At 38.2% G+C, this 121,896-nt stretch overlaps 1 protein-coding gene across 2 annotated transcripts; it reads left to right on the top strand.

Moving 5' to 3' along the window:
- The first annotated feature begins 40,527 nt into the window (after window positions 1-40,527).
- On the top strand, window positions 40,528-120,040 carry ITGA4 (integrin subunit alpha 4). Of its 2 annotated transcripts, XM_036858974.1 has the most exons (28): window positions 40,528-40,828; window positions 41,152-41,273; window positions 59,057-59,163; window positions 59,260-59,389; window positions 61,680-61,747; window positions 63,049-63,178; window positions 64,382-64,467; window positions 65,224-65,286; window positions 65,378-65,515; window positions 68,899-69,010; window positions 72,937-73,031; window positions 74,251-74,341; window positions 74,950-74,995; window positions 75,369-75,523; window positions 78,650-78,804; window positions 89,575-89,724; window positions 96,099-96,175; window positions 107,634-107,784; window positions 109,075-109,170; window positions 109,843-109,922; window positions 110,321-110,410; window positions 112,136-112,226; window positions 115,060-115,167; window positions 115,984-116,109; window positions 116,855-116,974; window positions 118,860-118,958; window positions 119,335-119,454; window positions 119,942-120,040. In XM_036858974.1, exons 1-28 carry the CDS (start codon window positions 40,632-40,634, stop codon window positions 120,038-120,040), a joined length of 3,102 nt encoding a protein of 1,033 aa, XP_036714869.1. In that variant the 5' UTR covers window positions 40,528-40,631. The 2 variants fall into 2 exon arrangements, with proteins under 2 accessions (XP_036714869.1, XP_036714870.1); XM_036858975.1 differs by lacking the exons at window positions 89,575-89,724; window positions 96,099-96,175; window positions 107,634-107,784; ... (8 more) ...; window positions 119,335-119,454; window positions 119,942-120,040 and having other exon boundaries at window positions 75,369-75,413; window positions 78,650-78,689.
- The last annotated feature ends 1,856 nt before the right edge of the window (window positions 120,041-121,896 follow it).

Below are 121,896 nucleotides of genomic sequence, written 5' to 3' on the forward strand. Positions count from 1 at the left end.
GCTTAACAGAAAAATTCCATCATCTGTGCTTCTCTACTCTTGACTTTTAAAAAAGGTACCCATTCAACCTTGAGGGTATTATGCTAAGTGAAATAAGTTTCTCTACTCTTGACTTTTACAAAAGGTACCCATTCAACCTTGAGGGTATTATGCCAAGTGAAATAAGCCATAGAGAGAAAGACAAATACTGTATGATCTCTCTTATATGTGGAATCTGAAAAACAAACGAACAACAAACAAAACCAAGCTCATAGATAGGTGAGAACAGATAGGTGGCTGCCAGAGGTAGGGGGTGGGTAAAGGTGGTCAAAATGGGTGAAGGGAGTCGAAAGGCACAAACTTCCAGGTATAAAATCAATGTCCTGATGATGTAATGTGCAGCATGGTGACTATAGGTAATAATACTGTAGTGCCTATTTGAAAGGTGCTAAGAGAGTAGATCTTAAAAGTTCTCATCACAAGAAAAAAGATTCTGTAGCTATATAGAGTGACAGTGGTAACTAGACTTATTTTAATATCTGTAAATATCGAATCATCATGTTGTACCCCTGATACTAATGTATATCACTTCTACCTCAATTTTAAAAATAATAATAAAATTAAAATAAATTAAGAAAGGTATCCGTTCAGAAACATGAAATAGCATTTCCCACTGTGCTTACCAGTTTCTGCCCCCCGAGTCTGTACCCTGCCCTGAATCACACTCTGCCTGTTGGTATCCCATGTGAGTATTTCACGTGGCACTAACCAGCAGCTGCTCCCCATAGCAAAGCAGCTGTGAAAGCTGATCAGCCAGGATTTTTCACTTGAATCAGTTTAAACTGAGCCCACAAAGATGTGGCAGACACAACTTAGCTATTTCTTTCAAATTTACCATCTTAGCCTTATGCTTGGAGCAGCATGTTTGGTCTGTGCCTCGGGTATTAGGAAGAGTACTAAAGCCTCCTGTCACTAATAACACCCTTTCCCACATTAACCCTTCAAATCTCAATGAATTCTTTGAGAACAGATAGAACTGACTTCCCCAGGGTCTGGTTTCTCTCTCAGTGGGTGACACTATAACACAGTTCATCTTTCTGAAGTGAGCAATCTGTCAGTTTCAACACATCATTTCTCTTTTCCTCCCATATTTACATCTGTAGCCAAAACTGATTCATTTCACTTATCAGTAGCTCTTAAAAGAATTAGATCTTTGATCTAGCTATCTACCCACTTATCTATTTACTTATTTGGTATAGTCACTGCCTTAGCATCTGCATTTTGAATGATTTCATACCCTTTCTCTTCTCCTTACCCTGAACCTGCCCATTTGACTCTTCTTTCTTTCAGCCTGTGGCTCCTCTCCTGCTTGCTTTCACCAGGCTATCTAAGACCGTCTCGCTTTGTAGTTCCTTCTCTTTTCTGTCTGTCCCTGTGCTCCTAGGTTAACATAATCCTATTTGAGCCTTTCATTTTATCATCCATTACCATGTGTGAGCCTCATTTCTGATTGCATTCCATCTCAGAAATGCTAGTTCTATATAGATCATCTACACAGGTCACCTGTATGGATTGCCTATACTGATAACACCTGTCAAAGAAAACGGAACTGGATCCTGTCCACCAGTCTCATTTTTGCAAGTTTACCTGGGGAAACCACCTCGGTATGATCCCAAGAGTCCCTAATTACCTATGTTTAATCCTGTTCACGCAGTGCGGGCCATGTTCTAAATGCTCCATACACACGCACTCATTGAATGCTTGCAGTGCTGGGAAATCTGGAGCATTATCATTCCCATTCATAGGTTAAGAAATTGAGGCACAGAGAGATGAATGACTTGCTGGTCACGCAACTTCTTAGAGAGAAAATAGGCTTAACCCAGGCGATTTAACTCTAGAGCCCATGCTGTTAACCACCATGCCCCAAAACAGTGTTTCAGCATCTAATATTTCTGCTTTCCATCTCTTCTCCAGGTCCCATGAACTTCCCAGATTCCTCCTTTGGCCACTTTCTGACAAACTAGGAGAAAAAAAAGATTCTCTCTTGAACTCATGAAATCTTATGACTTCTTTACTCATCACACTTTCATTTCTTAGTGCAAATTTAACTCAATTCCTTTATCTCCATGGCTTTCCTCCATAACCTTGCCTTCAGCTCACATTACTGAATATAGATAGACATTCATAATCCTCTTAGTGACATTTTCTGTCATGATGTGCAGCTTTGGAGAAAGCATAGCTCCTCCGAGAATGCTCACAGCCCGCATCTGAGCTCCCAACTCTTGAGAGTCTAGAGTGAAATTCCTTATTTTCCTCTTTGAGTCATTTGTTGCCTGTTACACAATTTTAGGTCATTTTAAAGCACAGAGGACTCTGTAACCCCTTACATTCTGAATCAAGGCTGAAATTCAAGCAGATAATAAGGCAGACCCTTAACCAGAACAGCTGTTATGGTGGCAAAGGAAGGAGCCCAGGAAATGGCATGAATTTAAACCCTTTAAATGACTGAATAAAATGTTTAATTTTCAAAAAGTGAACATTTGGGACTTCCCTGGTGGCGCAGTGGTTAGGAATCTGCCTGCCAAGGCAGGGGACACGGGTTCGAGCCCTGGTCCGGGAGGATCCCACATGCCGCGGAGCAACTAAGCCCGTGTGCCACAACTAGAGCCCCTGAGCCACAACTGCTGAAGCCTGCGCGCCTAGAGCCCGTGGTCCACAACACGAGAAGCCAGTGCAATGAGAAGCCTGCGCACCGCAACGAAGAGTAGCCCCCGCTCGCCGCAACTAGAGAAAGCCCGCATGCAGCAACGAAGACCCAACGCAGCCAAAAATAAATAAACTAATTAATTAAAATAAAAAGAGAGCAGATTGCTCCATCTCCTATTTAAAAAAAAAAGAGGGAAGTTTAAAAACAAAAAAAAAGTGAACATTTGAACCTGATAATCCAGTAGCCATAAGTTGTGCAAAAGTTTACTAGCATGAACTGAAAAGTCTTAGCCTGATGTCAAGCTACATGACTCCTTTTCATAAAAGGGCAGAACCTTGCTTTTCTACTTTTCCTTTGTTTCTATGACTAGCTGGACTCACTTGGTGATATTGAGGAGTTAGCTTTGATTCCTCTTTTTCTCCCCCTTCCAATCCATCAACTAAAAAACCTTCTTTCTCTGGTTTACGGAGCGCGGAAGTCCTGGCCCCTGACCTCTTCTCTGACTTCATCTCTCCCCCTCACCCACACGCTCCACCCGTGCTCGCCGGCTGTCTGTTCTGTGATCATTCTCAAGCCATTTTTTCCTGCTTTAGGATCTTCCTCACCAGCTCTTTTCTCTGTTCAAAATGCTATCTCTTCCCTGATATTTTCATGGCTCATCCTTTTCTGTCAGAAGCCTTCCTGAACCATCCACTCTGAAGGAGCTGTCCACTGATTCTATCACATAACTTTATTTTAACTAAAATAATAATAAATAAAATTTTGAATTTTAACTAAAATAATAGTAAAGTTAACTTTATTAACTGTAATTAGTGCAGTGCACTAATTATAGTTACCAGACCTTAAACTGGGACTCTTTACCTAAGTTTTAAATGAGTTCAAAAAGGAGAAGTGAAAAATACTTCAGTATTCTGAAGTGAGGTGCTAGGCTACCTACACAGGACTTTTCAAGGGAGTTGACAACTTGGTCTTGCAACTCTTGGTTAACCACCAACTTACAGTCTATAAAATTGTTTGGAGGAGGCAAAAGAGATATTGGAGATTAAAAATTATTTTTTCAGAGAGAATTGCTGGTGTGCTGCTCCCCAAAAATCTCTACAGTAAAGAGGAAAGGGGGGGTATATCCCCTATTTTTTGCCTGCTGCAGAGACTTTGGTAAGACTACTCAGTGATCTTGACCTATGTCCCCTTAAACTGTGGGATACAGACTCACACCCAGAAATGTCTAAAGGAAGAAGACTGGCTGCTCTAACAGACAAGCAGGAAGAAGACGCTGAGTTGAAAACAGCCTAGACTCCCAGAATTTACCATGACAAAGGACACACGAGTGCTACCCCTTGACCAGATGATGGACACAAGGGAAAGCCCCAGCAAAGAGCCCTTTTAAATCCTACCAGAGAGGGCTATGCATAGGGGAAAAGTGATCCTAAGGGGAGTTGAGCTTCTAGATTCTTAGTAACTGAGAGAGAACATTTAAGTGGCCACCTAGAGGAATATAGATCACCCACATTATGACTAGAGCAACAGAATTCATTCATTCATTCAATATAATGGTTACATCACTACTGGATTTTCACCTAGTTTATTTCCTTACTTCTATAGTGCCCATCTCCTTTGACTAGAATGTACATTTAACAAGAGTAAGGACCTTTTCTATCTTTTCATGGTTGGCTAGAGCAGTACTTGGCATATAGTTGGTATATTTGTAAATGAATATTTACTAAATGTTGATTGATTGACTGAAATAGGTGAAGACTAGGAAAATGTAACTTCCACTGCCTTCCCACAGTGATGCGCAGCTTCTAGTACTGTGAATGTCCACTAAGCTAACACAGTTGGAACTATAAGCATTAACAAGTAGAAGCCTCAGAAGCAAAGGCTGATTAAAAAAAAATAGCTGATTAGAAATCTAACAACTGCTTCATCACTTTCTCCTAAATTATTTTTTGTTTGGTTTTGCTTTTTTAAACAGAGCACCTCATGATAAATCATATTCTGTTATCAATATAACCCTTGTCGTACTATGCTGTAAGTTTCAACCTATTTATACAAGTTAAATAATCTTATTTTATTAGTCTATTATATTCTTATTTTAAAATGTATTTTTATATATACAAAATAATATATGTAATGTAAATTGAGGCATAATAATATCGGTAAATAACATTTTATCACATTATAAGTAATTGTAGAAAATTATCCAAAGTGGTGTGACATTTTAGAGAGAAAATAAAGTGTTAATTCTTAGCCCTAAAATAAATTTCAATTTTAATATATGTAATGTAAATTGAGGCATAATAATATCAGTAAATAACATTTTATCACATTATAAGTAATTGTAGAAAATTATCCAAAGTGGTGTGACATTTTAGAGAGAAAATAAAATGTTAATTATTAGCCCTAAAATAAATTTCAATTTTAATGAACTTGATGCAAATATCTACTTTTCCGAAGTACACACATATACAGAACTGTCTAGGGCTATATACACACTCATTTTTATACAAACTTCATATATAGGTTTATATACATTATAATTGTAATATATAAAGCTAGTATGTATGTGTGTTTATATTCAACTTATGTAATGTGAAATATACACTGCCTTCCCAAAATGAAGGTGGAGAATTCATAGAATTTTAAACTAATTTAAATAATAGCACCAATTTCCTGAGCCTTTTTGTATACCAGGCCCCTCCTGAGCAGTTTAATAAACAATATCTAATTAAATTTTCAGAAAATCCTCAGGAATTAAGTAATATCCCCATTTTACAAATTAGGAAACTGAGGCTTAAGAAAATTAAGCTTCTTCCCAAGATGACGGCAGAAAATCAGTAGTGATAAAACAAAAAACTTTCTGACTCCAAAATCTACGTTCTCAGACCTTTTAGTCATTCACCATGTTCCTCCCTAATCGCATAGGTGCCGCTAAATCTGTGTAGGGCCAAGATTATTTTCAGTGTAATCTTTTGAAATCATATACTAATATTTTGTGTGTCTATTTATTAATTTATGTTACTGTTTCCTCTCTCACATTGAACAAATAAGCCTCAAATCACTATAGAGACTTCTAAAAAGAAGCTAGATCCAAAGTGTCTAGGAGAGCTTTAAGATTCAGCTTAATAGAGGTATTATATTTGGCCACAATTTTTTTTTTTTTTAAATCTCTGTTTTTTTTTTTTTTTTTAATTTTTTTTTATATTTATTTTTGGCTGTGTTGGGTCTTCATTTCTGTGCGAGGGCTTTCCCCAGTTGCGGCAAGCGGGGGCCACTCTTCATCGCGGTGCGCGGGCCTCTCACTATCGTGGCCTCTCTTGTTGCGGAGCACAGGCTCCACACACGCAGGCTCAGTAGTTGTGGCTCACGGGCCTAGTTGCTCCGCGGCATGTGGGATCTTCCCAGACCAGGGCTCGAACCCGTGTCCCCTGCATTGGCAGGCAGATTCTCAACCACTGCGCCACCAGGGAAGCCCCTGTTTGTTTACTTTGTTTACTTCTTTTGCCTCAATCAGGTTCTGTAGGAGATTTGAAAGCATTATCAAGTGTCATCTTATGCTTATTAGTAATATTAAGGTAGGGAGTAAAGATAGTAGAAAAATGTTTTTTACTTAACTCAATGAAAACACTTTGTTCAATCAGTCAAGACTATTTCGTTAACTAACAAATAATTATTGAACTTCTTCAATATGATTAACCAAAGGGAATTCAGACGTTACAGTCCCTTTGGGAGTTGAGAGATTCTTCTGAGTGTTAATTAAGGGTATCAAATATTTGACCAACATAGCGTGCAAAACAACATGTGTTTTGCATTGTAGTTAGGGTGCACCAACTACCACAAATAGTTGCCTGTTCCCCTCTCCCTCTCTCAGGTGTGCTCATGTTGTTACAACAGTGAAGGGCACATATGCGATGCAAGTTCACACTGAGAAAAACTTGTCTATTCCACTGATAATTGGCTCCTCTTCTTTGGCTGAGAGGAGCTGGTCTTCGGGGCCTTATGAGTATGAGTCATAAACAACCAGGTGAAAGGTTTAAAGGGGTTACTTGGCTATAGTAGACAAAAACATCCTGTTATAGAAATCTCCTAAACCAGTATCTGTATGAGTAGATTTCTTTTTCTTTGCAACTAACTGTATTCTAGCTATCATATATTTCTCATTTTTTTAACCTCTATCATTCAGCCTAAAAATATAACTACTTAGGTATTCTGACACTTCAGTTGGATGTCAGTGATCACTTCGTTTTGAACAACCATCAAATCGAAGACTGAGTTTCCTTGGAGGTCACTCTAGGATCAACATAGCCATTGGAAGAACAATAAAAATTTCAGATTTTTATTTTGGTATCAAACTACAGATACTTTTGTTGCTCAAGGAAGGTTGAAATCACTTGACATCAACCTTTAAAAATTAAACTCCATCTTTAACAACAATAGCTAACCCCTAAAAATAGTGCCAATTATTTCCATGTAAACACCAGATGGGGAGATTCCCCTAGACCTGTGTTTCATCCATTCAGTCAAGAAACAGTTATTAAGCCATTTCTACAAGGTGCCAGACCATGTACAAGTCCTGAGAGCAGAGAATGGAATAACCTAAAGTTCCTGCTCTCACCCAGACAAAGCTCCTTTCTGACAGCCATGGCGTCTGTGAAAATAATAATTAGAACATTTGATAGTGCAGTTTTCCAGATTTGCCTGATAATAAGATTCACCTAGGTGCCTTGTCAAAAATGCAGATTCCTGGGCTTGGAGATTGATGACATGTGGAGTGAGTCCTATAAATCCATAATTTTACACGTTGCTCAGATGTGTTGTATCAGGCAATTGTGGGAAGCATTTGGTAGAGAAGCCCAGGGTAAGAGTGGACTAGAGAAGCCAATGAGGAGGTGGTGTTTGAGTCAAGGTCTGAATGATGAGAAAATATAGAGGCAGTGGATTCCAAGCAGAGGGAATTGCAAGGGCAGAGGCCCTGAGCACAGTATGAGGTTGCTGGCTTTCAGGAACAGAGCAAGCCAGTAAAATCGGGTTCACCAATTAGGACAAGCTTGGCCAAAGGAGGTTAAAGAAGAAGGCAGAGGCTATGCTAAGGAGTTTGGAAATTTTTAAACTCAGCAGGCAGCTGTTGGATGGTCTTAAGTAGAAGAATGATGATCTGATAAACATTTCAAAAGATCTACTCAAAAAGACTACTCATCAAAAGGAGACTTGAGAATGTGCTTCAAAATCTCCTGGGATGATTTTTTTTTAAATGCAGTTTCCTAGTCCATATCCCATATCTTCTGAACTAAGGCCCAGACATCTGTACTTCTAACAAGCACCCAAGGCTGAGTGATACAGCCTCAGACTAGAAGCTCCATGAGTGTCTGGACTCTATTTACTTACCACTGTACACCCAGTGGCTAGCATTGAAGTAGTAGGGATATTAGTTAATTTTTGAGGATGTTGTAAAATGTTTTTAATGAATATGTAAATGAATAACCAAATCTTTGGTATTTAAAATCAATGTGATTAGCATTTAAAAAATCAAGTATTTAACTAACTAGCATAATAAATAAGATTATTGGCAGTCTTTACATATTTCAAATATTTCCTAAACAAATAAACTATAAGTTAGTGCTTTAATCATTGTCATTAATATATAAATATTATATTCTGGCTCCTCAAATGTACCTGGATATGGTCAGAAAATCTGTCATTGCAGAAGATTATTGATGAGTAGAGGATTGTTATAGGTTTTGAAAGGTAACAAAGCAGTAATCATGCTTGAACAGTTTTAGTTACTTAATACTCAGTGTTTGGTCACATCTGTAGCATCTGTAGTCTGTAATGGTTGAGGGGAAACAAATTTATGAATCAAAGCAAAACCCCATAGTTGGAATATCCACATTTTTCTTCTAATTCTTCTAAAATTCAGCTTATATACATAGACATGGAGAGTTTTTACATTTATATCTTAGTATTTGTTGGTGATTACAAATATTTTTTTCCTAGGATCAAAAGAAATGCTATGAAATACAATAATAATCTGTAAAACTTTGAAGAAAATATAAATAATCAATAAAATATGCTCTGGGTCATAAAAAGGACAACATAGAGAGACATAGTTTTCATAAAGTAAATAGGAGTGATGTATGAGAATCAGTGTAATTTATAACTAAAAACTACTAAAATTTTTAAAAATTCTTGGCATACATTGGTTTATAAAAAACATTTCCAGGGTGAATATATATCTTTTCCACAGATAAAACACAAGACATTAAATAAACTAGATCAGTTACAAACCCAGTCCATATTAGGCAAATCCCGTATCTTACTTACTTTATCTTCAGGGATTAACACAGAGTGGACCTCCAATAAATGTTTCATGAATGACTGAATGGTTGTCACAGTGATTTATATCATGAAGTTAATGAGACCAAGTTCATGTTCGTTCAATTGAACATATCTGTTTTCTTGGCACCAAGACACACTGTATCTTTATTTCCAGCCAGAAACCCACTGTATCCTTATTCCATCACCCAAGTTACTCTTTGGTCACATAATAAACTGAATAAGAGGATGCTTCCAGTTTAAAATGACCATCACAACTTTTTATCCAATGTAATAGTGTCACTTTCTTACACCAAGATCAGAATAAGTATATAATAAGTATATATCTATATCTAGATATAGATATATATCTAGATCTAGAGCTAAATTGAAAGATAGACACACACATATATGTATATAGACAAACTTATACACAGGTCCATATATATGAATATGTGCATATGTCTATGAATTTCAAAGATGTGAATATTATCATTATTATATGCTATCTTATTATTTCAAAGAGAAAAAAGTTAAGGCCCATTATCATAGGTCTGATACACAGTATTGGATTTTGAGTGTGTATTCCAAAGAGATTCCACTAAAGAGCTAAATATATTTAAAGCTAACAAAAATGAAAGGTTTTTTGAAAAAAATTATGTTGAAGCTCTTTGTGCAACCACTTTATTCCACTTTCTGTCAGAGCTTATGTGTTTCCAAGGGAGTACAGTAATTTGTGCATTTTCTATTTTTAAATCATTCATTGTTCTAGTTAAATATTATGAGTGTATGGCAATTCCTAAAAGAGTCATGCAGAGATAGTAGGTGCAATTGTGTTGTACTCAAAATAAATTCATGGTTAAAGCAAATATTTAACAACTGTCAAATACTGGATTGCATGTAGAAAAACTAATCCTGTATAGCTCTGGTAAATTAAAACTTCAAACCAAACCTTCCTTCTGTGCTTTATAATTAGAAAACCAAATGAGGAACTTTTCTGGGCAGCCTGGTTTAAGAAACCCACCTGTTTTCTCTTTTTAAAAAGATATTTTTGAAGTTAATATGTTTAAGTAAAGGATTTAAATGACGCAGAAAACTGGAATTGTAAAGAATAACCCTCACATTTAAATATTACTATGTATATTTGTGATTTACAGCAATTTGATAAATGGCGTATGAGGCATTAATTATAAATAATATGCTTGAAATAGAAATAATATGCTTGGAAAACAATCAAGTCAGGTTATGCAAAGAAGACATTACCTGAGGAATGGCAACCATCTATCCCATGGATCACCCATCAACCCTAATGTCCAAGGACCTTTATATTTTCTCCACATCAGCCATCATCCAGGACCTTGTCAGTATTCAGAAGGGCTCTACTGAAATATTAAATTCAAGCATCAGCTCTATGATCACCAGTCCCACTCTATTAGCCCCACCATGTCTGTCTTCAGTCTCTCTGGGACATTTAGTCTCTTGACTAGACCCTTCTCTCTTTCACTACCTTCTCTATCCAAATTAAATTCTATGCTCCATTATTTCAAATGCTTGCTTCCTAATCCCTCTACCCTCTTCTCCGATTGTCCTTCAGTCTGAGTATATGGAAAAACCCAGCCTTGGCCCAGTCTAATTCTTCGCCTTTTCTGAAAGAACCCACACTGCTCAGTGCCTCCAGAGAAATTTCAAACAAACTTACATGTTGGTGCGAGCCTAAATGTATGATTTTCAGACTCAACTGATTTCTCAAAGAGTTCTGATAATCCTATTTTTTCAAAATATTTAGAACTTCTCTTTTTTTTTTTAATTTTATTTATTTATTTATTTATTTATTTATTTATTTTTGGCTGTGTTGGGTCTTCATTTCTGTGCGAAGGCTTTCTCCAGTTGCGGCGAGTGGGGGGCCACTCTTCATTGCGGTGCGTGGGCCTCTCACTGTCGTGGCCTCTCCTTGCGGAGCACAGGCTCCAGACGTGCAGGCTCAGTAGTTGTGGCTCACGGGCCCACTTGCTCCGCAGCATGGGGGATCCTCCCAGACCAGGGCTCGAACCCATGTCCCCTGCATTGGCAGGCATACTCTCAACCACTGCACCACCAGGGAAGCCCCTAGAACTTCTCTTTTCTTTTTAAATCTGCAACCTCATCACTCTCACTTTCATCAGGTACCTTACTTTCAACTTCACAAGGAAAAGAGAAGCCATCAGGTAGAATAGCCTCAATCTCCCATTCATAGTACAGACTCTCCTGTGTGCCAGCCATATGTGCCTCCCTCCCTTCTGCCTCAGACTCACCCTTCTACTGGCGGGGGTCATATTACTTCTTAGGGGACCATGCTCCAGTGATTCTTTCTTTCACTGTATCCTCAACGTCTCTTCCTATACTGACTTATTCTCACAAATAATTTGGTGATCACGTCAAGAAAAAATACATAAAACCTCTCTGGATGTTTCTCTGTGGTCCCTATCCCTTCTATGTGCACCCTTTAATAGCTGATCTTTTAGAAAGACTGCTCTCCTTACCATTTCCTTTTCCTCGCCTCCCACTTACACTCTGATCCATCCGTAATTTGGCCTCTGCCTCCACCACACCACAGAAAGGCCTCCCAGCAAAGTCTCAAATGACCATTGTGTCAATCAAGTTTCCAAAAGAAAAGAGGTGGGACATTCAAGCTGGGATAATTTGAAGAGAATGTAATTTTTAAAAAAAAAGTCAGAGACTTCCCTGGTGGCTCAGTGGTTAAGAATCCGCCTACCAATGCAGGGGACACGGGTTCGAGCCCTGGTCTGGGAAGATCCCACATGCCGCGGAGCAACTAAGCCCGTGCGCCACAACTACTGAGCCTGCGCCCTAGAGCCTGCGAGCCACAGCTACTGAAGCCTGCGAGCCACAACTACTGAGCCCATGCGCCTAGAGCCCGTGCTCCGCGACAAGAAAAGCCACTGCGATGAGAAGCCCACACACTGCAACGAAGAGTAGCCCCCTCTTGCTGCAACTAGAGAAAAGCCCGCGTGCAGCAATGAAGACCCAATGCAGCCAAAAATAAATAAATAAATTAATTAATTTTTTTAAAAAGACAATAAAAATCCATCAGTAGAGTACAGTGACCCCTCAAGGGATAGCCTGATACTCCAGAGCTAATAAATCCCAACCTACCCCAAGAGGGGTGAGCAGAGAACTGCCTGACAGGAACTGTGACCTTAGGTCAAGGATGCAAATCCACAAAGAAGAAGCTGAGGGGAAAATATCCTCTCCTCCCTTCTTCCCTCCTTCTTATCTTCTACCAGTGCCCACCATTGGTCTAACTTCAACAGAAGATAGGATAGAGTTAATGGGGGCCATCCACACTGGGCAGACTCCTGGGCATGGAGCAAGATGAAGAAGGCTGGGGACACAGAGATGACAGCCAGCACAACCTTAGTGCCAAACCTACTGTGCAGCTTTGCAGCTTTATCTTACTTAGGCTCTTAATGGCACTGGAAAACGTTGGCCTCTTCTGAAAACTCTCCTTTTTGTGGCCCTTTGATGCCACTGCAATCTGTTTGTCTTCTTCCTCGACTTCTTTTGCACCTTCTGTGCCTTTTTAAAATGCTGGTGCTCTTCAGGGCTGTGGCTCTTCAAAGGCTGCTTTTCCTCTCATTGCCCTTCGGTGGCCTCATCTATTCCTATTGCTTTCGTCACCATCTTCATGATTCCTAAGACTATATTTTGGCCCCAGATCTTTCTCCTGAGCTTCATGCCCACTTCCTTGTCTGTCTATAGTGCTGCTTCACTTAGAAGTCTCATAGACACCTCCAGATCAACTTGTCAAAAATTAAACCAGCCTCTCTAATCGCAAATCCATTCTATTTATGTTTCCTGTTTTAGTAAATGAGACCATCATTCTTGCAATTGCCCAAAAAAGAAATCTGGTTTTCAACCTGACTTACCATTTTCACAGCTAATAAGAACCCCTATCATATTTATCTCAAGCACTTTCTAATTTCAGTGGTTTACATTCATCCTCACTGCCACTACTCAAGTCTAGGCTACCATAAACTCACATTTGAGTTCTAGAAGTGGCTTCTTCCCTGGTCCTCTGCATCCCTTCTTGGCCCATTCTGCACCTTCAGCCAGAGTGTAATTTCTTTGATAAATCTGCTCATTATATTTTCCTTCTTTAAAAATTTCCAATAGCTCCACATTTTTCTTAGAATAAAGTCTACATGTTTTATCTTGGCTTTCCAAATTTATTCTCTTCTTTCTTAGGCACCACTATATTAAATTCCAACAGAGCAGAGTTTCTTTCAGTTACTTGAACAGGCCATGCTCAGTCTCACCTCTGGACCTTCACACAGTCTTTGCCTTTTCTTGGGGCACTGCTTGCCCACTCTCTACCTGGGTAATTGCTGCTTTGCCTTCAAGCCACAGTGTAAATGTCACTTCCTTTGAGAAGCCTTCTCTGATAATCCACGCCTGGATATCATGCGCCTCTCTTATCCAATAGTATATTGTACTTCCCAGGGTGAAACTTGTTTTCTTGTGTGCATGTCCCTCTAGACTCCAGTGATGTGTGCTCCAGGACTGGGTCTTTCGTTTTCATTGATGCATCCCCAGCACCTAGCAGAATTGCAAGCATTTTTTAATGAATGAATGAAATTGCCTTTGAGGACATGAAGGCATTTTACAGAGTGGGAGTGAAGTATATAATTGACGAGGTGAAGAGAGGCGGCATCATAGATGATGCTATAATTTTGCCCAAAATTTTATGTTTATTCCGAGGGCAGTGGTAAGCCACAGAATGTTCTTAAACAACAGAGTGATAGAAGTTGTGTTTTAGCGAGAGTAATTTTCCTGCTGTGAGTGGGATAAACCAGAAGAGGGGAGAACTGGAAGTTGAAAAAAGCAATTTTGAAGACCGAACAAATTGAGGCAACAGGTGACACTTTATAAGACTGCAGAGAAAGGTATAGCTGTGGGAGGTGTTTGGAAAATATAAAGAGGGATGCTTGGACATTAAGGGCAAAGTAGAAGAAGAAGTAAAACATGACTATGATTTTGATACTGGTCACTAAGGAAAATAGTTCTGTCATTTACCGGAATGGGGAAGTTGAAAAGGGGAATTTGAGGGAGACATATGAAAGAACTTAGAGGCTACAGTGAGGTCATAACACTTGAAGAGGAATGTTTTAAGAAAAGGGTTTATAGGATGGGACTGAAATGTGTCTGTGGCTTCTCAAGGGAGAACACCCTTTTCTTTTTTTCTTTAATAGATTTATTTATTTATTTATTTATTTATTTATTTATTTATTTATTTTTGGCTGCGTTGGGTCTTCGCTGCTGCCCGTGGGCCCTCTCCAGTTGCGGCGAGCTGGGGCCGCTCCCCGCCACGGTGCGCGGGCCTTTCACCGCGGTGGCCTCTCCTGTTGCGGAGCACGGGCTCCAGGCATGCGGGCTTCAATAGTTGTGGTGCGTGGGCTCAGTAGTTGTGGCTCGTGGACTCAGCAGTTGTGGCACACGGGCCCAGCCGCTCCGCGGCACGCAGTATCCTCCCCGACCAGGGCCCGAACCCGTGTCCCCTGCACTGGCAGACGGACTCCCAACCACTGCGCCACCAGGGAAGCCCAGAACACCCTTTTCTGACCCTACAGAATGTGTTCTGGCACAAAGAGAAGCACCCTAAGGCCTGAGGATTTTTTTGTTTTTGTTTTTTTGTGTGTGTGTGAGCTGTTGCCTAAATTCTGAGTCCTAGTAAAGACTATAAGGACAGAGGACAGAGAGGTAGAAACTGCATTATGTATGTGTGTCCCCTCTCTGATCAGAGGCATATATTTGAAGAGCAGTCAAGAAGATTCCAAGTCCTTGCTTATGGTAAATCACCACCTAGCTGAAACACAGATTTCCAACTATTGCACTAGTTTTCTGCACACTGCCTATAATAGATGCTTGTTAATTAATAGAAAGGATGCTTGAAATGCACAGAGAAGTGTTCTGTAGTGTTCAGATGTTGGGAGTGTGTGTACGTGTGTGTGATGCATAGGACACAGCATTTTGTAAGGACCTCCATAGGCCCTCTCCACCTGACAAAAGAATGCCCACTACACGTCAGGAGATTTGAGTCGTTTTTTTTTAAACAAAGTAAAACTTATATTTACAAATCACAGAAGAGCTTTATTCTTTTTTTTTCTCCCAGCCATTCAAAGCTGTTTTGTGGGCCTAGCTCTTTCCCTCCCCATGAAATGTCCATGACTTTGCAATTCTCTGCATTTGGCAGGTGTTTAAAGTGACTCTTTTCTCTTATGGATATTTTCTTGGGTTCTTCTGAGATCCCACATCACTAGAGACGTCTCATTTACATTCCACAACTTCTTAGTCTCTGGAAGTCACATCCAGGCTCTTTGTGATGAGGCCTCCTTGACCCTCCAAAGCCTTGTTGGGAAGAACCCCCCAAACAACTCAGACAGCACTTGTACGTGGCCCCCGTGTGGGCCTCTGTCTGTGGGCCACGCAGTTACTTCCAAGAGCAGTGCTTTCCTCCGTCACTGTGGGTCACTTCAGCTAGACACCTGTCCTCCTGAGGCTTTCGGGCATGACTGCAGTCTACCATGCTTCCATAGTTCCAGGGGGTACCTATGAAAAGACTCTGTGTGGCCTTGAAACTCCTCTCACTTGAGGAAACAAAGATACACCTCTCGACCCTCTCTCACCAGAAAGAACCACAAGTACTCTGATGCCTCTCTCTCTCTCAAGAATCCTCTCGGAAACCCCTTCTTCTCTCCTGAGCTTTTCAAGCTTTATATGCTGGAATCGGATGGGTAGCTGACGGGAGCAAGAGCCCCTCCTGTACAAGTCCAGCTAGAGTCGGTTAGCACCTCAACTGTGAGGTGGCAGCACACTTGTCGCCTCTGGTTTGGGTCTCAGCTAAAACCCAAACAGGAAGAGCCCTGCTTAACATCCTGTTACCACTGAGATGTAGATACGTATTAGACACTTATCAAAACCATAAAATTAATATTTGACCGTAAGACAAATCTGGGTAGATAAAGCCTTACTCAGAGAAAGTGAATGAGGGAAGCTCTGACCAGTAGGGTGACAGAGCTCAAGAGCACAGGACGTGTAGAACTCATCTAACCCCTCAGGCAAGTATTCATTTCCAGAGAAACTGCACTTTCAACCCTGTATCACACTTCAAAGGGGAAAGTAAACTCTTCTCTACATCTATGGAGCGTAATTAAAAGAGAAAGAAATGAGTCATAGGATTTCGTTTCCAAATATTTGCATATGTGTTTTGTATGAAAAACGAGAGAACAAACGAGGGATGTTTTTTCCAATAAACATGAAGTATGTGCCACAAAATTATTCAGATATTGAAAGAATAGAGAAAGACTACAAATTTCTCTTTTAGTTTTTTTTTTTAGTTTCTGTATGTGCAGGAGAAACTACGTGATCTAAGAAGAGACCTGACCTCTAAAAAAAACCTCGTTTCAACCTCGACATGTGACCTCAGAGGGACTCATTTGCCCTTTGGAAAGTTTTTAAGCTTTGTAACAGAGACACAGGCACAGAGAAGATTAGAGAGCTCAGGGGAAGGAAGCTGGGGATTTTCTTCCATAGCAGATGGTGGGCTGTCAGCAGCTTGTCTCCTCCATTGGGAAAATCCTCCAATGGTGTAGCTGTCCATCAGCGGGAGCTCCCTCTTTCTCCCGGTCCCAGTAACTGCTTCCTCACCTTGGCCTTCAGGTCTAGTGAGTGGTGATACTGGCGCTCTGCCACTTTTTACCTACCTGTAACCCTGACCTCACACTGTTAAGTAGTCCCTTGATTAAATATTCTTCATTTACACTATTGGTGTGCCACCCCTTTCCTGATACACTGAGGCCAGTCTTTGCATAGAAAATTTCTGTTTGCCAAATTCCTCCTTGGGCTGGTCATTGGAGTTTCTTGAGTCCTTGAATACTTGGGACTCAGTCCAGTGTCAAATTGTTAAAGATGGCATTTTCTAGAGGGTAAATTGACTTTATGTGTACCTATTTATTTAGGAGGCCACAGAATATTTTCCACAGAATTATTACATACCACTGAGCTTACAGCTCATGGATATAGCACGGCCACTGTTCACATCTTACAAATAACAAGAAAACGATAATCCAAAAATTATCTTTCAAAGTTCAAAGGCAGCTTAAGGGATTTTTTTTTAAGGGATGGAAAAAAAAATCTGCAGTTTTGGAAATCCCTTCATGTACCCACCCATCTGACCCCCACCTGTTTTAATGATTCACTGGGTTGGGAGGCCAGTGCACTAAACCTGCTTGGTGCCTTGCGAAGGAGCCACAAGGCAAAGCAGTAAAACCACCTGTGATCCAGATTTACTAGGAGGAAAATGTCCTCTGAAAAAGGAGAAGGGTGTTAACTTCAAAACCAGCAGGGCCCAAGTGTTGCTCTCTAGAGATGCTGCTTTATTAAAGGAAGAAGCGATCTGTAGTTTTCCTATCTAAGGTCGAGCTGAGTAGGGGTGGCCTTTGTGTTGCAACTTCAGTGTTTGCAAACTTCTCAAGTGCTTCAAAACAGCGCTAAGCAGGGCATTCTTCATTTGCTTACCAAGCTACTCCCCTTCCTCCCTGCCTTTCCCTCTCCTCAGAGGATCATGCAAAAAAGATAAACTGCACTGTAGGCCAAAACTGAATAATCGCACGTTATATTTTATAGAAGCCTGAAAAATACTCGTTTTCTTTGCCCTTTTTATTTTTTGCATATTTTCAGATATTTCTCTGCTCACAGAAACTGTGTCTTAGCCCCAAATGATTTATTTTATGGTGAAATTTTAGTGGATACATAAAGCCTATAAATTATTTGAATACCATTTTCAACAGTATTATATAGGAAAAAGGTAAAGCAGTTTCATAAAGCTTTCAAATATACAATAATGAGCTCTTGATTGAAGTATTAAGAGCACCATATTAGAATAAAATTATAAGCTATTCTTAAGACATGAGCTTTGATATTTTATCTTTTTTTCATTTTTAAAGTTGATACTTTTGAGCAAATTAATGAGTTTACAGATTATTCTTAGAAGACTGATTTCTGATAAGCAGAATATTTAGAGTTGAAAAGAAACCATTTTTCAGAACAGTGTAAACATTTTCATCTGCTCATTGTTCAGTCATGTTTGTGCTTAAATTTTCTTTTCACTGTAGAATAGACAATGGTGCAGGTTATTAGTTAAGCTACTGGATATGATCATTCATAAGATAAACTAGTGTGTCAGTATTTCTAACTAAGGCAGTCAGGAATTTCTCCTTTCCCTTGATTTATGTTTTTGAGTGTATTGGCAAATATTTTATACATTTTAATATGTACAATAATTAAACAAATGCATCTAGCTCTAAGTATTTCATCTGGAATATAAATAATTCTATACATAAAAATCTAAAATCTAAATGTAGTACACAATTTACTTTAAGGTATTTGAGTTCTACCAAGTAATACTTTTTTGTAATTAGAATGAAAATGTTTCCCTAACATTATTACCTCAAAAGATAATCTGTAGCAGAACCTACAAATGAATTTGTGCATAAAGGGGACCAAGTTCCTTTTACTGCAGTAAATAATCCATCATCTACATTGTTCAGCTGTACGTTGCAGCTTTCTTGGTAAGGAACTGCATGGTACTGTGAGAAAGTACAACATAAGATTGTCCATGATTAAGGAAATTTAAAATTAGAGGCCATATGTTTATTCCATGTGTTTTATTCCATGTGTTTAATTCAGTTAGTAACCATAGATAAATATATATTGTGGGGTCATTTTTTTTTCTTTTCTGACATTATTCTTAGTAAACCAGAGCATTGTTGGGATTTGGAGATTGATTTTTATAGAATCAGAAAGAATTAAATAATTTTGCAAAAGGATGGCCCTGGAGCTGACTCTCTGGTACGTAAATATGTAGTTTACAATTCCATGGCACTGAAGCACTTTCAAGATCAAGTCAAGAGACTGCATTCAGTGACACTAAGGCCATAGGCAGGTGCCCATGAAGAGCAGCCATCCTGTTTCCAAAATGAGCTGATGCGCTGAATTAAGCCTTTGAAAAGGCTTTGTTTTTAAGAGTAAGAAATACAGTTTTGCATCATGACACAGTATACTAATACACACACACACACCCTCACATTTATATATAATTGAAACTAAATTTCACAAAACAGTACGTATCGGAATTATAGCTAAAGCACTATTTTACTCTTCCGTTCTTTTCATCCTATTTTTTGTATGTTGACCATGACCCAGTAAGTTATGTCATGTCCTGCTGAAGAGTAGCACCCAGGTTTTGAAAAGCACTGTAAAGTGTGTTATAAAGACTGTCGTGAAATGAGCATCTGTTATTCTCCAGTTTCCGGTAAAGGTGCCCAAGGGAACATGAACTTCCTTTGATCAGTGCTGTCTACAAATTCTTTCACTTTTAGCCTCACAAAGACTGATGAAGTTGGAGAATCTAAGAAACTTTGAATGTCTAATTCATTGAGACAAGTAAATGGACACCTCTAAAACCTAAATTGAGTCACACAATCTCATTGGTTAAGTCTGCTTAGAAATAGCAGGTAGTCAGTGATGTTTATGCAGTTCATGACCATGTGATATTATTAATTAAGCCTGTTTCTCAGATTAAAAATTGGGATCATCTCTTACTTCTAGCCACCTAGAGAAACAGTGGAAAAGAGATGAGATGAAGGGCCTGGCCTTCCATTCAACTCTCTTTCTGTCTTGAGAGGGGAGCCTGAGCTTGGCTGTAGCCTCAGAATCTGAGAGGCAAAGGTTCTTTCCTTTTCATGCACGAGGTGAGGTCTAGAGTTATAGAATTTAACTGGACAGACTCTGGAATGGTCTGTGGGCTTCTGCTTGAACTTCTGCCAAGAGAAAAAAAATCCTTCAATTTATATTAAGTCACAACTCTTAGGAAAAATAAGTACCTTTCAGAGAAGTAATGGCCTATAAGCTTCTAAAAATTGACTGAGTTTATCGGAGTTTTTTGAAAGTGTCAGCTGGCTAAAATAAATGCAACAGGACTCAGGTCTTAACATGCCAAACAAGCCAAGAGCATGAAGGAAAGAACCCAGAACAGAGCGCACGTACACGTAGCTTCTGAGAGTCTGGGTGAATGAAAAGGCATCATGAAGACAGAGCAGAACCTGAAAGAGGAATAGGCACCAAAGATGGCTTTGACCCCTGTATTATGTAGTGTAAAAGGCTAAGCTGCTCTAATGCTATCCCGGGGAGTCTTAACGATAGAAAGTCTTCAAAAATGACTTTTATTTCCTCTTCTCATATCAATCTGGGGCAAGTAGGCAGGCTGCTGTCCTGCTATCCTGGACATGCTTCAGATATCCAGGCTTCTTCCATCTTCTTCTCCAATTATCATCTGGGGTGTTTCCCCTACCCCATAAGGAATGTTTTCTAAGGAAGGTTGGAGTTTTTTTTCCAGCTTTCTGAGGGAGAAAATGCCTGAAGGATCATATGCACAATGTTTGAAGTCCCAGAACTGGAAGAGGCGTGCAGCACTTCCGGTGACTTTCCCCTGGTGAGAATGAAGTCACAGAGCCATGTTTAGAGGAAAGTCTTGGGGGAGGTGTGGCAGTGCTAGAAAAGATAGTCCCTGCTTTGTGGTCAGATCCCTAGCTTAGCTGTGTTACTTTAAGGGGAGAATGAACTGTGATGAACAGCCAGCAGTCCCTGTCATAGCTACGTCTTAGTCAGCCCTGGCTCATGCTACATTTCTGTGTCTACTGTCCAAGAGCAGACTGTGGTGTGCCCAGGATGCTGTGAATATGTAGAAAGCCTTCTTCATGGTGCAAATTTTACTTGAACATTTATCATCAGGTCATTGACATAACTCCAAAGCCTTTTGAAAAATAACCTCATATTCATTTTAATCCAATTTTTCTCTTAGCTTGGAATGCTTTACATTGCTAATATAAAATGTCTGGGACTAAGGCCATAAGTTAAAAATGAATGTCTTTAATCAGTTCCAGATTTCCAATCTAACTTCTAGTATAAATCTTGCTCCTTGAATTTAATATGTACTGTAAGAAACAAGGTATGATAGATAAGCCATAAGCTTTAAAAATTCTGGTGTGAACAGAAATCAGGCTTAGTATTAAGTTCTGACAACATCATCTATCTAACTCAAAATGTTCTTGCATATAAGGAAAATTAATTTGGTTTCTGTGTATGTGAAACAATGCACAGCCCAGATAAAATTGTCTGTTAAATTTATGAATAATCTAGACTTGAATTTTAAGGTCTTAGAAGATATTTTTTTAAGGAAGAGTTTTTTTTTAATTATAGTTTTTATTTCCTTTTTTATAATTTCCAGGTTTCTGCTGAAATTCTGATTCTTTAAAGTATAATTCTTGAAAGTCTAATTTCATTTAGGTATTAATCATGATTATTTTAAGATTCATGTCTAATAACCCTAGTATCTGTACACTCTATCACCTGTTTATTCAGCCGTGTGACTTTTTTTTTTTTAACCTACCTATTATTATTTTTTTAACATCTTTATTGGAATATAATTGCTTTACAATGGTGTGTTGGTTTGTGCTTTATAACAAAGTGAATCAGTTATACATATACATATACCCCCATACCCCCTCCCTCTTGCGTCTCCCTCCCACCCTCCCTATCCCACCCCTCTAGGTGGTCACAAAGCACGGAGCTGATCTCCCTGTGCTATGCGGCTGCTTCCCACTAGCTATCTGTTTTACATTTGGTAGTGTATATATGTTAAGGAAGAGTCTTGCAAATAGAATTTGAATGTAAGGGAAGGATTAGTTTTGGCTAAGTGGAAAATGAATTCAAAACCTAATATGTAGAAGACAGCTTAGATCCTGTCTAATTCAGAGGTGGGTTTTTGAGGGGGGGGTTGCTTTTTGGGTTTTTTTTTTTTTTGTCCATTTCAATCTGTGGTATTCTCTAAGAATCAGTGCTCCAATCTTAAATCTTTATAGGCAGCCCTCCCTTATACTGATGAGAAGTCTCTGGTTCCAACATCAACATGATAGTGTTGTAGATGCAAGAGGTGTCAGCAGAAGGCCCAGATGGGGGTTCAAATGGACTCAAAGACACAGAACTTCAAAATCAAGTTTTGCAAGTGCAATTTTTTAAATTTTATTGAAATATAGTTGATTTACAGTGTTGTGTTAATTTCTGCTGTACAGAAAAGTGATTCAGTTATACATATATATTATTTTTCTTATTCTTTTCCATTATAGTTTATCACAGGATACTGAATACAGTTCCCTGTTCTATACAATAGGACCTTGTTGTTTATCCATCCTATAAATACTACAAATGCAATTTTTTTAGCCTTGCTAACATTCAATGAATTTAGCCTCATCCCTGGGTTTAAAGAGATCAAAGATGTCAACAAGGACTTTGCTATTCAGAGTTTTCATTGTGATTTCCAAATGATTTCTATTACTCTGTAATGTTCTTTACAAACAACCCACGCTTTCTCTTTTAACTGGCTGTGATGGTTTTCTCTTTTAACTTTATGGATTTTATTCATGCATTCCACACATATTTTCAAGACACTATGTGATGCACTGTTCTAAGTGCTGAGCATACAGAGATATACAAGAGCAACTCATGTTTTCATATCCTAGTGGAGGCAGCAGAAAATAGACAAGTGTAAAAGTATCTGACAAAAAATATATATCAAAACAATAAAGCAGGTGTCTTAGAGAGCCTGATCAAGGAGGTTCTCCCTGAGGAGGTACCATAGCAGGGAATAAGGGAACAAGTCATGTGAAAAGCTGAAGAAAGAAATATATGGGCAGAAGATAGAAAGTACCAAGGACACAAGATTTAAAAAATAGGCTAGGGCTTCCCTGGTGGTGCAGTGGTTAAGAAATCCGCCTGCCAATGCAGGAGACACGGGTTCGAGCCCTGGTCCAGGAAGATCCCACATGCCGTGGAGCAACTAAGCCCGTGCACCACAACTACTGAGCCTGTGCCCTAGAGCCTGCGAGCCACAACTACTGAAGCCCGCGTGCCTAGAGCCCGTGCTCCGCAACAAGAGGAGCCACCGCAATGAGAAGCCCACACACCGCAATGAAGAGTAGCCCCCGCTCACTGCAACTAGAGAAAGCCCGTGCACAGCAACAAAGACCCAACGCAGCCAAAAATAAATAAATTTAAAAAAAAAAAAAAAAAAAGTCTAGCATTTCGGTGTAACTTGCAGCAAAAAGACCAGGACTCGAATGAACTGAACAAAGCATGAGGTGAGGTTATAGAAATTCACAAGGCCTGTTAGCCATGACCAAGGAGCTGTATTTCATTGTGCTAAATGAAATGGAAACCCATTGGAAGGGCTTGAGCAGGGAAGTAACATGACTTGATTTATGTTTTTAAATGATCACTCCAACAGTTATGTGGAGAATTGATGGTAAGGAGACAAGAGTGGAAGCACCAGTAAAAAGGCTTTTAAAGAAATGAGAAAAGATGGTGACTTGAACCAGAATGAAAAGGGTGGAGGTGGTAAACACATTTTTAAGAAAAATCTCCTCTAGGCTTTGCTAGTTGCCTTCCCAGAAGCCATCCTCACTTTCATTCCTTGCTCACAGCTCTCTGACATTCACCTGGTGTGCCAGCCAGGTGACGAATCAGGACAGGTCTAATTGTATCCTGACCACTCCATCCTCCCTTGGTAGACATCCCCTCGGCCAACACAGCTCAGAATGTCCTGGTTTTCCAAAAAGACTTCAGAGGAGGTCATCTGACTTTCTCTGAAGGCTTTCTTTTTTATTGATGAGAGAAGGAACGACATCCTGTCCAGGTCTTCCACAAGCCAAAAATGTAATCAATATGGAAAAAGATTGAAAATCGAAAGGGGAAACATTTCCCAAAGTGTACTCTGTGGACAAACAAATTTGAGAAAACACTGTGGTGGAGTACAACAGGTTGATTTTCAGAATTTTTCAAATATTTATGTGCTTTGTGGATGTCTAAGAGAGAGTTAAAGAATCCAGATTTTACCAAACTTATATAACCACAAAATTCCCCTTTGGGGAATAATAATGTGGTTCACAGAATTAGTCTTCTTCAGAACATCACTTATGGTAATATTGGACAAAGGGGTGAATTTTTAGAATCAACTATTCTTCAAAATCATGGTACATCATTGATATACTCAGCCCACAGCAGGCTGCAAACAACTAAATATTTAAGTGTTGAAGTTTTTCGGGATAAAAATAGACCAACTACTTGGTAGAATCTATCAATGTAGATGTCTGATGTTAAGATTTGGATTCTCAAAAATCATATTCATTCTCAAGAATTAGAAGACTCATTCAAATTAAAATTTCAATAAGGATCCAGTTAGAAAATTGCTTTCTGGATTTTCCCCCTTATTAAATAGACTCATTATGAACTTAAGTTATTATGGAAGCTACTACTCTCCTTTTAGGAAGGGAGGGAGGGAGAGAGGGAGAGAAGAAGGCAGGAAGGAAGGGAGGAAGAAAGGAAGGAAAGAAACAGCTAACAGTCTTCTGTACAAATTATTCTGTTAGTGTCAAAAAAGTATTTAAATAAAGAATCTGAACTACACTAGAAATTTTACCATGACAATTTACAGTTACATAGAGAGATGGGGTTTCTAACTATAATTCATTGACTCTGTTAGTAAAAGATAACAGGCTTCAAAATTTTATCTCATCATAAAAAAAGGATTAATATGGCTTATAACTAAATGTCAAAATAGATTTTCATTACATAGTCTAATTTTTCAACCACAAGATGTTGACAGAAAAGAGTGATTCACACTTAGCTGCTCAGTTCAGATTTTCTTTGCTGGCGTTACTGACAGTAGATTTTATACTTTACTGGTCTAACTGTGTAATGAAACTCAACCAAGAATATTCTCTTAAAACCTTACCTGCCTAGCAGCTATGGCATCACCTGGGAACCTGTTAGAAATGCAGAATCTTAGGCCCCCACCCCAGACCTGCTAAATCAGAATTTGCCTTTTAACAAGATTTCCAAGTGATTCAAAGGCACATTAAATTTTGAGAAGCTCTGTCTCAGAAGACATTCTCCAGGTGTTTTGCTATCATTGAGGATTGTTTTGCCACCACCTGGGGTGATCCGCAGGTTTCCCTAAGAACATGGCACTGCGATTACAGCCCAGCCCCTTCCCTGTGCACCCACTTAAAATGTGTGAGCGACAATAGACTGAGAATAATGTTTAGAGTGCAATATACATGCCACACTTTGTGCAGGTCTGATGTACAGATGTTGAATAGATAATTAATTCACATCTATCTAGTCTTCCTTTAGTAGGACACAAGGTTACAAACCTTTATGTGTGTGTCTGTGTGCATGTGTGTGTGCGTGTGTGTGTGTGTGAGAGAGAGAGAGAGAATGGAGAAATAGAGACAGAGAGAGAGCAGGGGATGCCTGAGTTCCAAGTTCATCCATTAGCAAAAATTCAAACAGCCAAGTCTTTAGCCACTGAGTTTCCAGAACAAAACCCCGACTTTATTGGAAGTCTATGACCTCATTGAAATCCTTCCACCCTAGATTCTGAACCAAATTTCTGAACCATGTTTCTCTAAAATCCCCAAGTTTATTCAAAACTCAGCCCACTCTCAAACACTTGGCCAAACTACCTGGGCGGCTGAGCTCACTTAAAATGTCAAGAACCTCTGATCTTCTCAGAGTCTGACCTCTGTGACCCAACAACAGAATTCCATGCCGATCACTCAGCCCAGCACAGGGGCAGTGCTACTGGGAAGATTTGGCATCTGACAACAGGGCCTGGTGTATTATGTTGAAGAACAACTATGTCCTTAGCTGCCTTCATTCTTCCCCTGCTGAGACCAAGACTTGGCCTTCCTGTGTATACCCTCTTGCTTCCCCCTCCTGTTCCAATACAGCTATGTTCTCCACGTGACGTTTGCAAGCACTAAGATTTATATGTCCATCATCTCCTTCAAAGAACCAACTCCTTCTAAATTTGAAGAGACTGAGGTAGCCAGAACTGGGGGCAGTGAAGTTGTTTGTAGGCAGTGGTCATCGTTAGTTGCCATCCTTAGAGGAACAGAGAGGGAACTAAAAGTTAGGACTAAGGCTGGTAGAGTCGAGACTTGAGTGAGGGCTTGCTATCTGGTATTGGGTTGGCCCAAAAGTTTGTTCGGGTTTTTCTGTAAGATGTTATGGAACCCAGCCCAATAGGAACCCGGGAGAAAGAAGATGAGGCCTATGCTGGTGGAAAAAGTGGGTAGGGAATTGAGGAAACCAGCCATATGGAAAAAGCAACATTCAGAGGGAGCCGTCCTCTTGGTCATCTGAGACGTGACATGTCCCTGGTTCTCTCACCCCTCTGATGATTCCTTCATAGACCTATTGTGGCTTGCTTTTCATCTGCGTGACCCCAGACTTTGGTATCCTTCAAGATTCTTTCAAAGCTCTGTTTTATTCTCTTTACACATGCTCTCCATTGCCCACCTTTATATTAATGATGCTACCAAAATAATATCTGTAGCATAAGTGTCTCTCCTGAGTCCCCAAATTGTCTATCTAGTTGTCTCTAGAACACAATCACTTGGATGTCTCTCAGAAAATTCAGATTCAGCACAACCACCCCTGCTGTGATTGTCTTCCCATCTGAAAGGCTCCCCTCCTTCACACTTCATCACAATGAATGGCAGCACCCGGTTACCCCAGAACTGTGACACCATGCTCAATTCCTCCCTTGCCCTCCCCTCCATTCCTTCCTCTTTAGCCTTTTAAGATTTAATTCAGGCTCTTGGCATTTCTCTCCTATTTTAATACATCAGTCGTTTAACTAAACTATCTGCATCTGATTTCCTATCACTCCAATCTCTCTAGGCATATTATGGTATTGCATAAAATATTTTTCTGAATGTAGTAAAAATTCATACTCCTTAACATGACCATGAGGTTTCCATGATCTAAACCCTGACTACCTCTTCTGCATCTTTTCCTACCACTCCCTGCTCTATGCCTCATGCCTAACATTCCCTAACTGTACATGTAATTTCATGCAGTCCTGTTGTGCCACCAACCTATCCAGTAAGCACCTAATCATATTGAAAGAGTCAACATAGATGTCCCCCTTCAGATAAAGCTTTTTCCAAGTCTCAGAACTGACTACTCCTTTCTTTGTTCCTACATGGAGTGAGTATTGCACTTGAAAAAATGTAGTTCTTTATTTGTTTCATGGTAATCTCATGTGTCTCTTCTGTAATTTCCTGGAGTGTGGCAACCTGTCTTAATTATGTTTATTTTTGTAGCTCTGAGCACAGTGCCTGACAGAGAGTAGGTGTCAGTAAATATTCACTGAGAGAGAGAATGAATATACAGGCATGGGATGAGTTCAGGGAAAACAGGGAACTTGTCTATAGTTTACTTGTTGATGCCTAAAGTTTATCGTGACCAATCCAGGTTTAAAATGAGACTGGACAGCATTCCAGCATGGACTGCTGAAGGAAGGGTATCAGAGTCATTCTTGTGACGGGGGAACCTGAGAGGAAGCAGATCTCCTAAGATATGGGCACTGACAAGTGGTCAGGGAGGTTCCAAAAGAAGAAGGCAGATTTTATCTGTGAACAGACATCTGAGTTACAAATACAGAGGAACATAAAAGAACAAGAAGGCTTACCCTCAGACAAATGTTTCTCTTTTCACTTCAATTCCCATTTAGGAGACCTTTTGATGTTGTTTACAAGCCACACTATCATCTCACTTCAAACAATATCCCTAGCCTGTGTACATCTCTTGTCTCTTTTAGCTGAGTTCTCTCTTGTGAAAAACAAGGAATTCCCCTAAATTCAATTGAAAAGCTGTTTGGAAGTCCTTTTTGTGAAAGACTATCTAATGAAGTTATGAAATCTGGGATTTTTTTTTTTAGAGACAGTTCTCCTGGCTTAAAAAAAAGACACGCAGGGCTTTGCCTGCGGCTTCCCATGTACTCAGGGTGTGAAATAAAGTTCATATTTTGTGGCAAGACAAGAAAAATTTAAACATGAACATTCTTCTCTGCCATTTGGCTGCCTGTCTATCCCCATCCATCGCGCATTGTGCATTGACCAGGCCTCTCCCATTGGCGGGAATGCATACTCAGCCATGAAGAGCAACATTCTCCCAGAAGCAGCAGGACAACTCCTTGGAAGATAGCATTCCTTCTTGATCTTGTAGGGGGTCACATGACCCACCATGATGGTGCTTCGATATGGATCATGTAAACTGTCAATAATACCTCATTGATGTATACAGCCCCCTGTCTCAAAAAACTTATATAAACTGTGTCTTGACTTCTAGCCGGCGGAACAGTTCTCAGAGCTTTCTGAGATGCTCTTCCCAGGTTATAATCCTCAAATTTGGCTCGAATAAAAATTTCCAATTCTTTCTTAAAAAAAAAATAGTCTGATGCTATTGATAGTGTGGTTTAGAATGAGAGTCTGTTATGAGGGCAGTGGAAAAGGTTTACCCTGCCCCACCCTCGTTCTGCTCTATTGTTTTTATTTTATAAACTGCCTGAAGGACTCAAAGTTGCTAAAATGTCCATTGGCAGCAACCGCTGTCAATATGGACATTGATCCCAAAGCAAGGACTCTTTTCAGTCAAGCCGTTAAAATTTCATTTGACTCAATGAAGATTTTTCAGTGGAGCTATGAAAGTGTTTCTGCCCATTTCCTAAACCGTTACTAGTTGGAAACTGAATTGGATTTCATAAAGATTTATGAACACTTCCTAAATCACTTAACGGCTGAAAGCCATGTAGTAACTTTTTCCATGTCTGAATAAAACGTGAGGCCTGTAGAAGTGACAGCTGTAGAAGAGCAATGTGATAAGATTTGGATCTTTTCCACCCAGACCTTGCTCTGTCTACTGCAGGGCCCATGTCCACTGCCCCTAATGAATTATGCAAGCTTGCTGAAGCTTTGGAGTGCAGTCTTTATACTATTAACTTATTGGAGTTCAATTAAATGTTAGTACAGCCCACCCCTAATTATTGGCAGTAACGATTACCCCGTTGTTACAAGTGATAATTATGTCTTAAGTGCCAATAACCTGAAAATTATTCTGAATGAAGGTTGAGATAGATTTAATTTTACATTTATACCTGAACATAGGTAGGTCAGGTACTCCAGGAATTATTTTTAATAAAGTCTCATTATTAAGATCTGACTTCCATGGATCTAGAAAATCATTCTCTTCAATTTCATTCCTTCAGCCTCATTTCCAATTCCTGACCCTTATTGTACATGAAAAGCACTAGGCTAGGCAGAGTGGCTTCTCAAAACTGCCTTGACAGAGAGAGTGGTTCAGAGCCTGCTTTCCTAAGGCTTCCTTAGTTTACAAGGAAAACAAGGGGAAAGTTGTGAATCTGAAATCAACTAAGCTAGGAATTAAACAAGTAGGTACTGCCAACATTTAAAGGCAAGGTTTCTTGGTGGAATCAGGGATGATTACTCAGAGTAGACTCTTTTTCAGATGTCTTCAGATACTGAGCTTCTCCTCTGTATACACAGATAGCATAGGCACTGGGGTATGTTGGAAAGAAATACTTTTAAAAAAATAGTACATTTGAATTGCAGACCAGTCCTTGAATTCTATCTCACTCACTTAATACTGTAACACCCTCCCCGGGCAATCTCCACATCTTTAAGATGTTAAAGCCAGTCGAGACAAGCCATAGATGCTTCCGCTCTGTTCACAGCAATTGCCCAGGACCATTTGGACCTGCTCCTGTTTTGTCAGTCTGCCTGTTTCCTGAACCTTAGTTCTGCTTTCTTTTTTCCCCACTTCTGTTCTTTGGTTAAATGGATTCATCTCGGTTTCTCTAACTCAGACTTTAAGAAGGTCTTTCTATTTTTTGCCCAGTTCTGTTCCCAGAGACCCAAACCCTGGCACCCATTCTGATAGCAGTCTTTCTAGATAAGCCAATCCAGTTTCCTTGTAAGGGAATATGAAAGGGTCAGGAATGTAGTCCCTCACCTTGAGCAAGCCCTTAACACTTTGGAAGCCATTGCCTCATCTCTAAATGAAATAAATCATCCTACCTAACAGTATTTTAAATGAAATAAATTATTCTAAAATGAAATAAATCATTCTACCTAACAGTATTTTCTTCTAAGGATCAATAAACTTAGAGTATGTAAACCTATAATATAAAGTATTTAAGTAGTCAGGAATAAGCCTTGGTAAAATAGCATTACCTCCTACCTAACTGGTGTGTATTCTAGGCAGCAGAGTAGTGACTGCAATTTTTTTTTTTTAATGTGATGATCCATTTATTTATTTATTTATTTATTCATTCATTCATTCATTCATTCATTTATTTATGGCTGTGTTGGGTCTTCGTTTCTGCGCGAGGGCTTTCTCCAGTTATGGCAAGTGGGGGCTACTCTTCATCGCGGTGCGCCAGCCTCTCACCATCGCGGCCTCTCTTGTTGCGGAGCACAAGCTCCAGACGCACAGGCTCAGTAATTGTGGCTCACGGGCCCAGCTGCTCCGCGGCATGTGGGATCCTCCTAGACCAGGGCTCGAACCCGTGTCCCCCGCATCGGCAGGCAGACTCTCAACCACTGTGCCACCAGGGAAGCCACCGTGACTGCAATTTTTAGTCAAGATGCTTTAGGTGTAATTAAAGCTGGTATCTCAGTACTTTGTACTAGTAATAAAACATCAACTGGGATTGACTAAACTCACAGAGTAATGTGAACTACGTGTGAGTTACAGTACTACTAATTTTTAAAAATCAGCTAGGTTAGACTTCACATAGTAATTTTCAATCTGTCCTCCCTGAAGAATCAGTAATAATCTTTACCCAGTTGTGGCCAAGAAAATTCTTGCTGGCATGGTCAATGCTGTTTCTTATCTGTTCTTTGACCTGGTTCCTGTACATCCTTTACGTCCATGCCCCAGTTTGTACTTGTATCACATTAATAGGACCTGAGGTGCACTTCCTTTTAGAAGACAGTTCGTTCTAGAACCTATTTACAAAACAGAAATTGAGTCACACATGTAGAAAACAAACTTATGGTTACCAAGGGGGAAAAGGGGGGAAGGGATAAATTGGGAGATTGGGATTGACATATACACACTACTATATATAAAATAGATAACTAATAAGAACCTACTGTATAGCACAGGGACCTCTATTCAGTACTCTGTAATAACCTATATGGGAATAGAATCTAAAAGAGAGGGGATATATGTGTATGTATAACTGACTCACTTTGCTGTACAGCAGAAACTAACACAATGTTGTAAATCAACTATACTCTAATAAAAAAAACTAATTAAAAAAAAGCCAGTTCATTCTAAATACAGAGACTTCTCAGTTTTTCACTCAAAGCCCAGTCTCTGTTAACAGAGGTTCCAGTGTTTTCCAATTACACTGCAAAATCATTTTAATCAGGTCTGTACTACTCCAGGAATGCTCTGTCTTTGCGGTTCTCCCTGTCCCTGAGGTCTGTCTGTGATCTGTCTAGACGATTTTTGACATTTCATTTCTGAGTTTTGCAATACTGATCTTACTTGCTCACTTACAGATGAGAAGAAGAAATTCCAGATTAAGCCTCTGATGAAAATCATGTCCCCATGGGGTTTTGTTTTTGGTTTTGGTTTTTAATTAAAAAATGTAGTCTTGACTACCATGTTGCATTTTGTATTATTTCCTTTTGCACCATACAAGCTTTACTGATAATTACTTCACATCTACTTTAGCACAGCTTGGAAAATGTACTTTGTAAATTGTAAAGACCCACACAAGCACAATTTACTTTTTGGTTATTTATCAGAAGACACATATATGAGTTAAACTTCTCTATTTGCATATACTTAACTAAGCCAGCATATGATAAGATAAATGATAAATAGATAAGATATCGAATTATAGACATTGACATATAGACATGTAGATGTTGACATTTATTCAAGATTCATATTTTTGTCCTTGCACTTGCTCATCTCACCTTCTTGAAGAGTTAGCAACTGAATCGAATGCCCTTCACCTGCCTATCTGTCTGTGTGTGCTTTTTGATTCCTACTGCAGGCTCTGTAAGAACAGGATTCTCTGGTTGTGAATGGTAACTTAAAACAATAACATTTGGAGAGTGGAAAACTTTAGTGGCAATCTAAGTGAACGCTTGCAGTTTAATAAATTAGCTAGCTCTAGTGGGAAGGAGCCACATAGCACAAGGAGATCAGCTCAGTGCTTTGTGACCACCTAGAGGGGTGGGATAGGGAGGGTGGGAGGGGAGGCTCAAGAGGGAGGGGATGTGGGGATATATGTATGCATATGGCTGATTCACTTTGTTGTACAACAGAAACTGACACAGCATTGTGAAGCAATTATACTCCAATAAAGATGTATTAAAAAAAAAAAGCTGTAAAAATATAAGGGCAGTTCCATTATCCGTTTCATGTCTCCTAACTCCCTGTATGGTTTCTAAAACTGGTTTTTAAAAAGCCTACTGATTTTTACGTGAAGCAATGAAAAGAATAAGAAGTAGCTCTACAATCCACCATATATATATATATATTATATATATATATATTATATATATATAATATATATATATAATATATATATATATATTATATATATATATATATAATTGTATTGAATTAGTATTACTATCCTTTGGCCAGTAATAAAAAATATGGGTCTGAGATTATTTTTTTTTCACTTTCATCTACAATTCTGATGAATTCCTTATGAACAACATGTGGTTTTAAAACCAAAATAGTTTTTTAAGTTTCTGTAAATAGAGGGAATTTACTTTATTGGGTCAATATACTGTGCAACTGTTATAAACAAAGCTTTTCAGTGTGCACCAAAAATAGAATATTCAAGCTGTCTGCTGACTTCCAATGCATAGATGTGAGATAGAGCTGAAATTATTTTTATATTTGTAGTATTATTCATTACGTTTTACTAATCCAAATTATAATTATTTTCCCAAAGTTTCTTTGGGATTTTAAGCAACTCAGGGAACTTTGGTGCATTAAATTATTTCTCTTATTTTGCACTATTGTCCTTACAAAGTGGTGTAGCCTCTTTCCACTGTTTACATTCCTCCTATTTACTGATGATATTTTAGTTTCTGATGTTTTCTTACCTCTTTTATCTAGTCTACAAAGACTAATCTCTGTGTTCCCCCAGTTTGCTCTGATTTAAGAAAAACAGAAAACAAAACAAAAGAAAGATAAAGGTAAGATTAAACTAAATTTATTTCTTTTAGTCCCCCAACGAAACCTTTTGCTATTCTGAAAGCATCACAATTGCATTATATAGCTTTTGCTATATTCACAACATATTTTGTAAGTTGCTTTGAAATTGTTTTCTGGTTTGAGGTCTGCATGTGTTGTCTATCTAAGTTAAATTGCCAGATTTATCTATCTATCTAGATTGCCAGCTATTCAAGAATAAGAGCACATCTTTAACTTCTTGTATCCGCAGAGTACTTGGAATATGTGTACATAAACGTTTGTTGTGTGATAAAACTTTACCCATGATTAACCAATTTTACACTGTTTATTTACCATGTCCTTTTCTAAAGTGCCTAGGAACTTGATTTTTCAAGATGAGGTCATGCGTATGAAAGCCTCCAGATAAGACGCTGTTGTATAGCCCTTTTACACAGACTCTAACCTCTGATAATAGAAGAGAGTGATGCTGTAAACTATCTGTGTGTCTTGTGAACCTTTGAGATCTTGCATGGACCAGTTGTTAAATCATTCCAGCGCACAAATCCCATCTTCCAGATCAGATTACTTATGAGATAGAATGTTGTCACATAATAACTATGTGCTCTGTGGGGAGAATGGTTTTATACCAGGTCCTTTATACACCATAACAAGAGGAGCAGTTGTTTCTTCTTCTGAACTGAAGCATGAAATAGGCTTAGTTTAAGAAGTTATAAAGTATCAGTAGTTTCAGGAGTTGTAAAAAAGACTGGTAGAAAGTGAAATTTCTCAAAATTGTCCTTCTATTCCAGAAAAATTGTCCCGAATAATCCAGCCAGAAGAAACTTGTCTGTTGAATTTCTCTGTTAGGCACCATTTTGTATGGTATTTGGTACCTACTGGCTCAAACAGTTATTTCTTGATCTGTTAATTTCCCAAACTAAAGGGAACATTTCCAGAGGGAAGGAAAAATAGGCTATGTTTGGGATGGGTTGAAAGAAAGTTAGTTTGAGGCCCAGCATGGAGGGTAGTAGGCCCCAGGCAAGAAATTCTAATTTAATTGGGTTGAGTTGGGGGAGGAGCCATTAAGGGTCTCTGAGAGGGAAATGACGTATTCATAGCTGTAGAAAAAAGCATCTGCTTATGTATGTCAATGTACTGAAAAGTGACAAGGGGATAAAAGTATCAAGAGGATAAGAATCCCAAATCTGTCTGCCATGTTATGCATAACATCTCTCAGTTATACATAATAGGTGTTCAATAAATATTTGTTGAATGAGTGAATAAATAAACAGAAGCAAATAGAGACAGAAAATGCCTTTTATTAACTTAAACTACCTTCCACATGAGTCATTGGCACTGAACTCAGATTTCTATACAGAGTTTATTTCTGTTGGTAGTTTATTTCTACACAAATTGCATCATTAACGATGATGATAAGAGAAGAAAAGGATGAAGGAGAAAGGGCTACTATTTTTTTCAGTATTGATTATGTGCTAAGTACTGCATTAAAGTGCATTATCCACATTTGCTCATTTTCCCCAGCCAACCAGAGAAAATTTAAGAGATTAAAAACCAAGCTTGAGTAACACTAACAAACCGTGTATGGTTTTGATTGGCAGCTGTGGCCAATGCTGTCGATGCCCCACCCCTTGGGCCACCTGAGCTCCCAGAGCTCCCCTGCCCAGTACACTTTCCAAAGGTTGGCAGCTTCCCTGCTCAGGTGCCTGTGTCCCTCATCTCCCACTGAGGACTCCTCTGGCACTTGGGAGCGTGCTTGCCTGCGAACAGGTGCAACCTGTAAGTGTGGCAAGGTTAGCCCTCCACCAGTAGAGGGTGAGTCCTTGGATAAATACCCCAGTCTCCAGGTCTTCCAGGGTTGGGGATTCTGAGGTATGTTTTACACAGTTTCTCAGCAGATTTCAGAACTCTTATAACGAGGAGAAGCATTATTTCGTTTTTTTTTAAAAAGGAACCTGGTCGTTGATATTCATATTCAAGCATCAGGAAATTTGGACTAATATTACCTATCAGGATAAAAGAGCTTTTTGTTTCATGTTGGGAACTTTACTACTGTGAAAAAAATTATCTCCTGTGTCGTAGCTCAGATCCTCCAAGAGCAGACCTTGAGACAAGCACTTGGGAGCAGTTGTTTTACTGGGGGAAAGGGAGCACTTTAGAAGGTTGGGTTAGAGGGAGGCAGGAAGAGATCGCAAACATATTCTTTATGCATCACTAATTGTTTTACATGTTACATGGTTTACTTTAGTAACTTAAAAATATCTATTAAAGAAAACATAAACAAACTTAAAAAAAATCTTAAAAATTACTTGCTAGACATGTCTATGGACGTTCCGCCAATATCTCAGACTCATCTCTAGAACCCAGCCAGCATTATCCAAACACATTCTCCTCTCCCTCCCTATTCCAACTTTTTTTTTTTCTGGTTGCTTTTTCTTTTCTTTTTCTCAAGGCATATCATATCTCTCCTTATAAATTATAAGCTGATTGAGAGTAAGACCCATGTTTTGTAGTACATCGTTGAATCTGCCAAAGGACACATCCATAATGAACATAGACTTGTAAATATCCAGATTTCTTTCAGTTTATGACATTAGTGATGTTAAAAGTCCAAATCATGCAAGGGCCATTCAAAAATACTGACTGCACACCTGCTGTTGGTCAGGCAGAATATCAGGTGCTGGAGATAGAGTGGTGAATAACGTAACAACACAACATGTGTTCTGCCCTTGTGCTCTAGAGAGGAAGACAAAATGAAAAGGTAAAGACATCTGTGATTATAAATTAAAGAGCTATGAAGAGAGTGAAAAGGATGGTTTGCAATATGGTGACCTATTTTAAGTGGATGAGCAGGAAAATCGTCTATGAGAAGAAGACCTTTCAACTGAGACTGAAGAAAGAGAGGAATCATGTGAGAAGTCAGAGGTTGTGCGCCCAGGCAGAGGGAACAATATGGGCAAGGGCACAGAGTGTGAAAAAAACCTTGATGCACTTAAGGAAAGCCAGTGTGAGCTGGCAATGTAGTCAGAGGCCAGATCAGAGAGGCCAGTCCTTGGAGGCCATGTTAAGTGTGGTTTGTACTAGAAGAGCATGGGAAACTATTTAAAGGATTTAAGCAGGGACTCCCTGGTGGTCCAGTAGTAAAGAATCCACCTTACAATGCAGGGGACGTGGGTTTGATCCCTGGTCAGGGAACTAAGATCCCACATACCGCAGGACAACTAAGCCTGCGAGGCACAACTACTGAGCTCATGCGCCTCAACTAGAGCCCATGTAAAACTACAGAGGCCATGGGCCCTGGAGCCTGTGCAACACAACTAGAGAGACGCCCACGCACCACAATGAAGAGCCTGCGTGCTGCAACGAAAGATCCCCCGTGCCACAACTAAGACGCAACACAGCCAAAATAAATAAATAAAAAAATAATAAATAAGTCTTAAAAAAACAAAAAAGGATTTAAGCAAGGGAGTAGCCTGCATGATTTGATTTAGAATTCTAAAAATTCACTTTAGCTTCTATGTAGAAAATCGATGATGTGGGGATGGGATGAACAGGGAGATCAGGTCTTGGATTACTGAACAGCTCAGATGAGATTATCGTACTTGGAAGAGGGTGGTAGCAGGGCAGAAGAAGCTCCTCAAACCGATGAGCTGGAGATATATTCTGAAGGTTGATCAATAGAACTTAATTACTGATGGATTAGATGTGGGGAATAGAGAGAGAGAGAGGGGATTCAGAATTACTTTCCAAGTTTCTGGTCTGCACAACCAGGCAGATGGAGTGCTGTTTTTGGGAAACAAAGATTGAGTGGAAGAATAGTTGAGATACGGGTCAGAATTCAGTGTTAGACATGTTGCGTGCGCCATGCCCAGTAGACATCCAAGTAGAGATGTCAGGTAGGCAGTAAAACATATGGGTCTGGAGCTGAGAAGAGAGGTCCAGGCTGGAGACACGAACTGGGGAATCATGGTGGTATTTAGTGAGATTATTTAGTTGGTATCTAAAGATACAGGAAATGGGTTAGAGCTCTTAAGAAGGAGAGAAAGAGAAGGAAAGAGGGCTTAGAATGGAGCCGTAGGCCTTTCCGACACTTAGGGTAGAGGGAAAGAAGCCAGCAAAGGAAACTCAGAGTGGCCAGATAGAAAGGAGGGACGGGCTCAAAAAGTGCCGTGAAAAGAGAGCCTTTCAAGGAGAAATGCTCATTCTTGATAACAGCTGAGAAACTGGGCGAACCCATATTAGAATCCTCTCTACTGGGGAGGACTGCTTACCAAGGATAGAAATCACTTATATTTTGTCTTTTATTTGAGACCTTAACGCATCTCCTAGCACACAGTGGGCACCTGAAACATATTAATCAAATGACACATTAATTGAATGACTGAATATTTCAGTTCAGTTGAGAGTGAGTGACAGGCATAAGAAGTTTTAAAAAGTCTTTCTGTTCTCCCGCCTACATGCTCTCCACCCCCCACCTGATTCTCACTCTTGCCTGCAAAAGTAATTGATTGGGGATATAGCAGTATCTTCAGGCTCTGTAATAGCAATGTTGAATACCCTTTATTTCTCCCGACTTAGGAAACATGGACTGTTCTCTAAGCCTTGGAGGAAGAAAACTCGGGGCTACCACAGTGTATGAGATCATAAAGGGTGGCTGTTTCTGCAAATGTAGTGAAATCATAACCATAACGACCATTACAGAAATTAGGTCCTGCCCTATCAAGGGCTCTACTGGCCACTACTCCTCTTAGTTATCCTGTGAACGAATTGTGTTGAGTGGATTTCATTGTATAAGATTTTAGTGAAAGGAGGGAAAGGAAGAGGTGGCGGTTCAGATCAGTGGCTCTGACACTGCCAGTGCCTGGAGGGTGTGTGAGGGCCTTTGATATACCTGCTTCTTGGGCCTCCACTGGAAATTCTGTGGCAGCAAGCTTATTTCAGAATGATGAGCTAGTTGTAGAACTGGATTGAAATGAGGATGTCGATCTACCCAGAAATGAATATGCCCTGAGCGGAAAATCAGAGCAGGACCATTCACCATGGGCCCTGATAGCTACTTTCTGGAAGCCGTTTCATTTCATGTTTACAATAGATTTATCACTTACCATTATTTGCCTTCTACCTTATTGAGAATAATAAGAGGATTACTACTCCCCTTGTTTTGTCTGTTGACAAAAGAGTAAAAATAATTGGGTTGGGTTTGGCTAGAATATCCTAACACTCTACAAGCATCTCAGACTCCACCTGTCTAAAATTTAATTCACCAACGCCCCCCCATCTGTACACACACACACGCGCGCACACACACACACACACACACACACATAACCTCATTCCTCCAGTGTTTTTCTCTGTGAATTAGCACCATATTCCCAGATCCCAGACTCGAAACTTGGGCATCATCCTGACTCCTTCATCTCAGCTCCACATGCGTCTTTACCAATGCTATCACCACGTTCTGTCGGGTTCTGACTCTCAGATATCTCTTGAATCTCTTGTTTCCTCTATCCCTCCTGCTCCTTCCTAGTTCAGGCCACCCTCATCTCACCACTCAGTACTGCAGGAGCCTGCAAAGTTAGGTTTTCTGTCTTCGGTTTTTTCTTCACACTTCTGAAACCCGCAGCTGATCCAGACCAGTCCTCCAACAGCCTCCTTTTAGCTCCAGCATAAACACTCCTAGCCTGGCTTAGGAGGTTCACAGTGTGTCCCTGCCTCCCTACTCAGCCTCATATTGTACGATCCTGTGTGGGAGCCGCTAACTGCTCTAGCCAAGACCACCTCTTCCGCTTCCTCTGCCTGGCCCTGCCGGCCCTGTCCCACATCCCTCCTCTCAAAGTGCTTAGCCTAACAACCCTCCTTGTCCTTCAACTCTAACTGTCCCTAAAGCATCCAGAACTTTCTCTAGTTAGTAAATGTTTGTCTGTCTACCACTTGGCTGAAAACTTTTCTGAAAGCTTGTCCTGCCTTGTTCACCATGGCATCCTGTGGACCTAGCAAAGTGCCTGCTCAATGAATATGCTGAGTAAATGAACAAGTATTTTAATTACGTGTCTGCCTTTACAGCTTCAGAGGTGCTATTTCAGTATGGTTTTAATGCACATGCGCATACACACACTACTTGATGAATGCTTTTTCTTTCTCTTTTTTTTCCCACACAATAATAATTAATAACTGTACCTGCATCTTCTGCAAATACCAGCCTAATTATCTATGGCTGTCTCTGGTTGCTCTAGAAAGAAACCTGAGGCACACCTGGATTAATTAGGACGAGAATCAAACCCAGTTCAGGTGTGTTGGGCTGTGGGTCCCCAGCGCATTTTCAGAGGCTCATTATGGTGTCTGACTCTTGACCTCAGCTGGGTCTGAGCCATGAGGGCAGGTGTATCCGGAGGAACCGAGTGGATGCGTGGAAAGGGGGAGCATCAAGAACCGGAGGGAGGAATCCATTGAAGTGAGGCAAGGCACAGTGCTTCCTTAACCCAGACTCGCCCTAGGACTCAGCAACAACCTAAACTGCCTGCCTATGCCTTTCAGCTCGAGCCACTGCTCCTCAAGCAAGCAGCCCGGACTTAAGAGGAAGTATGGGGAGGAAGGAAGTGGGCCTAGAAGGGTGCAGGGTTCTGAGTCTTGAAGTGATATACCATAACGTCTTTATCGGGCGCCTTCAGGGAGTGCGCTTTGTGTTTAATCTGTGGCTCCCTAGTGGTTGCTTATGCCCCCAAAATCAGGTATACCGCTTAACTATCAACGGAAGATCAGGACAGTTCCCCGCCGCAGTCCCTCCCGGCGCCCAGGTTTGTGGCCGGCCTTTGGGCCACGCCGGGCAGGCCGAGGAGCCTCTGCGTTCATAGCGGGGCGCGCGCGGGTCGGATTGGGGCCACGCCGCTAAGCATCTAGGCCTCAACCACGGATAAAAGGCGAAGCCCCGGACCCCTTCCGGCTCCACTCTTGCAGTCCCGGGAGCCCGGAGTCATCCCGTGCTCCGGGACTAGGAGGCCCCGGCCTGGACGCGCGTTCTGCGCAGCCAAGGTCCCCTAGCGCCCCCTACAGTCTCACGTGCGTGGAGACGGCACCGGGTCCTGTGGCTCCGCACTGCGCCCGGGACCCCACCCAGCGGCCCGCGCCCCGGGACCACGTGAGCACCGCACCTCCAGACTGCAGAAACGGGGCGTGGGGGCCGGCGGGCGCGCAGCATCCCCGGCCACCTCTGATCGCTCCGCCCGCCGCGGCCTGACTCCCCCTCCCTCCCTCCCCCTGTCCCTCCCCCCCCACCCCCGTCCCTCCCGCCCGCCCGCCCGCCCGCCGGCGCCGGACACGCTGAGCCTCTTCTCTTGGGGCGCTCTTCCCCTTGGCCGACCGTCTCATCCCGCGCAACTTGGGGACGGACAGTGGCCGTTTGGTGTTGAATGTTCCCCTCGGAGAGCGCATGGCTGCGGAAGCGAGGTGCGGGCCGGGCCCCCGAGGGGCCGCCGTATGGGAGGCGGTGGTGCTCCTGCTGTGCTTGGGGGTCCCGACCGGGCGCCCCTACAACGTGGACACCGAGAGCGCGCTGGTTTTCAAGGGCCCCCCCGACACCCTGTTCGGCTACTCGGTGGTGCTGCACAGCCACGGGGCGAACCGCTGGTGAGTGGGGTCGGAGGCGGCGCCCTCGGCATCTCAGAGCGGCGAGCGAAAGGCGCCTCGGGGATTCCCTGCCCGGTTCAAACTTTCCTCCCTCCGCGGGAGGCAGGAGGGGAACCCTGCGACGGCCAGCTCGCTAGAGGAGTGCTCGGGAAACTAACTTATCTTGGGGTGGCAGCACCCGGGCTGCGTTCTGGCGCCAGGCCCTGGAGTTTGGGGTGGCGGGTTGGGTGCGCGGAGTGGTGGGCGGAGGAGTCCGTGAAGACCCGGAGTTCAGTGGCCAGCACGGCTCACGTCTGCGCGCACGTGCCCATTGCTCACTTTAGGCTCGTAGTCGGGGCGCCCACGGCCAGCTGGCTCGCCAACACTTCAGTGGTCAATCCTGGGGCGATTTACAGATGCAGGATTGGAAAGAACCCAGAGCGGACGTGCGAACAGCTCCAGCTGGGTGAGTTGGACCTGGGGCCGGGAGCTCGTGACCCCCTCCCCCCAACACACACACACACACACACACACACACACACACACACACACTTGTGAGCCCCACGGTAGCAGAAGTCCTGGAAAAACTGGTGTTGCCTATTCTAGTTTAAAGCGAATGATTTTCACTATTAACTCTACGCCATCTTCCCTTCTAAACATAAACGTGGTCTCCTTTCTGTCAATATTGTGCTCCCTTTTGCTTATGACAATGATTGCAGTACTCTGACCAAACTATGTGGAGAAAAATTTCTTATAAAACTTTCTCCTCACCTCTCCCCTCCGCGCCCCCCCCCCCGCCCCCGCAAAGTGTAAAACACATCTTAAAGTCTCTCAGCACGTTAAGGACAGGATCCAGCTAAGCCAAGACTTGAGAATTTTATTTCTATCTTTGACCTATCAGCCTTGTTAAAGAACAGGCTAAGGGGCAGATCAGGAATAGCAGTTGGAATTGATCCCATACCCTGTCATTTAGCCCAAGGGCTTTCTGAAAAAGAAAATGATACAGTTTTACTTAGATATGAAATGTAAAAGGAGAGCACAAGAAAAAATTGGCATCTCCACTGTTAATATGATTAAAATGAAGTTTAACGTATAATAATTTTTCTTTCCAAAAACTCCGATGTTAAATGGTTACCTCTATTTGAAATCATTTCTTAGTGTCTCTTCTTAGATTTGTGACAGCTTGAAAAATGCGTTCTGATGGGGGAGAGCAGAAAGTTCATGTTTCAAAGCCAAAAGCAAATTTGCTTTGCATAGACACATGGGGGAGGAAAGGGGAACTAATATCAATTCAGACCCTATCTTGCTTCAAACATGGTTAGGAACTGCTATATATGTTGCTTGTTTTCCGCAAAACACCACTGGATCATGGTCGGCATTGTTCTTGCTTTACACGTGAGGGCTCTGTGACTCAGAGAGTTGCAAGGACTTTTTCTAAAGTTATTCAGCTAGTGAATGGAAGATGGGACCTCAAGTCAAAGTCAGGTCTGCTTGGGTCCAAAGTCCAAGCCCTTTTCTCTCATGTGTGCATCTTCAGTGAAAATAAAATTCAATGACGAGTCCGATATGTTGTCTGCTGCGCTGATGAGTCATCTGTGAATGGTGAATAAAAGGTCATAATTGGTACCTTTTTCCTATTTATCTTTGCTATCAATGGACTTTTGGGATAAGCTAGTTACTGAATCTTTAACACTCCCCTCCCCCCATTTTTGGTAGTAATCTTTGCTTTTTCTCAAACTGGGAAGCGGCTTCCTTTCATTGAGAATGAAGTCAAATAGAGTATGCACATAATGGAAGTTTATTTTTGACTCAGCATCCGTAAGAGTATAGTAGGAGTTGTCTGCAGTGTGTAGAATAGGCCCCAGCCTCTCATTAAGCATCTTCCATCCCCAAAGGCAGACTAGGAAAGCATAACATATTCACAGACCTATCCATTTGGAATAATTCTGCAAAGCATAATTTTCATTGCATGAGAGACTTGTAGGATGAAGAATTAGGGAGCGGAGCAGACAGCCTTGATCTGCCAGAGGATCTTGACAAGGTCTCAGGAGGGAATGTTTTATTTTTGTTGTCCTGTCATAGTTTCCTGATTCATGACATTATAACTACTGGTATTTAGCTCCTACTTCCTGCCTGGAAGGGCACTGAATCTATTTCTAGATGTCTGTAGTTAACTGGAAAGATCCTGTCATAATATTATATAAAATTCAAAATTTAAGATAATAATACCTGCCAAAATTGAAGGAAAATCTAAGTTGATTGGGCACGTGGAGCATAGGGGTTGACTACAGAAATATCCACAGAAAAATGTGCACATGGTAGATGTTCAACAAACATGAATTAAGTGAAGATGTACTGGATGGATAAATGAATAAAAGCAAAGTGAAAGTTTGATTGTCATCGACCTGATTGGTGAATAAGAGAATTAATTAGAAATGACAAGCCAAAGGGATATTTTTAACTTTTAAATTTTTGATCAATAAAAAGGTTTCTACTGAGATGAAAGGCAAAAAGGAAGACAAGATTTCTAGTCAGTCAACTGGTTGAAACACTAATAGCTGTAGTAATAGCTATGAACATTTGCAAAAGAGTTGACTGAAATTACTTCTCATGTAACATTTCAAACGATATATCTTCTCTTCCTTATATAAAGAAATCGTGTGTTTCAATTCAGCACAGACTCAGAAGTAACTTGAAGCTGTAAAATAAGGGATTGAGGATAATGTCTAGAAAGGAAACACTGAAAATGATACATCGGTAACTAAAGACATTTACAGATTCTCAGGTTTGTGGACTATGTAGTATTTTTTATGAAGAATTTTCAAGGAAAAAATACATACACAATCGTCTATATAAGGTGGCTTCAGTTTTTCTGTCTCAAATATGGGTGGCTATAACATATGCAAAATGCTTAGCTCAGTACCTGACATACAACTGACATTCAAAAAATATTTATTTTTTGTCTCTATTTTCTACTTAAATCTATATCTGCATGTTATCTGTTATAGTAGGCAGGTTGAGGTTATAAATAGGGACAGTTAATAGATGAAACCAAAAGTTAAATGTGTAAATGAAAAGGTAACAGTTGAAACACAATGAAAAATATTTTTTGTTGGCCCAACCGAAAAATCTTATAATAACTAAAGATTCAGCTATGACTGCCATGTCATAAAATGTTTTCTTTCATTCATGGCCTAATTTGCTATCAAAGAGATGAAGTTGAAAGATCTCTTAAAATGGTGCCAATCTCCTACACAATTCAAAGTGCTATCTACATGGACTAGTCTTTAGGTCTCAGAATTTCAGATCAAAGTTTGATTCAGACAGACTCCTTCCCTCAGAAGAGGAGTCAATACCCTTCCCCCCTATCTCCTAACCCCTCTTCCCTGCAGTGGCTAATGTTGTCCCATACTATGGTATATTCACTGTAGTCATAATCAGAAGTGAGCAGCAGATGCCTATTTATCTAGAATGTTCAGGGTATGAGATGTTGAGAATCAGATACCCCTTTTAGTGAAGTGAATTGACTGTAGAAGAGGTGCATTTCTTCCTGTGTGCAAACAGGCTTCTTCCACCTTCCTGCCTGACTAAGAAGTGTCTCTCCCCTCACTTCCTTGGTACTGCTCTCTGTGAACCAGAGGAAGGTAGTCTCTCCATCAGGAGGGTTTGAATCCAAACTTGTTCATGAAGACTCCGTGTCTGGGGAGGCCATAGTGATTTCCACAGGTTCAGTTGCTTTTCCACTCAGGTGCTTTGTATCCTTGCTAAGTTTTTTAAAAGGAAACTTTGATCACAGATGGTTGCTAAATTAAGGCATCACAAATAATGACTTCATTAATGTATTTATCCATTTCCAGTATTTGAACAATTAGAACATAATAAAATACATAAATGGCTAAAAAATTATACTAAAAAGATTACCTTTATTTGGTCATTCAAAAGGAATACTAGATCTTTCATTACTTTGAAGTTGCCACTAGTAGCATTATACGTGTGTGTTTGGGTGTGCATACGTGTGCACACACACACACACACACACACACACACTTGTCTGGGTAATAGAGGCTAAAATTATACAATTACACTGTCCAGTACAGTAGCCACTAACCACATGTGGCTATTGAGCACATGAAATGTGGCTAGTTTGTAGTGAGAAGTACTGTAGGGCAAATTACATTCTGGATTTTGAAAACTTAGTACCAAAAAAAAAAAAATACATACACACACACACACATACATATACGTAAAATCTCTTAATTTTTTTTTTTAAATTTTTTAATTTTATTTATGGCTGTGTTGGGTCTTCGTTTCTGTGCGAGGGCTTTCTCTAGTTGTGGCAAGCGGGGGCCACTCTTCATCGCGGTGCGTGGGCCTCACTATCGCGGCCTCTCTTGTTGCGGAGCACAGGCTCCAGACGCGCAGGCTCAGTAATTGTGGCTCACGGGCCTAGTTGCTCCACGGCATGTGGGATCTTCCCAGACCAGGGCTTGAACCCGTGTCCCCTGCATTGGCAGGCAGATTCTCAATCACTGCGCCACCAGGGAAGCCCCTCTTAATTTTTTAGATATGGATCACATGTTGAAATAAATGTTTTGAAACTAATATTGATTACATTTTTAAATGAAAATATTTTGGATGTATTAGGTTAAAGAAAATATATTATTAACATCAGTTTTACTTTTTAATGTGACTACTGTAAAATTATTTCATATGTGACTTGTATTATGTTTCTGTCGGACAGCACTGTTCTAGAGAAACATAACTTCCCTATGTAAAATAACACTAACTTTTTAGCAGGTGCCTTCCCAGTGTCTATGCATAAAATGATTGGAATTTTCACTTTTCTAGACCAATGTTGTATAGTTACTAGACCTTTAAGCTCTCTCCTTGTACCTCTTTTTCTTACTAGAAAGAACAGTGGTTTATTAAGTTAGTCATCATTATTCCCCTTCAGGTTTCTTTCTGGAAATTATATTGCCTTAGCCAGCCTCCTGGTTTATATTACATAACCTACTTGGAGGAGGTTCAGTTAATTAGCATTTGTGTCATTAAACTAATGATTACCTCACTCTCACTTCTGCCTGATTTGTAGGAATTATTAGCTTAACATTAAAAGGCAAACCTCTCACTGTTGAAACTTCAAATATGTCCTTGATTACTTTCCTTTTCTTTCTCATTTGTGATACTCTTTAAATTGTAGCTTATGAAGATGATGTTGATACAGACTGGTCATTTTGAAAAATCACCCCTGAACAGAGGTTGTTATGCTAATTATGCACAAAATTAAGACAGAGAGCTTCATGAATTAGCCATCATATTACAAGAATTGTTTCCTTATTTCCAGCAATTTCCCAAACTCCATCTCTAAAAGAATGGTTTCCACCTAATTTAAGAGATGAGATTTTCTAAAATGTATTTTAGTTTTTGCCTAAAGTTTACTTGACCACTGGGTGATATTTCTAATGACTAAAAAATCTCTCCCTTTGGCAGCAGTTCTTGGGCCAGATATGGTAATCCATTGTGCTTGTAGGTCATTTATTGAGGGATGTCAAAGGGTGAGAACCTGGGCATACAAAAGGAACATGGCCCTTGCCCCAAGGGGTTTACAGTCTATAGGTTAGGTTATTATAAGAAAGCATGGTGAGAAGATCTAATCTATTTAGGAGATTAAGGTGATGTCTTCCTAAGAAATTGATGTTCTAGTGGAAAACTGAAAAAAAACAACAACAACAACAAAAAAATCAAGAGTCAGCCAGAGGAAGAGGTTATGGGAAAGGGTGCCAGACAGAGCAAACAGTGTGTATGAAGACCCTGAGGTCTTTGAGAGGGCAGCGTCTTTGGACTGAAAGAAAAATGCATACAGTTGAACTGTGGAGTGTGAAGTGGTGATAGGTTGGAGAAGTAAGCAGGGATTATTTGTGTTACAGCTTGGTAAGCTCTCTGGCAGCTGAAGAAGCCCTGGCTGTCAGCATGCTCATGTGTGGTTTCACACTCTTCCTCGGCGTGTGCACAACGCAGTGGAGGCTGGTGCTGGGTGTGGGGCTGGGGGTAGCAGATGCACAGTTGGAGCTGTTGGCTGCAGATGGGCGTTGTGGTGCTGAGCAACAGAAGGCAGAGCCTGACTCAGGCCCACAGAAACTTACAGGGGCCCCGCTGTCCGTGTGCTCCCCCATGGCTGCACACTTTCCCCTGGGCGTGTGCACTGCAGTGAAGCTTGGTGACGGGCAGCGGGCTAGTGGCATGCAGATGCACAGCTGTAGGGCCGAACCCTGAGCCCGGGCGCAATGGTGGGGTCCGCCACAAGGGTCTAGGCTGGTGTCTTGCACTTGGGCTTTGGTGGGTACAGGGAGGGGCTCAAGCGGCTGGCTTCTTATACTAGGGTAGCCATAGAGGCCTGGGATGACTGGTGTTGTGGTTTCTGGGCTTTTCAGTGAGAGAAAAGGAAGTAGGGAGGAGCCCAGGCGTCAATTAACACTAACACCTGTGTGGCAAAAGCTGGCAAGATCTGCAGGGGGTCCACAGTGGCTGTACTGGCCTTTGGCTTAGCCAGTGCTGAAATCTGCTCTTTTCCTGCAGAGCAGGTCTCCGTGAACTGGACTTTGTAATTATTAAATGAGAGAGATGATAAAGAAGGTTTCAAAATGTTACCCGAGGTTCTGACTTGGGCTGTTGGATAGATGATGGTGCCATGTCCTGTGAGATGTAAAAGTAAATATCTGGAAATCAGTTCGATGTATGGGTCTGGAGGGCAGGGGAGGTCTGTAGGGGCAGTTCAGAGTTGAAGGTAATTGGCATAGAGACGGTAATCAAAGCCATGGAGGTTAATGAGTTTAACCTGGGAACTCTCTAGGCTGAATAGATCATCAGGCCCAGGAGAGATCCCAGAGGCTTCCTACAGCTTGAGAGGCGACTAGAACACTGTTGCTCAACTCTGGCTGCAAGCTAGATTCTCCTGCAGAGGTTTAAGAATACCAGTGCTGGTGGCCTCCTCCTGAACTAATAAAATCTCTGGGGGTGGGTCTAGGGTAGGATATTGTGATTTGTAATAAAAATATATTGGTATATTTGGTCTTCACCCTCATTTCTGGCACAGAGATCCTAAAAGCCTTGGAGTTTTCTAGAGTGATAAAAATATCTTTTGTTATGTCAGTGAGGTGACTTTAGGACCTAAGGATGTGGCTGGTTGCCAGTGGAACCAACCATATGATTAGATGGTTGGAACTTTCATTTCTATCCCCCTGACCTCCAGCAAGAGAAGAGGGGCTGGAGGTTGAACCAGTTGCCAATGGTCGATGGTTTAATCAATCATGCCTATGTAACGAAACCTCCATAAAAACCCACAAGGACAGGGTTGGTGAACACGTGGAGATTTAGGACTAGTGGTGCATTCAGAGAGGACCTGGAAGCTCCCTGCAAGTTCCTCATGCCTTGCCCCATGTGTCTCTTCCATCCGGCTGTTCCTGAGTTACCTCCTTTTATAATAAACTGGTAATCTAGTAAGTAAAATGCTTCTTTGAGTTCTGTGAGCCGCTCTAGCAAATTATTCAAACCAAAGGAAACTTCAATAGCTGGTGGACTTGAGATTGGCATCTGAAGTGTGTGTGGGGGGGGGGAGCAGGGGTATGGGAGGAAAGCAGTCTTTTTAAATTTTTCATCTATTTTAATCAGCTATTAAACAGATACACCTGGTGCATTTTTACCTTTCAGGTTTCTTTTAAAAGTTCTATTACCCATGAAGGAAGTTTTGTGTTAATTTATTAAAGTTGCCTAAATTTCCTAATACTATAGAAGATAGTCACAAATTACTCTATGATAGTAAGCTATTTTTTGGTGTTGCTCAGTAATGCACTGTATTTATTTATTTTTCTTTTTGTACCTTTTGACTCCCTTCACCCATTTCTCCCTCCCCACCCCCGCCTCTAGCAACTACATATCTGTTCTATCTACGAGCTTGTTTTTTTTTTTTTCTTTTTTTTTAGATTCCACATATAAGAGAGGTCATACAGTATTTGTCTTTCTCTATCTGACTTATTTCACTTAGCATAATGTCATTGGGGTTCAGTCATGTTGTTTCAAATGACAAGATTACATTCTTTTTTATGGCTGAATAATATCCCATTGCATATATGTACCACAATTTCTTCATCCACTCATCCTTCAGTGGACACTTAGGTTGTTTCCCATCTTGGCTATTATAAATAATACTGCAATAAATATGGGGGGTACATAATATGTTTTTGAGTTAGTATTTTCATTTTCTTCTGATAAATACCCAGAAGTGGAATTGTTGGATCATATGGTAGTTCTATCTTTTATTTTTTGAGGAACCTCCATACTGTTTCCATAGTGGCTGCACCAATTTACATTCCCACCAACAATGCACATCCTTTTTCTCCACATCCTCACTAACATTTGTTATCTCTTGTCTTTTTGATAATAGCCATTCTGATAGGTGTGAGGTAATAGCTCATTGTGGTTTTGATTTGCATTTCCCTGATGATTAGTGATGTCGAGCATGTTTTTATGTACTTCTGGTCCATCTGTATGTCTTCTTTGGAAAAATGTCTATTCAGGTCTTCCACTCAGATTGTTTGCTTGTTTTGCTATTGAGTTATATGAATTCTGTATATATTTTGGATATTAGCCCCTTATCAGATATGTAATTTGCAAATATTTTTTCTCATTCAGTATGTTGCCTTTTCTGTACAGAAGTTTTTTAGTATAATGTAGTCCCACTTATTTATTTTCGCTTTTGTTGCTTTTGCTTTTGGTGTCAGATTTAAAAAATCATCACTAAGACCTATGTCAAGGAGCATGTAGGACTGAACCCTTAACCTGTGGGATCTGACATTATCTCCAGGTTAGATAGTGTTACAATGGAGTTGAATTGCAGGACACCCACCTGGTATCAGAGAATTGCTTGTTGATGATGTGGAAAAACTTCACACACATACGTTGGAATTGGGTGCAGAACCCTTAGTAGTGCATCAGGAATTTCCAAAGGTCCCCAGATGATTCCAATATTCATCCATGGTTGAAAACCATTGGAGAAGAAAAAAGAGCCTGAAAAATAGATTGAGAAGGAAAAGCCAAAGAGGTAGCTAGGAAATCAGGTCAATGTGGCACTATGGAAGTAGAGGAATGAGAGATTCTATAAAGAGGTGAGTGGTTGGCATTATCAAAAGTTGCCAAGAGGTCAAGCTAGGTAAGAACTTAGGAGGTTTCGTTGGATTTGGAGAGAATTGGTTCATTAGTAACCTTGGTAAGACCAGTTTTAGTGGTGATACCAGACTTCAGAGGGTTGAGAAGTGAGGAGTGTGAAAATATTGTTGGCAGATGTCAACTCTTTTAACTGGGTTCTTCCTTTATTTATTAAATAAATTTTATCAATTACTTATGCTAGTACTGGGAATAGAAAGGTGGCTAAGATGGCTAAAGCCCTGAAAGAACTCAGTGACAGGGGAAACAGGGAAACAGATAATTACCTACAAGAAAATGTAACATGCATAATGATAGAGACACACAATGGGGAGAAGAAAATGTTTGGATGATGAGAGAAGTTTTCCTGGAAGAGTAATTGAGCCAGTTCTGACCAGTTTTGACGAGCATGTAGTAGAATCTCAGTGAATGTGAAATGGATGGGTGCATTTCTCAGATTTGGGTGGGATCCTCTGGGGTTTGCTGTATATTTCAATATTGTTCCAAAAGGTCTAGGCCAGCCTTGGGTTCCAGACTCTGCCTACTCATACCAGGCAATCTAAAGAATACACACTCCTGAGATAGGAAGCTTGGAACTGACTGTCTTTAAAACAAGGGGATTTTAATTTTGGGAAGAGCTGGAGATATCAAATTAAATATGGAAGTGGACTTGCAAGTGACAGAACTGGGCTCAGTAATGCAGTGTGTTGATTCTGATGCTCTCAGTTTATCCCCAAGAATTTTTTTTTAATGATTTGAAATCTTTTTCATATAATTTATATGAAATACTGTAATTCTCAATGAATATGTTCAGAAGTAGTAAGAGTATAGATTTAGTTATCAAATCTCTTTTGCAGGAAATATTTTGTGAAGTGGATTAGACATGTCCTTTTAAAATTATACCCTTTGCAGAAGTCTCTTGTCAATATCTACCCTCTGTGAAATCTTTCTAGGTCTACCTCACCCCAGCGTTATTCTCTGTTTTCTTGTGACCATTTTCTGGTATTTATTAGAATATCATTATTTTGTCTGCAAATCATTGTCTCTGCAACATCTTATCCCACCGTTTAAACTTTGAATGAAACGATGTCCTCTGTTATTGGTAACCCCTCATCTCAGTCGATCCTACATTCATTGGTACAGAATGATGCCATGGACTCCCTGACTGATTTTTACGTTTCTCACATATTTTTAACCTGACCTCCTCCTCCATCCTACCCTGTGAATTCCAAAACCAGGCTCAGAACTTCAATATTGACCACTGAGCATTAAGTGAGGGCAGGTTTCCCTGGAGTTTTTTTTCTGTTCACATTTTTGCATTATTCTTGTTTCAAAGACACTCAAAATGGTATCTATATATTAGTGATACTTTTTCAAATGAACGCTTAAGTCTAAGAGATTAGTTGAAAACCATGGAAGTAGAGAATTTTCTTTCCTTATTTTCTAATGTTGGAAGTTAATGTTATATAATAAGTTATTGTAGAAATAGAATTAGAATAGGATTATTAATAATGTTGATACTTGGATTCACTCCCTGATTAACAGTTAAAAGTACTAACAGCAAATCATTGTAAAGTGGTGTAGGGTGGTGGATAACAGTATGGGTTTGAATCCTTCCTTCCCCCCTTATAAGTAGTGTGACTTTGGGCAAGATGCTTAATCTCCCTTTGTATCAGCTTCTCCATCTGTGAAATTGGGATAATGATAATAATACCTGCCTCATAGGGATATAACGAAAATTAAATGACTTACTATACATGTTTACATGTATTAAAAGTGTGCCTGGCACATACAAAGCATATAATGTGTTCTTTATTATATAAATAATTATATAATTATTGTAAGACAACATTCCTTCTTTAAATTTTGCACAGCAAATATATCCGTTGCTGTACATTCTTCTGCTGTACTTAGTAAAAATACTTGTATAGGTTTTCTGTAGGAATTTAAAGAAGTTTGGGCCTAAGGCACCTGGAGGAAACCCCAATCTTAGGTTCAAGCTCACAAGCAGGATGGTTTTCTAGGGTTCTGAAGTCTAGTGATGTCTCAGGATCAACTCAGATTCATAAAATTGCAACCATCAAGCTTGCCTCTACTGCCAGAACTTGTTCACCTCTGTGTGGAACTCTCTTCCTAAATACAACACAGTAAAATAAATACAATTATTAAATAAAAAATGTAATTAAAATAAAATGAAATAGAGGACTTAAATAGCTGGCTTTTTCAGGCCTATGATTATAGGAGCTGTTTCTCACATACATTGAGCATGATTATCAGCCATTATCAGAGTTTTATTAGGAAGTCAGAGAATATGACACTTAAACATATTTTTCCAGAAAAAAAATACTTCGAGAATGGTTTCTAATTTTGATGTTTAATTTGATATTTTGACTCTTGTTTGCCCCTAGATGACTTGGAGGAAGTGGTCTTGGAAGTTTAGTACTTTCATGTCCCATATCTCCTGTAAAACTTGGGTGTTTTACTTTTCATTACTCCAAGTTATTGTTATTGCTGTTAAATTCATGAACATCACTGCTACCTTTCGGAAACATCTCTACCACATTTTATTAGATGTGTGGGAAAAGTACACAGTTTAATATAATAAAAATAATATGATGAATTTAATGGTAATTAGTGTTTGATAAGAAACAAAAACAAGGGGCCATTTGGCTTAAAGAGCTGAAGGCAGCCTGCTGACCCAACCTCACGACATTGTGAGCTCCCTCTGCTGGTGTGTCCACATCAATGCAATGTGGGTACCCTGGGGAGCAGAAGCATTTACCATTTAATGAACACCTACTAGGCGCCAGGCAGTCTTGTATGCACAGGCACAAACTTTGTGTAATTTTTATAACCCTCCAATGGTAGGCCTTGTAATCTGGTCATCTTTGAATTGGTTTATTTGCTTTTAATCCCATATATTTTTTTCTATATTCTGAATCTTGGTAAATGAAGGAATGGTATGATTATTTTCACTCGGTAATTATTGCTTCTACAAATAAAGATATCTTGCATGAATGAACATAGAATCTTCACAGAATCTTTATAGAATCTTTATAGAACATAGACTAGAACAAGGGTCATTTATTTTTCAGGATTACTTAAGAAAAATTTCTAGTGGAAGAGTTTGAAAATACAGGACTCATCTTTCAATGGAATAGAGCTTCACGTTAAAAAAAAAACTGGTGGAAGTAAGGTCTTTCACTATTTTTCTGAAACTTGAAAATTATGTCACATCTTTTGAAAGATCACATAAATGCATGTGTTGTCTTAGTAGCCAGAAGGCCAGTCTGAGAGCCCCGATCAAATGTCTGAACTGTTGAGGCCACAGCCCAGTGATGCAGGCAGATAAACCAAACTTGTCATTGCATCCAAAAGTCCCAGGCTCCCCTACCCACAAAGTGTGTCACTCAAGCTGTCGAAAGGTTACAGAAAGAAGACCTTTGAGTCTGGTCTTTCCCCTTGGTCCTTCCTCAGTAGAAATGCCAAAATATTGAGAACTGATCTCAGTTGAGGAAAAGGTCAGAGTAAGATAGGGACCAAGTAAGTAACATTTTTTGTGAACACTAGAAAGTTGACTGTATAGTCTGTGGGCAGACTTGTGATATTTTACACACTTTCAGCTGAAGAAAAGGTTTAGAAAGTAAAATTTATCCAGATAATTCATACGTCTGAAATATATGTACAGTTCTATTGTATATACTCCAGATTAGTGGAAAGTAACTACTTTTAGATCTTCAATTTCTAAAAGTTTTTGATTTCCTTTTTTTAAAAATTCTTTTCCATTATGGTTTATTACAAGATATTGAATATAATTCCCTGTGCTATACAGTAGGACCTTGTTGTTTATTTTATATGTAGTATTTTGTATCTGCTGATCCCAAACTCCTAGTTTAGCCCTCCCCGCCCTTTCCCCTTTCGTAACCATGAGTTTGTTTTCTGTGTCTGTGAGTCTGTTTCTGTTTTGTAAAAAGTTCATTTATATCATATTTTAGATTGCACATATAAGTGATATCATATGATATTTGTCTTTCTCTGTCTGGCTTACTTTACTTAGTATGATAATCTCTAGGTCCATCCATGTTGCTGCAAATGGCAGTATTTCATTCTAAAAGGTTTTGATTTTTGATTCTAGTCTTTTCTATTTACCAGCCCCATGGATTTGGGCAAATTACTTCTTTAAGATTCTATTTCCTCACCTGTAAAATGGGATTGATAACACTGTCCTCTGTAGCTACTGTGAGAAATAAATGAGTTAATGTGTATGGTAAGGGCTCGCTGACAGTGATATGCCACAAATATGTCATGGAGGAGGATATATACCATGACATATGCGCAGCTTAATCGTATCTTTAGCTTAATCCTTAAAATAATAATGTCAACATCAGCTAACGTTTGCTTGCTTTCTCTGCCAGGCTCTAGCCCGAGCCCTTCACATATACCTCATTTAGTCCTCAAAATCCTTGCAGAACCCCTCTGAGACAGGCACTTCCTGGAGGCCCAGCTAATTCTCAGTCCTAAATCATCCTACTCACATATCGCACTTTGTAAAGATCTTCAAACCTGCAAACGCTGTTTTCCTTCAGACCATCTGTTACTGTCTTAAAACTTAAGGGACTAATATTTTGGAAGTAGGAGAGAATAGTAGAGAAGGAAGAATTCTCCAAAGCTTAGCTCCCTGAGAGTTTGGTGAAAATTTTGTAGTAGTACCCTCTAGTAGAGGATTTTGTGGTGGTATAAGGGGTTTCAGAATTCCCTCCCTCAGCAAATATTTTGTTCCTGCCTACTGCATGTAAGGCCCTGTTCTGTGCTGTGGGAATGCCGCAGTTAACAAAATAGTCAGTCTGCCCCCATGGAGATGACAATCAAGAGCAAATATCTAGTCTTCCATAGTCTCTGTCACATTTTGGCACTTGGAAAAATGGCACTAAAACAGATGATGTGAATAAGAGCAAAAAAGACAAAGGGGGGGGGGGAAGTGGTAAAGAATGTACCTAATTGGCTTTGTACTAACATCCTTTGTATCCATCTATCAAAATTACTGCTTATTCACATTTATATACTCAGGTATGCACTGAAACAAAATCAGTAAGTGGAAATAAAAACTGAATAGTAAGCATACATCTTTATATTTTCTTTCCCAAATGAAAATCGAAAGAGAAAAAAAAGGAAAGAGAAAGATGGGCTTAATTTTTAGAATAAGGGGTATGGTTTTTATGTGCTTTATTTTTAATGTCTACTGGGAAAATGCGTTCAACTGTGCTAAGAATTAGTCATTCTAGTTATGTAAAAGCATGGAAAATTATCACACGTTAATTTCTTCTGACCTCTTTTATGTTAAACCATGTAAAGTACTTTTTTCAATTATGAGGCTGATTTGATTTTCTGAGTTTAGATCAGTAATGTATGAGCTGAATTGAAAACCAGATTATAAATCATTTCAGCATGACATTTGGATAAAATATAAAGATAATCTGCATTTATTTATGGTGTTCTGTCAGGGAAATTCATGAGAATTAGCTTTCTCATGACAGTTCTAATAATCATCATTTCTGACCTAATTAGAAATACTGTATTTCCACATGAAGAAAATTGGCTTAATATTTGATATCCTGTTACAATATTTAGGTGAAACCAAGGAGGGTAAAAAGGTATTACTACTATTTTTCTAAATGGAGTAGTTCCTTTCAAATATAACACAGGAAATGGCGTAACCATGTACATTGCAGAGCAGTTGCTCACAAGCCCAGCTGCGCACTACTGTTACTGAGGAGCTGTTTGAAAAATTCTGATGTCTGGCTCTCAACCCAGGCACGTCAAATCGGAGCCTCTGGGAGTGGGACCAGGTGTCAGTATTTGTTCCAAACTTTTCCCCCCCACCATCACCCCAGGTGATCCTCATGTCCAGTCAGGGCTGAGAACCACGAGAAAAGGCATGGCCTCCAGAGCAAGGAGGTTAAGGAAAAGCTCTGGAGGGGCCCTGAGCATAAGCTGGTGATGTGAAGGGCTGACCTCTATGCCAAGATTCTGCAGGCATTACAGAAGTAAAGGTGAAAAGTTGCTAGAAATGAAGACCCAGATCAGTAGTGGGGATTTATAGGCTGTTCTTTGAACTAATTTTGTCTGGTAACCAGTGCTGAAAGTACCTCAGGATTCTCTTTGCTGTTGGGTGCTACTCTGTGGCAGAAGCGGTATTAGGAAGTGGAAAGAAGAAACCTGTATAAGCGTGAGTCTGTATGTCCACAGACTAGAGTTATCTAAGTGTGTGACTCTAAGTGTGAGAATCTGAGTAGTGATGACATTGTGATGTCACCTGGTGAGGCTAAAACTAAAACAGAAAGGATGCAATGGGGAATAATCTGTGGACACAGAAAACAGTTTAATAACATAAGAGTTTCTCTAGTTTTCATTTTAAATTTTTATTTATTTATTTATTTAATTTTGGCTTTGTTAGGTCTTCGTTTCTGTGCGAGGGCTTTCTCTAGTTGTGGCAAGCGGGGGCCACTCTTCATCGCGGTGCGTGGGCCTCTCACTATCACGGCCTCTCTTGTTACGGAGCACAGGCTCCAGACGCGCAGGCTCAGTAATTGTGGCTCACGGGCCTAGTTGCTCCGCGGCATGTGGGATCTTCCCAGACCAGGGCTCGAACCCGTGTCCCCGGCATTGGCAGGCAGATTGTCAACCACTGCGCCACCAGGGAAGCCCTAGTTTTCATTTTAAAATCTACAAATAAGAGAGCTCAGCTAAGAAACAGATGACAATTCACAGTTTTTGTGCATAAGAACTTTTGGGCCATTTTCTTCAGCAATTTACGTGGTACTTTTTGGTTCCAAACTGTTGTATGTTTACTACGTACATATTATTAGATGTTTTTAGACATTGGGGTGGCATCTCTAGAACAGTAAATTTGTTTCTAAATATTGGCCGTAATCTTAATGAAACTGTCCATTAAATATACCACATTTTAACAGAGATAATGTGTTATTTGTGAACTCTGTCCTCTCCTGTCCTTAATTTTCCTCCTGCACAATTGCTTAGTTAACTGAGTGTTGACTATAATTTTAGAAAGACTTTGGTATTTTCCGAGAAGATACTTTGTTGAAGTATCTATTGGGATAAGTAATAACTTCACCTTCAGGTAGACGAATCTACCATTTATCATCTACTTTTTTTTTTTTTTTTTATCATCTACTTTTGACATTAGTAAAAAAAAAAAAAAGTAGCTGGCAATTTTAGTAAAAAGTCAAACTGAAATTTGCATCACAATGAAAATTAAAATTTGTTTGTCATTCTTTCACTTTCTTTCAATTACGTTGGCATTGTGTAGCCACAGTAACAACTTTCTATGTTAGACCTTACCCATTCAGTACTACAATATAATTGTCTTTCCCTTCCTTCTCCCTTATTCCTTCCTTTCTTTATTAACTTGAATATAGAAACCTAATGCTTCCACCTGGGCCATCCTTGATCAAGGTTTGGGCTGCAGCAATCTCCCCTTCCCATTCCAAGTAGACATTGTTAATCAACCCCAGCATTCTTTTTCCAGACAGATCCTTAGTCGTATTCCTCTGTCTCATGCTCTTGGCGGGCACTACCAATAGGTGGGAGTTGACATTACTATTCTCCAAGAAAATTGGCCAAAAAAAGATTATCCATATACCATCATAACAATGTTCCAGATCATGAGAATCACCTGGGGTAATCAGGGCCTCACCTGGACCAACTAAATCAATCTCCAGAGATGGGGCTGGGAAACTTTCTTCAGTTTAGCTGTGTTGAAGGGTTGGTTTGTCCTGAACAACATTTTAAGAGAATGAACAAATGTTCATAAAATGTATGCACAAATATCTTTCCACACTCCTTAAAATCTCTCTTACCCAGGAGACTTACTGCAAATAATTTCACTTTCTAATACTAACCTCATCTATGAAGGTATTCTGAGTTTGCCCAGGAAGCATTATCTAGGGGTCAAGGTTATAAGTGCTTGATGATTTAGAGTGTGGTCCCTATCAGTGTATGAAAACTTGGTACCAAAATTAAGTTAAAAAAAAAAAAGTTCCATGTCCTTATCCAGTCAAATTGATGCAAATGTATTTATCTGCCTTTGGCATGGAACTGTCATGTGGCAATTGAAGTGGGTGGAAATAGCGAAAGGAATCTCAATATACTGCATCTTATTCTCCCCCAAAATCACTTACTTGAAATCACATTTAACACAGGATCCCAGCTACAAAGCAAATAAGTCACTTTAACAAAAACAAAATTACTGGGATGATCACTTTTTCTTGCACAGTTTAGAAGTATTACCCGTGTGTAATATTTTATTTTTGGCTTTCTGGCTATTCATGCCTTTGTGAAAGTCCCTATTGAAGTTTTCTCTTTACTAAAATAATCCAGTTTTTCAAAGTCTTTTTTTCTTTGTTGAAAACGTCACAATCCACTAAATGTAAACCATAGGGCAGTTTGTTTTAAATGCTGGCATTATTAGTATGTTAATTATACACAGCTGCTTTCCACATGCTCAATCATCACCTCCAGCTTCAACAAACTGTGACTTAAATGCTGAGGACCATATTGTAGTCCTTCTATTCGTAATGTCTCTGTACAAGAAACGTTTAAGAAAAGTTGTCTGGAAATGTTGCTTACATTGCTAGATAAATGATCAAAACAAAGATGACATTCTTTGCCAAGTATTACACAATGCAGTTGGACTTGCACAGCCAATGTTGTTTTAAACTGGTTTCCCCTCTCTTAGTCATGTTGGTCAGCTATCTCCTATATCAAGGCCATCTCTTCCTGGTGTTACCAGTCAGAGGGCATTCCTACAAACAAAAATCACCTGTGAGAGAACAATTATGTTGGCACAGATTAACTGACGGTTACCCCAACAATGTGCACCAAATATATGATGACAGGGAAGCAGGGAAAGGGGGTATTCCACAGAGCGCTGAAGGAAAAAACACTGGGAATAAGCATGCGTGTTTGTTTGCTCTTGTAGAATAATACTGTTTTCAAGATAACTGATGATAAAATTATTTTCAAATGCTGTAGGTAGCCCTAATGGAGAACCTTGTGGAAAGACTTGTTTGGAAGAAAGAGACAATCAATGGTTGGGGGTCACGCTTTCCAGACAGCCAGGAGAAAATGGCTCCATCGTGGTAGGTTATTGAAATTAGTCCACTGATCACATCGTGAAATCAGATACCCTGGGTGTGACTTTCACATCATGTGGTCTACTTTTATGTTTTATTCAGACTTGTGGGCATAGATGGAAAAATATATTTTACATAAAGAATGAAAATAAGCTCCCCACGGGTGTTTGCTATGGAATGCCCTCTGATTTACGAACAGAGCTGAGTAAAAGAATAGCTCCATGCTATCAAGGTAAGGCATGATTTTGATATTAACTGGATCAAGAGAAATAAGTGAATGCCTTTAAAAATGTTTCTTCAGTTTTCAATTTTGGATGTTTGGTTTGGGGTGGGAGGATCTTTGAAATAGCTATGTTTCCTTTAACTACTCAAGAGTATTATTTCCTTTTTTACCCAATTGCAGTTGTTTTAATTTTCAAAAATGTACTGTGTTTTTAGGACTAGGAATTCTACAATTTAATTTGAATAATTCTAGCATCTAGTTTAGCATTCCCACTTTAGCATTAAGTATATTTTCTATTCAGTATAAGTGAGTCTAATGCCCAGCAAGTGCAGGACACTTAAAATCATGAAATAGATTGAAAAATATGAGCAGAAGCAAGAAAATTGTTTAAGTTTCTTGCTTTACCTTTAGCTTCCAGCAAGATTTAGAAAGATTCAAAGTATAAATGTAAGCAGATCTTTCCCACTCACTGTCTTTTTTATTTCCTCAAATTTACTTGTTTTCCTTGAAATTGCAAGGGATTGGTATCTTAAGTTTGAAAGGTCTTTCCCATAAAAATTTTAGCTCATGGTTAGTGCATGCAGAGCTAGGACATAAACTGAAATGAGCAAAGTTAGAGGTAAATGTCAACAGAGTATTGAAAAAATGATACCTGCAACAGAACTAAAATTCTGAAAATGTGTCTTTGGAAAGAATAAAATATATATGAATGCCAAGTTCCAGTTTTTCTGACCAAAATGATTATCCCAGTGTCCAAAGGAAATTTCTATTACTTGACAAAACTTGGAGCAAGTATGCAAATTGAGTTGGTTTTATTAATATTGGAGTCTTTCCTCCCTGGAATTTGATATAATAGAAAAGATTATATCGTCTATATTCCTAATTTGCCTTTGAATGCCAAGAAGAAAAAAGGTGAATTTTAACTTCTCCATTGCAGTAAAACTTACTCTGGCTATTATCCTCTTTTTCATAATAGTTTATGGTTTACACTTTAAAACATTTCACAGTAGAGGCCTCTCTCCCTGGCTGTAGCGGCCTTCATGGTCATTTGGGGTCTTGCAGTCTCTCCATAATGCAAACCTGACCAGCCTGAGTCATAATCTCCAGTTCAGATGAGGCCTTTTCCCTTGTGAACTTGGTTCCCTTTAAAATCAAGTGTGCAAGTGTTCGACAATAGGAATTAGCTGTATAGGCTGAAGGAAACCTGTCAAAAGACAGTCTAGTAGAGATGCAAGCTAAAGACACCCCTCAACTGCAGCACCCCTTCCCACCTAGCTGGCCCCATGTCTGGGGCTTTTAATTGCCCCAGCAACCACTTCTGACTATTCTACTGGTGTGAAGTGATGCATTTCACCACTTAATGTCCTGCAACTCTTGTCCTGCTGCTGGCTGGTCCCTTCACAAAATGCTGGTGCCTCCCTGGGTGTAGATTTCAGTCCTGTACATTTTCTCATGTGTTCTCTGGGTGACTTTTTACATGGACATCCAATGTCCATGGATGACAATGTGCACCACCCCCAAATAAATATATATATATATACATATATATGTATGTATGAATATATATATATAAATAAATATATGTATAAATATATACCTAGCCACATTCTATGAAAAAAAAACATGATGGCAGAAACCTAAGACACCTAAAATTATGGTAGTATTTTTTAAATTAAAAAATGTGTATAGGACCAGAGAAGATATGAAAAAGAATGAAAAAGCATGACAGGGAGTGGTCATTATAAATGACTTAGCAATTTATTTAACATTTCTGGTTAGCAAAGCCAAAACGAAGATGTGGTCCTGTATCTTCATAGAGGTTTACTTATGTCAGTTCTTCAGGAAAAGCAAGTTTTGTGCCCTTAGTGAGTTTCACAAAGCAACCATTCATGGGGGCTTTGTAAGAAGAGATCCTCCATCTCCATGCAGATCTTGACTCTGTTATTTTCAGCCAGGCAAAAATCTAGGAAGCCTATTTTAAATGGAAACCTGAACTGGAAGCCACAAATCCTACCTCTGTCTTAGATACTCACCTGACAACTTTTTGAGTGTATGCTGCATGTTCTTCCCATGGAAAAGAGGCTGGGTAGATTTTTCTATTGCTATTTCACAAGGATATTTTGAAGATCAACATGGAAGAGATTTGTGACCTTAAATTTTGCCACTTACTATTTTTTTAAATAATACTGTAAAAGAGCTCTTGAAAGGTATACTTATAAGGATTTATAAATAAACAAAATTATGCAGATTTTGTCAGTTTTAAAATGAAATCTTGAATTGTTTTTCTACTTTATTTTAGATTATGTGAGGAAATTTGGAGAAAATTTTGCATCATGTCAAGCTGGAATATCTAGTTTTTACACAGAGGTAATTGTCCCAAAATAGCTGCTATGGATGTTTACATATAGAATTTTAATTTGACTTAGAAGATTGATACTGTGCGTTGAAGAAAAAATTGTATAATACCCAAATAGTATGTCTCTTAAATTTGAGTGTAATACAACTTAATTTTCACCACTCAATATTCGACATGTGTATTGATAAAATATTAATATTTAGATGGCTGTGTCACGCAAGACCAACTAAAAGTCTATACTAAAGAAGGTTACTTTTATGAAGAATTTAATAGAAATCAAAAGTAGCTGTAGTTATTTGTTAATTTAAGCATTGAAAATATCTAGGTATGTTATATATAGTTATTAAATTGGGGGGGAGGAAGCGTATGAGTTAACACTTTTCATTAGAAGTGTGAGAACTGGGAGATTTAAGAACTTAATAATATCCTCTTAAATGAGATATGGTCCCAAACTCTATTATTCTTTTTCTAACACTATCACATACACAGTGAAAGATCACAATTGTACTCAACTCCTAAATCTCCCAGTTTCTCTCAACAACCCATTATGAAGTTATGAATGTTTTCTAAATCTTTGTAGACAGGTTGTATCAAGCCTTGGGTTAACAATTTCCATAAGTATTGCCTAGTATGGAAAAATAATAATGTTTGCTTACTTTATATTTAAATTGACTTTTTTTTTTTTCAAAGTTTGGATTGTTTAGGAAATTTAGAAATGTTACATAGCTTTAACTGCTGAAAAGTTTTCATATTTCACCAGACAAGTGTCTGCTCATTCCAATCTTCCCTCTCTTGCCTTTCTTCTAAATTCCTACGTTTATCATCAAGTATGCCCCAATTTCATTTGAGTTGTTTTTTTTCCAAGCTAACATTATTAAGGAACCTATTCATTAGCTTTTTGCAAATTGAAATAAATTAAGTCCATTTTTTACTCTTTGGCAGCACACAGTTATCTCTGTAATGAGCACTAATGAGTTACCCAGATAGGGTTTACTTTAATAGAAATCCACATTGCCTTTCTCCCCAAAACTTACTCTAGAGTTCAGTGATTCTACCTTTGATTTTAAAGTCCGCTGATGAGCATGAAGTGAGAGTTTCAGCGTTTCTTCTCTGAAATTCTCATTTTAGCTGAAAATTCATTAGCTAGCTTCTCTGGCTTTCTTTGATGTGCTTTTAAACTCATAAAACGCTTACATTTCGGAAATTTATAAAAATGTATTTTTGTCACTATTTACTTAAAGCATGTATCTGGAGGAGGTTTCGGGTGGTGAGATTAAACTTTTAAATGATGATAAATTTTTTTTTCTTACAGGACTTAATTGTGATGGGAGCTCCAGGATCCTCCTATTGGACCGGCTCTCTTTTCGTCTACAATATAACTACAAATAAATACAAAGCTTTTTTAGACAAACACAATCAAGTGAAATTCGGAAGTTATTTAGGTACTATAAAAATGGACAAACTCGAATTATCTCTGCCTTACAGATAAGTAGTAATTATAAATAAGGGAAATTGTATCTTCAAAAGATCAAAATGGCCAGTAGTAATTAAAAAGCCTTTTCAGAAACTCCCTTTTTGAGGATATAGTCTCTGAAACTTCAGTTAACTTAATATTTTACGTATGTAACTATTATCATCAGTATATAATTCTTAGATTGGAACTCCTGGTTTAGCTTCCTCTTTTGCAGTAAATCACTTGTAAGCTTATATCTTTATGCAGTCAACTTGTTATTATAAAGATAGCATCTATTGAGTGCCTGTCATCTCCTAGGAACTTTTGTAAGCACTCTACATGAATTAACTCATTTAATCATGCATGGATGAGTAAGTATAGTTTCTTCAAGGACCAACTGAAAGTCAGTGGGACTGCGGACAGCATTCTAGACAATGGGTAACATTATGAAGAATATGGGTCTAAAAACAGCCCGTTAACCTTTGCCCCATAAGTTCTTAGAATATTTCCCAGAGCATAACTATTTTTATCATTCTTATTGTAATTATTTCTGAGTATAGGCTGTTCACATTTGAAGTGAACCCCCCCCCCATTCATACAGAAGGAATTTATTTTAAAATGGAGGGAATTCATTTACAGTTCAGCATTTACTTGTTTATGGTTGAAGGATATCTTGAAACATTATTTTAAAAATGTAACATAGTATTATGCCTTTTATCACATAATAAAATAAGAATATTTTACCTTTTGTGTAATCATACAGTTTTATCACAATAGGAAGGTTTCAGGGCAAGAAAAGTTGAAGTTTAAGAAGACTTTTTTTTTTTTTACTTAAAGTTCAAAATGTTATATTTTATATATACTAAAATATTTCTGTTGTAATCGTAGAAACTACCACGTCCTAATATACAGAGACTAACAAACCACATGTAAAGGTGCTATCTTTAGTTTCTAAGACTTAAACATATAAGCCACATTAACACACAGATTAATAATTGCTTAAAGCATATAATAACCAATTTTGAGTATTGCTATTCTAAATATTCTTAAAACTCTATTTACTGTAGTCATTTTGAATTCAGTCTCATTTAATTATGAATGGATTTATGATCCATTCTATAAGTGGATTTATGATAATGAATTTTACCCATTGCGAATGATGATTCTCATACTTGTCTCCATTTTCTTGAAGGATACTCAGTTGGAGCCGGTCATTTTCGGAGTCGGCACACTACCGAAGTAGTTGGAGGAGCCCCTCAACATGAACAGATTGGTAAAGTAAGAGTTACATTTTTATATTTATTTCTTCAAAAAGGTTCATATAGATTGCATGAGAGGATACGATATTACAGGAGGAACTGCCAACATTCTAAGCAATGAAGCTGGAAATGATGAGCAGTGTGCCGCGTTTAGTGGTAAAACGGGTGAAAGTCGTATGGCTTTTAGATAAAATTGAGCACGAAAGCTTTCAGGAAGACTATGTAAGTCAAATGAGGCTCTTCTTTCCTATGAGTAATTGTTTCTGAGATAGAATTGTCTCAAGATGTCCAAGGAATACATTTATTGGTTAATAAGTTTATAGCTGAAGGCAAATCAAGGCAGCTACATTCCTGGTACAATTGTGTTAAGACTAGAAAGAACAAAATGTTATTTCTCGTTCTAGTTTTTGTTACATTGCTGCATGAACATTACTTTGAAGATTGAGACAAACAACGTTTTCTTTTTTTTTCTTTTAACTGGAGTATAATTGCTTTACAATGTTGTGTTAGTTTCTGCTGTACAAGGAAGTGAAGCAGCTATATGAATTTTCTGTGCTCTCTAAGGAAACAGTAAGATTGTTCCTGAGAAGGTAGTTTTTCAAGGAAGGCATCTTAATGTGAACTTGGTTCCCTAAACCTTTTGTATCACTCTGAAAAGGATTTTTCAAAAATATATTTGAGCAATTACAAGTTATGAAAATTAATGTTTTGATTGACTGAAACATTTTTAATGTGATAGCAGTCTGACCTTTCCGAATTCTTTTCCCCATTGCAGGCATACATATTCAGCATTGATGCAAAAGAACTAAATATCTTACATGAAATGAAAGGTAAAAAGGTAATATGTCTCTACCTTTGGTATCACTGAGGGCTTTGGTGAGTAATTCTGCTTTTTTCTCAATGACTGGATCTGGTTTGCCTTGGAGCAGCTTGGGTCTTATTTCGGAGCTTCTATCTGTGCCGTGGACCTCAACGCAGATGGCTTCTCAGACCTACTTGTGGGAGCTCCCGTGCAGAGCACCGTCAGGGAGGAAGGAAGAGTGTTTGTGTACATCAACTCTGGCTCTGTAAGTCTGGTTGGCCGCAAATTGGAAGCCATGTATGGGATTTTGATCGAAACTGATGCTTTTCTTATTCCAAAGTTCTGAGACTATAGATTTTAAGGCTTATTTTACTGATGAAAGTAAAAATTGTGGTATTGTACTGATGCTTTAAAAATGAAATGGAATATGGTGATGAATGGGCCACTGTCCCATTCTGATATCTCGCAAGTATGAGATCAATTGTCTGGAGTTTCTCTATGCACAGCTTGTATGTGTTTACTCAAGTAGTTGCAGTTTCTTCCAGTTTTATTATGATGCAACTCTAATTTGAAAGAATGATTTTTATACAGCCCTAAAAATGTGAATGTCCTATTGGTTTGATGGTGAATGTCCCAGTGTAATTTGGTAATTATAAAACACTACTAGAAGTAGAAGATAAAGTATGAAATGTTTTTAATTTCTTGATTTGAAAACAATTGGAAACAAGATATGCTTTGATAAGATGTTAATTTGCACAATTTATATAGATTATATTCCTGGTAAGAATGTAAAATTGACATAGTTTATTCCAAAATAGATATAGTAGTTGTAGAAATAGGTGTTTACTTGCTTATGGTTGAGTTTTCAGTTCTGGGGGGTGTTTTGGAATAGAAACTGACCACTTGACAATTCAATTTAAAGAGTTCTGCTGGGGCTTCCCTGGTGGCGCAGTGGTTGAGAATCTGCCTGCCAATGCAGGGGACACGGGTTCGAGCCCTGGTCTGGGAAGATCCCACATGCCGCGGAGCAACTAAGCCCATGAGCCACAACTACTGAGCCTGCGCGTCTGGAGCCTGTGCTCCGCAACGGGAGAGGCCGCGATAGTGAGAGGCCCGCACACCGCGATGAAGAGTGGCCCCCACTTGCCTCAACTAGAGAAAGCCCTCGCACAGAAACGAAGACCCAACACAGCCAAAATAAATAAATAAATAAATAAATAAATAAATAAATAAATAAATAAATAAACCCTACAGAAATCTTCTGTATTAAAAAAAAAAAAAAGAGTTCTGCTGGCCTTATCTTGACAGTCTATCTTCCTGGCATCAAATCAAAAGAAATAATTGATAGGGCCTTAATGGGGTCTTGTTGGCCTGTTTCTTTGATTTAAGAGCAAGAACAGGTTTGTGAGACCATTGGTTCATTTCTTAAGTCGTAGCATTTTCATTCGGGATTTAACAAAGTAAAATCTGTTTCCAGAAGGTATTTTTTTAAATCAGTTGTTTCAGAGCATTTAGTAAGTATTTACATTAAGCACCAGGCTAAACTCTTTACAATTTAAGAGAGAAAATACTCAGTCTTACAAAGCTGAGAGATTCTTAATGTTCCAAATATAGAGCAGGAAAGTTATTTTCGTGCTGGGATTTCCTAGACTGTTTAAACCTTAATTTTAATAGTAAAAGCATATCATCTATGAAGTGATCATTCATATCTCATTAGTAGTGAAATCAGGCATTACTTTTTCTTATATAGATATTTCACATTTTCCTATCCATAAATGGTCTTCCTTATGCTAGCTGCATACTTTTCTTTCTCTTTAAAGTTTTTGAGAACAGTTTAAACAGTAGCATATATGCCTAAAGTAAGGCAATAATAGAACGGTTTTTCCCCTTGAAATCTTAAGCAATCCCAATATGAAAAACAGATAAAAGTGAATTGCCTTTGCTTAAAGGGCAAGGGAGGAGATCTACCCATTAGACTATCCTCTTGTTCGCCCCTCACTTCTACATCACTCAAGAGAGGGCATCGCTGTTGAATACTGGGGTTAATTTTATAATTGATTTCAGCTTTTAAAACCTCTTGCATAAGTTATTCTTCTTTTGTTGCCTTCCATCTTCCTGTTTCTTAACTTTAAAAAGACACTAACCACTACCTGACATTGTATTATATATTTATTGGTTTGGTTTGCTGTTGTCTCTCGGTTCTTCCATTGGAGTGTAGACAACGTGTGGAGAGGAATCATCTGTTTTATTTACTACTGTTTCCTCAGGGCTCGAAAGAGCCCTGGACAAGTTGGTGCTCAGTAATTGTTTTTGAATGAACTCAAGAAAGAATGATACTTGAATGAATCTGGCTTCCACCTACTTCTGCTAAAATAGCTCTCAGGGGTCCCCAGTGGACTCTTGGTCACCATTCTGTGCCTGGAGAATACTTGAAGAATAGTGATCACCACTTCTTGAAACTCTCCCCCTGGAACTTCAGTGCCTTTGTGTTGTCTTAGGTCTGCACCTTCGTCCTTGCCTCTTCTGCTTTCTGCTCTTTAAATTAGGCATTTCTCTAGGAGCAAAGCAAGTATAGGAATTTTTTAGTTGGAGAATAAAAGGCGAAGGGCACTTCACAAGGGGAAGAACGTGTGTGCTATGGGAATGAACAGACTTGTTTAAGAAGAGGGAAGGATCTGTGATGGGTAGTGCATGGGGTTTGTTTTTGTTTTTGTTTTTAATACAAGGGAGTGACATGATTAGAGTTTGGAAAGAGGTCTGGCAGCTGTTACTGCAACAGCTCCTGTTGAAACATTATTGAGTGTCTAATTGTAATAACTCATCTTCCAACTTCAGAGACAACAGTTGACCAATCCATGCTTCAGTGCTACTGGAAAAAGATCACCAAGGCCAGCTTCAGTCGTGTCACTCCTCAACTCAGAAACCTTCAGTGGCTCTGTCTTGTTTTCTAAATTGAGAGTAAATTTCTCCCAGCCTTCAAAGTCCCACCCCATAAGACTCTAGTCTGACTTTTTTCTGTCTCATTCATCGCACATACTGTTGATTTTAGCCAAATTCTTTGCAATTTGTGTTTTGCTGTTTATTTTCTCTGTATATCAAAACTTTGCCCATCCTTCAGTAGCCACCTTGACCACCACCTCCTTTCTTGAAATCTCTGCTGGCTCTCACAATTAGATATGCTCTCCTTGCTTGTCAATATTGCAAAGCAGTCTGTACTTCTAAGTCATGTACATGCTTGTACTATGCCTTTCCTGTAACTGGGGGCTTCTTCTGGAAAGGGAGCGTCTTATACACACACTGCCTTGTCCCCTTTCACCCATTCAGTCTTTGCACAGTGCATTGCCTTTACTAGGAACTCACTAAATATTTGCTAAATTGAATTATCAAAATGATTTATTGGATTTTCAAAGCTAGGGATCACGAGTTGGACAATTTTTTTTTGTCCTCTGAGCTCTAATCATACTATTATATGTGTTGACATACTTGGTAAATATTTATTGAATTGAACTGAGATGTGTGTACTAAAGCTCAGGCTATAGTTTGTCCAACCTGTTTGAAGCATTAAGAAAAAAATCCATACCCAATTACAACAGTAAATCATGTGTAAAGTTGTGTGATAATGACACCTTTCTCCCCCTTTCTATCTAGGGAGCAGTAATGAACGAAATGGAAATAGAGCTCATTGGAAGTGACAAATATGCTGCAAGATTTGGGGAATCCATAGTCAATCTTGGCGACATTGATAATGATGGCTTTGAAGGTAATTAAAAGTATCCAATTTGGTACGTGATTTCCACTTTTAAAGTGGCACATGGAAAAGAATATAATTGGAGTTTTATGTTGTTTGCCTTTCTATAGAAAATGGAGGCAGACTGGCATGCTAAGTTTTTTTTCTTTAGTGTTATCCCTGATTTCTTCTCAGTCGTCAGCTATTGATTCTTACTACTGTTAATAAAGAATGACATTCAACATACCTTATTTCATTGATTCTAAGGCACCATTGATTATAAGTTGTTTTATTATAAGTCATTATTTTATGTGCCCCTGAAAAAATGGTGCCTCTTAAACTGCGACTCACTATTTTTCTATTTAAAGAAGGACCCTGATTTCAGGAATATGAAAATGGGGGGGAAAAAACGTGCATCATAGACTCACTGGATAACAGTATTTAACTATCAGTGTAGTAAAGACACTGACAAAACCCAACAGGCTGGCCACAGAGCTGGAGCCGGGCTCTGAAAGCCCCCCTGCTGTGCCAGGCTTTCCTTGTTCAGCTGCCCTGTTGTGGGAAGATTTGGGGATCCCAGGAGAGAGTCCTGAGCGGTGGTAAGGGGGCAACTGGCAGACTTAAGGACAGTGGATATTTACCACTCGATAGGGGTGCGTTTCAATAATGGAATAGATGGTCTCATCAGAACTGTGACTGTTGCCTAGATATCAGTCCTGCTGTTGAAGTATCTGTCTCTACCAGCCTTCCCTCTTAAAATTTGCTTTTTTTCCCAATCTAGTTCTAAGTGGTAACTAAGTCTATTAAAACTGTGTCTAAAATGATGAATGGGTTTGAAGGGAGAGTGTGTAATTCCTCGAGTTCAGCAAATAAGTATTTGATATTTTCAGGACTCAGAATTGTCTTCTAGATATGGTCATTGGCAATTGGTATATGGTAGAAGTAGGTCAAAACTTACTTGGATACTGGACATAAGTGAGGGAGTACTGTAAATTCTCACTTTCTTAATATCTTCTTATGCCTAAATGCTTCATTCTACTTTAAATGTATAAAACATGTTATTCTACAAGGAGAAAGCTAGTTGGTTATTGAATATATGCTTCCAGTGAGCCCTCTTGAATGTAAGATAGTGTAATTTGGTATACAAATATTACCATTTCTGGATTTATTTTACTATTTTTAAAACAAAAGGAGATAAAAAGTATACATATATATTTCTATGGTTATGATTACACATAAAATTTTACATTAAAATATTTTAAAAATGTTATTATGATGTTACATTTCACAAGTAATCAGCAATTCTGTGATCTTTATTGAGGACTTATTTTTTTGTCAGTTGTACCATGCCAGGTATAGAGTATGTGCCATAATGAATGTAAATGTAGGAAATAGTGGCACTCCTTTTTATAGTTTTACAATCAAATGGAATATAAGATTAACACATGAAAAAATAAACATTATGTAAGTGGTAAATTTAGACCCAACCTAATAAATATCTGTGAAAAAAACATGTTTTTTGCACCTTGATATTTCATATACATTATATAAAGTAGTAAAATTCTTTCTTTTAAAAACAAAATCATCATTTAGTAAAATACTTATTTTGTTTACTTATGATTCCTTCCACATCCTCTTTTAATTGACACATCCGGGGAAGAGTATTCACTATTTTGAATGTATTAAAATATTTGAGAATGATTTTTCCATTTCTCATGTGCACATACACAGATGGTTGTTGCATATGACAGGATTTCCTTCTTTTTTATGGCTGAATAGCATTTCTGCTTTGCCCATGGCTATGTGTTTTCTACATTTTAGATATTAGCCAAGACCATGCTGATTTGGAAGTAGGCTCAGTGTGTCCTAGCTCTTTACTGAGGTCTTTAATTCCACCGTCTCACTCTGTCTGCCTGGGTGAGCCAGCAGGGCATCTATGTTTAATTTTTCATTATGTGATTCCCTATTCTTTTTCCCCATCTTCTAACTTAGTTTGTTTTTCTGGGATATGAGTGCAGTTACTTCACGTTCATGTCAGAGTGTGTGGGATTGTGTAGAAAAGAGATGAAAAACCCACCTGTTCTTTTTCCTTCCTTCTCCAGTCTTAGATGCAAATCAGACTTAATGTCCTTTTACTATGCACAGCTTTGTGGTGTTTTGCATAGTAGACCTCAGTAATTTTGGCATTCATGACATCATTTTTTTATTGTTCTTCAAAAGAAAAAAATTAGAATATATTTCCTGTGTCCTTAGAAAAGCAAAACAAGCCATTTTCTAAGACGATAACCAATCAATTTGGCAAGAGTCCAGCATAAAAATTTCATCAAAAGTATGAGAAAGTTAAATAGGTAATAGACAAACCTATTCAACCAATGTGACCAGACAGACAGATGATAGCATTTTAGCCATAAAATGCTTTCGGCAAGACCACTTATTTTTGGTGTAGGTTTTTTATGTTGAGCCCTGTCATCTGACTTCTGGACTATATGTTTGAATATTTTTTTGAGCAGAACCATAATAAAGTTCTGCAACTGTAAACTATATGCTGTATTATTTTATGTGCTCCTGAAATGCTTATATATTATCAAATCATATATTGAGCACTTCTTTCACACAGAAGAGGAACAGGTGCTAGGAGGGGAGAATGTTGGTCATAACTTTATTGTTGATGATTTTATAGAACATGGTGATGGAGAGCACAGGTTGTGGAGCCAGACCGCGGGGTTTAAATCCCAACTCTACCACATCCTGGCTCTGCGACCTTGAGTGAGTTACATTCTGTGCCTCAGTTTCCTCATCTATAAAAAGTGAGGATCAAAAAGAATTTGATAGAGCTGTTGTGAGAGTTACACGGGTTACAGTGGGTTATGTGAGAATAACATGAGTTACGTATGTAAAGCCTCTAGCGCAATGCCTGCATTGTAAACAGTATATAAATGCTAGCTGATGTTAAGATTATTATGATCATACTAATGATAATTGTTATGGTTTATACTAACAGTGAAATAAATGTTCAAATGGAAAGTAAAAACAGTTGTCAAATATCTCTGTTTATTCTCTATGTTTTGTCCCAATGGTGTTGCATAGGCATGGAAAAACATTATTATTAATAACATGTATTCTCCTTATTTCTATAATGATAGCTAGAACTTTAGGATATTATATAATAGATCCAAGTGTCATCTTAGGAAGTAAGAGTTTGGATCTATATATAAGATAGCCAAAGACCGAATATACTTCAATGTCTTCTGCTTGGAATTAAATTGATCTGGGCCTTCTTAATAGTTCAGTACTATATGTACTTTGTATTTATAGCACTTAAGCAACCATGTTATTCATAGTTTCTATTTTCTCTTGGTTTTCTTATGTGAAAACATACCCTTAACAGATACTTTAATTACTTTCATTGGAACAGGAATTAATTCAGAAGTCATTTTGCAAATAAAGTAAAACCTAGAGCTCAAAATAACGGTTCTTGTGGTTATAGTATTTATAGATGATAATAACTTATTATGTGCTACACACTGCTCTAAGCACTTCACATGAGTTACATCTTTCTATGCCGAGGATGAGTTCTCTTACAATCCTGTGCTGAGGTGAGGGAACTGAGATACAGAGAGGTTAAGAAATGGGCCCAGCATAGCACAGCTGGGCACGAGGGCAGTGCTGGGGTCAGGCCTGGCCATCTGGCTGTAGGACCTGTGTCCTTAACCATTCTGTTAGCCTGCCTCTAAGACCCTAAGACTCTAAGCTTCTTCCACACACAGACTTATCTGTACAATCCACTACATTGTTATGACAGTAACAGTATTTTATAATTTTTTTCTGTCCAGTGAGAAAAGTGTTTTTTGATAAGGAGTTTTCTTATGTGATATTAATTAAAGAGCATGAAGGTTAGTTTTCAGAGTTGCATTCTTTGCATTAAGAATTTATTTTCTGTCATTTACATTCTTGAATAGATGTTGCTATTGGAGCTCCACAGGAAGATGACTTGCGAGGTGCTATTTATATTTACAATGGCCGAGCAGATGGGATCTCGTCAGCCTTCTCACAGGTAGGATAATACTATTCTATTAATACTTTCAAAAGAAGCATTGGTAATAAAATCCTTCTTAAAACTTCCAGCGTTAATGTGGACTTATTTTTTTTAATTTGGTCTTTCAAATACTTAATACTGTTTCACCATTTTCTTACAATAACAGTAGATGGCCTCATTTTTAGGGTCATTAATAACTCTTTGAAACCATTTTTTTTCATAAATAAGAGTTCTGGTTCACTTCCATTCTAGCTTGTATTTAACCTATTAAAGACATTCTCTCTGCATTTCATCAAATTTATGTTCTGAGGTAATACCCATACTATTCCAAATAAGCCCATTTGGATTTGATTAACTGTGTCTTGCCCTATGGCTAAAGCCCCATGTTCCATGGAGATTGCACAGGGAGAGCAAAGACTCATATGATACTCTGTGTTCCTTTTAGTGCAGAGCAGTAAGATGAGAGCACTTTAATAAAGTTCCCTGACCTAACTCTGACTTTACTTTCACATGTTGAAAAATCAGGGCATGTCATTGCGTAGAAAAAACTACATACACATGCAGAGAAGAGAAGTTTTTCCAAAGGTACTCTTACGGAAACATTAGCTAATACTGTTATCTTTGATTAGGCAAAAATAGGTAAATTGTTCTCTAGATAACACGAAAGATATATACTTGTCTAGTAAAGAATACTGATTCTCTTAGAATGGACAACCCTGATACTTGTAAATCAGTATCTGGACATGAAATTAAACACATGGGATAGGAAGCACATATCAGACTTGAGTTGTCCTTGTCAAATACTAGGAAGCAATCTGGCTAAATGAGGTGGTTATTATAAACCTAAGTAGTAGGCTCCACTAAGTGACCATAGATGTCTTATTTCCTTATTATTTGTTTGGTTACTCATGTTGCTCAGGGAAATAATCACAGAGCCTGAAAAAAGACTGAGGAGAGAGTGTCAGGACTGTTTTAGGAGATCTTTACTACATAATTTTCCCTTTGCTCACAAAGTAAAGAAAGTGATTTTTTTTCTTGTCACAAAATAGATGTCAACTTCCCACTTCAAGCTGGAAACTACTCTTTCTCTTAGACACGTGTATTTGACTTAACTACGATGCATTTGTTAATAATGTGCCAGGGCATGTACCAGGACTCATTATTTAACTAAATCATTGTTTCTCTGGGATATTAGGTGTTCAAATCCTGTTTCCCACTCCACTTTACTATTTTTCAGAGAATTGAAGGGCTTCAAATCAGCAAATCATTAAGTATGTTTGGACAGTCTATATCTGGACAAATTGATGCAGATAATAATGGATATGTAGGTGAGTATAAAATTTACCATATTTTATAAATTGAAATAAACTCTGTTGTGGATGCTGCTTTATTGTGAAGTACATAAAACTGGTAGAGAAAAGTTCTAATTGACTAATGAGTTTTTTCCTTCATTTTTAAAGCTCTTTTGAATTCAAGGATGGGTCAGAAATAATCAAGTAATTCCTGAGCTTCAAACTGTTAGTTACTTAACACTTTATTCCTTGTTCCTGAAAACATTAAAAGCATTCATGAAAATAAATCAAACACACAATGATGAAAAAGAAAGAGGGGTTTTTTGGTAATTTAAAAGGAGATTTCTGGGTGAATGTTTATAGTCCAAAAACTGAATCTTGTTTCAGTAAGGCTGTCTTTATAGCATATGTTTATATCCTAATGTTTATATTTCTACTATAAAGGGATGAATGTCATTGTAAATGAGCAGATTCAGACATATGTGAAATGAATCTTAAGATGTAAGCATACCTCTTCTAATTAATTTTCTGTAAATAGTGTTTTGATATAGTCGAAAGGTGATATGTAGTTAAGTATTTATGGCTGAAAGTAATTCTCTTTGACTAATGATGATCATTAATCTGTACTGTTTTTTATCCTCCAGATGTAGCAGTTGGTGCTTTTCGGTCTGATTCTGCTGTGCTGCTAAGGTAAGGTTGATACATTTCACTGCTTAATGACAGTTGGGCTTAATTTAAATGATGGGAGGCAGTTTTTAAAATCAGCAGGGTGGTGACCTCATAACACTCCTTTTGATACTCTGAAATTTAATTATTGAACTTTAGGATATTTTTCCCACCTTACCTAGATATATACATAAATCATCAAAGTCAATATTTTTAGAAATTTAAATGAAAATTTTTTTTGATTCATACATGGAAATGTAATTGGGTATATATACACTTATTATTAAAGAGTTTCGTGAAATTACTTGATCACTGGAAACTGACAAAACAAATGTAATTGTCATCTTAAGGAAAAATAATTCTGCAATTAATATTGCTAATTTTATTTCCTTCTTAGGACGAGACCTGTAGTGATTGTCGAAGCCTCTTTAAACCATCCTGAGTCAGTAAATAGAACACATTTTAACTGTATTGAAAATGAATTGCCTTCTGTGTGCATGGATCTAACACTCTGTTTCTCATATAAGGGCAAAGAGGTTCCAGGTTATATCGGTAAGGGTGCCCTTACGAGTTAATGCCTGATAGAATGCGCACTTCCCTCATAAATCTCTTGGTCATCTTTCGAGCTCTCTCTGTATCTCACCATGGAGGGGTTTTTAGGGCAGGAGAGAGCAGCCACCTGATAGCCTTTCCTCTTCATCTTCCGGATTCTCGCTTTGTTCTAACCAATGAGCTGGACCCATTAAGGCTTTAGTTGTTTAGAGATTATGGCAGGAAGTAGAGCAGGAGTATCACTTGCCATCTTATTTAAGGTAAACTAATTGAGCTTAATCTGTAAGATCTCTTTAGAATAAAAAGAACATCACCACAGTTCCTCCTGTTTTACTAGGCTCGCTGAAGTCTTGAGCTGGCTTAAGTTGGAGGCCTGAGAGGGGGAAGATTCTTTTTTTCTTATTCTCTTCTCTTTGAGTAATTGAAGAAGCTTATCTGGAGTCTAGACCCTGATTCTAATTTCCATAAATAACACACATCTCTTAAGGATTTACTATGACTATCGGCTCCTAAGAGCCATGCCCATTTGCCTGTACACAGGCAACTCTCAGTGATCTGCTCTGGAGAAAGTATCTTTGATATGGCTTATCCAACATTGTGGTTAATCTCAAATAACGTATAGGTGACTTCGTAATCATTACATTTTTTTCTAGCAGGTTAATGTTCCTAATTATGTTATATTTAAGCTAATATTAGAATAACTACTAATGAAACTAGCTCATGGTAGAAGAGAAGCATAATGGAGCTTACCATTTGGAGATTAATAATTCATATATTTCCTGAGCTCCACAGGCCTATCAAGAGTTGTTTGTTCCCATGACCCTGCAGGGTGTCATCTAAACATCATGAAGGGTAGCAGATACTTACTGAACCAAGCTATAGATATGTAGCAGAGGCCTCAGGCTGAATTAGCCTGTAATAAGAAGTGCAGAATGAGCCTGGTATTTCTATTTTAGATCAGATTCATTTTTTTTTTAATTTTAATTTTATTGGAGTATAGTTGATTTACAATGTTGTATTAGTTTCAGGTGTACAGCAAAGTGATTCAGTTATACACATATGTATATTCATTCTTTTTTAGATTCTTTTCTTACAGATACAGATAAGATTCATTTTTAATGGTATTCTGCAGAAGTCCTCATTAAAGATGCAGTGATAGGCCAGTGGGCAAAACCTCCATCCGGTTATTGATTGAAGAAGTAGCAGTTGGAGAGCATGACCCTAGTAACACAGTGACACAGACAAGCTGATGATTATCTGAGAGGCACACGTTAAACAGAGAGAATTATTTCCCTTTATGGAAAATCAGTATTTGTCGTACTACCGATTTCATTGTGACCAAATATTTCTTTAAATGATTGAAAACAAATATATGAAAATCATAAATAATCATAGCATTGTTACAAAACATGCTTTATAGTTGTCATAAAATGACTCCTTGGGAGAAATAATTCACATAGTAAGCATATTTAATAAAACCAGGACATTTTGCCACTTAACTGTGAACGGATTTTTATTTCCCTTGTTTCATGTGCTCTTGTCTGAGCTCAGGGTGATGAATTTGTAGATAGCTGTTTCAGTTGCAACTCTATCTCTGAGGCATTGAACCTCAGTTATAGTAATTTTGAAGCCAATTGATTTGGACTTAATTTTCTAAATAAAAGGAAGGTTGAAAGTTTTATTTGACGTTTGTAGGAGTGATGTAGGTTTTATACTTATGTTTCCTTGAAGTAGATAAAATCCTTCCAGAAGAGTAAGATACTCCTAAAATGTAAATGAACACTTGAGGAATAATATAAATTATTTTAAATATCACTTATGAATTATTTCTCCTATATAATGAATGACCTCTCAGTGGACTACTAGATGTAGCTTGTTTTGCAAAGAAGGTTTTTATTTTTCAATTTTTTAAATTGAGGTATAACTGACAAACAACATTATATTAGTTTCAGGTATAAAACATGAGATGATTCAATATTTGTGTATATTGTGAAATAATCACCAAAATAAGTCTAGTTAACATCCATCATCATATGTAGTTGTAAATATTTTTTTCTTGTGATAAGAAATTTTAAGATCTACTCTCTTAGCACCCTTCAAGTGTGCAATACAGTATGATTAACTGTAGTCACCATGCTGTACGTTACATCCCCATGACTTTTTTTGTAGCTAGAACTTTGTACCTTTTGATCCCGTCACCCATCCCCCACCCCTCACCTCTGACAACCACCAGTCTGACAAAGAACCCTTTTAGATTCAAGAAATAGCTCTTTCTTTCTTGGTAAGATCGGTCCTGGAATTTTTTTTGGTTGTTGTAAATTTTCCTTAATTTTTTGGTTTTTGAAGATCTTCTTTAGCACATCATTTACCATGTCAGATTTGAAATAAGTTCTTACCAAACTGCCAGAATATTTATTGAGAGAATGTCTGTATATATTTGTTTATTTTTACATAAATCAACACTGGAAGATCCAACCAGAAACCAGTAAAAACAGGAAGAGAAATAATCAGGGTCTAGGGCTGGAAAGGAGATGTCTGTGAGTCAGCTGTTTATGTAGGTTTGACTTTTAAACCATGTGTTCACTTCACGTTAAGAAAAAAAAAATCAAAAGAAAAATAGCAACCCCTCAAATTGGAAACAAATAGAAATAAATGAACCCAACCATATATGAAATTAGTTCTGTAACCACACAAGATAAAATTATTCCAAGTGACATTTGGGTGCCTGTACTTCCTCAGTCAGACGTTCTACGGACAAAAGGACTCGAAGAAATCTGAAACTTTACTCAAGACTTTGATTATTAGTAACAACTTTGGTAGTGTAGCTGTGAAATGTTGATATGTAGGAGGATTAAGCAAACAACTAAAAATGTTAATTTTAAAAGTAGAAACCTAGAGAAAAGTTTATAATTCTTTTTTTAAAATTTATAAAAATAATTTTTGAAATGTGTATTTTAAGTTGTTCCCTCTTTCATATTTCAGGTTAGTTTTTAGAAAGTTATTTAATGAAGAGAATTAATATATTTCCAGTATTCTATATAACTTTGACTATTATCACTTTAAAAATAACAAAACAAATGCCTTTAGATAATTATACTAATTACAATTCTCTCTACATTTTTGCAGTTTTGTTTTATAACATGAGCCTGGATGTGAACCGAAAGGCTGAGTCTCCATCGAGATTTTACTTTTCTTCCAATGGAACTTCTGATGTGATTACAGGAAGCATAAAAGTATCAAGCAGAGTGGCTAACTGTAAAACACATCAAGCATTTATGCGGGTAATGTAAACTTGTTTCTTTTTGTTGTTTTTTTTTTTTTTTTACAGTGCAGTGGTTTTTTTTTTTTTTAACATCTTTATTGGAGTATAATTGCTTTACAATGGTGTGTTAGTTTCTGCTTTATAACAAAGTGAATCAGTTATACATATACATATGTTCCCATATCTCTTCCCTCTTGCATCTCCCTCCCTCCCGCCCTCCCCACCGCACACCTCTAGGTGGTCACAGAGCACAGAGCTGATCTCCCTGTGCTATGCGGTTGCTTCCCACTAGCTATCTATTTTACATTTGGTAGTGTATATATGTCCATGCCACTCTCTCACCCTGTCACATCTTACCCTTCCCCCTCCCCATATCCTCAAGTCCATTCTCTAGTAGGCCTGTGTCTTTATTCCCGTCTTGCCACTAGGTTCTTCATGGCTTTTTTTTTTCCTTAGATTCCATATATATGTGTTAGCATACTGTATTTGTATTTCTCTTTCTGACTTACTTCACTCTGTATGACAGACTCTAACTCCATCCACCTCACTACAAATAACTCAATATCGTTTCTTTTTATGGCTGAGTAATAGTCCATTGTATATATGTGCCACATCTTTATCCATTCATCTGATGATGGACACTTAGGTTGCTTCCATGTCTTGGCTATTGTAAATAGAGCTGCAATGAACATTTTGGTACATGACTCTTTTTGAATTATGGTTTTCTCAGGGTATATGCCAAGTAGTGGGATTGTTGGGTCGTATGGTAGTTCTATTTTTAGGTAGACTTGTTTTTATTAACAGATACATAAACTTCAATATTATCAATACGTTTAAATCTTATTGCATTGGTGTCTTTTATAAAACATAGTGAAAAGCAAGTGTTACTTGAACTAGCTGATCTGTTGTTCCAGAGTCAAAATATCAGATGATCCTGTGACAGACCTAGATAATTCAAACTCTACTTTTTGCCCCTTCCTTATTTCACATTTATCACATTTTACCGCGTCACTGTTTTTAAAGATTTGCCTTTCCCTCTTCACAGTTGCTGTTGTCCCTCTCTGTTTATGCACTTGCCTAAAAATGTAAATGTCGAGTAGCTCTGCTGAGCCCCAGATCTATTCCTGGTAGATATTGGAGGGTGGGGGGAGGCAGGGCAGTTGGTTTATTTTTCATGTGACTTTAAGAAGCAGAATCCAACGTGACTGCTTTTGGATCGTGCCTTTGTCTCCATGCCAGCATTGTCGGTGATGTCAGTGGGAACTTGCACAGTTGTAGCGTGATGGGGATCATCTGTGGGCCAGGATGATAACCTCTCATGATGGTTTGGGGTATATCCTGCCAAAGCACAGCCAATTTCATGTTTCTTTTATTAAACCACTCATTCCCAAACTGATCATCACGTTCCTTGCATTGATCACATTTTATCGTATGAAGCAGTGCCAGGTCTTTTTCATTAGGGAATGGTGTACTTCATCAGAAAAACTACTGTCACAAAAAAGCCAAACTATTCCCAGGAGCCTTTTCTGGGATTTCAAATAGTAGCCTCAGTTTAGAACTTAATTTTTCCTTAGATACTTATTCCAAGCAAATGCAAACAAGCATCAGGACTATTAAATGCTAACAGCAATAGTCCCTATGCTATTTCCTTATTTCCCTTAACAGTTTTTATTGTTGTACTAGAGTAAAGCTATTAGATGGTTGAGAGCCAAAAGTATAGGATGATATTAGTGCAACCATCATTGATGTAGTGGGGATTAAAGAGGGTTTTTTTTTTAATTCTGCATAGTTGATTTTACTCAGGTTAATCAATTTTAGAGACTAACATTGAGACCATTTTAAAGGGCAATAAAAGGACCAACATCAGGCATTGACAGACATATTGTGTTGAATTTGTATAAATGGCAGCACATTGATCTGATTTATTTAGTCCCGTTTCTTGACATTGTTCCTATGACTACGGGTTCATCAAAATTGTGCACTTTCTTCAGAATAGATTTGTACCAGAAATGACAATTTAGCAGAGATTTCTGTGTTAGTTGCATGTATACTTGTCACTACCATGGTAACACAACAACAGCAGGTTACAGCCATGACTTTGGGCCATACTGTCAATGTCAAAAAAAAAGCACTTAGTTCTGGGATTGGTACATAGAGGGACTGTTTTTGAAAAAGTGATTGTTTCTTGCAATATTTTTTTTCCTTCCTAACTTCCCTTGCTTTTGTTTGGGACGTTTTAAAACTCATACATAGAAAGGCAAAAGGCTACTCCAACACTCGCCCTTGCAACAAATCCAAAGGCAGGTGTAAGAACCACAGAAACAGCTGCCCTAACCTTGAGTTTTGTCAAGGACCCGGAGCTGTTATTTAGGAGGAGATGAAAATATAATGAGTGCATTTCCCACCCCCACCAGCATGGTACCCGAGGCTTTCAGAAACATTTACTGGATCGTTCCTTTGTTCTGTAAAGCGTGTCCGGTGTCAGGAGTGTTAATATACATTTGCGTCCTACCTCAGCGCCCCTTACAGTGAAATAAGATGACACTTGTTAATTATGTGCTCAGGGCCACAGCCCCCACCTCTCAGAGGACTCCCTGCCTGCTAGCTGGGCGTGCTTTCTTTGCATAGCTCCCGTTGGCTGTACCAATTAAGCTCCACTTCTTCCAATTAATAGATATTGAGTACCTATGTAGTGTCAGGTTCTGTTTGAGACATTTATATAGGTCAGTGACTGAAACAAAAAGATTACCACCCTCATAGAGCTTATAGTCTAGTGTGGTGAGACAATGGCACAAAATGTAACAATACACAATAGTAACAAATAATAACACAATAGCACAATAGTAACAAAAGGTAAATTTTATAGTATTTTAGAGCAGCAGACCCCAACCTTTTTGGCACCAGGAACTGGTTTCATGGAAGACAGTTTTTTCCACTGGGGTTGGGGGGGGGATGGTTCAGGAGGTAGTGTGAGTGATGGGGAGCGATGGGGAGCGGCAGGTGAAGCTTCTCTCGCTCGCCCGCTGCTCACCTGCTGTGCGGCCCACTTCCTAACAGGCTGCAGACCGGTACTGGTCCATGGCCCGGGGATTGGGAACCCCTGTTTTAGAGGATTATATGGGTGATGGAAAAAGGAAAGGAGAGCAGAGCACAGGAAATTATAGAGTGCTGGGGAAGGAGTGAAGAATGCAATTTTAAATAGGGTGGGCAGAGTGGGCCTCATTCAGAAGGTGACATCTGAGCAAAGACTTGAAGGAAGCAAAGAAGTTGCCATGTAGATGTCTGGGGCAGTGGTCCGCAACTTCAGCATGCAACAGCATTGCCTGGGGGGCTTGTTGAAACACAGATTGCTGGGCCCCACCTGGAGTTCTTGATTCAGTAGGTCTTCAACAAGGCCTGAGAATTTGCTTTTCTACAAAGTCCCCAGGTGATGCTGCTGCTGCCAGCTTGAGAGCTGTACTTTGAGAACCCCTGATCCAGGAGAAGAACATTACTGAAAGAAGAGCTAGGTAAAAAAAAGCATCAGGAAAAGAATGAGCCTGGTTGTTTCAGAAAACCATGAGGAGGCAAGGATGGCTGGAAGAGTGAGCAAGGGAGAGAGCAGTAGAAAAAGAGTCAAATCACATAAGACCCCGTGACTTTTTCTCCAGGTGACATGGGGATCTATTGTAGAGTTTGGGGCAGATAATTGACATGATCTGACTGAGTAATAAAAAGGAATACTCTAACTGCTATGTTGAGACTACACAGTAGGCGACCACAGGTTGACGCAGGAAGAAGAGGACACTGCAATAAGCTTGGTGAGAGATGATGGCTCCAGTGAAGGTGGTAGCAGTGGATATGGTGAGAAGTAGTAGAAGACAGATTCTACAAAATTTACTGACAGATTGGATGTCTAGCATTTGAGAAAGAAAGGCTCCAAGACGACTCCAAAGTCATTAGCCCAAGCAACTAGAAGAATACAGTTTTCATCAGTAGGGCAAGGGAAACAACTTTTGGGTGTAAAATGTTGGAGTTCAGTTGTGGACCTGCTGAGCTGGAGAGACCTATTTTACTTTTAAGTGTAAACAGCAATTAATCATTTGTATTGTATATACTCATCTGGAGTTGGAGAGGGGCATGGAACTGGAAATATAACAATGCGTCTTTGGCATATGAATGGGTTTGAAAGTCATATGAGATGGTTGAGGTCATCACAGGAGGAGAAAAGAGCTAAGGTCTGCACTCTGGACCCTACAACATGAAGTGGTTAGAGAGAAGAGAAGGCTTACAAAGGAGATGAGAAGGACTAATCAGTAAGGAAGAAAAACAGGAGCTTGTGGCATCCCGGAAGTGAAGTGAATAAAGCAGGACAAGGAGAAAGGCATGACAGTGTTTTCAGTGCTTTCCTCTTAGTTGAAGAAGATGAGGGCTAAGAACTCACCATTGGGTTTATCAATGTAGAAGCTGTTGGTGATCATATGACAACAGCAGTTCAGAGGAATAGTGGAGGAAAAGGAGGAGAGGAATTGGAGACGGAGTGTAGCTTATTCTTTCACAGATTTTTGCTCCAAGGGGAGCTAAAGAAAAGGGGTGGGGAGTCAGTAGCTGACAAGAGAAGTGAAGAGACTTTTTTTTTTCTTTTAAGATGGGAGGAATAGCATGCTTTTGTGCTGATGGGTGTGTTCCAATAGAGTAAATGAGATAGATAAGAGGAAAGAATCGTTGGCGCAAAGGGGGCAAAAAGGGTGAGATTAATTGTACAAATGAAAGGATTGATTCTAGATAGGCACATGCATAGTTCATTTGTTTATGTGCTTGCAGATGCTGGGCAGATGTGGTTGAGAGGACTGGAAGTTCTCTTCTGATTGCTTTAATATTATCAGCGAAGTAAGAAGCAAGGGCATTAGCTTCCATCGGAATGGGAGAAGTGGTGTTTAGAGTTCGGGAAGAAGATGTGAAGTAGTCTTCTAGGAGAGTGGGAGAGTGAGAAAGTACAGTATGGTCCTGAGATGGAGTTAGGCTCTAAGTTGCATCAGAAAGTGAGACGAGTCAGTATGGTGGTGGTTTTTTCCAGTCATGTTCAACCTTACAGGTGGGAGTAGATGAAGAGTTACAATCAACCATGGTTGTGGTCTGCCAATAGAGTGAAGCAAAGAAGGAACGCACGAGAGAGCAGAGGAGTATGCAAGGGAGTGGTTATATTTTTGGCCATGAAGATTAAGCAGGGTAAGGAGAGGAGAGAGGACAGCAAGAGGGTGTGTGAGGGACAGGGGAACAAAGTTGAATTGGAGGTCCCAGTGGGAGCAGCACATTGTTGGACTTGAGTATTAAAGAGAATGAGCCAGAAAGATTTCATCAGTGTGACAACATGTTAGAGCCATTGGGGACCTGAAAGTGAGGAAAAGAATTGAATTTTATTTTTATTCTTGCTCACAATCCCTTGATGATCTCACATAAATGAAAGTCTTTAAACCTACTTATATTTAAAAAACCCATCACAGTCTTTGATAGTCGAGAATTTGGCTATTTTAGAAAATCCAAATCTTCCCATAAAACTTGGCTTTTATTACGTCCTTCTCTTTTAATCACACATTCTCTAGTTTCATGTATTGGATCTTCTTGGAATATAGGAGACATTGTTAGCAATCTAATAAGTATCACATCACTAGCATATACATTTGCTGGTATGTTATTTTTCTGAGACTATATGGTCATTTATCTGGTTGGTAAGCACATCAGTTTTCTCAAGTCTACTTCATCCACTCATAATTAAAACAGGTATTACGTAAGATTGTTTTATGTGAATGGTCAAAATGTATTCCTCAGAAAATAAGAAGGCAGAAATTATTTTTTTCCTTATAGAACTCCATTTTTTGGTTGTTTATAATTATGCCAAGCTTTAATTTTTACTGTTAGAGCCTTAAAATTATTAGATGTTATGAAAGGAGAATCTAGAATTTAGAGTTGGGAGTTAATAAAAGGTTTCTATGATAGAAGGCAAATGGTTAATTTTTTATGCCTTATAGTGTTTTATCTATTGAAATTCTGTTCTCTTGGACCTCGCTTTTCCCTTTATGAAAATGTTTCCCCATCCATGTAAGCATATGAAAATGAATCTTTGTTATCTTCAAAGGTACAACTTGATTAGGTCTTACAGATTTCTTAGGACAAGATTTTAGGACAAAGGATAATTTTGAGGCTGTTTTGATTTAGAGAAATCCATTCAACAATTGGCAACAATTTTTAGAAATGTTGGAGCAGCCATGGTAGTGAGACTTACCTTCAGGTTTTTAGAGATATTTCTTGATTGATCTTGATGGAATCCCTGTATCAAAATACTCTCTGATGTTTGAGAAGAAAACAAATATTCCCTTCCTGTCTACAGCATTCCATAAAATCTAGAAATATTTAGCTTAGTCATTGGAACAGGAATGCCTGTCTCTACTGGTATCTGAGATCCAGTGAGTTCAGTGGCCTTAGTATGTTGTATAATAATCGTGAAATCAACCTGCCTATGTATTTAGTAGATTAGTTTATTCTTTCTTTCCTTTGGTTTCTCTAAATTCTGGATTTTGGATTTTTGAAATAAAGGAATTTTATTTTGTTATCTAAGTCTTTAGGTGACTTATAAAACCCATCATTTTCAGTAATAACTTCAAACAATGAACACGTATTTGATTACTAAATATATGTATTTGTATTTTATTTGCTTATATTTTTAAGCTATACAAACACATAGTTTAATGAAGTACCATTTGCTCCAAAGTAGTTATATTTTAACCACTGTGGACCAATCCATATATGCATGCATTTCTGCTGAAAATCTAAATGCAGACAAACTATATAACTATACTGATATTATGGTATCCTAGAAGACGATTGATTATTCCAACATATATTAATTCTTTGTTAGATTACAAGGTCTTTGAAGACAGGATGTTATCTTTTCCATGTTTGTATTCTTCTTAGAGCTAGCACAACTCATTACATAAGGCCCCCAATCAATCCATATTTAATAAATTTATAGATGATGTGTTCTCAGAGCTTTTTAAAGAATTCTGTGAGGGAAAATCTGTAATGTTCTATTCGTGTAGTGGTGAGGGCACCTGTCTTGGGGGTGTTGTCTTTTCTCAGGAAGTTGTAGTCCCAGATGTTTGACAGTTCACCCTCTGAAACATACTTACTAGATAAAGTGGTTATAATTACATGGGGCCTTGCTGGCTCAGATTCCAGTCTGTGCCTCAGTCTTACCTTCTCCCACCCCAACCCATTCCCCACATTGGCGCCAGAGAGGCATTTCAAAAACACAAATCTGATCACATTCCTTGCTTAAAATTCTTCTATGTAAGAATTTTCCCACACCCTTTCGAGTGTAGGTTAGGTGGCCCTCCCTCTTCTGTACTTGTGTCTGCATGTATCAGAATGCTCATCCCTCCACCACATGTGTGGATTTATGGCTTTTAAAGTGTAATGTAGGCACCGGCTTTCAGTTTTGTATCCCTAGATCCTGCCTTCTACAGAGTAGACCCATGAATAGATATTTTCACATGTTTATTTATACCTCAACATCATTGTTCATTAAGTAATATTTTATAAATATTTCTGGCTCCACCCTTTAAATAAATTCCCTCACTACATAAACACAATAGGATGACGTGGGCCTACAGCTCAGTTCTCAAGTTGGCCATAATAAAAATTTCTGTGAAAGTCAGACAAGAAGGCAGACTTTGTGTAATTTCAGGCATGTGCTAGTTTGCATGCTGTGGGTGCCCTGTTTTATGTAATTGTCCATAAAAATGTGGCATGGAATCTTCATTATTTTTAATATAGATAGCACATGCCCATCCAAATTAAAAATTTTAAGCAAATCTACTTTTTCCTCCTGTATATTAATTAGTCACTTTAAGAATTTTTGATATTATAGTTTTTGTCCTTAGGTGGAGATGTTAAGGTTAAGTAAGTGTGAATATCTGTCAAATACAGTTCTTGCGAGAGTGCACGTACATTTTATATATTGTGAGAAAGGCATAATTAATAGCTAATTAGGATAATGAAAGTAATATACACCAGATGTAGAGAAGACCTTGTGGAAAATTAGTATGAATTAGATAACATGTGATGTGGTCAAAGCAAGCTTGTTGAGAAGAATTAAAGCAGTGGACATGTGGAGGGACAGTCAGTGGCTGTCTAGCTCCTATACCTAGTGAATAATTTAATCGAGTTTGCTATTGTAATACTCAGGGCTTCAAGCTGTTCCATTTTCACAAGTTGATAACTTGGGATTTGGACCTTGATTTGCAGCATTCCTATATGGTCAAGGTTTCGAGTTGAGATGATCACTTACCAAGTAATCTAATAAAAACATCTCCATGTGTGAGAATGGAAAAGCCCTGAGAGATCTTGAGTACTCTGAGTCATGCTACACATCTTCCAGGTACCACTTAATTAATACAAGTCTAATAGTTGTATTAGTAGAAAACATAGCTCATTTTCTATTTAGTGTTCACTGGTTGGCAATAGATTAATTTTCTTTTTTCTTATTCCTTCCAAATAGTCACCAGAATTTATTATAAGAAATTGAAATTCTGTAATTCCTTGGTTGGCTTATATAGCTACATTTTGCAGTAATATACACATAATAATTATAATATTTAACATCTATTGAGACCTTAATACGTACCAGGCATTGTACTAAGTGTTTTACATATGTTATGTCATTGAATCCTCACAATAAGGTATAGGTGTCATAATCATCATTTTCATTATCATTATTACCAACCATTTTCAGATGAAGTAATTGTTCCATAGACAGATTATGTAAATTGCCCAAGGTTACATATAGATAACAAGTGAAGGACCGGAGGTTTGAACCCCCGTACTCTACCTTCAGACCACTTGCTTTTAACCAATTTATGAATATATATATTTATATTTATATAATTTATATATAATATTGTAAATGATGAGAAGAAACAATTACATCCTTTTTTATAATTACATAAAAAACATAGAATAGGTGTAGTCTTATGTGAAATGTCATCTTTATTAACTTCATTGATTTTTATCAAAAGTTACTATAAGCATAAATAGCATAGCAGTAATCTGTATGATAGGTATTTTTTTCTATTCAGTAGGGATTGTTAATTTATGAGCTTTGGAAATCTGCTTTTAGGCAGAAATGTTTAAGCTATATTCCAACTCTGAATTGTCTAGATAAATAGAATTCCACTGACATTATTCAATAGGAGGTCTGTCAATTACAGTGTCATGGATCTACTAAGGAACTCACTAAGTGTAAATATAAACCTCATAAATATAAAACTCAATTATGGTTAAAATCAATATGTCTAGTCCCAATGAAAACATTTGAGTTTCTTTAGTGGGACTTTGATGAATCTATTTTTTTAAAATGAGAAGAAATGTAGATTGAAACGGGCATATGAAAAGTAGAGTCAAGCCAAGCTTTACGTTTAAATTGTTAGTGTGAAAGACGAAGTGTGTGACCAATCCTTTGAATATCTTCTGTGTATAGTAACAATTATAATACCAAAAAAAAAAAAGAAAGAAAAAAACTGCATAGTTCCTGTGTAGGTGGACTATATCTGCTGATTGTGAGCTTCTGTCTCAAATCCTGAGATAATATCTACTTTTAACTTTTGGTGTGCATAAGCTACTTGTTCTATATAGATTTGCCATCAACATGTCTTATTTCATGCAGTTTAAATTGTCAACTGAATTCTGTTATAAATTCTCATGGATTACTTTATAGTAGAATCTTATTTGCCCATCCTCTTAGATAGGGAGAGCAATAAATGAGTCTGCTTTGTTCAGTATATTTTGAAAATCTCATATCTGTCTAGGCAGGGCTGCTCTGAGAAGCACTTTCTAAGAGATGCCATGTTTTTTAATCTTACTTGACTTCCATATTTTTTTTTTTTCACAGACTTGTGATTCTAGAACACCTTTACTATTTAAGGAAGTGTTTCCTTAATTGAATGCCAAACTATTTCAAAGTTATTTTCTTGTCAGTTATTTTAGTGTTTGTGCATGTTTATGTTAGCAAATAATTTTGATAGTAATGTTGTATATTCCCATTTAATGAGGGGGCTATTGAATAATCGAATGAAAAGATGAAATAAATTTTAAGTTCATGGGAAAATGTTTTTAAAAGAGAGAAAAATAATGCCTGCATGTAGAAATAAAGATTAAAATATATGAATTGACAACCAGTGTAATAAACTCAAGAGTCGTTTCTTGGGGGACAGAAGACAATAAATTTTAAAAATCTAATTAAAGACTTTTTGACTACATATAAAGAAGATTAAGAATAATAAATGCTATGTAAAAAATTAGTAAGATATTAAACTTAAAAGAGTGTCATACAGAGCAGAATGGATTCCAAATGGGTTACAATTCCTGTATCATTGATAAAAATTCCAGGAACTCTTTCTTTGTAAAGTGTAAAAGCACAATAAATGTAGAAAAACTGTAACAACTAATAAGAAAATTGTATGCATAGAAAATAGCATTGAAGAAAATATGCCAAAATGTAGACCTCCATAACTATTATTGGATAGTTATGTTTTTTCATTTTTAATACCTTTTGTCTTTTTCCTAATAAATGTGATTGCTTTTGTAATGTGTGAAAATAGTTCAATTTTTTAACAATTTAGCTTAAAAGGGAAGGATTTTCTTTGACTTCTATATATTGTGTTTGACCTTATGCAGGAAAGGAGGGACTTTATATATTTTTTTTATTTAGATGCTTATTTTTGTTATTAATTCATGTGGTTTTCAATTTCGTTAGAAAGATGTACAGGACATCCTCACCCCAATTCAGATTGAAGCCGCTTACCACCTGGGGCATCATGTCATCAGTAAACGAAGTACAGAGGAATTCCCACCACTTCAGCCAATTCTTCAGCAGAAGAAAGAAAAAGACATCATTGCAAAAACAGTAGGAATTTTTTCCTTTATTTGAAACATCATGTGACATATAACTGATGAAATTTTTTTGAAATACTACATAGTTCTGAGGAAATGAACTCTCTCTGAATTTTTTTTATATTTTAATGAATTTTTTTTATAAAAAAGATTTATGGTATGTCTTGTTTTCCATTTTTCTTTATTTTTTATATTCCCTTTAGGATATTGAACTGAATACTTTTAAATATGCATTTAGTCATAACAGTGGTTTCCCATATACATAAAATGTTAATTTTCTCTCCTCAATGCCTTGCCAGTGAAGAAAATATATTTCCAGAGAGCACTCCTAATGGAAGTGAGTTGCATTCATGAGTTATTCAGCATCGTCATGTGTGTTCAGCTTATCTTTCTCATTTTCTGTCTCCTTCTTTTTCAGTTTGTCTCCCTCTCACTCACCCTACCTACAGATTCACTCATGTCTTGTTAGTCAGATTTTACTCATTTATAAACATGTATTTATATTACACAACAGTTTCTCTTTTTAACTTAAATGGTGTGTGCATTTTGAGATGGATCCTGCATTCTAACCAGTGAACTGCTTTTTAAAATGTATCCCTAAAGTGATGAAAGGGAAAAACCTACAACCAAGATTACTCTACCCAGCAAGGATCTCATTCAGATTCGATGGAGAAATTAAAAACTTTACAGACAAGCAAAGGCTAAGAGAATTCAGCACCACCAAACCAGCTTTACAACAAATGCTAAAGGGACTTCTCTAGGCAGGAAACACAACAGAAGGAAAAGACCTACAATAACAAACCCAAAACAATTAAGAAAATGGTAATAGGAACATACATATCAATAATTACCTTAAATGTAAATGGATTAAATGCTCCAACCAAAAGACAGAGACTGGCCGAATAGATACAAAAAAAAGCCCCGTATATAGGCTGTCTACAAGAGACCCACCTCACATACAGGGACACATACAGACTGAAAGTGAGGGGATGGAAAAAGATATTCCATGCAAATGGAAATCAAAAGAAAGCTGGAGTAGCAATTCTCATATCAGGCAAAATAGACTTTAAAATAAAGACTATTACAAGAGACAAAGAAGGACACTACACAATGATCAAGGGATCAATCCAAGAAGAAGATATAACAATTGTAAATATTTATGCACCCAACATAGGAGCACCTCAATACATAAGGCAAATACTAACAGCCATAAAAGGGGAAATCGACAGTAACACAATCATAGTAGGGGACTTTAACACCCCACTTTCACCAATGGACAGATCATCCAAAATGAAAATAAATAAGAAAACACAAGCTTTAAATGATACATTAAACAAGATGGACTTAATTGATATTTATAGGACATTCCACCCAAAAACAACAGAATACACTTTCTTCTCAAGTGCTCGTGGAACATTCTCCAGGATAGATCATATCTTGGGTCACAAATCAAGCCTTGGTAAATTTAAGAAAATTGAAATCGTATCAGGTATCTTTTCTGACCACAACACTATGAGACTAGATACAAATTACAGGAAAAAATCTGTAAAAATTACAAACACATGGAGGCTAAACAATACACTACTTAATAATCAAGAGGTCACTGAAGAAATCAAAGAGGAAATCAAAAAATACCTAGAAACAAATGCCAATGAAAATGACACGAAGACCCAAAACCTATGGGATGCAGCAAAAGCAATTCTAAGAGGGGAGTTTATAGCAATACAAAATCCTACCTCAAGAAACAAGAAACATCTCAAATAAACAACCTAACCTTACACCTAAAGCAATTAGAGAAAGAAGAACAAAAAAACCCAAAGTTAGCAGAAGGAAAGATATCATAAAGATGAGATCAGAAATGAATGAAAAAGAAATGAAGGAAACAATAACAAAGATCAGTAAAACTAAAGGCTGGTTCTTTGACAACATAAGCAAAATTGATAAACCATTAGCCAGACTCATCAAGAAAAAAAGGGAGAAGACTCAGATTAATAGAATTAGAAATGAAAAAGGAGAAGTAACAACTGAGACTGCAGAAATACAAAGGATCATGAGAGATTACTACAAGCAACTATATGCCAATAAAATGGACAACCTGGAAGAAATGGACAAATTCTTAGAAAAGCAGAACCTTCCGAGACTGACCCAGGAAGAAATAGAAAATATAAACAGACCAATCACAAGCAGTGAAATTGAAACTGTGATTAAAAATCTTCTAACAAACAAGAGCCCAGGACCAGACGGCTTCACAGGCAAATTCTATCAAATATTTATAGAAGAGCTAACACCTATACTTCTCAAACTCTTCCAAAATATAGCAGAGGAAGGAACACTCCCAAACTCATTCTATGAGGCCACCCTGATACCAAAACCAGACAAAGATGTCACAGAGAAGGAAAACTACAGGCCAATATCACTGATGAACATAGATGCAAAAAACCTCAACAAAATACTAGCAAACAGAATCCAACGGCACATTAAAAGGATCATACACCATGATCAAGTGGGGTTTATCCCAGGAATGCAAGGATTCTTCAATATATGCAAATCAATCAATGTGATACACCATATTAACAAATTGAAGGAGAAAAACCATACGATCATCTCAGTAGATGCAGAAAAAGCTTTTGACAAAATTCAGCACACATTTAAGATAAAAACCCTCCAGAAAGTAGGCATAGAAAGAACTTACCTCAACATAATAAAGGCCATATATGACAAACCCACAGCCAACGTCATTCTCAATGGTGAAAAACTGAAAGCATTTCCTCTAAGATCAGGAACAAGACAAGGTTGCCCACTCTCACCACTGTTATTCAACATAGTTTTGGAAGTTTTAGCCACAGCAATCAGAGAAGAAAAAGAAATTAAAGGAATCCAAATCGGAAAAGAAGATGTAAAACTGTCACTTTTTGCAGATGACATGATACTATACGTAGAGAATCCTAAAGACGCTACCAAAACTACTAGAGCTAATCAATGAATTTGGTAAAGTAGCAGGATACAAAATTAATGCACAGAAATCTCTTGCATTCCTGTACACTAATGATGAAAAATCTGAAAAAGAAATTAAGGAAACACTCCCATTTACCATTGCAACAAAAGAATAAAATACCTAGGAATAAACCTACCTAAGTAGACAAAAGACCTGTATGCAGAAAATTATAAGACACTGATGAAAGAAATTAAAGATGATACAAACAGATGGAGAGATATACCATGTTCTTGGACTGGAAGAATCAACATTGTGAAAATGACTCTACTACCCAAAGCAATCTACAGATTCAATGCATTCCCTATCAAACTACCAATGGCATTTTTCACAGAACTAGAACAAAAAATTTCACAATTTGTATGCAAACACAAAAGACTCTGATTAGCCAAAGCAATCTTGAGAAAGAAAAATGGAGCTGGAGGAATCAGGCTCCCAGACTTCAGACTATACTACAAAGCTACAGTAATCAAGACAGTATGGTACTGGCACAAAAACAGAAGTATAGATCAATGGAACAGGATAGAAAGCCCAAAGATAAACCCATGCACATATGGTCACCTTATTTTTGATAAAAGAGGCAAGAATATACAGTGGAGAAAAGACAGCCTCTTCAATAAGTGGTGCTGGGAAGACTGGATAGCTACATGTAAAAGAATGAAATTAGAACACTCCCTAACACTATACACAAAAATAAACTCAAAATGGATTAAAGACCTAAATGTAAGACCAGACACTATCAAACTCTTAGAGGAAAACATAGGCAGAACACTCTATGACATAAATCACAGCAAGATCCTTTTTGACCCACCTCCTAGAGAAATGGAAATAAAAACAAAAATAAACAAATGGGACCTAATGAAACTTAAAAGCTTTTGCACAGCAAAGGAAATCATAAGCAAGGCGAAAACACAGCCCTCAGTATGGGAGAAAATATTTGCAAATGAAGAAACTGACAAAGGATTAATCTCCAAAATTTACAAGCAACTCATGCAGCTCAATATCAAAAAAGGAAACAACCCAATCCAAGAATGGGCAGAAGACCTAAATAGACATTTCTCCAAAGAAGATATATGGATTGCCAACAAACACATGAAAAAATGCTCAACATCACTAATCATTAGAGAAATTCAAATCAAAACTACAATCAGGTATCACCTCACACCAGTCAGAATGGCCATCATCAAAAAATCTACAAACAACAAATGCTGGAGAGGGTTTGGAGAAAAGGGAACCCTCTTGCACTGTTGGTGGGAATGTAAATTGATACAGCCACTATGGAGAACAGTATGGAGGTTCCTTAAAAAACTAAAAATAGAACTACCATACGACTCAGCAATCTCACTACTGGGCATATACCCTGAGAAAACCATAATTCAAAAAGAGTCATGTACCACAATGTTCATTGCAGCTCTATTTACAATAGCCAGGACATGGAAGCAACCTAAGTGTCCAACGACAGATGAATGGATAAAGAGGATGTGACATATATATACAATGGAATATTACTCAGCCATAAAAAGAAACGAAATTGAGTTATTTGTGGTGAGGTGAATGGACCTAGAGTCTGTCATATAGAGAGAAGTAATTCAGAAAGAGAAAAACAAATACCATATGCTAACACATACATATGGAATCTAAAAAAAAAGGTTATGAAGAACCTAGGGGCAGGGCAGAAATAAAGATGCAGACGTAGAGAATGGGCTTGAGGATACAGGGAAGGAGAAGGGTAAGCTGGGATGAAGTGAGAAAGTGGCATGGACATATATACACTACCAAATGTAAAATAGATAGCTACTGGGAAGCAGCCACATAGCACAGGGAGATCAGCTCGGTGCTTTGTGACCACCTAGAGAGGTGGGATAGGGAGGGTGGGAGGGAGACACAGGAGGGAGGAGATATGGGGATATATGTATATGTATAGCTGATTCACTTTGTTATAAAGCACAGACTAACACACCATTGTAAAGCAATTATACTCCCATAAAGATGTTTAAAAAAAATTTAAATAAAATAAAATGTATCCCAAAATATATCAGTTTCACTCACTGTGTGTTTATTCCCAGGAGTCCAGTTGTTCAGACTTTTACTGTCCAACAACACAAAGACAGAGTCAACAGGATGTTTGGGGCCATGGTTAAAGCATTCATTAAAACCTTCAGTAATGGCACACAGAATGCAAAAGATGAAAGGGACATTTAAAGGTCTAGTTAATATCCTGTCCAGATAAAATTGCCCCTAAGTCGTTTTAAGATATTTGAGCTTACAATCAGCAGTGTCTGGTCTACAATACTAGATCAAATGAAGATAATAAATTAAGAGCAAAGTCTCTCTATAGCCTTGTATGAAAATATTTATGGAAGTCAGTTTTTTTTCACTCTTCTGTTGAACTTCAGTTTTCAATATCAACTACTTTTAAATGTGTTTAATAATGAACATCTCAATATTGTAAGTACATAAGCCCAAACCTTAGCAATTTGTAGTTATATTAGAATGAGCTACAAATGAGCTACATTTTGATTCTTCAAACAACCTGCTTTACGAATAAGAGAAGTAGAAAAAATTATATTAATTATTTAGAGAACGATTTACACTTTCCCTCTGCTCCCGCTGGTATAGGCAGTCTCTGGTCTGACGTGCCATTTGACAACGCTGTACCCACTTCACATTTCATGTGCCTGCCTCCTTCTCTGACTTTCTAGATTTCTTTCTTTTCTGCATCTCTTCTTCTCTCACCTGTTCCTCTCAGCTGCCTTTCTTTTTATATCTCTCTATTTTTCCTTTGTCCAGCTTATACCTCAGGGCTTCCTGTGTACCTTACAGTATCTCTGGGTCCTATTAAAATGCTCAGAATTAAATAAATTCTGGAACCTGTTGATAAACTATCATTTATTTTTATTCACTGTATCCTCAAAGTAAAGTTTCTACATTTTATTATTTTCAACAAGTATAAAATCACTGTTCTGCCATCTGTGAAAATTGTCATGCGTATGCATAATAAGCAGGATCAAACGGCAGCACCAGAAAATCGAGAGGGACTCAACGAAGAAAATCTTGGCAGCGCAGGTTCTAAACACTTACAGAGGTTACTACCACAGTCTGATTAAACTTCTTTTTATACAACTGTTATGAAAGAAAGAAATTATTTCTTTCACTTAACAAACTCAGGCTTTAAATTTACCTATTGAAAGAACGTGGTTCCTTTAGCCCTGGAATTGTCATCTGAACCTACTAATACTCAAATTGAACTCTTCAAAAGGTAGAAAGGAGTTATCAATTTGCTATATTAATTTTATTTTTTCATGTATCGTAGATATTTTATCCTTTAAAAAACATAGAAATATACCTACTGATTTGAACTAAGATAAAAAAATACTGTCATATTTTATTTCCAGATAAACTTTGCAAGATTTTGTGCCCATGAAAACTGTTCTGCTGATTTACAGGTTTCTGCAAAAATTGGATTTTTGAAGTAAGTGTAGTTGGCTCTCTGCTTATTTATCAGGATGGGGTAATTGGTGTGTGCATGTGGGTTCTAAAGAGTAAAGGACTAAGAACTAATCCTTGGGGGTTAGCAGCATTTAAAGACCTGGAAAAGAACAGCAGTCTCATTCTGCTGAAAGAGACTAAGTGTTCTGTACAGCAGTCACATAAGTATACACTCAAAGATTACCACTCTTCAAAAGAATGAGAATGTGTGAGCACCATGGTTTTATCAAGCATGATTTTAACCTTTTACTGATAACTCGGAAGATATTTCAGGATTTAAATGTGCTTTGGGTTATCGTTATCATAATTGTAGTTATTTTTCAGACATTTGTAAGTGCCTGTTAATAGAGTTTTGGTTCAAAATGAGCTAACCTTTACTACATCATGCTTAGTGTTTTATCATCCAGAAACTGGTTACATAATTCAGATTGATGTACAAAACAAAGATATCCCTAAATATATGTGTGACCCATTTGAAAGGGAATAAATCATCTTCGTCTTCTAAATTCATAGAAGGGAAACAGGAAAAAGAAAATACATGTAAACGTGCTTAGAATAGTGCACACAGTGCAAACTGGATAACTGTTGATTGCTGTTATTGTTTATGTTGGGAAATAAGCCATTGTAATTCTATATCATGTCTATATCGCCTCTGTTGAAATTGTTCTGCATGTCGGAGGGAAGATGTGAAAATGAGGACCAGAGAGATAGAACCCACACTTCAGGTTAAGAGCTGGTTGTGTATGGAGAGTGAAAGAGGGCAAGGAGGCATCACTGACAGGGCAGGAATATGGGAGACTGTTTGGGGGAGGTAGGGATATAGAGGAAGCAGGTTTAAATTGGGGTGTGTTGAATTTGATGAGACTTCTATATGTAGCTCTGCAGTGGAAAATCTAGTTCAGGATTATGTTTGGAGGTCCTCTTCACATTAGTTATGAGAATGCCTGCGATGGAAATGTGAATTTCACAGAGAACTAAGGATCAAATCTTGAGAGGGGTGGGTAAATTTTATTTAAAGAGCTTAAAAAGAATAAGGACTTACTCCAGGAGACTGAAAAATTATCTTCATAGAACTAAGAGGAAAACCAACTCCACGGTGAAATAGCCAATGGAGAATGTAAAAAGAGGGACTTAATACTGTGATTTTGTAGCAGTCAGAGAGCATAATGACTGAGGAAAGGTCATGGAAGTTGGCACTTAAAATGTGACTGGTGGGGGAGAAAAAGGATGTCGCTGGCAAATTTTAACAGGAATTTCTGTGCAGTCATAGCTAAATGACAGCATCAGTGATTAAGGGAAGGAGAATTTATTAGGAACAAGTAGGTTCAACTGAATTTTTATGTATTTATCAAATGTTATTTAATTATGGGAAGATACAAACAAGTATGAGGATCAAAGGCAGGGAAAAGAATAAATTGCACAAAGAAATAGTCTACTGAAATCCAGGGGACACTTCAGATATTACTTGAACTGTCCTGTGAAGAATTTGACAGCTGTTCACTTCCTTTTTTCCAATGTCTTTTGCTTTAATTTCCAGGATGCCATCCTACTCCCTTTTAGATGCCATCCATCTCCTTTTACTTCTCTAGTCCCTCCTTCTCAGTTGTGTTTGGAGGACCACTGAATTTGGCTCTTTTGGCTCTCTTAATAGCCCTCCCTCACTCCTTCTCACACTCCCATATTTTCCCTTGATAATCTTGCCCACAACCATAACCTCACCTGGTCTGCCTCCACTGCTGATGCCCAAATCAGTGTCTCTGAGTTCCACGCCCCCCCATCCAGTTGGCTATCAGACATGCAGTCTTGGGTGCCCAGTCACTTTGCACCAGTGACAACCATTAGTTAGTTACCAAAGCCAACAACCTGGAGCTCAACCTGCATTCTTGTCTCTTTCTTATCCCTGACATCAAATAAATTACCAAGTCTTATGATACTACCAACCCAGATGGGTTTTTTTTTTCCTTAAATTTTTTATTTATTTATTTATGTATTTATGGCTGTGTTGGGTCTTCATTTCTGTGCGAGGGCTTTCTCTAGTTGCAGCAAGCGGGGGCCACTCTTCATCGCGGTGCGCGGGCCTCTCACTATCACAGCCTCTCTTGTTGCGGAGCACAGGCTCCAGACGCGCAGGCTCAGTAACTGTGGCTCACGGGCCCAGTTGCTCCGCGGCATGTGGGATATTCCCGGACCAGGGCTCGAACCTGTGTCCCCTGCATTGGCAGGCAGATTCTCAACCACTGCGCCACCAGGGAAGCCCCAGATGTATTTTTTATCCATCATACTTCTCCATCTCTACTACTATTGCTCCAAATCAGTCACTCAATATCCTACTGAGCTTTACCACTTTCTGGGCTACTGGCCTCTGATTTTTACATTATTCAAATTCCTCTACCAAGATGTTTCCAGAGTGGGCTTTCTAACTTACACTTCTGATAGCAGGGCTTCAGTAGCTCATTAACATCTAAAGTCCTTAGTGCTCTTCCTCAGCAATTCCACAGGACTTTTTTCCATTGATTGCAGAATAGTTGTGTGGCCATGCCGTGCTCTCCTGAGCCTCTGTATCTTTTCACTTTGACTTATCTATCTGATTAATGCTTATTTATCTTATAAATCTCAGCTGTTTCCTAGGTAAATCCCCCCCCCCCCCACTTTGTCTCCAGCTACATAAACCCAGTCCTCCTGTGGCCCTGGTCCCATTGCACCTGTGCTCAGAACTATTATTGTCTGTCTCCACACTATCCTGTACACTGCTTCAAGGTGGGTTCCTGTCTTTTCATCTTTGCGTTCCCAATAGGTAACACAGTGCCTGGAACACTGTAGGTGACAAGTGGATGTTTGCTGAGGATGGAACAGGGTCCTAAAGGAAACAGCATGTACCTGGGATCAGACTCAGGTGGAAGGGTTAGCCTTAGAAAGAAGTTAAGATTCCCCTTATCTTAAGCTAAGAAGCTGTGAATAGATGCTGGCATTGATTAAGAAATTTTAATGTGGAAGGAAGGGAAATAGAATTAATGGATGGCCAGAATAAAAAGTGTGTTTGTATATGGAAGATGAGGGCTCTGAGGTTGGGTTTGGGACCTTGTGAAGGGAATGGGAAAAGATTCAAAATAGCTGTTAAGATAAATGGGATAGGGAACCAACCAGGAATGAGTAAAAAGGTTGACAAACAGCACTGAGTACCCTGCTGGGCTGGGATCACATATGGCAGAGAATAAATTAATTCTTTTCACCTAGGCAATGCCAGGATAGCCTTGAGCATCCACAGTTGAGGGCCAAGAAGCCCTAACCTATTTGACTGATAATTGGACTTTATACTTAAATCATCCAGATTGGCTGGTTAGATAGTCCAAAAACAGCAACCGCTAACTGCTTTGTAATCCAGCATGTAATTGTGGTGCCTTTGTTGAATTGTTAGACGAATAATTTATAACCTTCCCATTCACGTATTTATTTTCTTTCTAAAATGCTTAGTCTTCCTGGTGCTTTTGCTCTCATGGGCCTTTGATAAGAAGAAGTATTTTGTGTGGGAAAAATTATCTAAGCTACAAATAAGTGGTGTTTTCATCTTCTCAAATCAGACACTTCCATGGTCACCTTGTCATCTTTCACTGCAATCCCTCTGGCCCGTGAAAAAATTGAGATGTTGAAATTTATATGGAAATATTACTGAGAATGCTTATCTCCTGAAGAATGAAACTATATCTTACTGAATTAAGATATTAAATCATTAATGTAATTGAATTATCAGTTTTTCTTCATTACATATTTCTCACGAGAAATTACATTACCTACATTGCATTTTTAATTTGAAGTGATAATGTTTCCTGTAGTCGAAATATCAAGTCCATTATGATTTTATATGGCAGCCAACAGAAGATAAGGCAGTTTTTCTCAAGGTGTGGTCTTTGAGTCACCTTCATGAGAATCACCTGGGATGCTTGGTCGAAATGCAGGCTCCTAGGCCCCTGACCATCCAAATCAGAATCCATGGGGACCAGGCCAGAAATGTTCATTATTAAGAAGGCTGTCAGTGGTTCTTATCAAGCTGAAATCTGAGAACCAGTGTTGTGGTGGTTTAGAGTTTAGATTTGAAGTCAGACTAACCTGGTTCAAGTCTGTGTACCATTTACTAGCTGAATGACCTTTTCAGAGAAGCCTTTCAACCTCTGTAAACTTCCTTCCTCATTGGCAAGAAGGTAAAATAGTACTCTGTAAGGTTGTTTTAAAAATAAAATGCAATAATGCAGGCCAGTGCATTGCATAGCACAAAGCCTGGTACATATGAAGATTTGAGAAAAGTTGTTAGTTTTGATAAATTGTGGTTGGAATAGTTATAGACCACGATGAAAATGTTTTCATTTGGATAAAAAAATTAAATATTGCCAGTGAATTCTAAACATTTTCTGCACGTGTACTGGTTATTTGTCCAGAGTTTATTGTTTCTTTATGTCCCGAGAAAGTTGCTGACTGTGCCTGGGTCAGTTGTTTTCAGTTCTGTGAGGTTTGTAGTGGCCTAAAGGCCAGTGTAAAGTATAAGCCCCACATGTTTTGCATCAATTAGGAAGATTACAGGCTATTTCCGTTAGGTAAATGACAACTTATTTGAAGAGTTTTCAAATGAAAACTCTTCGAATTAATTTTTAGGCCCACGGGTGAAGGGTTCTGACAAACTACTTTGCATTTTAATAAATGATACTCTCTCAGAGAAGAATTTGCCTCTCCCGCAAAGGAGTCCTCTCTGCCTTCTCAGTCGTGGTAGGCAAATTGCAACCATATGTTCTATGCCTTCTCCCGACTGTAACTCCGCTGGCACTAATGGTATTTCTGTGTCTCAGAGCTACATACCTGCTTCAGGTAAATGTAGTTACTCCATCAAAAACATGAGTTTCTGATGACTGCACTAATAGACTGCCGACAGCAAACTAAATAGTGTTGATGCACTCCATCTCATGTTTTCGTTAAGTGAAGGCTTCCTCCTGAATCTCTAAATTCTCAGGACAGTAAACCACATTCAAATGGACTTACAGTGCGAAATGAAAATGAACAAATATGACTTTATCTAAAAGATTACAAATAGAAGAGCAGGTATTAACCATCACCTAGGCAATTTAAAATCGAGTCTTTCACAGAGATGACTGATCTAAATGACACTACTTCTCTTCTGTGCCTCCGTCATGCTTCCAGGGTAAGTGATGGAGGCTTTTCCTGAACAAAAGTGCTTTCATATCAGTGAGGAATGCTTTTAACTGTGAGTAACAGAGTACGGGACTAATAGTAACTTAAACAAAGGTGTTTAATTATTTTGCGTCATAAGCAGTCTGGAGAAGGTGGTTGCAGGTTTAGTGAGAAGTTACCAAAATCTGGGCCTTCATGATTGGTTCATGGTTATCTTTCCAGTTCTCTTGGCTTTTCCCTTGTGGCTGCTGAGGCACCAACGTTCCCAGTAAACCGGAAGGGGCAGGAGCAAAATGCTGTGTCCTCTTGAGGCTGCCTTTCAAGGAAGGGAAGTGTCTGGGCAGACGCCTTATTCTGATTAACCAGAGTGGTGTCGCATGCTCCCCCAGAACGTATCCTGGTTGAAAGAGGATGGAGTCGTCATGATCATAGTAGATCAATCATAATTCACTCCCTGAAGCTGAGCTGGGGGCTTAGCTTCTGCAGTATCAAGGGGATACTGCTGACTGCCTGGCTAATCCAGGGTTGTGTCAGCAGCTAAGAAGGGACCTCACTGTTGGGTAGACAGTGAGCGGTGTGTAACCGCACTGTGCTGTTACCCCCAAAAGAGTGAGTGTAACAAAACTGTCCATTTTTAAAATGCAGATAGTAGGAATATATGCCTCACTGATGTCACAGAGTTTGGGGAAGAGGAATTGTATGCTTCCATACACTGAACATTCTAATTCCTAGTTCTGTCTTCCAATCCATGTTCTTCTGCTATCCTCCTTGGGATCTTAGTGAATTTGTCTTTATTCAGTAAAATCTTCTTAAATGTCAGGTATCTGATATTTCCCAGTAGATGAGAATTTTCCACTATTTTATTTTTTTCCCCAAAGTCAGTAATAAAAAAAGAGGACAAATTTTTACTTGGGCCTGAGGCCACTTTGCCGCAGGCTAGTCTTTTGTCAAATAAATGACTCGTGTTACCTTGACGTGGGTACATATCAATTTCTGTTATATTTTGTTCTAGCATCTTGATTAAAACCATGTTAGCTATGAAGCAGTCATTCATCTTATCAAGGCAAAATGCATTCATTATGTGAAGACTTAGGGAGCATTTCTCACAAAATAGAACAGTAGCGTTCATTCAGGAAAAACATAGAGCCTGGTGCTGAAATACATCATTTTTCTGTTTTTCCTTTCACTTATTAAGTTATGATCCTGTATGTACACAGTATCTTGATTTGTTTAAATTACGTGGCTTCTAGGCTGCTTTGTAAATTTCAAGTCTGCATTATGCATGTTTTAATAAAGAATGAACTGCGATTCCCGGGGAAAGCTCTGGTTCGGCCTTGTCACACTTCCACATGTGCACCTGGTCCTTTATTATGTCTCATGTAAAAAGCTAGTGGGTATCTTTCTGACAGCACCTTGTTAATGAATCGAGATACAGTCAGATGTATACATATATATATATATATATATATATATATATACACACACACATAAAGAGTAGAATTGTAATTATGGTAATGTGGCAAAACAGCTTAAAAATGGAAAACAGACCAGGAGCCTCGCTGTTGAAATGTGAATACTGTGTTTCTCTTCCATTTGCTGTTGTCTTGGAACCTAGCTGTTTATGCAGTGCTTTCACCTTCTGTTGCTTGTCTAAGTGCCAACTTCTTTCCCAAAGGTGTTCAGTGACTAATGCTTTGGTTACAAGCCAGAATATTTTATAAATGTCTATTTCTAGGCAGCTCTTCTACAAGTCTTAATTAAACTTTAATGTCAAGCTGAAGTTTACTTTTAGAACCTCTTAGTTTCCTTTAGTTGTGACATGGTTCTAGAGAAGTAGAGGGGATGTGGGGCAGCTGTGCACCCGCACGTCTTCCCTCTGCCCTTTAACCCAGGGCCACCAAGCAGATGCGTGCTTGTGTAACGCAAAGGTTTACAACACAAGAATGAGTAAGTCACAGCCATCCCCTCAAACGCTGGGAGGAATAGCACGTTACGACTGAGTCAGATTCTTCCACCCTGAAATGATAGCCATGATTCAGAAGAGTTACTGCCTTGTTACTTATCATACATCCTTCCAGAAATATCCAACTTCTCAAACCCGGAGATCAGAGCTAGAAATGCTACAAAGGGACATTTTCTTCATTCCTTTCTCCTCGATGTCTTTAGTACCAGGCAAGGAATTATGAGGTCTGGGGGATCGTTTCCTCTAAGGCAGCATCGGGTGCCATCTGAAATAATGAAGCTTCTGTTATTGTCAGAATAATACAGATTTTAAATATAGTAATATGATGTGGTATGCTTATTTTGAAACTAAGTATGCTCCTCAGTCAGATTGCTCAATGGCAGAGCCAGCAAACTTTTTCCTTGAAGGGACAGACTGTAAATATTTTAGGCTTTGTGGGACAGAGATGTCTCAACTGCTCAACTCTGCTGTCATAGTGCAAAAGTGGCCACAGATGAAAGAGCGTGGCTGTGTTCCAGTAAACCTTTATTTACAAGACCAGGCAGGGTCCCAATTTGGCCTTCAGGCAGCAGTTTTTGAACCCCTACTCTCTGGTATGCTTGCTTTTATATGATAATCCTGTAGGACATTTTTATTTTTTATTATTTAAATACAGTTCCTTATAGTATATTTTATTTTTTAAATGTAATTTGTTAGTAAAATTTAAGCTGGTTGCCAAAATTAGCCAGATTTAGAGGTTTTTTTCGGGAATTGGTCCTGGGTTAATAAACCATAAGGGCCTGCTCATAGATAGACAAACAGACTGACACAACAGAATTACATATATATGTTTACTGAAAAACTATAAAGGCTCCAAACTGTAATTGCCAAAATTCCCAATGATAGTTGAAAGGATAAATAAAATGTGGCATATTTACAAAAATTAGTATACACACCAATGAGAAGAAACGATTTACAACTCCATGCATCAATATAGATTAAACTTAAAAACAAAATTTTGAGTAAAGAATGTCGGATACTCCAAGATTACATGCTCAGTGATTCCATTTATATGAAATATAAAACTGGGCAAAGCCAGTCTATACTAGTAAAAGCAAGAGCGTGGGTAGGGGCAAGAATTGGAAGGGGGCACAAGGGTATTTCTTTGGTGCTGGCAATATGTTTTTCTTGATCTGGGTGCTGGTTTCACACATGTATTCAGTTTATAAAAATTTGCTGAGCTCTACACTTAGGTTGTGTGCATTTTTCTATATGTATGTCCTACCTTGATAAGAAGGTTTCAAGTGGAAAAACAATTAGGATAAGAAGGGAAGAACTTTAGGTATTAAGTGAAATGTCCAATTTCTCATAGATATATTATTAGAGGTATCAAAGTGGGGGGAAGTGTTCAAAATTATAATAATTTTGTTTGTACATTCTGAGGTTCATAATAATTTGCTTCTCAAATTCAAACTCAAACAGTATCCATGTTGCCATTAATTTATTGGTCAACTCAATGGTTGTATTGCCACTAAAACATTAGGTTGTATGGGCGGGGTATAGATCACATGAATGTGGTAGTAGTAGATGTTTACTTTATCTTAATGAAACATTTGGAATTTGCATACCATCACAGAACAGATAAGCATGGCTCTAATTTCATAGAATGTATAATGAGTTCATGAACTTTGAACAGTCACTTATCCAGTAATTTCCTCAATCTTTCAGACTTTTTTTTTTAGTGTTATCCAGCCCTTTTTAATGTTTGATACACTTAGGTACCACACATATATTTTGAACACTGTGTTGCTAGCCTCTGAGAAAACAGTGATATTCATGACCCAGCGCCTTTTCTCCAAGAGGACTTATTCTAGTGGTGAGAAAAGCCAGACGGTGTGAACATATCGCATTAGAGGGTTGCCCAGTGTGTGGGAAAGTGGCAGAGAGAGAAGCCATTTCTGTTAGGGAGGGGCAATGCTGGGTGAAGGGGCTTAGCAATAAGTATCAGCTGGAAGAACTTCTGAGGACTCTTAACATTGACACTCAAGCTGAGTCTTGAAGTGTAAGTTAACCAGATAACATGAAGAGGGAAGAGGTTGAAGGCAGAGGGATGGCTTGAAGTAAGACACAAAACACAGGTGTTTGGACCCCTGTTTGTAGGTGAGCATGGCTAAAGGGAAGGAAAGGGTTGTGCAGTGGAAAGTAAGGCACGGCCAGCTCTCTCAGGCTGCGTCTGCTGCACTAATCAGAACTCTATCTTGAAAGCACTGGAGGAAAGGAAGCAGACACGTGACATTATCAAGTTTGCTTTCTGCAAAGTGACCACCACCCGCCCCCAGTAGTGTGAAAATTGGAAGAGGACTTGACAAATCAATTAAGAGTATAATCCAAGTTAATGCCGGTTCAATCATGAAATTTTCAGATCTTCTTTATTTAAAAAAAGAAATGTTAATCTTCATTCAGCTCACCCTAAATAACTAGAATAGTACAAAAGCAAGAAGCAACATGCCTTTGCTACTCCCAGGCGAAATGGGTTCCCTGCCCTGGTCCCAGAGCCCTTCAGTCGTAAGTCTTTTCAAGTATTTCTAATATCTGTTTACATCTGTTTATAAATCTGCCCTTTATAAGCTCTACAAAGCTGGGAATTTGTTACATTATTTTTGTATGTGGGAGTAATAGACGTAACGATTATTATACAGGGGCTTTCAATTAAAATCATTCTTCATCTTCAAGTAATGCTTAAAAGCATCAATCTTGAAACTTGTTCTTTAACTCTGTCCTTAAACATTCTGTCTTAAATCAACTCACAAATAACTACGAAATGCCTACTATGTGTTTAACATTTCCATAAATAGTTTATTCAAACACAAATACAGATGTTGATTAGAATGATACAATGTAAGCATTATTTTTTTTAACATCTTTATTGTAGTATAATTGCTTTACAATGGTGTGTTAGTTTCTGCTTTATAACAAAGTGAATCAGTTATACATATACATATGTTCTCATATCTCTTCCCTCTTGCATCTCCCTCCCTCCCGCCCTCCCTATCCCACCCCTCTAGGTGGTCACAAAGCACAGAGCTGATCTCCCTGTGCTATGCGGTTGCTTCCCACTAGCTATCTATTTTATATTTGGTAGTGTATATATGTCCATGCCACTCTCTCACCCTGTCACATCTTACCCCTCCCCCTCCCCATATCCTCAAGTCCATTCTCTAGTAGGTCTGTGTCTGTAAGCATTATTGAAGAAACTTTTTCTAAACTCTAGTTGCTAGGTGAATGTACCTTTCTTATTGTTATGATTATCCTCATCTGATATTTTGCTTTGGGTCATATTCTTCTCTGGTTGAACTAATTTTTTTTTTAATTTAAATACTTTGATATCTAAGAATGTCTGTTTTTGAGGACAGCTTACAGAACCATGACATTCTGTAGCAGGTTCTGAGCTCTTCTAACCATCTAATCAGTGAAGGGAATGGGTTGCCTTGAGACTTCAGAACATTCTAGCTGTGGTACCTTGAATACATTTCTTAAACCTCAGGTTCCTTGGGGTTTCATGGAATGTGCATGAGCCAAATCTTCACTGAACAGTAGTTATTATTACAGATGGGGTGACTGAGTCTTTAAAATGCTAAGTGACCTCTCCCCGAGAAGAACGGGGGCCAGAGCCAGAACTTGAACTCACTTATGTGTTTGCATTTGCAGCAGTGTTCTCTTTCCAGTTCACAGGATGGTGAAACGCTTCTGCAGTTCTATCTTAAATTTGGTCTAGTTATTGGTAGAGGTGACCAGCCTGCCTTAAGAAATTAATTCTAGTTCAGCAGATTTTAGTGGCACCCACATGCTGGCCATAGCAGTCTTTTCCCATACCGTGCTCACTTCCACCAAAGCATTCTCTATTTTGGTGGAAATAGTCTATTCTCCTTTTCTCCCAGTTTCCCCCAGTTCCCCCTTTGGCTTTGGCAGCAGCTAGTTCAATGTCTGCTCAAGGATGAAGAAAGAAAAAAAAAAATCTTTTAGGAAAATATTTTGAAATAATGAGAAAAATATGCTAAAATAATAGAAGCAAGAAGTTAAACAGAAAAACAGAAAGTAGACTAGTTTAATTATAACTAAATTAAAAAACTTTTCCTGTGTAATGACTAACTGAATTTATCTGAAACCTGGGAAACTGAGTTCTTTTTAAAATGGATTTACATCACTTGCATGGGGTCATCTCCTATGGTTGTGTTTCCAAATTAGTATTTTATGTTCAGGATACATAAATGAAGAGATGGGATTTTTAGTTCCAAACGAAAACTAAATCGTACTTAATTTTTAGGCCACATGAAAATAAAACCTATCTTGCTGTTGGAAGTATGAAGACATTAATGCTGAATGTGTCCTTATTTAATGCCGGAGATGATGCATATGAGACAACTCTGCATATCAGACTACCCACTGGTCTTTACTTCATCAAGATTTTAGATCTGGTAAGGATCGAAAACTACAGTAGCATGATATTACATGATATTTTACTTAAATTTTAAAGAATGTAAATGTATAAGTCACTTTATCATTTGAGGTATAAATATTTGGTGTATGAGTCTTAATATTCAGACTTATCACTCGGGCTTCCAGTGATTTTTTCCTCTGTGCCCCTAATCAAAATGGCAAGTTCCTTGGGATCTGACTGAGATCAAGAGAGTCAGCTTCCTGCTTACAAATGCTACTGTGACACAGAAGCAATTGTCCAGTTATCCAAGCAAGCTGCCTGGGTGTCATTGCTTTTCGCACTGGTACAACCTCATCTGGTGCTGTGATGGTGCTCTCCTCATGGTTGGGGTCTCTACATGGGCAATATTGGTCCTTCATGCTGGGCTCCCAGAGTTACTGCTCTGCATTTTAAGTTCACATACACTGTCTCGATCCCAAAGGACCTCCAAAATGCTAGAACCAGCGTCAAATTCCAAAATCCTGCTGTCAACCAGATTGTAGGCAACTTTCCCCTTTCCTGCAAGAGTTTGGAGCATCTGGAGACCTTTTCCTTTTTTTTTCCTTTTTACCACTGTGCCTCAGTCATGAGCACTTAAATCCATCAGTGAGGTATTAATAATGTTGAATTTGAAAGAGAAAAGTCTCAATCACTTTCTCCTTGGATGCTCCTCCGCCTCTTAGAAAATTTACCCATCTCTTATCCAGAGACCATTTCTTCACACTAAGGCCATTTAGAAAGGCCTTTGACCTCTTGTAAATATCTACTACCCACTTTCTTTAGAGCTTTGGGAGCCTGTTTGCAATGGTAAGAGGGAAAACTCAGATATTCAGGGAAATATACATCTGTGAGATGTATATAAATGTATATTTCCCTGAATATTTGAATATATATATATAATTGTGATTACAGTTATAATTAAATACCTTTATCACATTCTCACAACCCAGACAGAAGGCAGCCAATGAAATATAGACCTTATGAATTCCTTGCTTCATGATTTTTCAAGGAACCTTAGGGAACACAGAAACATGGTTGAAAGCTACAAGTCCAGGAATTATTCTGTGGAGAATTTATGTGAATATTAGAATAAATCTATATTTGTACACACATATTTATGTAGTGTATTTATATTCCTATTGATTTATCCCCAAAGTAAACAGAAAATAGTCTTCCAAGAAAGTAAAGTCTTCAGGGATGATTTTCTTTTCAAAAACCATCCTTAAACATATACTATGAACTTCTCATTCCCTACCTACTTAAACCAGTTATTTCATTTTCCTTTTAGGAAGAGAAACAAATAAACTGTGAAGTAACAGACAGCTCTGGCATAGTAAAACTTGACTGCAGGGTTGGTTATATATATGTAGATCACCTATCAAGGGTAAGCATTTAGCATTTATAGTTTTTGTTACTGACATGAATATAAAGTATTTTGTTTCCCTATGTTTGTGCTGCATACAAATAATTTGTTGTTGTCGTTTTTATTATTTACTAAGAGTAAGTAGCTAAATGAAATAAAACCCAAACCAACTGGGCTTGAGATCTTTGAGATTGTGTTTATATTCTTGGCAATGTTCACTGTTTAAGAAAAAGAAAAAGAAGGGGGCACCTGTTTGTGTCAGGACGGGCATGTGAGTGTGTCAGTCACAATTCTGCTCCCAGCCTCACCCTTCCCCAACACTCCCCCGACTCCACCCCGGTTGGTGTCCTAGCTGCCAGGCATGTTACCTCTGCTCTGCTAAAAGGTGTTTCTGGCAAGAGTGCTCACTCAAGTTGTTAAAGCATCTCTAATTTTGTCAGTCTGGACCTGCCTATCTTTACATTCAGAGGAGGCTTTGTCTCTGAACGTCACTCGTGGAAAAGCTGCTGCTTTAAAATTGCCGCAGACCCGACAGCTTCCCCGTAGTTCTCTGAGTGAGGGTTAGCCTATGCTTCTAGGACATCATTTCATATCTGTATTTCACGGAACATAAATAATGAGAAAAAGTAAAATTCAGATTGTAAAAACAAACTTTAGATTATTTTAAAAATGGGCGTTCCCTGTGTTTTTCAGACAGATGTTAGCTTTCTTCTGGATGCCAGCTCACTCAGCAGAGCAGAAGAGGATCTCAACTTCACAGTGCATGCCGCCTGGTATATTTCGTTATGAAAAAACAATTGTGTTAAAGGAAATGAACCCCTGACTTTTGAGGGGAGAAAGGGGGGTGACCTTAGGGGAACCGTGGAGCTGTGTTCCATTGTCTGCAGGAGAAAACTTCCTTTATGTGATATGTTAAACAAACAAAAAAACCTTCTAACATAGAGTTTTATAGCATAGAAGCAAATAGTGTAAATAATGAGAGGAAATTTCTGCCAACTCTGATATAAACATTTCTTACTACCGCGTCTACTTTTATCCCTGCTCCTCAAAAAGCATTTTTTAAACCAACCTCCAAGTACATTAGGTATACATGGGGCGTAATTAGTTCCCTCTGAAGAGAATCTTTGTGCTGACTGGATTCTAAGAGGGTGTTTTCTGTTTGCTTCTGTAGTGAAAATGAAGGAGAAACAGGCAACGTGAAGCGTAACAAAGTGACTTTAACGGTACCTCTCAAGTATGAAGTCATGCTAACTGTTCATGGGTGAGTAGATATGGAGGACTCCTGTAAAATTCTGAGCTGATTTTGAATTCTGTTGCTTCTTAAACTACTGGTCAAAAGCATATTTGAAGTTTTTTATGAAAAGATCATGTGCTGTTTCTCTCTCTTAACAATTACCTCGGTGTTGTAGCCCATTGCTTAGGTGTTCGTTATTTTAACCCACTCTGTAGTCATCACTGAGACACCTCAAACTAATGCCCCAGTGGAGGAGATTTCTTACTGGAAGAGCCCAATAGGAGGCCATGCCCAACTATTCAGCGGTACACCGTGCGGGCCAGGGCCCCAGAGTGCCAGCGTGCACTTTGTGTGGTCAGGCTCAGTGGCCAGGGCAAGTGTGAAGTTCAGAGAAGTGGAAGGTTGGCCAAATCGCCCTTGTCCAGATCTACCTGTGTGGCAAATGAATTGAGATACAAGAGAGCCGGCTCTCTTGTCCCCTCTTTATATCTGTGAATTACAGAGTTCCTTACCCACAGCCCCACAGCCAGCAGTCACTGATTCCTCACAATTTTAGTACTTGTTTGAATGGACCCTCCTATGACTTAGGAAGGAGATGTGAAGAGAAAGAATTAAAGAGTATCATGAAAACTTTTCATGATTTTACTGGAAATTATTGAGCCTACTAATCTTTGTTTAAAACCACATTTTTAAAGCAATAGACAGTATGAGACACAGAACAAATAGATGAGCTTTTCTAGTTGCCCTGACTATAAAGCATCCCTAGTCATTTGTAACCACCCATAAAGGTGGCATATAGTTATATAAAAATAGTGTCCGAAACTGATGGAACTGATTCTCCAGTTTGTGAGATAAAACCAGCGGAGGAAAAAGGAAGCCATGCAAGGGCGAGTAGTGGGGAGCAAAGAGAAGTCAATTGCACGTTTCCCGGGTTTGAATGCTTACCTCGCCTCGCCTCCTTGATTTTGTTATAAGTGTGTCCTCTTGCTTTTCCATTATCCACATCTTATTTTGAGCAAGGGATGCTCTGCCACTATTAAGCTGCCTAAATCTACGACATTTGAATATTTCTCATTTCTTTCCTTTGTAAAAGAGTCTCTAACATATTACCTCATATTAGCCGCCAAATATTAGCAACTTGGGGAGTTGGAATTTTCCTAGAAAAATATTTCTTAAAGTTCATTACTGACCGTGCATATGTCTCAACTCAGGTAAAGGAATGACAACCTTGTATTCTAACAAAAATTTGCCCTACTTATTGATGTTTGAATTGTTCCCCAGACTTGGGGTTCATTACAAATAGCCAGCAGGAATTGGGTGTGGTAAGAAATAACTCAAAAATCTGTCAGATAGATTGAAATACAGGAGGATATTGGAACCCTAGGGAAAAGCTAAGAATTTATCTCATATTTGTCAAGTTTGCATGAATCATTTGAGGGCTGAGAGAGAAGGAATGGTCACTAGAGTGAGCCAGGCAGTATTGGGAAGGCAAGCAAAGGATATTGGCGGGAAGAGAAATTGTCACCCCAGTCAAAGCACGTGGCTCTCTAATTTCATTACATTTTCACTAAAATTCTTATCTTTACAAGAAACCAAAAGTATTCCATGGTACTTAGAGGCAACTGTAGTCTGAATTATGGCATATTTAAGAGAGATTTAAGAGATATGCTATATTTAGACTATAGAGAAAGACTGTTTCTAATACCTCATCAAATAAGACAGTTAAATTAAATCTGAATTCATTTCTGGCAGGTTTGTAAACCCAACTTCGTTTGTGTATGGACCAAAGGAGGAAAATGAGCCTGAAACGTGCATGGCAGAGAAAATGAACTTCACTTTCCACGTAAGAAAAGTTGATTGTGCTGATATTTGTAACAGACTGAAAGAATGTTACCGATGCATTGCTCCAGAGGACATCATGTATGTGTGGTGTCCCTTCAGCTTTGGGCCACCTCAGCTGGCTGAGGGCGAGAAGGGAGCTGCAGCAGGGCTCATGCCCTTGCCTGGTGGCCTCCTGCGCCTTCTCTCCCATTCATCTTGTCCCTGTTACTGAGCCCACTCTCCTTATAGTACCTCTCCTTATAGTAAGTACCTCCTGGGAACACAGGTAATGCCTGAAATAGGCAAAGCTATGGGAGGAACTGAATCTGCTAAAGATGCATGCAGAAATCAGAATAGGTCAAGAAAAGGCATCTTTGGGTGCAAATCAGTGAAACCTCTTCGTGGTCCAAGCTTCATACAAGTCCTAACCTTACCAAGTAAAGGAAGCTTTTACCTCCACATCTCCATTTAAGGTCTGCTTGGTCAGCCTTTCAAGCCATTGGTATATGACCCATGACAAGTGATGCATCATTTATTAAATAATCTTTTTTAAAAAGGAAAGAGTATTGTCATCATCCAGAAGTATTAACAGACTAATATAAAGCTAAAAATTCATTAAACACTTATTACTGTTAAACTGAAATCTTTGTTACAGCATGGATGTTGATGATGAGCAAATAATTGGAGATAATGTCCACAAAAACATTTTTTGAACCAAAAGCACTGCTCACACATTCTCAAGCGCTATATAACAATCTACAGACTGTGAGTGAATCTGCATTAGGTACATTATGATATTTTGTAAGGCAAGGCTTTTCAAAATGTGTATCAGAATCACTTGAGGTGCTTATCCAAAATGCAAACTCCTGGGCCACTGCCCCAATCTGTGGAAGAAGAATGACCTCCACAGATGACCTTTGAGTCCATACTCAAGTTGTTGTTATGCTAGTATACCCTAGTGTTGGAAGAATGTAGCCCTCGACTTTGACGTCCCACAAAATGCTCCTCTCACAGTCCAGTGGGGGTTTGTACTCCTGACAAACAGAAACTGAGTTGGACTCTAGAAGGCCTATTTATTAATTTACAAATAATAGTTAACAAGTATTGTCTAGTTAAATTACAATGGAGTGACGGGGCATGGAGATTCTTTCAGTCTGTAGGCTTGGTGACTTGTCCGAGTATGAAGATGTTCTGGGAGGTCTAAATGTTATTAGGCAAACACGGATAAAGAATATTGTAAGTGAGCTTGGTTATTTGCTGGCGTCAGGAAGACCTTGTCTAAAGGTCTGGGCAGTGCTGGGTCCCCATTGCTGACATTGCCTTTTGCAACTGCCCTGTGCTTCCAAGGCCTGGCAGTTACCACCTGTCCCAAAGCCCAGGGATACTCTCTCTTTATCTACGTCGTATGCATTCAGAAGATTATTGCACGTCTTTGAGTCACGCTATTTCATTTAGATATTGTAGCACATCTTTTTTCTGACTTACTGTATTGGTTTTATAGTTCTCAGGAGGCAATATTTTGGCCCAATTTCCTTCTTCAGGGTTCTGCAAACCCCAGATTTATCAACAATAATGAAATATCTTTCCCTTATGCATTATTAAAAACCTGTTTTTTTTTTTCTAAAACCCAATAACCTACCCTTTTCTGATTTTCTGAGTGCATCAGCATTATAATTTTCCTGAATTTAAAATATTTTTATTCACTTAACTGCTGCTGATTATCCTCTCAGCACAGAGTGACTCTGTGAAAACAACATAGAATTTAGAAGTAGAATACCTGGGTTTTGGCCCCACTTCTTGTCACTTTTTAACTTTCATCTTGATTACAACATTTACACCTCAGCATTTTCCTGAGATGGAAAATAATAAAATGTCAGCCCACCTCATGGGATAGTTATAAGGACAACTGATCATGGTTTTTTTGTTTTGTTTTGTTTTTAATTTTTATTTTATTTTATTTATTTTTGGCTGCGCTTGGTCTTCGTTGCTGCGCGCAGGCTTTCTTTAGTTGCGGTGAGCGGGGGCTACTCTTCGTTGCGGTGCGCGGGCTTCTCACCACGGTGGCTTCTTTTTTGTTGTGGAGCACAGGCTCTAGGCGTGTGGGCTTCAGTAGTTGTGGCATGCAGGCTCAGTAGTTGTGGCTCGTGGGCTCTAGAGGGCAGGCTCAGTAGTTGTGGCACACAGGCTTAGTCATTCTGCGGCATGTGGGATCTTCCCAGACCAGGGCTCGAACCCGTGTCCCCTGCATTGGCAGGCAGATGCTTAACCACTGCGCCACCAGGGAAGTCCCTGATCATGGTTTTTTTAGATCTATAATGTGCCATACCAAGGTACAGCTGGCCCTTGAACAACACAGGTTTAAACTGCATGGGTCCACTTATATGTGGATTTTTTTCAATAGTAAATACTATAGTACTACACAATCCACGGTTGGTTGAATCTGTGAATACAGAGAAACCACGTATACAGGGGGCCGACTATACATTATATTCGGAGTTTCAACTGTGCTGAGGGTCAGTGACCCTAATCCCCCTGAGTTGTTCAGGGGTCAACTGTATATTATTGATGTCTTTTTCCTCAGACTATTTCTGCAGTAAACCATCAGTGTAGACAGTTTGGTCTCATCGGCACCAAAAGGAGAGGTCTAGGAATAATGACTAGTTATATTATTAACAAACGTTTTAAAGTTCTGACTATGGATATTCTGTCTCCTTTTGCCGTGCAGCTGCCAACTACAAACGTCCACCATTATAAATGTTGCATGAAATATATGGGTTCACCTGAAAAGTTCATTGGTATCTGTACTTTTATAAAAAGTATTTTTTGAGTGTTTAAATTTTCTTTCTTCTTATCAGGTGATCAACACTGGCCAAAGCATGGCTCCAAATATTAGTGTGGAAATAATGATACCAAATTCTTTTATTCCCCAAACTGATAAACTGTTCAACATTTTGGATGTCCAGGTAAAAATGTGTTCCTTCCTTTATTCTAAGTAATATTGCTAAAATGGAGATTTCTGTTACTTCAGTCACACTTAGTCTAAACTGTGAATGCACCATGCATTTATTGTGTACACTCTGAATATTGCATTAGAATGGCAGGATTACAGTGGAACCTCTACATGTGACTTAACACAATAACAGAACTATGCTCTACCATCTTTGGTAGATTTTCTTTGTGATAGGGACCTGTGGAAGTAATTTAATTGGTGGAATTCTCCATAAAGCTTGAGACCACTGTTGAAAAAGCAATACTTCAGCCTTTTATTAATATTCAAATAACTACTTAAGAATCAATATTCTTGTGTTGATGATTCTATCAGAATTGGTTTTACCTTCCCAGTTTTAAGACAGTCGACAAAGAAACCTACTCAGTAGATTTGAGATATAATCCTTAAAAATCTTACTTGAATTCCAGATTTAGATGGTAGGGCATGCTGTTAGAACACTTTGTTGTATGTCTAAAGCCAAAGAAATGTTCAATATCATGCTAATGTTCAAATGTCCATTTTTCATACTGCCCTAATTTCTGTAAGGTTAAGGCCATTTGATCAATTTAGGACCTATATCCAACCCTCTAAAATTTTTCTGGGTTTTTGTTGCGTTTTTTGCCACAGAGATTTAATCTCTCCCAAATAAATCTATCAAAAAATATTTTCACACAATTTTAGAAGTACTTGATATATTTCAGGAAAGGTAAGCTTTAAAAGGTAAGTTTTAAAGCCATGTAGCTGTTGTTCTTTCCAATATTGGATAAGATTTTTCTTTCTTTCTTTGTAGACTACTGCTGGAGAATGCCATTTTAAGAATTACCAAAGAAAGTGTGCATTAGAGCAGAAAAAAGGCACAATGGAGACCCTGAAAGATATATTCAAATTTTTGTCAAAGACTGATAAGAGGCTACTGGTAAGTTTCAATTTTTCAGGTTGTAGTTTTTGCTTTCCAACCTACAGAACTGAAACACTTAAACCCATGAACCAAGGGGTTTTGAACTGTCAGTTGAGTATAGGAGAGAAGCCAGTTCAGGTAATGTTCTTGTGTGTGAGAAACAGGCATGATTGGAGAGTTGAGAGACACCCTGGGTTAAATATATACTATATACTTTCATTATTTATGCAACAAGTGCCCAATTTATGCCAACCAGACGTGTGTCAGACCCTTTGCGGGTCAAGATGCTGTCCTCAGCTGAACGACCTTCATGGCATGAAATTAATTTTCACTATTTTCATTTTAGTGAATATATGGGAAAAAAAACCCAAGAAAGCCCTTCAAATGATCCAAGTTTTACAATGAACGTAGAACATGTAACTTAGCAAGACTCTGATTAGGTGTCTTACTTTTTCTATCCCAGAAGATTAAGTTCATAAGAACAATGAAACCATGTGATCTAGTTCGAATACTTTGTTTTTGTTAATTTACTAAACATTTGTGTTTTGTTTAAAACAAGATAATTTTTTAAGTGCCACTAATGAAAGCATATCTTTAATTCCATGTTTATATCAAGATAAATTTTTGCAAAATGCCACTAAGTGGAGCAGATCTTGAATTCCACGTATATTTAGCCATCTAAATATTTAGCCATCTAAATATTTTAGCCATCTTTTTAAAAAATGTTGAAATTTTAACATAGCTCTTTTGTATTCTTTTCAAGTACTGCATGAAAGCTGATCCACATTGTTTAAATTTCTCATGCAATTTTGGGAAAATGGACAGTGGAAAAGAAGCCAGTGTTCACATTCAGTTGGAAGGTCGGCCATCCGTTTTAGAAATGGTAAGTCTATGATACAGTGACAACTTTGTGGATAAGATTTCATATAGAATCTACAAATGCGACCATCTTATACAGGTAGGATGGTATGTAAGGAGGCATTCAACAAATTAAGAAGGTATGAATGAATGTAAAATCTGGAGTGAAACTCCAAAACTGTTTGCATTTATCACTACAAAATACATTGTCTAAATGACATGGCTTTAGTAATTAAACAGATAACTAAGACTGTAAAATAGACTATAATTAAGAGATTTTAGAAAGCATGTCCAACTATTTATGAACCTTGATCAAATTAGCTGCTTTAACATTTCATATATCCTTAAAGTTCTTTCCAAATTACTTTATGCTTAAAAACCTATTGTATATCATATACATTTATTAATATATATTTACTAAAAATTAAGACTTCCAGAAAATCAAACTAAAACATCAAAATTTATCAACAACAGTAAAACACAAACACGCTTTAAAGAAGATGAACTTTGAAAGGTTGAATTAATAATTAACTAAATACATGTTGGACTTCTTCCTAAAAAGCAGTATGCATATTTATGAGAAGTACTTTGAGATCGTTGGTTTTATCTGGAGTTCTGTTCTTCAGTTTCCTTATCAGATTAATATGGGTAATGTCTCTCTTTCAGGGTTGCTGCAGAGTAGATGATTTTCATAAAGCACTTAGTAATAGTGCACAGCACATAATAAGCCAAAGGAAATGAGAGCTATTATGTTTTGTTAAGAGGAGTAGTTGAAATTACCACAAGGTGGTCAAGAGGAAGACTCACCAGACAGGGAAATAAGAGCTGTCTGTTTTAGTTGCAAGTTATTTAAACTTTTGCAGCCTGCCTTCATACTCTTGAGGTCCAGGTTTCTCAACAGTGGGCACTAGTAGCATTTTGGACCAAATACTTCTTTGTTGTCAGGGGCTGTCCTGTGCATTGTAGGATATTTATCAGCATAGCTGGCTTCTCCCCACCAAATGGCAGTACACCCCCTCCCAAGTCCTGCCAGCCAGAAATGTCTCCAGACATAGCTGACTCTCCTCCAGGGTACAGAATCATCCCTGTTGAAAAACACTGCTCCAGATAAAGTATATAATTTATTTTTAGCCCTAAAATTCTACATGTTCTCTCCAAAATGTTAAATAACCTTTACACAGTAGTTTTAACTTTTGTTGGCCATAGTCCTCTTTAAGAATTTGACAAAAGAATATATTCTCATCTACCCTAATGAACGCACATATGAAAAATACAAAAATCTCAATTTTGAATACAACTTCAAAGATCCTTCGAGTCCACAGATGCCCAAGCTCTGGATTCTGGGTGATAAAGCCCTCTGTTTGCTAGACAGTAAAGCTCTGAGTTCATCCACTGATTTTATTTTTAAATGCTATAAATATTTGTACCAGATTTTTTTCATTACGATATTTGGTACACTAATCTGTATTTGATCAGAGCAGAAAGATGACAACACTATTAAGAAAAACAAGCCCAAATAAAATTAATTTGAGGAACTGTTTAATCAGACAAAGTCTTCTTTGGGAATAAAAATTCAATAGTTAAGGTAAAAATACACTGGTAATTATCAAATAGTATTTAAATATTAAATATTATAAGCATTTAAATCAAGTTCTCTGCAAAGCAGCCATGTTTAATAAAAGGATTTCAACAAAATGATGCCATATAAATTAATAACAAGGACGTGCCTTTGGAACCAAAGGAAGCATTGCATTGCAATTAACTACAAATGGTGAAACTGGAGAAGATAACTTGTGAAAACCTTTAGAATAGAAGTAGTTTCTCATGATTCTTACCTGCTCTGTGTTTTCATGAAACGAAACGATGTTATCAGGCTACCGTGATCTTTTTTTTTTTTATTTATTAAACAGGATGAGACTAGAGCCCTGAAGTTTGAAATAAGAGCAACAGCTTTTCCAGAGCCAAATCCAAAAGTTATTGAACTAAACAAGGATGAGAATGTTGCACATGTAAGAAAGATTTTACCTTTTTAACCAAAACATAAACATTGTGGGAAAAAATATTGCTAGTGTTTGGCCAGGAAAATCATGACGAGCCGAAAATACTTTACTGGGGATTGGTATTTTCCACAACTGCCAGGAAGGCATGACATAGCTCTTTCAGGAGGTGATTTTGGTAGGATGGATGGAGGAAGAACCACAGATATGGCCCATTACACTCCCTGTTTCTGCTAAACAATTACCAATGTTTCCTATGGTTTGTGTTAGACCAGCAAGAGAATGGGATGGGTTATTCTGAATACTATTGGGGATCGTGGAGGGGTTTCAAATGAAATAGAGGCAAGTTTTTAAAGTGGTGTTTCTTTATTTTGGTTAATTTATGTAGGTTCTACTCGAAGGACTACATCATCAAAGACCCAAACGCCATTTCACTATAGCAATTATTTTAAGTAGCTTGCTACTTGGACTTCTTTTACTTTTATTGATTTCATATGTTATGTGGAAGGTAAGCCTTTAATAATTACCATTGTTAAACCACTCAAGATGCCATTCTTGATCTTCTCAAAGCCAACTTGTGACTCCCACGTTACTAGATTTAAGCATTTCAGTATTTTTAATGTTAATTCTTATACTGATTGATTGCATATTTCTCTTAACTTTAGTACCACAGTCTTTCTAGAAAAATACGCCTTCTTAAAGCTTATCTTCAACAAATGTTCAAACTATAACAACAGTTTTGAAAGATGTTCTTTCTAACTAAGCATTTGGCAAACACTGCACGTTACATGTTGAATTTGTTTTGGAGAGCGTGCATGCATCGCTGAGAAATCCTGCAGTAACAACAAAACAATGCTCTTTAACCCAGTATTTCCCAAACTAATTTTTACTGACTACATTTACTGACTACAATTGGCATTGACTGTTTTATTATACTCATATCAAATATCTAATGTTCATGACTGACTATAGTGATTATGTAATGCTATTTTCAGGCTGGCTTCTTCAAAAGACAGTACAAGTCTATCCTACAAGCAGAAAACAGAAGAGACAGTTGGAGTTACATTAACAGTAAAAGCGATAAAGATGATTGAAGACTTCTTTCAAATTGAGAGAATAACAGACTCAGGTTACAGTATACTAAAAAATTTTAGACATTGTTTACAAGAAACCGTGAATTTTGCTCAGACTTCTTCTATGTACTTCTTTTAGTCATGACCTTGTGACATGTTATGTCTTAATGCAGATGAAAAATCCAAGCAATGATTATTCTGAGAGAAAATAACTCCAAAAGTAACATTTTAATATATCCAAAAAGATAATCTTTCAGCTCTTAAATGGATAGAAAAACACTAAAGCATCAGCTTATCCAAGATAAGTAATCCCTGGACAATACCTTGAAATGAGTACATCTGCATTAAAATTATGTTTGTTGAGGAAGTAAACAACTCGACTGGAGAAAACTTGGACTTTGAAGTATCATTCCTTTAAGAGGAATACTATTTACCATATGTGCTGGCTTTGGTAAAATTAATTCCTCCAAATAATAGGTAATGACTCATTTCTAATAGATCTTTGAGACTTGTTTGGAATATGTTCTCTCTCTAGAAATATTTAGCAGAATTTTTGAAAGCGCTGTTCCCAAATTTTCTAATGAATAGAAGCAGAACATTATCATTTTAAAGCATATTTTATCTTTAAAGACCTTGATTTGTAATATATTTCCTATAAGCTTTGATCAACAACCATTTATTCAGCAGTCTGTCTGTCTATGAATAATACTATGGCCTGATGAGCAAACTTCAGACTGAAGTTATACACTGGTTTGAGCTTAATGGGATAATTATTGTTTATACAGCTATGGATTTTTTTCTTTCTGTACATATATAAAGTTTTTAAGAGAAAATATATGTTTATATAGGTATAAATCCAGTAAGTCCTTCTATAACAATTTTATCAAGGGAAAGGTACTGAAGAGTAAATTGTAAAAATCCATCTTTAATCAAATTTTTTGTTTATAAAAACAACAGTACTTACTTAGAATTCTAATTTATATTCTAAAACAGAGCGAATGTTGCACTTTAGCTGATATATGTAAAATATGAAAACTGTACCTCACTAATTTTTAAAAATCAAAGCTCTGCAAAGACCATATTGGGGACCAGTATTTCATACAAATTAGATGCTGTTTAAAATGTTAACTATCAATCAATCAAATTCAGCAAATAAACAAAAATTCTTGTTTGGATGTTACTCCTTTCTCCTCAAATGTAAGTATGAAATGTGTTTTCACCAGTACTATAAGAGCATTCTCTTCTTCATGGAAATAGAGAAGCAAATTTAACTGTAAAATTGAAGAATATAGATTTAGCTTATATCAGGTGAAAATGTGACATCAAAATTTCCATGTTTTAGTGATGACTGAAGTATTTTAAGTTTTTTGTTGGTGTTTGTTAGACTTTTTTTAATAATGAAGTAGTTTCTTTCTGCGTCTAAAATAATTTATCTTTAAATACCTCTTCACTTGCAAATACAATCACTTTTTGTAATATTTATTCATGCATATGAACTAAATGCTGATAAACACAGAATATAATTTCATCTGATTTGTCCCTACATCTGTCTTGATATGAAGGTTGTGGCCAAATTTTCAAAATCTGTTATGGGAAGTGATAGGTTAGAGGGCAGTCTTTACCACTATGGAAAAGGATTTCTTCATACGAGGTCACTGCCAACAGCTGTCTTCCTCAGACTACTTAATTCCTGTAAGTTATCTGTTCACAAATTGGTGGCTGGAGAATGAAAAATGCACAGAAATTTGTGAAAGACATTTTAGCAGTGGGACCCAATGAGCACGAAACCTCCTGAACTCGGGGGTGTACCAATAGAAATTAATTCAATTTTAAAGAACCCTTTGAGCAAAAGATGATACTATGTTTTTTTATTATTT

This window comes from Balaenoptera musculus, chromosome 7 (genome assembly GCF_009873245.2).
Source record: "Balaenoptera musculus isolate JJ_BM4_2016_0621 chromosome 7, mBalMus1.pri.v3, whole genome shotgun sequence".
NCBI classification, from domain to species: Eukaryota; Metazoa; Chordata; class Mammalia; order Artiodactyla; family Balaenopteridae; genus Balaenoptera; species Balaenoptera musculus.

Excerpts from the sequence above, each read along its gene's own strand:
- ITGA4 (XM_036858974.1), top strand. The coding sequence starts at position 40,632 with ATGGCTGCGGAAGCGAGGTGCGGGCCGGGCCCCCGAGGGGCCGCCGTA. Across the intron at positions 40,829-41,151 it reads AGCCACGGGGCGAACCGCTG|GCTCGTAGTCGGGGCGCCCA; the intron begins GTGAGTGGGGTC and ends TGCTCACTTTAG. Across the intron at positions 59,390-61,679 it reads AATAGCTCCATGCTATCAAG|ATTATGTGAGGAAATTTGGA; the intron begins GTAAGGCATGAT and ends ACTTTATTTTAG.